At 37.9% G+C, this 144,179-nt stretch overlaps 1 protein-coding gene and 1 pseudogene across 2 annotated transcripts; one reads left to right on the top strand and one right to left on the bottom strand.

The window, feature by feature from the left end:
- Positions 1-68,621: 68,621 nt before the first annotated feature.
- LOC306652017 (FGFR1 oncogene partner 2 homolog) lies at positions 68,622-69,421 on the bottom strand (annotated as a pseudogene). The gene has a single exon. The product of its transcript is annotated as an FGFR1 oncogene partner 2 homolog (transcript).
- Positions 69,422-78,879: 9,458 nt separating this feature from the next.
- LOC306651552 (26S proteasome non-ATPase regulatory subunit 3-like) lies at positions 78,880-140,898 on the top strand (the record flags this gene model as incomplete). Its single annotated transcript, XM_079124228.1, has 3 exons — positions 78,880-78,976; positions 79,082-79,208; positions 138,771-140,898. 3 exons carry the CDS (start codon positions 78,880-78,882, stop codon positions 140,509-140,511), a joined length of 1,965 nt encoding a protein of 654 aa, XP_078980354.1. The 3' UTR covers positions 140,512-140,898.
- Positions 140,899-144,179: the final 3,281 nt, after the last annotated feature.

Here is a 144,179-nt window from a genome sequence, read left to right as displayed (position 1 = left end):
GTGGTCTAGGGGTGCTCCACTACAGGTCTCTGTTGGGTCAAGAAGGTAGTATCTGGAGATACGGTGGTGTAGAGCCTGGTGAGTGTCACTGGTCAGCTTACTGACTGGACTGGTTTGCTGTCTCAACTCTATTCAACCTAACACAAACTCTCAAGCGCCTGAATGTGTCTAACATCTGAAATTTGGTCTTAGATGGACATCATATCCCATCAGCACCTTGTCCAAAACCTTTGAACCATAGCTGCATTTACACAGTTTTTGTTTTAACAAAATCACTGGTCATGCCACATTGTTCTCATAAAATGAACAACAAAGAAGACCCCAGAGCAACTTTCTCTTGCACTTTCCCTTCTCTTGCACACATGCAGACATATATAGCTTTAAGTGTATATACCTTTTCCACCCCTCCTCCCTACCATTGGTGGGTCAACCAGAAACACAATGAGAAAGACTCCTGCTTTCTCTACAGGTGTCTCTCCTGGCTACATTTTGTGTCTTGCCCATCATCCTGCATTCCTGTTGTGCTTGCATCTTTTTCACCCTATTGATAAGGGAAGTATCCCTGCCTTAGGGTTATATACAAGACCAAACACCTGACATTCAACAAACACTGGACAAATGAAATTGAGAGTACCATAATAGTCACATATAGTTATAGCCCTGGGGAATATACTGCACATTACACAGGGCCACATGGGGCTGTACTTAGGAACGCAGTGAACAACCAGGGTCTGTAGGAGGTAGGCAAACTTTGTCACATCAAGAGGAGGATGTGACCCTAGTTCCTGGGGAAGGGTGTGATAGAATTTTTTGAATTCCACAGGCTGGCATGGAATTGAAACACTTTTCTAGAGATAAGCAATAACTATACCTGGTCTGTTCAATAAAGGGAACTGTTTGGCTTGGAAAGCTTACTTGCAGACATGGAGTGGGGCATGGAAATTGCAGTTAGATCATTTGAGGCCCTCCCAATTTTATCAAATGTCAGGCAACACATAATAATTTTAATTTGGGTCACACACCATAATCCTTGACTCCTTGATGACTTCACGACAATGTAAACTCTGATGATGGTTGAGAATTCTAGGGAGGTGACCACATATGGAATGGTCACCAAAATCAAAAATTTTTCCCCTTTCATGGCCAATAAGGTAATTGAGGGATGTGTGTGGCATTGGTGTAAGAAGTATGTGTCCTAGAAGTCATAAAATTAGACTAATTAATGAATATGGAATAGTGACACCTAGAGGGGTACTGATTTATAACTTAAAAGGAATTATTTGAGGAGCCCATTATACCTGTCAATTAGATCAGCTGCCTGAAGACAACTAGGAGCTGGGGTAAGGGAGTTCTAATGAACACCTTCTTCAAAAACCTAACATTGTGTAAGATGGAAATGAAAAGAAAGTCTTAGTAATAACAGTAATGTCTGAAACTTCATAGGAAATAAAGAGCATCTTTTCAATGATACAAGGATATTAAATGAATTTTGTGGTAAAACAAGTATTTTAATAAATTTTGGATTTCCAATTAGGTTAAATTATGAAGCTTTGTTTCCATTTTAATCTTTATATATCTCCCCTGTATTCAGGTTTGTTGCTTATGCTCACTTTCTCTCTCTCTCTTCATTCCTTTTTTTATTGTTACAGGATATACTTGTGTGGAGTTTACAGGTATCCTCTTTAAACTGCTCATGTTTACATATTCATCCACGGAACTTTAAATCAGTATCTTCAGGATTAGGTTTTCCCCCTTTGGTCATAGAATGATTTATAAGATTTAAAGGCTCTGGGATTATATTCATTTGAATTAACTTCATTGCAGTGCCACAAAGTCACCATGGGTGTTTTTTCCTATAGCTATGATAACCAGGATTGTTGTTCCAACAGTGGAGTGACACAGTGGAACTTTGCTGGATCCATAATCCAGAGGTTAATGTACATAAACCATCTTCTGCTATGGTCCTGCCATCTCTAACATAATGGAATTTTTGGTCTTTTTTTCTGTATATAAATTCCCTTAGGATATTTTAAATTTCTAGTGATCAAATTTGCAGCTTTCTGGATTTGTGCCCATCCAATCACATGTGTCCCAGACCTTATGGGAAAACATTTGAGTACCTAATAGCCCACTTCTTAGATATTTATCTCCTTCTCCAGAGAGTGCCAGCCTCCAGGGGATCAGAGTTCACATCCAGTGAGGTCATTTTGTCTATGGCCCATGTGGAGATAACCAAATCCTATACTCACAAAATTAGCCCTTTGGCTTGCTAGTAAGCAGCAACAATTAGAAAATCCGAAGTGCATTATACAGGAATTTTGCACTGGGAAAGAAGTTCACTACCAATATCTTCATCCTCTTTCCTTTTTGTATCAGTGTCTGGGTCATAGGTCACCATAGGTGGGCACTTCAATAAGAGTATGCACAACAGCAGCAAGGGAAGCAGCAGCACAGGAGATGGGCAAGGTCATTACCTTTCACTGAATAATAACAATTAGGCAACCAGGGTGTCATGCTTAATTTTCCCTAGGATAGTTATCCCCTTCCTTTCTAAATCCTCACAATTAATGTATGTATGTTTGCCCCAAGCTGTCAGTAATGGTCACCAGGCTAGATGCAGTAGTAGTCACTACCTGAGAGTCACTAGCCCAATGCTTAGTAAGACACAGTGTTGTTGTTTTAGGGAAAGTGTTGTTGTAGGAGACTCAGAGTCCACATACCAAATACAGGCCAAACTTGATAACACATTACACCATTGTATTGTTAATGGTTTTCAATCCAATACCCAACAAAGAAAACAGTGCCACATAGGCTAAAGCAAGTGCCCACTGACAATTGGTAGTCTCATTTGAGTCAGTCTTTACCATATCATGAAATCAGTTAGTTAACCAAGGATTAATTAGTTAAAACTGTATTCATGGTCACAATTGAACCATCCTGAGCAATATTTAATGTTTTCCTGTTCACCCCACTGGTGAGGGGGAGACTCTACCTTAATGCTACAGGGATAGCCAAACACACAATACCCAACACTGAACAGATGAGATCCATAACAATTTATCGGTCTCAAACACAGGGAAGACTGAACCCAGGGGTGATTTAACACTGAACTACATTCCCATTCCTTTTATTGTTATTATTATTATTTAAATTTTGAGACAGGGTCTCCCTAAGTTCCTGACCAAGGCTGGACTTGTACTTGTAATCCTCCTACTTCAGTCTCCCCAGGCATGTACTACTATGCCATCAGAAAAAGAGAATGTTTTATAAGATTTTTCAGTAGAAGGTATGTGAGTCCCAGACAGGTGGGCACTTCAGGTGCCTATTGTTTAAAAAGGTAGTCTTCTGCCAGGTGTGGTGGAACATGCCTGTAATCCCAGTGGCTCAGGAGGCTGAGGCAAGAGGATCACAAGTTCAAATTTAGGGTCAGCAATTTAGCAAGACCCTAAGCAACTCAGTAAGACCCTGTCTCTAATTAAAATAAGGCTGGGGTTGTTGCTCATTGGTTAAGCACACCTGAGTTCAATCCCCAGTACCAAAAAAGAAAAAAAGAAAAAAGTAGCCATTTCTGGAATGTGAGTTCTGTACATATTACCTCATTCACATGGGTTGGGGAGAGTTTCCCTCAAATGGATGTGAAGGAAACATAAATGATCAAAGTTTCTGTGTTGATTATAGAAGCCTGTGTCTGGTTTTTATTGTGGTTGGCATTTCTGACAAGCATTCTTCCAAGTGTCACTTTCTTCCATAACCTGGGACTAGGGAAGGTTGGCGAAGGGAGGGCTTTGTGCATTTCTAGCTAACTTTATTGTGCTGTTAATCTATAAAAGATAGGATATGCAGAAGAAAAGAGATTTCTGAGAATTAAGCCTCCATGTGTGGGGGAGCTTATCTATGCTTTCAAAAAGAGTGCAATGATTTTGTTACCATGGCCGAATTTGCATTCTGAAAGACGTGGACAACTTTGAGATACCTTTTAGGTACTTTACTACTAATCCGTGAGCATCCAATAAATCTGAGTGCCTTACTACTATGGTCAGTCAGGGCTAAGGTAGTTATTGGATTGGGATCACCAATGGGTTTTAGGGCAGGAATCTAGCCCAGAAGAAATATTCTTCTATCAGGACAGAAAGAGGGCTCCAGGAGCCCAATTGTTGCCTGAAATTTTAAGTTTTCTACAGTGCTCTTTGCCCTAACTTCAAGTCCTCTGTGACAAAGCTCAGAGAATTAGAATGGTAGCTTCATGAACTGGAATCACTCCCTAAGATTAACCCCTTTGCATAACTTGGAGATGCAAAATTGAAGTGAGGGTTTGGGGTTAACTCAAAGTGAAGAAAAAGGCAAAGGTCAATATATCTGATCTTCAAAGAAGTTAGACCCTGGAAAAAATAAGCTACTCCAATGCTGTGGTATTCTAGCCCCACCATGTGGAAAAACTTGGCATTTTAAGTGGAAAGCTCCTATTTTCTCTACAATCCTGAGCAACCCTGTCCTGTGGAACATAATATTCTCAGAAGATGAGGAATTATCTCCATTCAGTTCCCTCAACCCTTCCTGTCTTGGGACCATGACAAAGTGAATTCAGAAATAGTTCTCTCCAGACCCATAAGCCAAATAGGAAATCAACAAACATACCTCATTCATGTTCACCAGTGCTAGACCTCTTAAGGCAGGCCATTTAAAAGTTTAAGTTCATTCTTGGTTAACTGGAACATTCAAACAGAAACATGTTCTCCTTTGCTTTCTCCTCAGAATTTGATGAATTGATCTAGGACTGCTTGTGCCTAGCAATTATAAATCTTCAGTTACTGGAAACTATCAGGATTGGTTGAGTGTTTTGCAGGGATGAAGATTTTTAACTCTTTACTGACCTTTTAAAAAAATTAGAATCACATTTTTTTAAAGTGGCTCATAATGTCCTGCTTCATTTTAAGCAGTAGAACACCCTCACACCTTCTTCTTCCTTCTCATTTTCCCCACCTTTTCTCTTCCAGTGCCGCAAATATCGCACCCTATAGGTGCAAGAGAAAGAAGAAATGGTGGGGGAAACCATATATCACCAATCATCACATAAAGAAATGGATTATTTGAGTTCAGCCCTACTGCTATTAATCCTGTGACCCTGATCCCTGGTCACCATGACATCCTTATGGAGACAAACCTTGCTTGTCAAAAATGCAAGGGTCATTTTAGATCATTTTGTCCAAGCAACTTAAATATTCATGTGGGAGGAACTGAAGCCGAAAGAAGGAAGAGATTTATTGGTGAACGACAAAAACTAGAATGCTATTTCCAGGTTTGCCTACTTCTATAACATTGTACTTTTCAGTCAGTCATCTTTGGCTGGTATTTCAGGCAACTACCAGCAGATGGGAGTAGATTTGTTTGGAAATGGGTAGTTTCCAGCACCCTAGAATCAAATTCCTCCTTTGTTGAGCTCCTCGTTTGTTGAGGAAATCAAGTGTGAAGCTGGAAGTTTTGACCCTAGATGCCATTATAACTGCAGATTGCCAGAAACTTGATGACAACAATTAATTCATTTCCAAACTTTATATCCCAAACTCACATGGCAAATGGCCCAAAAGGCAACAAAAATATGAAAACGACTGTATAATGTATACTTTTTGGACTTTTGTCTAGTTAATTTATTTGAATTTCTGTCCATATCCAAATTGAATGGACTTAAATCTGAAAGGTCATGGTGGAGGGGAAAGAGAACCCATCTGGGAATTAACCCATATGTGTTCTGACTCAACTGCCAGGTGACAATGAGTATTATAGTTTGGTTAGAGTTTTGGATGAGCTGGGAGGTAAGACAAAAGAGGTTAAAAGTCAAGACAACAGGTAATAGCTGGTCTAGTAAAGGCTGTACATTTAGTGTACAATAAATGCTGGTCGAGTGAATTAATGAAGCAAGAAAGAGCTTGGAACTTGATTGTCCAAACTAAGAAATTTGATTTCTTAATTTTTAATTTTTTTATTTTTAGTTACACATGAACAGTAGAATGTATTTTGGCAGAATATACATACATAGAGTATAACTTATTCTATTTAGGATCCCACTCTTGTGGTCGTACATGATGTAGAGTTACCCTGGTTGTGTATACCAATCCAAGGCTAGGAAAGTTATGACTGATTAATTCTACTGTCTTTCCTATTCCCCTCCCCCTCCCTTCCCTTCCATTCCCTTTGTGTAATCCAATGGGTTTCTATTATTCCCCTCCCAAACCTCCCTTGTTTTGGTTTAGCATTCACAAATCAGAATATTTGGCCTTGGTTTTTTGGAATTGGCTTAAGGAAATCTGATTTCTATTTTAGATCTAACATGAAACTTTTCAAGGACATGTACATAGAAATGACACAATCAGACTGGTATCTTGGGAAGGAACTTTAGTTAATTCATGAAGAAGGAGCTGTAATGAGCAGATAAAGGAGAGCAGTTCAGGAAATATTGCACACCTCTGCTTCTGACAGTGGCAAACTAGGTAATTTGGACTAACTGTTCCAATGAGAACAACTAAAATAACTAGATGGAATATAAAAATAAACTATCTTTATTAAGAACTAGGAAGTGATGAAACTGGAAGCTAGATGAAAAAAACTGATGGGAAAGTACAACACTCAAAGCCACTTTTGCCTAAAGGCATCTAGCGAATCAGTAAGAAAGTGTTAAGAAATTGAGTTGTGGGCTTATGGGAAAAAGGGACACAAATTGAAGCCCGTGGACCAAATGAGTAGGGGATATAATAAGTTCCCCAGTCACATTCAGTGCAGACTCTTAGTGATTACCTCTTCAGGATAATGGTGAACCAGAAGTAGCCAGTCCTTGCATGAAATTGCAGCCTAGTTATCCGTCACCTGGGTGGTCCAAGTACCCTCAAGCCTTGAAATTGGATTAAAGTGGTCTTTAAAAGGTAGTGACAAAAAAAGTTTGTCATTTGTTAAAAGCAAATGAAACTATTCTAACTTCAGGAAGGTTCTGTTTTCCTCGGCCTGTAATTAGTCTTAAAAATAAAGTTTCAATAATATAATAGTACATAGTCAAAGATAACTAGGCACACAAGGAAAAATATATTGTAAGTGATAGCCAGGAGAAAAAAAAGAGATAATCAAAGAAATTCACAAAGACTTCAGATATCAAAATTATGAGACACAGATTTCGAATCACTATGGTTTCTTGTAGTTGAAAAACTAAAAGATAAGCTTTGAAATATCTTCAAGGAAATACAAATAACAAATGACATAGTAAAATAAAAAAAATCAAATAAGATTTCTAAAACTAAAAACAAGGGCAATTGAGAATTTAGTGGATGTGTTTAATGGAAAGCTAAACACAACTGTTAAATAATGTCAAATGTAATGGAAAAATTAACATGAGAGATAGTTATTGAATTGCAAGACAGATCAGGAAAACTCACTTAGAATTCTTCCAATTCTTCCAGGAGAAATAATTATATTGCATAAAGAAAAGTTAGAATAAGAGACACAATGATTAGAAGGAAAAAATATAACATACATTTAAAGCTCAGAAAGAGGAGAGAAATGGAGAAGTTGATGGTCAAAAATTTTCCAGAAGAGATGAAAGGCACTAACTGATTCACAGATTCTAAAAACCATTAAATCTCATGCAGGATAAATAGAAATCTACTCCTACACACATAGTGAAAGTGTAGAAATCCAGAGAGAAAGAAGATTATAACAATGATCCAAATTAGATGTAATGAGTCTTGACCTTGGGCTGGAGCAGAATCGATTGATACAGGAAATGGGCCTTTAAAGAGTGACCTTTAGAATGTCTTTTACTTAAAATTTCTGTGAAATACTTTTTAATAAAGATACTATCCATTTCTTTCCTAATTAGTAAAACACATTTTTAAGTCAATTTGTTGGAGCAACCTTATACCTAGAAGCCTTTCCCAATGGTCTTTGTCATACATGGAAAGCTATCATCCTACAAGTATGTGTCTATCAGTTCATGAACCATGAAAAAACTAATTTCTATAGGACTGAAAGGCTAGTTGCATCTGAGCTCTAAGGCTAAAGAATTGTGCTTTATTGTGACTTTCTAAAATAAAGCAGAATAAATATGAATCTTTGTAGAAATTCCTCTTTCTGCTTATTGTCCAACTTTCACTCACTTTTCCTAAGGAAAAGTGTATTAAAAGAACAATTTTGTGGTTCCCAGGGCATCGTATTACAATCTTCAGACTTGACCATGTGCACTCACTGACAGGGCCATCTATACTTGGCCAGCATACAGTTCCTGCAGGTGTAGAAACACTTATTTATTTAACTCTATTTGGAATAGAGCTAAAAATGCAATGTTCTGTCTTTTTTGGAAGTGAGCTCTTTACTTGTTACTACAACTATTCATATAAAGGCTGAATGGCCACTTGTCAGGAATATAATTGAAGAAAATCTGCTCCATATTGGATGTTACTTCAGGGATTCTGGGGTCCCCTGAATCTCTGAAATTTTCTGACAGCAATCTAAGACAAAAGCATCTATCTATAGTTTTTTAAGGAGTATTTCAAATGTGTTGTTGTTATTAACAATCTGTCAGGCATTGATCCTATTTGAGGGGGAAATAGCTCAGGTAGCTGCAAAGACCTCCCATCACCACTCAGAAAAAATGTTTCCCTTAGAAGAGATATTGGGAGGGCAGGTTTAACCCTACTGGCCTAACCCCAAACCAATCAGACAGCTGTCTGACAGTGAAGACATTAACCTGCTTTCATCTGTGGTATGCATTGTTACTAACAATTTCGACCAAGTGTAACAAAGAGAAGGATTGCTGGATTTTTCCTGTCTTTGTAAGTTTTCTCTTCACATTTGCCAGGCATTCACAATTTTTGTGGGTCACAGCTCTCTCCCCAAAGTCTGCAGAAAATCTGCCTTCTAACATTTATAGCATCTTCTACTAGTACCTTCGTCCCACCTCATGGAAGGGCAGGAGAATAGTAAATGCTCCCACAACTACAAGGTTTTTATCCCAGGAACTGATTGTAGCATTGTATAACAAAAAGGGCATTTGACTACAAATATCAAGATCTAGTAACACAGCCTCTGACTCTGTTTTATCATCTAAAATATGAGTATAATAATTCTTTTTTCAAATAAAAGCACCTCTGACAACAGGGAATCCCTGTCTGTTCCAATTTCTTGGCTCTGGGACTTCATCTCCCAGATTCCCTCCAACTGATTAGAAGTTTAATAATCTGTCAGGAAAAACTGCTGTCATTACTGGGTCTATCCACCAGGGGTCCTCAGTATTCCTGGTCTAATTGTGACCAGTAATTTTTTTTTTTTTTTTTCTTTCCTTAATCTACATTGTTTCCCCAAATGCGGGCAAGCTGGGTTGATATTTACAAAATAATTTTTTTTCAAGAGCCCAGTTAAACAGAAGAGGGTAAGGATAGAGAGAAGATACTCTTCTGAGGAAGAAGATTTTAGTTCATGAATGGATGACCCTCTGCTTATACTCTTGAATATTAGCTGCCACTATCCTGCCCCTCAGCAGGGCTGTTGATAGTGTCTGTTGGGGGCATCCTACCTCTGCTCCTGTTCCCAAGGACTGATAAACAGGGATCCTGTACCAATGATGAGTAGTGACTCCTGATGCTTTGCAGAGTACCACCTGTGTGGCCATATGTGATACCCTTGGTAAGAAGTGCTCCTTTTTCTTTTAATTTAAATTTAAATTATTTTTAACTGATATATAAAAATTATACATATTTTTGGGCATCGTGTGATATTATGATACATGTATCCAATGCATAATATTTAAATCAGGTTAAACTTCTATCTCCACAGATATCATTTTTAAGCATGCATTCCTCATTTGCATGTTGATATCTAATTTTCCCACTACCACTTATTCAAAGATGGTCATTCCTCCTCTTCTCCACGTGGTTATCTAGTTTTTCCAATATGATTTATTGCAGAGTCTGTTCTTTCTCTATTGTGTGTTCTCAGCACCTTTGTTAAAAACCAGTTGACTGCAAATGCATGGGTTTACTTATAGTTTCTCAAATTCTGTCCCAATGGCCTATGTGTCTGTTTTGATGTTTATACCATTCTTTGTAGTATATTTTGAAGTCAGGTAATGCATTGCCTCCTGCTTTGTCACTTTTTCTCAAGATTACTTCGGCTATGTAGGGTTTTTTGTTCTGTACAAATTTTAGTCTTGGTTTTTGTCATTCTGTGAAGATTATAATTAGTATTTTGATAGGGATTGCATAGAATCTGAAGATATCTTGGGTAGTATGAACATTTTAGCAATATTGAATTTTACACTCTGTAGACATGGTATGTCTTTCCATTTGTGTGTGTGTGTGTGTGTGTGTGTGTGCATGTGTGTGCATCCTCTTCAATTTCTTTCATCAGTGTTTTATAGTTTTCGTAATACACAATATTTCATCTCTTTGTTTAAATGTGTTCATAGGTATTTTTCAATTGAATTCATATATTGATTTTTATTTTAGATAATTTGTTATAATTTGCTATTGGCATTGTGTCAATCAACTTTACCTCAATGTGACAAAAAAAATACCTAAGAAAAACAACCTAAGAGAGGAAAGGTTTATGCCCATCTAACAGTGCAAAATGTGTTTAGTTCATCTCCAAGAGTTGCTAAAATCTGAAATGTTCCAGCACTGCTGAAGCATCCAAATTCAAAGACTCACTGACCCTCATTTTGGTGTATCTCATCGCTCTTCCCTCTTTGCAGGTAAGGGTTTTAGCTGTCCTTCTTACTCCCATTACAGAATATATAGTGCTGGACTAAATACACAGGAGAACCTTGAAAATTGTAGGCTTGGCCCCTCAAATGATCTGAACTCCAACACCCTGCTTTATTACTTCCTAGATGTCTGAACTGGATCAAGTACATGTTCCTGTAAAAGAAAAAATCACCAAATAGGCTACAGAGCAGCTCATGAATCAGTCAATTTGAAAATTGGATGCCAATGATTTGGTGACATCCATTGCATACACAGGTCTTGTCTGGTCGTTCCTCACATTGCTTGCATATATATTCTCAATCTTACAATTGCAAAAATATTCTTCAGAAATCCCACATTTTTCAGGCAAGTGTAAGTTTCAGTCTTTGGTGCTTTGCTTTTTTTTTTTTTGGTTATTGTTGTTGAATCAGGAAATGATGAACCCAGGGGCACTTAACCACTGAGTCACATCCCCAGCCCATTTATTTATTTATTTATTTATTTATTTATTTAGAGACAGGGTCTTGCTAAATTTCTTAGGATCTCACTAAGTTGCTGAGGCAGACTTTGAATTTGAAATCCTCCTTCCTCAGCCTCCCAAGTCGCTGAGATTACAGGTGTGTACCACCACACCTGGATTGGTGCTTTGCTTTCAAAAACACCCAAAACATCCCTGCAATGTTCAAAAATCCATCATGGCTTTTATTTCTCCTTCTTCCTTCTTAAGTTCTAAGTATTTCTGTCACTTAATATGGATCACTCATTTTCCTATGGATCCACTGAAAAATCAATACAGGGTACCTACCCTCATATAACTAATATACTGGGAAGAAGCAAGTGATGTACAAAAACATAAATAACGAGATTACCTTAGAAAATTATTTCTATGGAAAATAAACAGGGCACTGTCATAGAGGGCAAAATTTAGCTACTTTAGATTAGAATAAGATGACTGGAACTAAGTGAAAAATTGACTCACACACCTTATCTGAAGGAAGAATATTAGAGGAGATGATATAAATGCCAGAACCTGAAGCAGGAATATCCTAGGTATGTTTCAGAAATGAAAAGAAACTCTACTTACTTTCTACTTGGCTACTTTAGATTAGAAGAGATGTGAATGGAAGGAAATCATTGGCTTGGCTTTTATTATAAACAGCATAGGAAGCCATCGGAATGTTTTGGTCAAGAAGATTATAGGATCTAGTTTCCATTTTTTAAAGATTTTCATTAACTTCAGTATAGACAGTAGGATGTAGAGTGATCTTAAAGATCACAGAAAACACTTTAATGCATAAATATAAAGGAGGAATTGTGTGCTTACAAAGATATTGAAAGAGCTAGAAGAAAAGACTCTAGAGTGAACTTCCCAAAATTATTTCCCCAGACAACACCACAGAACTTGTACACTCAGGAGGAGGGACAGTAAGGAAAGCATTCACTCAAGAGCTGGCTCTACGATCACACTGCTTCTGCTGAGATAATTATAAATCTTAGCTTTAAGAAAATACTGCATCATTCTGTGTAAGCAAAATAAATATTTCATGCTCTGCCTTTTGATAAACAAAAAACTATGATCAATACCCTGGGACCTTTATTATCACTGCTGCTGAAGAAGCAAAAACTTCCCAAACCATGCTCATTTGCAAAAATTAAAGACCACGGAAGAATCATAGACTGTCCTTCATTAATCCCTCCAAATCTCATGCAGATTTGGCAGAACCTAAGCCATGCATGAAATCTAGTACATAAGGGTAGGAGTTTAGGAAATATAGTATTGCTTTCCAGTCTGTGTCATACAGTAAGGCATGTGATAATTGGGGTTAAAATGGAGTTAAGAGAATTAATCTATGATATTTGTCACAGGAGTAAAAACCAGAAGTGAGGAAACCAGTTAGGAGGCCATTGTAGTAGTTCACCTGAAAACTGATGGTGACCTAGGTCAGAGTGAAAAAGGAAAAGGTGTTGAAAAGTAGTTGGATTTATATTTTACTCTGAAAATAGGACTTGCTTATAGATTGGACAGAGTTGAGAAAAATATATAAAAGTGTGAAGATTAACACTTAACTTCCAACCCTAACCAACCACTGATTTTCTTTGCAAACCAGCAAGCTTGGTTTAGAAGCTCCTCTTGTGTATATCACAGCATCACACAATATTGGAATCACTTGTTTCACCATCTGTAGTTCTACTAAATTATCACATCCCCAGGGGCAGAACATGTGTCTGGCTGTGCATGGCAAAATGCCTGGCAAGTGGTGCTGTCTCAATAAATATTGTTTATAAGACTAGATAAAAGAATACTGAATCGCCTGAGTAACCTGCTCAGAGGCCTGGTGACCACTCTATGCTAGGGGGCACTTGTGATTCCTTGCTTATTGCTAGTATTGCTAGATGGGACTGCATATTTCCTCATGCATTGAGAAACCCTTTGAGTAGTCAGAGACTGAAATCCAATTCCAAGTGAGATGCATGGTATTGAGAATTAATCAAGCTGACAGATATTATGTTCTGCTAAATTTATCCTTTGTTTACCATGAGGGTGATTGTTCCAAGTGCACTTTTCCCTCATTTTAGCAAAATAATAACATGAAGAAATCCTGCATTTTGTCTTATGTTCCATCGTGAACCAGCCAGTATCCACATGGTTATCTGAAACAAAGCTGCTAATAGGAAAGTATAGATGCTGAGGCTGCTGCTATAGAAACTACCAGAGAATATGACTGAAAAGTAAAGGGGAAACATTAGTTAGTTCAATATGAACTGAGAGCTTTGAACAAATTTACATTTTAATATTTAAACTGAGATATGACAATAAAACACCAAGTCCAATCGGAAATTACAAGGTAAGATGGCAAAAAGTGGTCCCATGTGACTCACATATTTTACTCCACTGCTTAGATAACTAGCAACTGTTCTTCCAAGGTAAAACTATAATGTGCTAGTAGTTGATTTGTAAATTGCTACTTCTAAATTAAGAGTGTAGAATTATAGTTTGAAAATGAATTCATTGTGATTAATTGGGCTCTGTACTTTGTAGATTACTTGGGGTTCCAAATTCTTCTTGAAGCCTAGTCCATGTAGGAAAAGGCCTTTTAACATTTTCTGAACTCCAGGAGATCCTAGTTGGGGCAGACACATTTATGACACATCTCAGGCATTCACTGTCCCTGGATTGCATTCTCCTAACCTTCTATATACCTGCACTGTCTTGTTCCCAACCAGAGTCACACAGCTCATCCCAGGAGCTAAGGATAAAGCTGACTGCTCCGATGAGCCATATTTTCCTTTCCCACTGTCCTATTGAATGATCAGAATATGACCCCCTAACTTCAAAAGAAGAAAAAGATCTTCCATTTTTTTAGGATTGACTATGACTTGGTGAGAACTTTAGGTGTTTCCATATATTAACACATTTTACCATATAAGGAATTCTTATTATTATCTCACTCTAGAGATCAGAAAACTGAGGCACACTGAAGTTAGCTAAATTGCATAAGATCACACAATTAATGAGTGGCAGAGCTGAAATTTAAACCCAGGCAATATGGGTTCAGACCTTCAGGTCTAACCGTTACCTCAAATATAGCTTCTCCCCTTCTGACTAAAAATTGGGGATAATAATAGCACATACCCTATAGACCTGCTTTGAGGATTATTCTTTTTTTTTTTTTTTTTAGTCATCTGGAGTAAAGTGATGGTTTTCTGATCAATGAGATGGTATAGACAGCACATTTTGCAAATTAAGTTCCAGACATGATCCTCAAGCTGAAACAAGCATTTCCATTTATTTTAACAAATACAAAACTAAGTTCTGCATAGACAGAATTGCATAGTAATGCATTTTTGTAGAGAAAGCATTCTTTACAAGTTTGCATCTAGTGGAATACAAGAAGGGTTACTCTAACTTCATTTCCATAGCTGACTCCTAAATAGAAGCTATAAGTTCACAACAAAGATTTCCTGGATGTAATAGCTTTCTGAACTGATTGTGCATTTAACTGTATATATACCTGTTCCTAATATCCTTTTCTCTGCTTTAGCCATGTTAATATTAACAAACATAACCTTGGTGGCTATTTGTCCAATAAGGCATACTGCCTATTCATGTCCCACCTGAATTTTGAACCCAATAGGCTCCATGTGGGAGAAAAGAATTGTAGGGGAAACAATTCCCTATAATGAGCAATGTTCTCATAAACAACATCAGGATCATGGAAACTGTTAGAAGAGCTGTGGTGGATTCCTGTCATCTTGTTTTGTGAAAATGGATGATGTCCAAAAAATGCTATACTCATCTCTGAATCTAAACCATCCCACTCTGTAAATTCAAAGGATTAAATAGTTGCAATACGCCCACATTCTTAAGAGCAAACTAAAGAATTATTCATTGCTTCAAAACCCCATACAGCCCAAGAACAAGCAAAAGGCTAAAGTCAGCCAAACCACAAGCTAAGAAATAAATCAAATAAGTAGTTTAAGCAATCTTCCCACTTGGGTTTGACATTTAAGTAAAAGAGAAAGGGACACCAGGGAAGCAAATGTGGCTCCTTATTAATTAGTTAAGAACACCTGCTACTGCTACTGTCATTTATACCTAAAAAGAACAATTTTTTTAAAAAAAGAACACCTAGGCAACATTCAATGGAATTGATTAATTATAGCCTCATTTTTCACTGAGACTCCTACATGGGCAAATAGTACCTAAAATGACTTCTATATTTTGCGTTTTAGGATGCCATCTGTCAAGTTTTTCAGTAAAACCCACACAAAACCTGGTTAGGTTTATTTGTTTATTTATTATATAGGGTATGGATTCTTGGGATGAATTATGGTGGACAAAAAGTTTGTTTTAAAAATGAGGAAGAATATGAAGAGAATGGAGCTATGGATGAGTGAAATGAATCTTCCAGACTTTTAAGAGAAATGAGACATAGTCACACAGAAGGGATGCTGAGGCAGGAGAATCATAAATTCAAGGCTGGCCAAGGTAAATTAGTGAGACCCTGTATCCAAAAATAAATTAAAAATTAGCAGTGTAGCTTAGTGGTAAAGCACTTGCCTAGCATTTTCAAAGTCTTGGGTTCAATCCCCAGTACAGCAGAAAATATAAATAAACAGGACAGTGGGATCCAGGCCCAAGGAGAGCCATACATGGCACATGCAGTTAGAGCCCTCACAAGGGGCTTTGAGAGAAGGGTAAATAGTCTTGTCTTTAAAAGAAGATGGAGTTCTGATAGGAAAAGGATTACTTAAATCTGTAATAATGGATTACTCAGGGAAAGGCCAGTAACCTCATTAGGTTGGACCCAAGTGTGCATGACAGGAAGGGCAGAGAGAGATGGAAAGGCAAGTCAACCTGATATAGAAAGGACAAAAGAGGGGGAAAACACCAGAGGAGAAAATGAATTAGATATTTATTAGTAAAGTCTAGGTCAGGGATGAAATCTTTTTTTTTTTTAAATTTAATTGAAGCTGTATTTTAGGTTTTTGTTTTTGCTTTTTTTTAATTAATCTTTGGTACAAGCATTAGACTGTCAAGGGGGTGGCCCCTAATATCTCTTCCAGTCTCCAGTCAGTAGCTGCAAAACTCATCATGGCTTCCAAAGTGCATTCATCCTCCTCTTCTAAAAGATAGTGTTCCTCCACCAGGAGACAAGGGCAAGGAAGAGAAAAGAGGTTTATCTCCATGACACCTACTACAATTTCACCTTCCCTGCTATTCTTTGGAAGTGAGATTCAGTGCATATAAGTTTTTTTCAGGATCTGTACTGCTTTCTCCATTTGCAGTAGATACAGTTGCTCCAACACTAGGAATTTTGGATAGACCTCTTAACACTGTGACATTTGGAGAAATCTGGGGTCTTCTGAAGGTCTGACAATGTATGCATTAACTTTTGGCTTTTTGGTCTATATTTTCATGAATTTGGCAAATGGATTTCACAGTCAGGGGTGGATAGCTATGGTCATTTCTCGTTTCACTTAAGAAGGAAATTTCTCACTATTTTTTGACTTTTGTGGATTTCAAGGAATAGATGTAAGTAGGAATGTTTTTATTTCATAAAATTGGAAGGTCAAAGATGTGTTTGTGAATAACTCAGGAGAAGCACCTCTTTCAAGTCGGCATCTAATAGCCATGATTTACTTTCTCTGCTGTGCATAATTCTAGATTTTCTCTCTTTTTTAAATTAATTTTTATTGTAAACAAATGAGGTACATCTTGTTTCTCTGTTTGTGCATGAACTACAGGCATACCATTTGTGTAATCATACATTTACCTAGGGTAATAGTTTTTGATTCATTCTGCTATTTTATTCTCCCCCACCCCTCCCACACCTCTTATCCTCTATACAGTCCCTCATTCCTCCATTCTTGCCCCCCTCCCAACGCCATTATGTATCATCATCCGCTTATCAGTGACATCATTCAACCTTTGGATTTTTGAGATTGGTTTATCTCACTTAGCATGATATTCTCCAATTTCATCCATTTGCCTGCAAATGCCATAATTTTATTATTCTTTATGGCTGAGTAATATTCCATTGTATATATATACCACAGTTTCTTTATCCATTCATCAATTGAAGGACATCTAGGTTGGTTCCACAATCTGGCTATTGTGAATTGAGCAGCTATGAACATTGTTGTGGCCATATCTCTGTAGTATGCTGATTTTAAGTCCTAAAGGTATAGGCCAAGGAGTGGGATAGCCGGGTCAAATGATGGTTCCATTCCAAGCATTCTGAGGAATCTCCATACTGCTTTCCAGAGTGGCTGCACTAATTTGCAACCCCACCAACAAAGTATGAGTGTACCTTTTTCCCCACATCCTCGCCAACACCTGTTGTTGCTTGTGTTCTTGATAATCGCCATTCTAACAGGCGTGACATGGAATCTCAGGGTAGATTTGATTTGCATTACTCTTATTACTAGAGATGATGAACATTTTTTCATATGTTTGTTGATTGCTTGTAGATCTTCTGTGAAGTGCTGTTCATATCCTTAGCCCATTTGTTGATTGGGTTATCTGTATTCTTAGTGTAGAGTTTTTTGAGTTATTTATGTATTCTGGAAATTAGTGCTCTATCTGAATTATGGCTGGCAAAGATTTTCTCCCACTCTGTAGACACTCCCTTCACATTACTGATAGTTTCCTTTGCTGAGAGAAAGCTTTTTAGTTTGAATCTATCCCAGTTGTTGATTCTTGCTTTTATTTCTTGTGCTATGGAAGTCCTGTTAAGGAAGTCTGATCCTATGCTGACATGTTGAAGATTTGGACCTAATTTTTCTTCTATAAGATGAAGGATCTCTGGTCTGATTCCGAGGTCTTTGATCCATTTTGAGTTGATTTTTGTGCAGGTTGAGAGATAGGAATTTAATTTCATTCTGTTGCATATGGATTTCCAGTTTTCCCAGCACCATTTGTTGAAGAGGCTATCATTTCTCCATTGTATATTTTTGGCACCTTTGTCTAATGTGAGAAAATTGTATTTATTTGGGTTTGTGTCCATGTCCTCTATTCTGTACCATTGATCTACCTGTCTATTTTGTGGATAATACCATGCCATTTTTGTTACTATTTCTTTGTAGTAGAGTTGAAGATCTGGTATTGCAATACCCCCTGCTTCGCTCTTTCTGCTAAGGATTACTTTAGCTCTCCTGGGTTTCTTATTCTTCCACATGAATCTAATGATTGCTTGCTCTATTTCTGTAAGGTACATCATTGGGATTTTAATTGGAATTGCATTGAATCTGTATAGCACTTTTGGTAGCATGGCCATTTTGACAATATTAATTCTGCCTATCCAAGAACATGGGAGATCTTTCTATCTTCTGAGATTTTCTTTAATTTCTTTCTTTAGTGTTCTGTAGTTCTCATTGTAGAGGTCTTTCACCGCTTTTGTGAGATTGGTTCCCAAGTATTTTATTTTTTCGAGGTTATTGTGAATGGGGTAGTTTTCCTAACTTCTCTTTCTGAAGATTCATCACATGTATAAAAATGCATTGGATTTATGAGCATTGATCTTGTAGCCTGCTACTTTACTGAATTCACTTATGAGTTCTCAAAGTTTTCTGGTGGAATTTCCGGGTTCCTCTAAATATACAATCATGTCATCAGCAAACAGGGATAGTTTGAGTTCTTCTTTTCCTATTTGTATCCATTAATTTCTTTGTTTTGTCTAATTGCTCTGGCTAGAGTTTCAAGGACAATGTTGAATAGAAGTGGTGAAAGAGGGCACACCTGCTTTGTTCCAGTTTTTAGGGGGGATGCTTTCAGTTTTTCACCATTTAGAATTATATTAGCCATGGGCTTAGCATAGATGGCCTTTACAATGTTAAGGAACATTCCCACTATCCCTATTTTTTCTAGTGTTTTGAGCAAGAAGGGATGCTGTATTTTATTGAATGCTTTTTCTGCATCTATCGAAATAATCATGTGATTCTTGACTTTAAATCTGTTGATATGGTGAATTACATTTATTGATTTCTGAATGTTGAACCAACCTTGCATCCCTGGGATAAAACCCACTTCATTGTGGTGCACTATCATTTGAATATATTTTTGTATGCAAATTGCTAAAATTTTGTTGAGAATTTTTGCATCAATGTTCATTAAGGATATTGGCCTGAAAGTTTCTTTCCTCGATGTGTCTCTGTCTGGTTTAGGTATCAGGGTGATATTGGCTTCATAGAATGAGTTTGGGAGGGTTCCCTCCTCTTCTATTTTATGGAATACTTTGAGAAGTATTGGAATGAGCTCTTCTTTAAAGGTTTTGTAGAACTCGGCTGAGAACCCATCTGGTCACGGACTTTTCTTTGTTGGTAGGCTTTTGATGACCTCGTCTATTTCATTGCTTGAAATTGATTTATTTAAGTTGTGTATGTCCTCCTTGTTCAGTTTAGGTAATTCATGTGTCTCTAAAAACTTGTTGAGGTCTTCAAGTTTTTCTGTTTTGTTGGAGTATAGATTTTCAAAATAGCTTCTAATTACGTTTTGCATTTCAGTCATGTCTGTTGTGATATTTCCTTGTTCATTCCGAACTTTAGTGATTTGGGTTTTCTCTCTTCATCTCTTTGTTAGTGTGACTAAAGGTTTATCAATTTTGTTTATTTTTTCAAAGAACCAACTATTTAATTTGTCAATTTTTTCAATCGTTTCTTTTGTTTCAATTTCGTTGGGTTTCAGCTCTGATTTTAACTATTTCCTGTCTTCTACTACTTTTGGTGTTGGTCTGCTCTTCTTTTTGTAGGGCTTTGAGCTGTAGTGTTAAGTCGTTTATTTGTTGCTTTTTACTTCTTTTGTTGAATGCGCTCCATGAAATAAATCTTCCTCTTAGTACTGCTTTCACAGTGTCCCAGAGATTTTGATATGATGTGTCTTTGTTCTCGTTTACCTCTAAGAATTTTTTTATTTCCCTCCTGATGTCTTCTGTTATCCATTCATCATATAATAGCATATTATTTAATCTCCAGGTATTGGAGAAGTTTCTGTTTCTTATTCTGTCATTTATTTCTAATTTCAATCCATTATGATCTGATAGATTACAAGGTAGTATATCTTCTTGTATTTGCTAACGGTAGCTTTGTGGCATAAAATATGGTCTATTTTAGAGAAGTATCCATGTGCTACTGAGAAGAAAGTTTATTCGTTCTTTGTTGGATGGTATATTCTATATATGTCCGTTAAGTCTAAATTGTTGATTGTGTTATTGAGATCTATGGTTTCTTTTTTCAATTTTTGTTTGGAAGATCTATCCAGCTGTGAGAGAGGTGTGTTAAAATCACCTAGTATTATTGTGTTGTGCTCTATTTGATTTCTGGAATTGAGAAGGATTTGTTTGACATACATGGATGAGCCAGTGTTCGGAGCATAGATATTTATGATTGTTATGTCTTGCTGATTTATGCTACCCTTAAGCAGTATGTAATGTCCTTCTTTATCCCTTCTGACTAGTTTTGGCTTGAAGTCCACATTATCTGAAATGAGGTTGGATACTCCAGCTTTTTTGTTGTGTGTGCGTGGTATGATTTTTCCCATCCTTTCACCTTTAGTCTGTGGGTATCTCTTTCTATGAGATGAGTCTCTTGCAGGCAGAATATTGTTGGATTTTTCTTTTTAATCCAATCTGCCAGTCTATGTCTTTTGATTGATGAGTTCAGGCCATTAACATTCAGGGTTATTATTGTGATATGATTTGTATTCCCAGTCATTTGACTCATTTTTGTTTTTTGACATGATTTGGTTTCTCCTTTATTTGGCTATTCCTTTAAGCTAGTTCCTCCCATTGCTGATTTGCATCATTGTTTTTCATCACTTCCTAATGGAATTTTTTGCTGAGAATGTTCTTTAATGCCTGCTTTCTTTTTGTATGTTCTTTTAGCTTTTGTTTATCATGGAAGGATTTTATTTCGTCATCAAATCCGAAAGTAAGTTTTGCCGGGTATAAGATTCTTGGTTGGCATCCATTTTCTTTCAGAGCTTGAAGAATGTTGTTCCAGGCCCTTCTAGCTTTTAGGGTCTGGATTGAAAAATCTGCTGATATTCTTATTGGTTTCCCCTGAATGTAATTTGATTCTTTTCTCTCACGACCTTTAAAATTCTGTCTTTATTTTGTTTGTTAGGTATTTTCATAGTAATGTGCCTTGGTGTGGGTCTGTGGTAATTTTGTATATTTGGAGTCCCATAAGCCTCTCGTACTTGATTTTTCATTTCATTCTTTAGGCCTGGGAAATTTTCTGATATTATTTCATTTAATAGATTGTTCATTCATTTGGTTTGTTTCTCTAATCCCGATAATTCTTAAATTTGGCCTTTTCATGATATCCCATAATTCTATTGTAGATTCTGTTCATGATTTCTTACCATCTTCTCTGTTTGGTCAATTTTGTTTTCAGGATTAAATATTTTGTCTTCAACGTCTGAGGTTCTGTCTTCCAGGTGTTCTATGCTATTGGTTATGCTTTCTATGGAGTTTTTAACTTGGTTTATTGTTTCCTTCATTTCAAGGATTTCTGTTTGTTCATTTTTTTTTCAGTATCTCTAACTCTTTATTGAAATGATCTCTTGCTTCCCGTATTTGCTCTTTTTTTTTTTTATTGTAAACAAATGGGATACATGTTGCCTCTCTGTTTGTACATGGCGCAAAGGCATACCATTTGTGTAATCATAAATCCACATACAGTAATGTTGTTTGATTCATTCTGTTATTTTTCCCCTTCCCCCCACCCCTCCCACCCCTCTTTACCCTCTATACAGTACTTTCTTCCTCCATACTTGCCCCCCTCCCTAACCCTAACTCTAACCCTAACACTAACCCTTCCCTCCCCCCCATTATGTGTCATCCTCCACTTATTAGCGATATCATTCGTCCCTTGTCTTTTTGAGATTGGCTTATCTCACTTAGCATGATATTCTCCAATTTCATCCATTTGCCTGCAAATGCCATAATTTTGTCATTCTTTATGGCTGAGTAATATTCCATTGTGTATATATACCACAGTCTCTTTATCCACTCGTCAATTGAAGGGCATCTAGGTTGGTTCCATAGTCTGGCTATTGTGAATTGAGCAGCTATGAACATTGATGTGGCTGTATCTCTGTAGTATGCTGATTTTAGATCCTTTGGGTATAGGCCAAGGAGTGGGATAGCTGGGTCAAATGGAGGGTCCATTCCAAGTTTTCTAAGGAATCTCTACACTACTTTCCAGAGTGGCTGCACTAATTTGCAGCCCCACCAGCAATGTATGAGTGTACCTTTCTCCCCACATCCTCGCCAACACCTGTTGCTTGCATTTTTGATAATCGCCATTCTAATTGGGGTGAGATGGAATCTTAGGGTGGTTTTGATTTGCATTTCTCTTATTACTAGAGATGTTGAACATTTTTTCATATGTTTATTGATTGCTTGTACATCTTCTTCTGTGAAGTGTCTGTTCATTTCCTTAGCCCATTTGTCGATTGGATTATTTGTATTCTTGGTGTAGAGTTTTTTGAGTTCTTTATAGATTCTGGAGATTAGTGCTCTATCTGAAGTATGATTGGCAAAGATATTCTCCCACTCTGTAGGCTCTTTCTTCACATTACTGATAGTTTCCTTTGCTGAGAGAAAGCTTTTTAGTTTGAGTCTATCCCAGTTATTGATTCTTGCCTTTATTTCTTGTGCTATGGGAGTCCTGTTGAGGAAGTCTGGTCCTAGGCCGACATGTTGAAGATCGGGACCTACTTTTTCTTCTATAATCTGCAGAGTCTCTGGTCTGATTCCAAGGTCCTTAATCCATTTTGAGTTGAGTTTTGTGCAGGGTGAGAGATATGGGTTTAGTTTCATTCTGTTGCATGTGGATTTCCAATTCTCCCAGCACCATTTGTTGAAGAGGCTATCTTTTCTCCATTGCATATTTTTGGCGCCTTTGTCTAGTATTAGAAAGTTGTATTTATTTGGGTTTGTGTCCGTGTCCTCTATTCTGTACCATTGATCTACCTGTCTATTTTGGTACCAGTACCATGCCGTCTTTGTTACTATTGCTTTGTAATAAAGTTGAAGTTCAGGTATTGCGATACCCCCTGCTTCATTTTTCCTGCGAAGGATTGCTTTAACTATTCTGGGTTTCTTATTCTTCCAGATGAATTTCATGATTGCATGCTCTATTTCTGTAACGTACGTCATTGGGATTTTAATTGGGATTGCATTGAATCTGTATAGCACTTTTGGTAGTATGGCCATTTTGACAATATTAATTCGGCCTATCCAAAAACATGGGAGATCTTTCCATCTTCTAAGGTTTTCTTCGATTTCTTTCTTTAGTGTTCTGTAGTTCTCATTGTAGAGGTCTTTTACCTCTTTTGTGAGATTGATTCCCAAGTATTTTATTTTTTTCGATGCTATGGTGAATGGGGTAGTTTTCATAATTTCTCTTTCTGCGGATTCCTCACTTATGTATAAAAATGCATTGGATTTATGAGCATTAATCTTGTAACCTGCCACTTTACTGAATTCACTTATGAGTTCTAACAGTTTTCTGGTGGAATTTCCTGGTTCCTCTAAGTATATAATCATATCATCTGCAAATAGGGATAGTTTGAGTTCTTCTTTTCCTATTCGTATTCCTTTAATGTCCTTGGTCTGTCTAATTGCTCTGGCTAGAGTCTCAAGAACGATATTGAATAGGAGTGGTGAAAGAGGGCATCCCTGTCTTGTTCCAGTTTTTAGGGGGAATGCTTTCAGTTTTTCACTGTTTAGAATGATATTAGCCATGGGCTTAGCATAGATGGCCTTTACAATGTTAAGGAATGTTCCCACTATCCCTATTTTTTCTAGTGTTTTGAGCATGAAGGGGTGTTGTATTTTATCAAATGCTTTTTCTGCATCTATTGAAATAATCATGTGGTTCTTGACTTTAAGTCTATTTATATGGTGAATTACATTTATTGATTTCCGGATTGAACCAACCTTGCATCCCTGGGATAAAACCCACTTGATCGTGGTGCACTATCTTTTTAATATATTTTTGTATGCGATTTGCTAAAATTTTATTGAGAATTTTTGCGTCAATGTTCATTAATGATATCGGTCTGAAATTTTCTTTCCTCGATTTATCTCTGTCTGGCTTGGGTATCAGGGTAATATTGGTTTCATAGAATGAGTTTGGGAGGGTACCCTCCTCTTCTATTTCATGGAATACTGTGAGAAGTATTGGAATGAGCTCTTCTTTAAAGATTTTGTAGAACTCAGCTGAGAACCCATCTGGTCCTCGACTTTTCTTTGTTGGTAGGCTTTTGATGACCTCTTCTACTTCACTACTTGAAATTGTTCTATTTAAATTTTGTATGTCCTCCTCGTTCAATTTAGGCAATTCATATGTCTCTAGAAACCTGTTGATGTCTTCGAAATTTTCTATTTGGTTAGAATATAGATTTTCAAAATAGCTTCTAATTATGTTTTGTATTTCAATCCTGTCTGTTGTGATATTTCCTTGTTCATTCCGAATTTTGGTGATTTGGGTTTTCTCTCGTCTTCTCTTTGTTAGAGTGGCTAAGGGTTTATCAATTTTGTTTATTTTTTCAAAGAACCAACTATTTATTTTGTCAATTTTTTGTATTGTTTCTTTTGTTTCAATTTCGTTGATTTCAGCTCTGAGTTTAACTATTTCCTGTCTTCTACTACTTTTGGTGTTGGTCTGTTCTTCTTTTTCTTGGGCTTTGAGCTGAAGTGTTAGGTTGTTTATTTGTTGATTTTTACTTCTTTTATTGAATGCGCTCCATGAAATAAATTTTCCTCTAAGTACTGCTTTCATAGTGTCCCAAAGATTTTGATATGATGTTTCTTTGTTCTCATTTACCTCTAGGAATTTTTTAATTTCCTTCCTAATATCTTCTGTTATCCATTCATCATGTAATAGCATATTGTTTAATCTCCAGGTGTTGGAGTAGCTTCTGTTTTTTACTCTTTCATTTATTTCTAACTTCCAACCATTATGATCTGATAGAATACAAGGTAGTGTCTCTATCTTCTTGTATTTGCTTACATTAGCTTTGTGGCATAATATATGGTCTATTTTAGAGAAGGATCCATGTGCTGCTGAGAAGAAAGTGTATTCGCTCTTGGTTGGATGGTATATTCTATAAATGTCCGTTAAGTCTAAATTATTGATTGTGTTATTGAGATCTATGGTTTCTTTGTTCAATTTTTGTTTGGAAGATCTGTCCAGTGGTGAGAGAGGCGTGTTAAAATCACCTAGTATTATTGTGTTATGGTCTATTTGGTTTCTGAAATTGAGAAGGATTTGTTTGACATACATGGATGAGCCACTGTTTGGGGCATAGATGTTTATGATTGTTATGTCTTGCTGATTTATGGTTCCCTTAAGCAGTATGTAATGTCCTTCTTTATCCCTTTTGACTAGTTTTGATTTGAAGTCCACCTTATCTGAAATGAGGATGGATACCCCAGCTTTTTTGCTGAGTCCATGTGCATGATATGTTTTCCCCCATCCTTTCACCTTTAGTCTATGTGTATCTCTTTCTACGAGGTGAGTCTCTTGCAGGCAACATATTGTTGAATCTTTCTTTTTGATCCAATCTGCCAGTCTATGTCTTTTGATTGATGAGTTCAGGCCATTAATATTCAGGGTTATTATTGAGATATGATTAGTATTCCCGGTCATTTGGTTCATTTTATTTATTTATTTATTTATTTATTTATTTATTTTGAGACGACCTGGTTCTTCCTTTATTTGACAATTCCTTTAGGATGGTTCCTCCCATTGCTGATTTGCATCATTGTTCTTCATCACTTCCTCGTGGAATATTTTGCTGAGAATGTTCTGTAATGCTGGCTTTCTTTTTGTAAATTCTTTTAGCTTTTGTTTATCATGGAAAGATTTTATTTCATCATCAAATTTGAAGGTAAGTTTTGCTGGGTATAAGATTCTTGGTTGGCATCCATTTTCTTTCAGGGCTTGAAAAATGTTGTTCCAGGCCCTTCTAGCTTTTAGGGTCTGGATTGAAAAATCTGCTGATATCCGTATTGGTTTCCCCCTGAATGTAATTTGATTCCTCTCTCTTGCGGCCTTTAAAATTCTGTCTTGTTTATTTTGTATGTTGGGCATTTTCATTATAATGTGTCTTGGTGTGGGTCTGTTGTAATTTTGTATATTTGGAGTCCTATAAGCCTCTTTTACTTGATCTTCCATTTCATTCTTCAGATTTGGGAAATTTTCTGATAGTATTTCATTGAATAGATTGTTCATTCCTTTGGTCTGTTTCTCTAAGCCTTCCTCAATTCCAATAATTCTTAAATTTGGCCTCTTCATGATATCCCATAGTTCTTGGAGATTCTGTTCATGATTTCTTACCATCTTCTCTGTTTGTTCAACTTTGTTTTCAAGGCTAAATATTTTATCTTCAATGTCTGATGTTCTGTCTTCCAGGTGTTCTATTCTATTGGTTATGCTTTCTATGGAGTTCTTACTTTGGTTTATTGTTTCCTTCATTTCAAGGATTTCTGTTTGGTTTTTTTTCAATATCTCTAACTCTTTATTGAAGTGATCTTTTGCTTCCTGTATTTGCTCTTTTAACTGTCGATTGGTGCGATCATTCAGTGCCTGCATTTGCTCTTGCATCTCGTCATTTGCTTCCCTGAGCATTTTAATTATGTACATTCTGAACTCCCTTTCTGTCATTTCTTCTGCCATGTTGTCGTTGGGTTTCATTGATGTAACATCTAGATTTGTTTGCAGCATTTTCTTTCCTTGTTTTCTCATATTGTTCAGGTATCAGTTGACCGCTGTGATATTGCAGATTTCCTCTATTGTCTTATAATATCCCTGACGATTTCTACTATATCCCCTCTTAGTCTTCAGTAGCCTGAAATCTTGGAGGAAGTTGATAATGCAGTGCTCCACAAGGGAGGTGACTCCCTAGGGGTGGTGGCCTTCTGGTGGGGTATATTCCCTGCTAGTGGGCAGAGGTACCTTCACTTGCTGATGAATGGTCATCCAGAAGGGAAGTAGGTTGTGGGCTGATGCAAGACCAGTTTGGGCCTGTGTCTCTGATTTTACGGTCCTTTTGGGAGAACCTCACCCAACAGGGAGGAGTCACCCGGTGGGGAGGTCTCGCTGGTCGGTTTTCCTCCCAGAGGTTCTGTTCAATTCACAACTACCGCTTGGGCTGGGCAGCCTTCTTCTGCAATGTTCCCAGGGACCCGGACCTACCTCCTGGGCCTGGAAGCCTCACCCTTCGCAAACAAATCTCCTTAGGCTGCCTCTCCTCAGAGAAGCTGCCTGCAGTCCTGGAGCCTTCGCTCCGCCCCTCAGTTTGTCTGTGGGGCCCTTCCACCAAGAAGCCGTCTAGAACCCTGCTCTGCACTTTTCGCCTGGCTATGTGGCCCCTCCTCTGAGCAGCCACCTGGAGCCCCTTACAATCGCTACGAGTCCCAGTGACCCGCCACACGCCTTTTCCTCTGGCAGCCACCTGTTGTTCCGTGCGGTCGCTCTAAGACCAAGTGACCCACCACGCACCACTTTCTCCACCAGGCAGTCACCCAGAGATCTGGTGCATCACGAGACCCAAGAACTCACTGTGCACCTTCTTGTCCCGACTGCCTCCCGTAGCCCTGGTGCAGTCACTTCGAGCCCAAGCACCCCGCCGCGCTCCTCCTCCTTCTCCAGACAACCCCCCTATGTTCAGGAGCGGATGCTCTGGGACCAAACCACTCACCACGCTGTTCCACCGGCTAGCCGCCCAGAGCCCTGGCGCAGCTGCTCCAATTCCAAGCGACGTGCCGAGCCCATATTTCTCCTTCTCCTCTGGGCAGCCCCCTGTGTTCAGGGGTGGTCACTTTCATTCCAAACAGCTCACCAAGCACCTTCTCCTTTGGGTAGCCTCCCAGAGCGCGGGTGGGTTGTGCCGAGTCCAAGCGCTGTGGTGAACAGCCACCTCTTCAATGCTCCCAGCTGTCTGCGATCACTGCTCCGGCGGGGGGAGGGGCGCCTCGCCGGCAGTTCTACTTTGCAGAGATCCCTGCTTTCGGGGCTACCGCCCCGTCCAGGACTCCTGCCCCGTCCGGGACGCCTGCCCAGTGGGAGACTCTCGCCCGGCTGCTTTGAGTTGGTCCCAAGGCTCTCTATATCTCCTCTTCTTGAGTCCTGAGTCCTGGAGCAACACGAAACGCAGCCACCCTCTAGTCCGCCATCTTGAATCCCGTATTTGCTCTTTTATCTGTTGATTGGTGTCATCATTTAATGCCTGCATTTGCTCTTTCATCTCCTTGTTTGCTTCCCTGATTGTTTTAATTATGTACATTCTGAACTCCCTTTCTGACATTTCTTTTGCTGTGCTGTCATTGGGTTTTATTGATATAGTATCTAGGTTTGTTTGGGATATTTTCTTCCCTTGTTTTCTCATATTGGTCAGATATCAGTGGGACTCTGAGATATTGCAGATTTCCTCTATTGGCTTATAGTGTCCCTGTAGATTTCCAGTGTATCACCTCCCAGCCTTCAGTAGCCTGATGTCTTGGAGGAACTTGATAATGGAGTGCTTCCGAAGAACGCTGCCCCTAGCCTGCTACTGGGTCCAGGGCTGGGGGCTGGTTCTGTGTGGAAATCCTCTCACTGGGCGATCCGGCTCCTAGAAGCTGGCTATAGACAGGGCCTGCCCCCGCCTGAGTGAGCCAGGCTGCTCGGGGAAAGCCTTTCCCTGTCCTGCCTTGGTCCCAGAAGCTGTCTGCAGGCTGGGCCCACCTCTGGGTTCAGGGCTTTGGGTTGGCTCTGTGTGGAAAAGCTCTCACTGGGCAGACCTGCTCCAACGACCTGGCTGGGGTCCCCGCCTGCTGCTGGAGATAGCAGGGCTGCTTGGGGAAGTCTCTTGCTGCCCTGCCTTGGTCCCAGAAGCCACTTGTGGGCTGGGGCCCACCGCTGGGTCCGTGGCGTGGGTTTGGCTCTGTGCGGAAAAGCTCCCACTGGGCGGGCCTGCTCCTAGAAGCTGGCTGTGGATCGAGCCTGCCACCGGAGAGAGCAGGGCTGTTTGGGGAAGACTCTCACTGCCCTGCCCTGCTCCAAGAAGCTGCCCCAGTCCGGGCCTGCCACCCGGGCCGAGCTTCACCCAATGGGAGAGACTCGCCCCGCAGCTCTATGTTGTTCCAATTCTCTCAATACTTCCCCTTCTTGAATCCTGAGTTCTGGAGTGACGGAAGATGCAGTCACCCTCTAGTCTGCCATCTTGTATCTCTCTGTATTTGCTCTTTTAACTGTCGATTGGTGCGATCATTCAGTGCCTGCATTTGCCCTTTCATCTCATCCTTGAATGCCTGCATTTGCTCTTTCATCTCCTCGTTTGCTTCTCTGATCATTTTGATTATGTACATTGTGAACTCCCTCTCGGATATTTCTTCTGCCATGCTGTCATTGGATTTCATTGCTGTACCATCTAGGTTTGTTTGGGACATTTTCTTCCCTTGTTTTCTCATATTTTTCAGGTATCTACCCCCTCTAGTAGTGAAACTCTGGAATATTGCAGATTTCCTCTATTGACTAATATTGTCTCTGTAGATTTCCAATAACTCACCTCTTAGACTTCAGTAGCCTGAAGTCTTGGAGGAACTTGATAATGCAGTGCTCCACTAGGAAGCTGGCCTTCTAGGGGTGGTGGCCTTCAGGTGGGGTATATTCCCTGGTGGCTCTGAGTTGGTCCCAAGTCTCTCAGTACCTCCTCTTCTTGGCTCCTGGGTCTTGTCAAAGGTCCTCTAGCCTCCTGTAGGTGTCTCAGGAAGGGAGTTGTCCTTCCAATGATGATGGCCACGTCCTCAGGAGTAATTCAAAATGCGTGCATCAGCCTATAAAGAAGTCTCTGGCTAACTCCGTGATGGCGACAAACCTCGGTGTGGTGGTCGGGTGGGGTCGTTCAGTGATGGCATCTCTCTTTGGCCTGGTGGCAGGGGTTGGCTACCCGCCGCCCAGCTCTGCAAGGCAGGCGGTTTGGGTGCCTGCCTCCTGTTTGGGTGCCCACCTGCTACCTCCATGATGCAAACGGCCTGACTCGCCCACCAGCTTGCTCCACAACTGTGACCAACCAGTGATGGCACCAACTGAGGTGCAGGGACCAGGCGGGGTCACTCAGTTACGATGTCTGTCCTTGGCCTGCTGTCTGGGCGGGTTAGCTGCCTGTTGCCTGCCTCCGAGATGTAGGCAGCCTGGCTCACCCGCCAGGTCCCTCTGTGACTGCGACCAACCAGTGATGGCACCAAGCTAGGTGTAGGGGTCAGGTGGGGTCCCTCAGTTATGATGTCTGTCATTGGCCTGCTGGTTGGGCGGGATAACTACCCCCCACACCTCTGAGATGTAGGCGGACTAGCTCACCTACCAGCTTGCTCCGCTACTGCCACCAACCCAGGGATGAAATCTTGAACTGAGGTCAGCCGTAGTGGTGAGAAGAGGTACAGTGAAGAGAAGTATGGAGATAAGCTTAAAGGAGAAACTGTGCACTATTTTGTAAACTATACATAAAAGCCTAGCTAGCCAAGAAACACTGTTTCTCATTGTACTGACTTCTGATGTCTTCTCCCAAAATGGGAGTCAAATATTTTAAAAAAACAGGAAGTAGTAAATGAAAAGATTAGTTTCAGAAGCACCTCTTGAGTCAAGGAGTAAAATAAACATGCAGACGATTCATGACCTCTTTGATTACTGGAAGATCATGTATTGATAAGAATGGATGTTAAGCACAGCAAGAGCAGACAGTGCTGTGGGCTGTATACTCTCAAATCTGAGATAGCTGCCCCCATTGTTTTTCAGATGGCATGCACTCTCACCTCTAGGCCAGATGCTCCAAAAGGTTTGCATTTGGGCCTAAGGACTCCGTAATGTTCAATGTGATCTCAATCACAACTTTTATGTCTACATTTCTATTGCTTGAAATTCTTAAAATTATTTTTAAATGATTGGAAATGACTTCAATGCTCAAATTTCACAAATGAGGAAATTGAAAATATTAAAACATGACTCTTCCAAAGTTATATACCCAGTCAGTGGTGGAGTTGGAATTTGATCTGAGTCTACCCAATTCTGATGCTGCCTTCATTAGACTCTAGTCTAAGTCAAAATTGATCAGTCTGTAAATTCTATCCACTGCTTGAGCTATAACAGTGCTTCAGGGAAAAGGGGGACCTCTTTGAGGTACAGTTGGAGAAACAAATCTTCTAGTTCCTTTTCATCATCAAAACACTTGAGAAGTACTTGAGAATTTGATAGACAAGACTACCTAAATAAATGACAAATGAGGTCTCATAGCACAGCCTTCAGAAAGAGTGCCTGTCCTTATCCTTTATAGATTCTTCAACATGGCACTGTTTTCTGTTCTCCCTGTGCTCATCAATGAACCCTCTAACCCAAGAAATCTGATGACCACTTCCAAGTTCTTGTTTTTATGAGCTCCAAATTCTGAAAATTTTCTCGACTCTTACTTTCTGGGATGATTCACAACAGCTGGGTTGGGTATTAAAGAATTTCTAGGAATGTTCTCAACAGGGAAGGGAAAGGAAAGATCACATATTTAAAATTCCTATTCAACATTATAATTTACTTCAAATTATTGGTCAAAGCAAAAGTAAAATGTTCAAAATTAAATTATTCTTATATTACACCATATACAAAAATTAATTCAAAATGGATTGAAGAACAAGAAATAAAACTATAAGGTTCTTAGAAGAAAATATGGAAAAATATTTGTGAATTTTGACAACTATTTCATGGATATGGTATCAGTGACCCTGGCAACAACAAAAAATAGATAAATTGTAATTCCATTTCAGATTACTCTTGGTTGCGCTCTGACCATCATATACTCTCCTGCTTACTCATTCTGTTCTACATTTAAGACTTCTTTTATTTTAAGTAAACCAAGCAAGATTCCACCTTCAAGGCTTTCCACTTATTGTCCCCTTTCTTAGAATCCTTGTGTCACATCACTTTCACCCTTATATCTTTCAGGTCTCTGCTCAAATGCCACCTTCAGAATAAGACAAAAGATTTTTTTTTTCTCATACGTGGAAGCTAGAGTGAAAAAGGAAAGAAAGATTAGGGAATATCTCGTGAAAATAAAAGGGAGAACAAGTAGCAAAAGGGCCTCATGGGGAAGAAGGAGGGGAGGAAAAAAGGGAAGTACCGAAATTGACCAAATTATGTTATGAGTATGTGTGAATATGTCTCAATGAATCCCATTTTCAGTTATAATTATAATGCATCAATAAAATTTTAAAAGGGGTCTGTAGAATATGGTGACCATCTGAAATACTTAATAAGCACTACTGATAATGTCTCAGAGACCACAAAGTAAATGAATATTTTAGAGTGTTTTTGAATAGTTCAAGGACTTGAGTTCTGACAGAATTAAATGCCACATTAGGAAATATTACCGTTGCCACAATACAGAGTGTATTGATTAGTCCATCTGAAAGAAAATCTCCTGGTCAGGTAAAATCTAACCTGAGGAAAAACAAAGCACATTGCTAAGGATACAAAGGTACAATAATTTGGAGCAAAAGGAGTTGGTGTGAAATCTAAAATAATTGAGGACCAGTGCAAGATTAATGCAGGCCCTCTGATACCCAAAAGAGAGTCACATTGGAAAGGAGCCATTCTCACAAGCAAACTACATATCTGGCAAGGAGTTAATATCCATAGTATATAAGGAACTCCAACATTCAACAGAAAAACAAATCCAATTTGAAGCAGAGGAATAGATCTAAATAGATATTTCTTAAAGAAGACATACAAGTGGACAATAAGTATAAGAAAAAAATTTCAATATAACCAGTCATCATCAGAGAACTGTAAATCAACACCATACTGAGATATCACCTCACCCCTGTAAGAATAGGTATTGTCAAAAAAGATGAAAGATAAAAGTTCTAGAGAGGAGGTAGGAAAAAGGGGACCCCTCACATATTGTTGATGGAAATGTAATTAGTATAATCATTATAAAAAAATAGTATGGTGGTTCCTCAAAGAGTTAAAAATAGAACTATTTATCCAGCATGGTGGCAGCTGCCTATAATCCAAGCAGCTAGGGAGGCTGAGGCAGGAGGATTGAGATTTCAAAGCCAGTCTCAGCAAAATCGAGGTGTTAAGCAACACACTGAGACCCTGTCTCTAAATAAAATACAATAGGGCTGGGGATGTGGCTCAGTGCCCTGAGTTCAATCCCTGGAATTACCCCCCCAAAAATAGATCTGATTTATTATCCCGTTATATCCCTCCTGGATGTACATCCAAGAAAATGAAATCAATATGTAGAAAAGTCATCTACACTCCCATGTTCACTGTAGCATTATTCACAATAGCCAAGAAATGGAAACAATGTTGGCATTCATCGACTGATGAGTGAATGAAGAAAATGTGGTATATATACACAATGGAATATAATTCATACTTCAAAATGATGAAATATTGTCATTTGGAACATTGCAGATGAACTGAAGATCATTATGTTAAGTGAAATAACCCAGGCACAAAAAGACAAATACCACATGATCTCATTCATAGATAGAATCTAAAAATATTAATCTCATAGAAATTGAGATTGGAATGCTAATTACCAGAGGCTTAGGACAGTAGAGCAGAAAGAGGAATGAGGAAAAGTTGGCCAATGAGTACTGAGATAAGAAAAATGTCTTCTGGTGTTCTATTGCACAGTAGAGTGACTTATACTAGCAAGAATGCTGCATATTTCAAAAAAAGCTGTAAGGATTTTGAAAGTTTTCACCGCAAAGAATGATAAATTTTTGAGCAGATAGAGATGCTTACCCTAATTCAAACAATACATAAGGTATACATTTTAAAACGTCACAAGGTACCCCAAAATATGTACAATTTTTGCATGACCATTTAAATTTTTTAAAAAAGGGACATAAGAGGCTGGCTGTGCTGGCTCATGCTTGTAATCCGGGTGACGTGGGAGGCTAAGGCAGGAGGATCACAAGTTTGAGGATAGTAATGTGCTATTTTCTTTCCAAATATTTGGGTTTTCAAAGTTATCTTTTTTTTAATTTTTGGAAACCAGGGATTGAACTCAGGGCCACTCAACCACTGAGTCACATCCCCAGCCCTATTTTGCATTTAATTAGAGACAGGGTCTCTCTGAGTTGCTTATTGCCTCGCTGTTGCTGAGGCTGGCTTTGAACTCTCAATCCTCCTATCTCAGCTTCCCAAACCACTGGGATTATAGGCAAAGTTATTTTTTGTTAACTTCTGCATAAGCATTATGATGAGAGAGCCTAGTTTTTACAATATTGATCCTTTGGAATTTATTAAAGTCTCCTTTTTTCCTATTTCATGGTCTATTTCTATAAATGATAGATGTGCTTAAAAGAACACATAGTCTATGTTTGTTGAGTATAGAATTTTATATTTATCAAATACCTCAAACTTATTATTGTGTTCAGACCTTTTAAAACATCTTGATTTTTGTTTGCTTGAACTTTCACATTCTGAGAGTGATGAATTAATATATCCATGTATAATTGTTAATGTACTCTATACAGTCTTAGTATTTTTGTTATGTAATTATATAATTTAACATTACAAGACCAAAAGCTGATATAACTATGAAGAGAAATAAACAATCACATGTGGATAACATACTTCTCTCAGTGATTAAGAAATAAGCAGAAAAAAATCAATAAGCATATAGATTTGAATGAAATTATGACCACACTTGATCTAACTACATCTATATTAACCAAGCAAATGAAAAGCACAATTTTTCAAGCACATATGTAATATTTATAAAAATTAACTCTATCCATGTCCATTTAACAAGTTGCAAAATACTGAAACCACATAGATCATATTTATGACCACAGTGGTTTAAAGCTAGAAATCAACAAAATCCTAACTAGAAAAATTCTAATGTTTGAAAATACTCCATTTAAAAGAATTCATGGACAAAGGAAGCAATTATAATGGGGATTCAAAACCAATTTTAATTGAAAAAACAATAAAAATACCAAAGAGCAAAATTTTGTGACATGCAGTCAAAGTAGAAATCAGAAAGAAAAAAGTCTTTTAATTAACAATTTTCCCAAGAAGTTAAAATAATAACATTGACTCAAGAAATTATAAAAATTAAATTAAAACTATGTTTTACAGTGGTATTTAAAATATGAAATGCCTAGAAATAAATTCATATAAATCTAATATAAAATGTGTAAGACCTCTTCAAAAAATTATAAAAATGTATTGTATGTCACAAAATATAGCTGGAATAAATCAGAATATGCCGAGTTCATGGATTGAAAAACTCAATATGATAAATATGTTAATATTCTTCTACTGTACTGATAATTCAATGCAATTATAATCAAATTCTAACAGGTCTTATTATGTAGAAGTTATCAATCTAATGCAAAAATTTATATGTTAAGTCAAGGACTCAATGGTCACAATACTCCTAAAGAAGAAGGTGGTGGGAAGATTCACTCTATGAAATATTAAATATCATTATAAGGCTGTAGTAATTAAGATAGTGAAGTTCTTGTGCAAGGCTAAATAAATACATCAATGGAACAGAATAAGAAACCCAGAAACATCTCCAGTCAAACATCGCCTCTGATTGTTCCCTTCAACTTCAGGTCTTAACTTGAAACTGGCTTTTCACTAAGGTCATAACTTGCCTTGAAGTCCTCTTCTGTGAACACTCTTCTCGCCTGCAACATTGTTTTAGTCAGTTTTTTCATTGCTGTGACTAAATGATCGGACCATCACACTTATAGAAGTGGAAAGGTTTATTTGAGGGCTCATGGTTTCAGAGGTCTTAGTCCATAGAAGGCCAGCTTCATTCCTCGGGGCTTGAGGTAAGGCAGAAGATCATGGTGGGAGAGCTTGGCAGAGGGAAGCACCTGGCATCATCAGGAAGCAGAGGGAGAGAGACTCCACCCTCCAGATACAAAATATATGCCCCATAGCCATGCCCCAATTCCCACCTCCTCCAGTCACACCCTACCACTTTAATTAATCCCATCAGGGATTAATTCACTGATTGGGTTAAGATTCTTACAACCCAATCATTTCTCTTCTGAACGCTTCTGCATTGTCTCACCTATAAGTTTTTGGGGAACACGTCACATCCAAACCATAACAAACATGGACCTTAGGACCAGAAAAAATATGGATTTTCTTCACTCTCATGTTGCTTCTAGACCACTTCTAATCCTTATTGTAAATAGCCCCTGCACTTTTGAGGTTTGTGCCACCCTACTCTACAATGTCATGTTCTATGACTTCATCATGCTATCATCCATGGATCAAAGTAATCCCCTGGTCTTCCTCTCAGCTCCATCCTACCACCTCTAGATGATCCCAATATCCCCATCAACCACTCAAAAACTTGATTTCCTCATTTCCCACTGAACTTTTTAATACCATACTAGCCACACTTGCACAAAGACACACTCTTAACTTGTTCTTCACCTTAAATTACTCTACTCTTAACATTTGTAATTAAAATATTCCAGTCTTGGGCCATAATCTGCTGCTCTCATTCTTCCCTTCCTTCTCTGCACTTTTATCTCATTGAAACCTCCCATTACTTAACCTATTTTCTACCCATCTGTCCTTTCTCTTTTATACACCTCACTCTTAAAACCATTCATTTGGTTTGGAGGCGTTCTCCTCTTTGCCTTCTTTTCCTATTCACAATCAGGCATACTAAGTTGTCAGTACATCCACTACCATTTATACCCCTAAATTTTCAACACCTGCTGCATCCCCACATCCAAATACAGAACATATCCAATCAATTGTTGATTCTCAATTCAATGCACTTCTCAACATGACTTCTACCTCTACTTCAGCATCTCTCACATAAATACTGCTATGATCTGCACAAAAAGGGGTCCATTCTCCACAAATTTTCCAGAATACCATTTCTAAAACACAAATCACTTCCTGTATTAGAGCACTTCAGTGGACTCTTACAGATTTAAGAATGAAGTCTGAGGGCTGGGGATATAGCTCAGTCGGTAAAGTGCTTGCCTAGCAAGCACAAGGCCGTGGGTCCAATTCCCAGCACCCCCCCCCAAAAAAAAGAATGAAGTCTGAACTACTCAATTGATAATTGGTCTCTCACAACTGAGCCCCTTGCCTGATTCTTAACCTTCAACTCCCACTACTATACCTCACACTGAAATTCTGACAGTACCCCCAAAATATTCTTTTATGCCTCTATGACTGTCTTTGAACTTAACATTCTTTCTGCCTGGAGATTTCAATTCTATGCAATTATTCCTCCAAGAACTCCTCATCTTTCAAATTTCAATTTATCTTTTACTTGTGTGTGCTTACTTTGCACTATGAAGACACTCATCCAACTTCACCATAGTTATTGCTTTGCTAACCATGAGATTTGTGTTAGTTACTATACTTTTTGTTGACATTTTGCCTCGAAAAAATTTGAGGTCAGAACCATGTCTTTTTCTTTCCATTGCTAGTTACAAGATCAAGGCTACCAGGTACACAATAGGTACACTTTTAGTAAATTTTTATCAATATAGTGAAGAAATAAACAAATTTCTCACCTGTCTTGGACTTCATCCTAGTCTTAATGATACCTTAGGGAAAATAATAAAGTTGTTTTCCAAAATTTAGATAATTTGTTTAGAATAAGACAAACCAAAATGCAGTTTAAAAGCCTCTTATTTTGTTTTGCAAATTAACTGTGAGTTAACTAGATTGCTGCAAATGCTGCCCAAAGAACTATCATATGGAGATAGCTTGGCAAGAGACTGCCTCAAAATGAATTCTCGAATTCATCAGTGTGTTTTCAGACAGCAAGAAATAAATTTGAATTTAACACAAAAACAACTCTTGGAAATATGTCAAGTTGGGACACAAAACTACCAATTTTAAGGAGAGCTGTTCAGTTTTGGCCTTAAGCAAGTAAACTCCCCTGAGATTTAGAATATAACACTGAATAATAACTGAACATAATAGCATCAGTGTCATTGACTTTCCATGACCATATAGTGAAGTGTCCTGAAGCCCATCTTCACTGAAAGACATATTTGTGAGCCCTGACACACCTGCAAAAAGATTTAAAAAGTACTCTCTAAAACTAGTGTCAGGATAATAGTGTTTTAAAGAAGTGCAATCACTCCAGTCATTCCTTTTTGTACATGGTCTCAGAACACTGTGTAGAAAAAGAATAGGACAGAAGCTGGTGACCTTTGCATGAGGTCTACTTTCTAATTTTTTCACTCTTTATCCCAAGTCACTGAGTTAGAGGAAGCAGTCCCTTTCCTGTCGGGTTGCACAAGACATGTGGAAAAAGAAACAGCTCTAATAAGACATTTTTTCTTCTTTTTCTCTCCCTTCAGACCCTGCTCAGATTGGAGGCTCCTTAGTTAAATCCCCTTGATCTCCTGGTCAGCTTCACTGGGTCCAAGACCAAGACCATCACATGTGGAACATAAGGTTCCTGGCATGCTTCCTCATCATAGCCTCCTCCAGATCTGTTTGACAGCCATCAAGGACAGGCAGGACAGAACACCAACAGGAAGATGGCGGAGCACCAGGGAAGACCCAAAGGGAGAAACTGCCTGGACACTAGCCAACCAAGAACAACCCGATCAGGATAGGCAAGAATAAGCCAATCTTCCAAATTCCCTGAGACCGCTCTCAGTTCCATCCCCATTGGATACCCACATCACAAACATGGATGGAAGGACCAGATATGATGGGTGGGGTCCAGAATTGCAAACTGGAAAACAATAGGTTCCAAGAGGTAAGGATTCCTGAAAACAATTATGTGCTGGGGCAGAGTGGGGTGGTCAGTGCTCAGAGATTTGGGTGGAGGGGAAATCAAAAAGAGGCACAATTAGAGAGCTGTCTTGGATGTTCTGTTTAACGCTACACCTCCAGTATGTACAGAAGTGCCAGGCACCATAAGAGATTCTCAGTGAAATAGAATAATTATTGACTAGAAGAATGCAAGTGCCTGTAAATTAATGAGCAAACTACCATAAGAAAGAGTAAGTATTCAACAATAAATAAAGGTAGAATAGACAGCAGAGAAAAAGCAGAGCTTATTTAAGCACTTCATGATAGGCCATAATAGGTTGGTATTAGTAAGTATACAGAGATAGCAGAAACTTCCATGTGGATTTTGATTGCCAGGCTTCTTTTGTATGCAATTACATACAGCTAGAAAATTCCCCACAGGAATTAGGCTTGATCAGAATTGAGTTTTAGGATTAATACTTTGGTAATAATAAGAATACTGAATCTGTGGGGAAAGAAAAGAAAGTAGGACAAAATTGGGACAGTATAGCAAAAGTTCAGGCAAGTAGTAATAAAGATAATGATACTAAGAATTGGTGAGAATGTGGAGCAAGTAGAATTCTCATGTACTGTTGGTGGAACTATAAACTGATACAACCACTTTAAAATAAAATTGGTATTATCTAGAGAAGTTGAACTTGTACAGATCCAAAAATTTCACATCTAGATATATAGTGATTCTGTTTTCTCAAATTCAGCACTATTGACATTTTGGGTCAGGTTATTCTTAGTTGTGGAGGGTTGTCATCTACGGCATCCCTAGTGTTAGATTTTTTTTCCTTCTTTTTTTTTTCTGTGACCAAAAGACCTGACAAGAAAAAGTTATAGGAGGAAAAGTTCATTTTGGCTCATGGTTTCAGAAGTTGAGCCCATGGTTGGCTGACTCCATAGTTCTGGGCTCAGAGTGAGGCAAAACATTATAGAGGAAGAGCAGAGGAAAGCATCTTGGGACACAGCAGCAAGGAAGCAGAAAGAGCTCCACTCACCAGGGACAAAATATAAACACAAGGATGCCATCATTGAGCACGTCCCACCCCCACCGAGGTCGGTCACCATACCTGAGCCTGCCCCCAACATACAGAAGTCGGAGACGGGTAGCTGAGCCTGCCCGCCTGCCCCCCTACTGCTGAGGGACACTGTGCTTGCCACCATGCTGACTCATTGCACCCTGGCTGGTGCTCCCCACCTACTTTGGAGGCTGGTGTAGGCATTTTGAATTATTCCTGAGGGCGTGGCCATCATCATTGGAAGGGCAGCTTCCTTCCTGAGACACCTACAGGAGACTGGAGGCCCTTTGACAGGTACCTCTATTTACTCACAGGTACATCCTACACCCTTCACCATCCTCTTGTTCACAACAAGAAATACTGTAAATAGTAATCAAACTCATCCTGTTCATTACAAAAATGTTAAAGTCCTTACAGGGGCTATCTGGTTCAGGGCTGCATTTTCTCTGTATTGGGTGCTACTGGTATTGATCTCCCCTTCAAAGGAGAGGTAGTGGAAACTGCAGGGTCATAATAAGCCTGCAAGGGGGAACTTCAGTATCTCTGATCTTCACTGCTAGAGGGGAATATGTAGAAACAATATGAAAAAATAGGTAAAGAAAGTGTTCCTAACAAACCAAGATGCTATTGTGATAGAATCCAATGACAGGATGGCAGTAGAAATGACAGAAAAAGAGTTTAGAATCTGCATACATAAAAAGATCCGTGAAGCAAAAGACGAGATAAGAGAGCAAAGGCAGGCAATACATGACCATTCTAGTAAACAGTTAAAAGAGCAAATGCAGGAAGCAAAACTTCAATAAAGAGATAGAGATCCAGAAAAAAAAAAAAAAAAACAAAGAGAAATACTTGAAATGAAAGAAACAATAAACCAAATTAAAAACTGAATAGAAAACATCTCCAACAGAATAGATCTCATGGAAGACAGAATCTCAGACAATGAAGACAAAATATTTAATCCTGGAAATAAAGTTGAACAAACAGAGAAGATGTTAAGAAGTCATGAACGGAACCTCCAAGAATTATGGGATATCATAAAAAGACCAAATTTAAGAATTATTGGGATTGAGGAAGGCACAGAGATACACACCAAAGGAATGAACAACTTGTTCAATGAAATAATATCAGAAAATTTCCCAAACCTGAAAAATGAAATGGAAAATCAAATACAAGAGGCTTACAGAATGCCAGTTGCACAAAACTACAACAGATCCACACAAAGGCACATTATAATGAAAATTCCTCACATACAAAAAGATAGGATTTTAAAGGCTGCGAGAGAACAGCGTCAGATTACATATAAGGGAAAACCAATACATATATCAGCAAATTTCTCAGCCCAGACTCTAAAAGCAAGAAGAGCCTGGAACAATATAATTCAAGCTCTGAAAGAACATGGATGCCAAACAAGAATCCTATACCCAGCAAAACTAACCTCCAGATTTGACAATGAAATAAAATCTTTCCACAATAAACAAAAGTTAAAAGAATTTACAAATAGAAATCCTGCCCTACAGAACATTCTCAGCAAAATATTTCATGAGGAGGAAGTGAAAAGCAAGAATACATGTCAGCAAAGGGAGGAATGACCCTAAAGGAAAAAAGGAATCAAAGGACAAGTAAAAAAACAAAAATAAGCCAAAATGAACAGGAGTACAAATCCTATCTCAATAATAGCCCTGAATGTCAATAACTTAATTCAATAATCAAAAAACATAGACTGGCAGATTGGATTAAAAGAAAAGACCCAACAATATGCTGCCTTCAAGAGATTCATCCCTAGAAAAAGACATCCACAGACTAAAGGTGAAAGGGTGGGGAAAAACATACCATGCACATGGACCCAGTAAAAAAGCAGAAATCTCCATCCTCATATCAGATAAAGTGGACTTCAACCCTAAGTTAGTCAGAAGGGATAAAGAAGGACTTTTCATACTGCTTAAAATAAGCATAAAACATCAAGATATAACAGTTTTAAATATTTTGCACCGAACAATGGAAAAGCATCTATGTATATCAAACAAACCCTTCTCAATTTTAAGAATCAAATAGACCAAAACACATTAATAGTGGGGGACTGTAACACACCACTCTAACCACTGGATAGATTCTCCAAATAAAAACTGAACAAAGAAACTGTAGAACTAAATAATACAATCAATGATATACACTTAATGGATATTTACAGAGGATTTCATCCATCATTGAGTGAATATCCTTTCCTCTCAGCAGCTCATGGATCCTTCTCCAAAACAGACCATATGATATGCCACAAAGAAGTCATTAGTAAATACAAAAAAGTAGAGATCCTACCCTGTATCCTACCCTGTATTACAAGACCATAATGGAATCCAATAAGAAATGAATGATAAAATAACAAACAAAAACTACTCATACACCTGGAGACTAAATAATATGCAAGTGGATGATGCAATGATAACAGAAAACATCAGGGAAGAAATTTAAAAATTCTTAGAGTTAAATGAGAACAATGACACAACATATCAAAATCTCTGGGACACTCTGAAAGCAGTACTAAGAGGAAAGTTCATTGCATTGAGTTCATACATTACAAAAATAAAAAGGCCAACTAAATGACCTAACATTACATCTCAAAGGCCTAGAAAAAGAACAGATCAACACCAAAAACCGTAGAAGACAGGAAATAATTAAAATCAGAGCTGAAATCAATGAAATTGAAACAAGAGAAACAATTCAAAAAATTGACAAAACAAAAAGTTGGTTCTTTGAAAAAGTAAAAAAAAAAAAATTGATAAACCCCTAGCCACACTCATGAAGAGAAGGAGAGAGGAAAACTCAACTTACTAGAATTTGTGATGAAAAAGGAAAGATCGCGACAGACACCATTGAAATACATAACATAATTAGAAGCTACTCTGAAAATCTATACTCCAACAAAATAGAAAATATCGAAGACATTGACAAATTTTTAGAGACATATGAGCCTCCTAAACTGAACCAGGAAGACGTACACAATCTAAAAGGATCAATTTCAAGCACCAAAATAGAAGAAGCCATCAAAAGCCTACCAACCAAGAAAAGCCCAAGACCACATGGATTCTCAGATGAATTCTACAAGACCTTTAAAGCACTGTTACTATACTCCTCAAAGTATTCCAGGAAATAGAAAAGGAGGGAACCCTTCCAAATTCATTCTATGAGGCTAGTATCACTCTGATACCAACACCAGACAAAGACTCATCAAGGAAAGAAAACTTTAGACCAATATCCCTGATGATCATAGATGCAAAAATCCTTTACAAAATACTGGCAAATCACATACAAAAATATATTAAAAAGATACTGCACCATAAACAAGTGGGGTTTATTCCAGGGATGCAAGGTTGGTTGAACACCTGGAAATCAATAAATGTAATTCATCACATCAATAGACTTAAAGTTAAGAGTCACATGATTATTTCAATAGATGCTGAGAAAGCATTTGATAAAATACAGCATCCATTCATGCTTAAAACACTAGAAAAAATAGAAATAGTAGGAACATACTTCATCATTGTAAAGGCTATCTATGCTAACCTCATGGCCAACATCATTCTAAATGGAGAAAAACTGAAAGCATTCCCTCTAAAAACTGGAACAAGACAGGGATGCCCTCTTTCACCACTTCTATTCAACATCGTCCTTGAAACATTTGCCAGAGCAATTAGACAGACCAAAGAAATTAAAGGGATACAAATAGGAAAAGAAGAACTAAAGCTGTCACTATTTGCTGATGACATGATCCTATATTTAGAAGATCCAAAAAACTCCACTAGAAAACTTCTAGAACTAATGAATGAATTCAGCAAAGTAGCAGGATATAAAATCAATATGCATAAATCTAATGCATTTCTATTCATAAGGGATGAATCCTCTGAAAGACAAATTAGGGAAACCACTCCATTCAAAGTAGCCTCAAAAACAAATAAAATACTTGGGAATTAATCTAACAAAAGAATTGAAAGACCTCTACAATGAAAACTACAGAACATTAAAGAAAGAAATTGAAGAAAAACTTCGAAGATGGAAAGATCTCCTATGTACTTGGATAGGCAGAATTAACATTGTCAAAATGGCTATTCTACCAAAGGCGCTATACAGATTCAATGCAATTCCTATTAAAATCCCAATGACATTCCTCATAGAAATAGAGAAAGCAATCATGAACTTCATCTGTAAGAATAAGAGACCTCGAGTAGCCAAATCAATCCTGAATAGAAAAAGTAAAACAGGAGGTATCACAATTCCAGACATTAAACTATACTATAGAGCAATAGTAACAAAAACAGCATGGTATTGGCACCAAAATAGACAGGGAGACTGATAGTACAGAATAGAAGACACAGAGACAAAACCACATAAATACAGTCACCTCATACTAGACAAAGTAGCCAAAAACATACAATGGAGAAATGATAGCCTATTCAACAAATGGTGCTGGGAAAACTGGAAATCCACATGCAGTAAGAAATTAAACCTCTATCTCTCACCCTGCACAAAACTCAACTCAAAATGGATCAAAGACAAAGGAATTAGACCAGAGACCCTGCACCTAACAGAAGACAAATTAGGCCCGAATCTTAATCATGTTGGCTTAGGATCAGACTTCCTCAACAGGACTCCCAAAGCACAAGAAATCAAAGCAAGAATCAATAAATGGGATGGACTCAAACTAAAAAATATTTTACTCAGCAAAGGATACAATCAAGAATGTGAAGAGAGAGCCTACACAGTGGGAGAAAATCTTTTCCACATGCACTTCAGATAGAGCACTTATCTCCAAAATTTGTAAAGAACTTATAAAACTTTACACCGAAAATACAAAGAACCCAATCAACGAATGGGCCAAGGAACTGGACAGACACTTTACAGAAGAAGACACACAGGCAATTAATAAATATACGAAAAAGACGTCAACACCTCTAGTATTTAGAGAAATGCAAATTAAAACAACTCTAACATTTCATCTTACTGCAATTAGAATGGCTATTATCAAGAGCACAAACAATAATGGATGTTGGTGTGGATGTGGGGAAAAAGGTACACTTTTACATTGCTGGTGGAGTTGCAAATTGGTGCAGCCACTCTGGAAAGCAGTGTGGAGTATCCTCAGAAAACTCGAAGTGAACCCACCTTTTGACCCATTTATCCCACTCATTGGTTTATACCCAAAGGACTTCAAATCAGCAAACTACAGTAACACAGGCACATCAATGTTTATAGCAGCTTAGTTCACAATAGCTAGATTTTGGAACCAACCTAGATGCCCTTCAACAGAAGAATGGATAAAGAAACTGTGGTATATATACACAATGGAATACTATTCAGCCATAAAGAAGAATAATATTATGGCATTTGCAAATAAATGGATGGAATTGGAGAATATCATGATAAGTGAAATAATCCAGCCCCAAAAAACCAAAGGCCAAATGTTTTCCCTGATAAGTGGAGAATGATATATAATGGGGGTGGGGGGGGAGTGAGAGAAGAATGGGGGAACTTTAGATCATGTAGAAGGAAATGAGAGGGAGGGGGGTATAAAAATGGTGGAATGAGACAGACATCATTGTCCTATGTACATGTATGATTACATGAATGATATGAATGTACATTGTGTACAACCATAGAAATGAAATGATGTACCCCATTTGTGTACAATGAATCAAATTGCAGTTTGTAAAAAATTAAAAGCTAAATAAAAAATAATAATTAAAAAATGGTTGAAAAATAACTAGTTAATGTCAGAGACATAGCTTGAAATGAAGACATCAATTGTTACTTTCTTATGCCATCATAACAGGCTTTCATGAAAATTTATAAATGTAAGTCTATTGGTGGAAAATATCATGCTAAGTGAAATAGGCCAAGCCCAAAAAACCAAAGGCCAAATGTTTTCTCTGATAAGTGCATGACAATATATAACAAGGGAGGGTGGTGGGGGAAAAAGAAGAATGAAGCAACTTTGGATGGAGTAGAGGAAAAAGGGGTGCGAAGGGTGGGAATGGAAAAACAGTAGAATGAAACAGACAGTATTACCCTATGTACATGTATGATTACAGGAATGGTGTGAATCTACATTGTGTACAATCATAGAAATGAAAAGTTGTACCCCATTTGTGGACAATGAATCAAAATGTGTCTGTAAAAATGAAAAGACTTTAATTTAAAAAAAATAACTTCTTTGTCTCCCAAGGGAGCATATAAGAAATCTGAAAAAAAATATATATATATAAACCCAAAACCTTGCCCCCAGTGGTCCATATCCTCCAGTTACTTGCCACTTGCTTATAGTTACCACCCAGTTAATTCGTATCAGTGGATCCATTCACCATTTAGGCCACAACTCTCAATCCAATCATTTCACCTCTGAACATCGTCTCACACATGGACTTTCGGGACTCACTTCATATCCAAACCATAACACCAAGCCTTTACCCACCCTACATATTAGTAACACATCCCCAGCTTTTACAATGAAAAATGTGTCCTGGCATTATTCTGTTTCCTGAGAGAGCAAAAATACTCTAGTTGAGAACCATTCTTTCTGAAAAATTCTTGTAAATGAGCATCAGTAAATAGATGAAACACAATTCAGAGCACCAAAATATGTAAAGCCATAAAACTAGAAACAAGAAACAATGCACAGGTCCATCAACAGGAAAATAGATCATTCATGCAATTCTCATGTTATAGATAACAATATAGCAGTGAAAACTGATTACTATAATAACTTCACACAGCAACATGAATAGATTGCACAAACACAAAGTTGGAGGATGAAAGGAAAACTTTTAAAAATATGTGTAGTATATATATATATATGTATATATATAATCCAATAATGGACAAAAATAACATTGTTTAAATAAACATAGTTGTGCAGTGAACATATAAAGAAAATAAGTAAACTGTTAACAAACTTCAGGATAATGGTTACTGCCAGGAAACAATAAATCCAGGTGCAGCGGTGCATGCCAATCCCAGCAGCTGGGGAGGCTGAGGCAAGAGGATGGCAAGTTCAGAGCCAGTCTCAGCAACTTAGCAACTCAGTGAGACCCTGTCTCTGAATATAAAATATAAAAAATAAAAATGGCTGGGGATGTGACTCAGTGACTAGGTTCAATCCCCAGTACAAAAAAAAAAAAAAAAAATAATGAGGGGACAAAACGGGTCAAGAAATGTACAAGTGGACCCCAAAGACTAACAGGGGCTGGGGATATAGCTCAGTTGGTAGAGTGTTTGCCTCACAAGTACAAGGCCCTGGGTTCAATCCCCAGCAGCCCCCCCCCCCCAAAAAAAAAGACTAACAGCATTCTAGTTCTTAAACTTGGTGACGGGTCTATAGGATTTTACTTTATTTCATCACATACCTTACATACAGGTCATCTTCTCTTCTGTGTACATGAATAAATAACTGGTAAGGAACTGATGGGATTTAAAACCCCACAAGTCAGGAAGAATGAAGAGCAGGGCACAGGACAAATAATTGGATGAAGGAGCCAAGGCACCAAATTTCAGGTACTTCTTAAGTGAAAGCAAGAGTCTTATATTAATTTTCTTCCTAGATTTTATGATAAAATCAGTGATTCCCCATACTTTAAGTAACCATTCATGATCCAGTGCTCAGACTTTTGAGAAATATAAATACATGCCTAAAAGTTTATCTCACTATATGGTATGATTCACGAGACTTGATAATGGCATATTTGCCAAAATTTCATTGTCTCAGAATTCTTCTCTATTCAACTTCTAAAATATGTATTCATCTTTTACCTTTAAGTCATAAGCATCTTAAAATAGGAGGCTTAAAATTAAAGTGATATTTCTTTTTAACTTTGATATTAGAATACATTACAGCATCTCTAACTGGTACAGAAAAAATTTTCCAATTCTGATACCTCTTCTCATTTCTCCTTTTTCCCCTACTGGTCACTCTCCAGGTAGTGGACTAAAAGTGAAAATTTTTAGTCAAATCCTTTCAAAAGATATAGCCATAACCAAGGAAACTAGAAAACTGTCTTAAAATTTTCTGGGTGTTGCAAAGGGGAACAAGACAGGCCTTTCCATGGATAAAGGAAAAGATTATCAAGATTGGAGAACTCACTGAAACATTCAGCAGGTATAAAAGAGAAAAACCCACAAACATCCAGATAAATGCAAATATAGGAAATGTCTTGACCTAGTTAAGCTTTGAGAGGCTCAAAGAAGCCTGATACATTGGAGTTATAGGGAACCCCTGAAAGCATCAGATATAACTTTACATAAGAAAGTATGAGAGAGAAGTGAAACCCAGAGGGGAACTTTTTTTTTTCCAGTAGCAGGGATTGAACCCAGAGGCATTTAACCACTGAGCAACATCCCCAGATCCTTTTTATATTTTATTTAGAGACAGGATCTTGATGAGTTACTTAGGGCCTCACTAAGTTGCTGAGGCTGGCTTTGAACTTGCAATCTTCCTCCCTCAGCCTCCCAAGCCACTGGGATTACAGGGATGTCCTACCACACCCGGCAAGGGGAACTTTCTTGACTAAGGAGGTCCTCTAGCTAACTAGAGACAGAGTCAATGGTATAATCCTTATCTCCTCCCAGTTCTTTGTTGTTCCAGAGATTAAGAATTCTGGAAAGACTCATGAGTATTGTTAGAGCTGGAAGTAATCTTAGAGATCATTTGGTAAAATTGTCTTTTTATTCTGGTGTAAAACTTAGACCCAGAGAAGAGAAGTGACTTACAAAACTCACAGAGTTGGAGTGAGAAATTGTTATGCAGAATTTAAACATGGCATTTCACAGGATTTTTATTTTTTAACCCGAAATTCAGTTTTTGTTATCAATGTATTGAATGGTCAGAGGTTATTAGCTACAAGTGAGAGAAATACCTTTTAAAATGTCTTAAGTAAAAAAAAAATATTGGCTTACATGACAGAACTTTTTTGGGGGTGGGTACCAGGGATTGAACTCAGGAGCACTAGACCACTGAGACACATCCCCAGCCTTATTTTGTATTTTATTTACAGACAGGTCTCACTGAGTTGTTTAGTGCCTCACTTTTTCTGAGGCTGACTTTGAACTCAATCCTCCTACCTCAGCCTCCTGAGCTGCTGGGTTTACAGGCCTGTGCCACGGCACCCAGCCATAACAGGGAATTTTAAGGCTATATCTATCTAGTGGTTCAGATGATATTCACACACTTTTCATTTTTCCATTCATTTTATAATTCTTCTTTATTCTGATGACTTATTCTTTCTTATTTTGAATGGGATTCCTCTATATATGCAGGACTTATATGGAACCATTTTAACAACTCCAGTTGAAAAGTAACTCTCTCTCAAGGGCTTTATATTTCTTTCAGTAAAAGCTTAGATAAATTCAATAATGTTTCCTAAATTAGGGTGGCTTTTAACATTTTGTTCCTAGCATGCTGTTGCCATGGAAAAGACAAATGCCAATTTATCGTATAATGAAGGTTTAATTTGGTAAGGCACTCCATATTGTCAACCCGCTTAAAACTAACTTTGAAGGAAAAGGAAATGATAGATGAGAAAGGTAGGATAACAATGTTTTATCTTAAAAGACAAAAAATAAAGGCCTGGATCCTATCTTAGTTCATTTTCAGTTGCTACAACATAATACCTGACGTTGACTGATTTATAAAGAAAATAGACTTATTTGACTCATAGTTCTAGAGGTTTGTGTCTGTGTCCTCTATTTTGTACCATTGATCTACCTGTCTATTTTGGTACCAATACCATGCCATTTTTGTTACTATTGCATTGTAGTATAGTTGAAGTTGAAGTTCTGGTATTGCGATACCCCCCAGATTCACTTTTCCTGCGAAGGATTGCTTTAGCTATTCTGGGTTTCTTATTCTACCAGATGAATTTCATAATTGCTTGCTCTATTTCTGTAAGGTACATCATTGAGATTTTAATTGGAAATGCACTGACTCTGTATAGCACTTTAGGTAGTATGGCCATTGTGACAATATTAATTCTTCCTATCCAGGAACATGGGAGATCTTTCGATCTTCTAAGGTTTTCTTTAATTTCTTTCTTTAATGTTGTGTAGTTCTCATTGTAGAGGTCTTTCACCTCTTTTGTGAGATTGATTCCCAAGAATTTTATTTTTTTCGAAGCTCTTGTGAATGGGGTAGTTTTCCTAACTTCTGTTTCTGAAGATTCATCACTTATGTATATAAAAATGCATTGGATTTATGAGCATTAATCTTATATTCTGCTACTTTACTGAATTCACTTATGAGTTCTAAAAGTTTTCTGGTGGAATATTTGTTTCCTCTAAATATATAATCATATCATCAGCAAACAGGGATAGTTTGAGTTCTTCTTTTCCTATTTGTATCCCTTTAATTTCTTTAGTCTGTCTAATTGCTCTGGCTAGAGTTTCAAGGACGATGTTGAATAGAAGTGGTGAAAGAGGGCATCCCTGTCTTGTTCCAGTTTTTAGGGGGATACTTTCAGTTTTTCACCATTTAGAATGATATTGGCCATGGGCTTAGCATAGATGGTCTTTAAAATATTAAGGAATGTTCCCACTATCCCTATTTTTTCTAGTGTTTTGAGCATGAAGGGGTGCTGTATTTTATTAAATGCTATTTCTGAATCTATCAAAATAATTATGTGATTCTTGACTTTAAGTCTGTTGATATGGTGAATGACATTTATTGATTTCCTGATGTTGAACCAACCTTGCGTCCCTGGAATAAAACCCACTTGATCGTGGTGCACTACCTTTTTAATATATTTTTGTATGTGATTTGCTAAGATTTTGTTGAGAATTTTTGCATCAATGTTCATTAAGAATATTGGTCTGAAATTTTCTTTCCTGTCTGGTTTAGGTATCACAGTGATATTGGCTTCATAGAATGAGATTGGGAGGGTTCCCTTCTCTTCTATTTCATGGAATACTTTGAGGAGTATTGGAATGAGCTCTTCTTTAAAGGTTTTGTAGAACTCGGCTGAGAACCCATCTGGTCCTGGACTTTTTTTTGTTGGTAGGCTTTTGATGACTTCCTCTATTTCATTACTTGAAATTGAACTATTTAAATTGTGTATGTCCTCCTGGTTCAGCTTAGGTAATTCACATGTTTCTAGAAACCTGTTGATGTGTTCGAGATTTTCTATTTTGTTGGAGTATAGATTTTCAAAATAGCTTCTAATTACGTTTTGCATTTCAGTCATGTCTGTTGTGATATTTCCTTGTTCATTCCGAATTTTAGTAAATTGGGTTTTCTCTCTTCGTCTCTTTGTTAGTGTGGCTAAGGGTTTATCAATTTTGTTTATTTTTTCAAAGAACCAACTATTTAATTTGTCAATTTTTTTGATTGTTTCTATTGTTTCAATTTCATTGATTTCAGCTCTGATTTTAACTATTTCCTTTCTTCTACTATTTTTGGTGTTGCTCTATTCTTCTTTTTCTAGGGCTTTGAGCCATAGTGCTAGGTTGTTTATTTGTTGATTTTTCTTCTTTTATTGAATGCTCTCCATGAAATAAATTTTCATCTAAGAAATGCTCTCATAGGGTCCCAGAGATTTTGATATGATGTTTCTTTGTTCTCATGTACCTCTAAGAATTTTTAAATTTCCTCTCCTGTTATCCATTCATCCTACAATAGTGTGTTATTTAATCTCCAGGTGTTGGAGTAGATTCTGTTTTTTACTCTTTCATTTATTTCTAATTTCAATCCATTATGATCTCATAGAATACAAAGTATTATCTGTATCTTCTTGTATTTGCTAACAGTAGCTTTTTGGCATAATATATGGTCTATTTTATAGAAATATCCATGTGCTGCTGAGAAGAAAGTGTATTCGCTCTTCGTTGGGTGGTATATTCTATAAATGTCCATTAAGTCTAAATTATTGATTGTGTTATTGAGATCTATGGTTTCTTTGTTCAGTTTTTGTTTGGAGGATCTGTCCAGTGGTAAGAGAGGTGTGTTAAAATCACCTAGTATTATTGTGTTATGGTCTATTTGGTTTCTGAAATTGAGAAGGATTTGTTTGACATACATGGATGGGCCACTGTTTGGGGCATAGATGTTTATGATTGTTATATCTTGCTGATTTATGCTTCCCTTAAGCAGTATGAAATGTCCTTCTTCATCCCTTCTGACTAACTTTGGCTTGAAGTCCACATTATCTGAAATGAGGATGGATACTCCAGCTTTTTTGCTGAGTCCATGTGCATGGTATGTTTTTCCCCATCCTTTCGTCTTTAGTCTATGGGTATCTCTTCCTATGAGGTGAGTCTCTTGCAGGCAGCAAATTGTTAGATGTTTCTTTTTAATCCAATCTGCCAGTCTATGTCTTTTGATTGATGAGTTCAAGCCATTAACATTCAGGGTTATTATTGAGATATGATTTGTATTCCCGGTCATTTGGCTCATTTTTTTATATGACTTGGATTCTCCTTTATTTGGCTATTTCTTTAGGCTAGTTCCTCATTTTGCTGATTTACATCATTGTTTTTCATCTCTTCCTCAAGGAATATTTTGCTGAGAATGTTCTGTAATGCCAGTTTTCTTTTTGTAAAGTCTTTTCACTTTTGTTTATCATGGAAGGATTTTATTTCATCGTCAAATCCGAAGGTAAGTTTTGCTGGGTATAAGATTCTTGGTTGACATCCGTTTTCTTTCAGGGCTTGAAAAATGTTGTTCCAGGCCCTTCTAGCTTTTAGGGTCTGGATTGAAAAATCTGCTGATATTCGTATTGGTTTCCCCCTGAATGTAATTGATTCTTTTCTCTCACAGCCTTTAAAATTCTGTCGTTATTTTGTATGTTCGGTATTTTCATAATAATGTGCCTTGGTGTGTGTCTGTTGTAATTTTGTGTATTTGGAGTCCTATAAGCCTCTTGTATTTGATTTTCCATTTCATTCTTCAGATTTGGGAAATTTTCTGATATTATTTCATTGAATAGATTGTTCATTCCTTTGGTCTGTTTCTCTAAGCCTTCCTCAATCCCGATAATTCTTAAATTTGGCCTTTTCATGATATCCCATAGTTCTTGCAGATTTTGTTCATGATTTTTTACCATCTTCTCTGTTTGGTCAATTTTGTTTTCAAGATTAAATATTTTTTCTTCAATATCTGAGGTTCTGTCTTCCAGGTGTTCTATCCTATTGGTTATGCTTTCTATGGAGTTTTTAATTGGGTTTATTGTTTCCTTCATTTCAACGATTTCTGGTTTTTTTTTTAATATCCCTAACTCCTTATTGAAATGATCTTTTGCTTCCTGTAGTTGCTCTTTTAACTGTCAATTGGTGTGTTCATTCAATGCCTACATTTGCCCTTTCATCTCATCATTCAATGCCTGCATTTGCTCTTTCATCTCCTTGTTTGCTTCTCTGATCATTTTGATTATGTACATTGTGAACTCCCTCTCTGATATTTCTTCTGCCATGCTGTCATTGGATTTCATTGCTGTACCATCTAGGTTTGTTTGGGACATTTTCTTCCCTTGTTTTCTCATATTGTTCAGGTATCTACCCCTCTAATAGTGAAACTCTGGGATATTGCAGATTTCCTCTATTGACTAATATTGTCTCTGTAGATTTCCAATAACTCCCCTCTTAGTCTTCAGTAGCCGGAAGTCTTGGAGGAACTTGATAATGCGGTGCTCCACAAGGAAGCTGGCCTTCTAGGGGTGGTGGCCTTCAGATGGGGTATATTCCCTGGTGGCTCTGAGTTGGTCCCAAGTCTCTCAGTACCTCCTCTTCTTGGCTCCTGGGTCTTGTCAAACGTCCTCTAGCCTCCTGTAGGTGTCTCAGGAAGGGAGGTGCCCTTCTAATGATGATGGCCACGTCCTCAGGAGTAATTGAAAATGCCTGCACCAGTCTATAAAGAAGCCTCTGGCTAACCTTGTGATGGCAACAAACCTTGGCGTGGTGGTCGGGAGGGATCATTCAGTGATGGTGTCTGTCTTTGGCCTGGTGGTTGGGCAAGTTGGCTACCCGCCACCTAGCTCCGCAAGGCAGGCGGGTTGGGTGCCCACCTGCTACCTCCTCAATGCAAGCGGCCTGACTATCCCACCAGCTCACTCCGCGAATGTGACCACCAGTGATGGCACCAACCTAGTTGCAGGGGTCAGGCAGGGTCACTCAGTTATGACGTCTGTCCTTGGCCTGCTGTGTGGGCAGGTTATCTGCCTGCCATTTACCTCCACGATCAGGCGGTCTGGCTCACCCACCAGGTCACTCCATGACTGCCACCAACCAGTGATTGCACCTACCTAGGTGCAGGGGTAAGGCGGGGTCACTCAGTTACGATGTCTGTCCTTGGCTGCTGGCTGGGCAGGAGAGCTGCCTGCTGCCTACCTGAAAAGGATGATTTTATTCACATTAAACAACATGGAAAAATGTTAGAGCAAATAAACTTTGTACTTCTTACATGTGTAGGAGGGCACTATTTGTAATTGAGGACATTATTTGGGAATTCATCTTCAGGCCTTTAGAAGAGATGAAATGACAGTTTCCACTTTTCTGAGTCAATTTCATGTTTTCACATTTTAATTTTTCTACCATCACATCTAATTGGCCATTCTAGAAGTATTGCAGCTATTAGTTTCGCTCATTTAATGTAGTGAAAGAGAGCAAGTTATTGCCCTGACAGATTATGAAATACTGGGATTCTTGTTACAAAAGTCCAGGGACTTAAACAGTTTACACAGCATGACACTGTATACAAAGAATCTATGTCTCAGGAAAAATACTACCTTCCACATATTGTCAGTGTTCACCCAAACTTGAATATAAGCACCCTAGATCTTTTCACTTCATGAATCATGTGACCTATCAAAAATATTTGAATAATTCTTGAATGAATAGAAGCACTTACCTATGTGTAACAACAAATTGAGCATAGTGCTCAATATGTAAGAACACATAATTTCATTATTTTTCTTTACACAAACACCTGGTGATATATTTATGTGTTGGTGGATGGGGTAGAGATAAAGGGAACAAATACATCCACTCCTGCTGAAATGTATTTACATCACAAATAGGTGATTATATAACATGAGTCCTCCAGGAAGCAGACACTGAGTTAGAAATGCAGGAGTATAAGAGGTTTATTAGGGTGCATTTTTGAGAAATGAAACATGACAGGGTAGAGAGAGTCTCAGCCCTCAGTGCAGATACAACGAAGTCTTGACCCAGCCAATGGGGAAGTTCTGGGGCAATCATTTCCCATCAGATCAGTTCTGTGTTGGGAAGAAATGGTAAGGCGTTTCTAGTCACTGTATGGGGTCTAGCTGGGAAAGAGCCTGCCCAGGAAGTAGGAAAAGAAGTTTTTGCTAAAAAGCTGAGATAGATCCTGAAAGCACTAACTGGAGGCTCTCACCAAACATCACTGGTTGTTGCCAAATGGCAACTTTCTTGTTTGAAGGGAAATCCCAAATACACCTGTGCATTTGCCATAATGATCTATTGAGTTTGGTTGCAGAAATGATTTTGTTTATTTGTTTTCCTAAAAGTATTCCTATCATTCCCTATGTTTCACAAACACTTGACCTGAGGTCACTGAGTGACCTAAATTACATACATAGGACTCCAAATTTTTATATAGCACTCTTTATGTAGTCTTAGGAATGAAGACATGCATGAGGACATGAAGGGATAAAACATATGCCATATAGAGTCCAAGATTCTTAAGAACCAGGAAGAATGCCAAGTTTAGAATATTTCTGGACGAAACACTCAAATTCTGTGAGTTAGTGGCCTGAGCTACATAGTGAGACCCTGTATCAAAAAGAAAGAAAAGGAAATGAAAAAGAAGAATGAAAGTATGGAAGAGCAAGTGGACTATATAGTTCAAAGCTTGTCAGCTGGCAGGATCCAGAATTCAGAAAATCAATGAGGCCACAAGAGCAACACCAGCAAATAGCTTATTGTTCTAAGACAGAACGTATTTTGACTCTTCTCAAATGCAGCCTACCTTTAGAATCAGGACTTCTGAAGCCAGTATGTATGAATTCTATAAAAAGGCAGTAAGACTGCTCCTGAGTATGGAAAGATATACCAAGATTCTCCCATGAACAGGTATGATGGGATTCTCAGTACTATTTGAAGTTTATTCATGTTTTCCACATATATACTATGATTTTAATCACATTTAAGTAGAAAAAAAATAAATATAGTTCTTTTAAAATTTACATTAGACAGGAGCTCAGCCATCAATCACATCAATGTCAACATCAGGCTTGGTTTTTATTAGGAGAATAAAATTGCAATTATAGGGACTAGGGTTGTGGCTCAGTGGTAGAGTGCTTGTCTAGCATGTGTGAGGCATTGGGTTCGAGTCTCAGCACCACATATAAATAAATGAATAAAATAAAGTTTCATAAACATCTAAAAAGATATTTTTTAAAAAGCACAATTTTAAATTTGTAAATTTTAAATTTGTAAATTCTGTAAATTTGTAAATTTTAAAATTGAGAGAAAATGCTTAAGCAGTTAAGAATAGATCGAAGAATGAAAATAAAATTTCCTCCCAAATGTAATTTCAAGATGAAAAAGACTTTAATGTAGAAATACAAGGCAGGACCATGAGAAATAAAATCTCTTGGTAAAACATAATTTGAATATAAATATAACCAGTTTGAGATTCAGAGTTGGGAGCCTTGAAAGAGCTTTAGAAAAGTACAGCATCTACACTATTTAACTCAGAATAAGCATTTAGAAGCAAGTGATGAAACACCCATCCTCAAATAATGCTTTTCCCAGAAAGCACTAGTTGGTCTCTAACTTGGACCTGATGACAACCACAATCATCAGAAAATCATGAGAATTAAACCAAGGACCCAAAATTTAATTTTGGAATGGAATGAGGACAAATAACACACTCTACTGATTTTTTTTTATACTGAGGAGTGAACCCAGGGATGCTTAACCACTGAACCACATCCCCAGCCCTTCTTTATATTTTATTTAGAGACAGGGTTTTGCTAAGTTGTTCAGGTCCCTACTATGTTGCTGAGGCTCTCTGAACTCATACTCCTCCTGCTTCAGCCTCTTGAGTCACTGGGATTGCAGGTCTGTGCCACCACGCCCAGTACATCCTATTGATTTAACTTGGTACTTCTTTCACCCTCTCATTTTTGACCTTTTCTTTATTTCCACCATCTTCAGCCTCTTCTACTTTAACCCTTGACTTTTTAGTAATGAATCTTAGAGTAGTTAGTACATGATATTGCAAATTGCTTTTGGCTTCCTGGTAATGACTGCTTTTAGGAGACATTTTCTTTCCAAATATGTTTAACCAGAATTTTTTTAAGAAAAAGAGTGATTAAAGCTTCATAACACAAGTCCAACAGATTATTCCCTTCTTTGTTCCATTTAAGAACCATTAGTATTTTTTAAGTGATTTGTGCTTCTCTTACTGAATCTGGACTTGTCTCTGCTCTGCTAAAACCACCTTCATTTCATTTCCTACTGGATTTTGTACTCCTTGAGAACAAAGCATGTATTTTAATCATTTCTACTTTGTCATCCCTGAAGATGGCAATAAATGCTCAGCAAAGTTTTTTGTTTGTTTGTTTGTTTGTTTTTTGTGTTGGTGCTGGAGATTGAATCCAAGACCTTGTGCAGCTAAATATTTTCCAGTGATGTTTTAGTCGGCTATTTCACTGCTGTGACTAAAGGGACCCAACAAGAAAAAATGTAGAGGAGGAAAAGTTTATTTGAGGGCTGATGGTTTCAGAGGTCTCAATCCATAGACAGCAGGCTCCGTTCCTCGGGGCTCAAGGCAAGGAAGGACATCATGGCAGGAGAGTGTGGCAGAGGGAAGCAGCTCACACCAAAGTGATCAGGAAGCAGAGAGAGAATTCACTTGCCAGATACAACTATATACTCAAAGCCATGCCCCAATTCCCACCTCCTCCAACCACACCCTACCACTTCAGTTACCACTCAGTTAATCCCAATCAGGGGATTAAATCACTGATTGGGTTAAGACTTCTACAACCCAATCATTTCTCCTCTGAACCTTCTTGCACTGTCTCACAGGTGAGCTTTTGTCAGATACTTCACATCCAAACCATAACAAGTAAATTTTGTCTTATTCCTACCCCACCACAATATTTCAATATTTGAAATAATCAACTTTCATTAATTAATTAATTGAAACATATTAATTAAAAATACCACTATGTGAAGGACTCTGCCTTCATGAAACCTATAGGAATAAGGAAATTCCAATGGACAATTTATTGCTTATTATAAGATAACTGCTGTAGTGATATGGGAATATCTAGGAACAACATCTCACTAAAATAATGACAGAAAATGTTGATGATACTTGATTTGAGTCCTGAAGTATCAACAGAATTTGTTGAATCAAGTGAAATGAAAGAGAGGTGAACAGAGGGAGCAGTATAGGTAAATGCACAAAAGCAAGAAAGAACATAGAAGCTCCTAGAAATGTCACGTTGTTCAAGATGACTGAGTGATAGAATACATAATGAAGAGATGAGGCTGAAAAGGTAGTTAGGGCTCAGATCATGCTGCATGTTATATGACAGCCTGAGGGCATTAAATTTTGTTATGTTCAATGGGAAATGAAAATGACTCTAGTGGTATCATGGAGGTTAGGCTGGAGGCAGCTGGACTGGTTGCAGAGAATTGGGCAGGAAGCTATTGCAGTAATTCAGGTGAAAAATTATGTGAACATAGTGTAGTTGCAAAACTGGGTTTGTGAGAAACTTAGAAATGTTGAATGACTACCAAATAATAATATCAATAACTAAGCTAGTTAATTCAGAAGGAGAAACACATGCAGGCTGAGAAAAGATAAATATAGTCGGGACATGAATTTGAAGAAATTTTACTGTTCCAAAGACAAGATGATATCCATTAGGTAGTTGTACAGGAGAAATGAGAGCTCAGTAAAGAAAGCTGGGACATGGATTCAAATACAGGTGATGCTTTGAAATAGTAATAGATTAGATCAACCAGATATTTAGGAAAAAGAAAAAATAGGAGAGTCCTGAAACAGATCAATATTAAAGGATCAGAAATAAGAGAACTTTTGAAGGAGATTGAGGTGATACAGCCAGAGAAGATGTCAAGTGTTGAAACCTGAGACTACAGGTTCTAGAATTGATGATCTCAAATCTTTTTATACATTTCGTATTACCCTGCCACTTTGGTTTTAGTCTCTGGAGATACCCTTTATTTTCTTGCAATTTCAGGTATGCTGTTTTGTTGAATTTTTAGATGCCAACTTGATTGGTTTAAGGAATATCTAGAGAACTGGTAACCATTACTTCTGGTTGTATCTGTGAGAGTGTTTCCAAAGGAGACTGGTACTTGAGTCAGTGGGCTGAGTAGGGAAGATTTACCTTCAATGTGAGAAGTACCATCCAATGGTCTGAAGGTCAAGATAGAACAATAAAAAGTAGAGAAAAGGATTTTCATTATCTTTCCTGGAAGTTGGAAACTCTTCTTCTCTTGCCCTTGGACATCTGGTCTTTGAACTTCACCCACCACAATTGAGAGTTACACCATTGCTTTCCTCATTCGGAGGCTTTCAGATTTTGAACTGAGCCATGCTATCAGCATCCCAGTGTCTCCAGCTTGCATATAGCCTGTCATATAGCAAATTCTCAGCCTGCATAAACATATAAGCCAATTATTGTAATAATTCCCCTCTCATCTATTTATCTATCCATATGTATATCTAATTATTTATCCATCCATCTATGTCTCTATCTCTTATTGGTTGTCTTGAGAACCCTGACTATTACATATGTATTTATAAGGATATTTACTGTTAACTTATTCATCAGCTTGTGTTGTGGCACAAGAAAGTATTTCAGGATACATAATTTACCATGCTGCTGAAAGTATTATACAGTATTACTTTTTAAATTAAAAGGTTGATTTCAAACTGACAAAGTGAATTTATAATAAGCTAACATCATACTTAATGGTGAAAGACTGAATATTTTCCAAGATAAATAGGAAAACAAGAATGTCCATGTTTGCCATTTATATCCAATGTAGAATCCATGATTTCAGATGGGAAAATCAGTCAAAAGAAGAAGGAGGAGGAGGGAAAGGAGGAGAAAGGGAGAGAAACAGAGGACATAAAAGTCATCCATATTGAAAGGCAGAATCAAAGTTACCTTTTTTCTTTGGTAGACTGCATGCTAATCTATGTAGAAAATCCTATTCCATATACAAAAATGTATTAGAAATAAACAGTTTGGTAAGTGTCTAGGATACAAAATCAATATACCAAAATCCCCCTAACTTTCTGTATTCTAGCAATGAACAGTTGGAAAATGAAATTGTGGAAAAATGCATGCTCAATTATAATGGCACAAAATATGAAATATTTAAGGGTAAATATGATGAATGATATGAATGACCTATGCAACACAAACTACAAAACCCTACTGAGAGAAATTAAGTTCAAAATAAATAGAGAGATATATCACATTCTTGGTCCAAAAAAACTAAATATTATTCAAATGCCATTTCTCCCTAAGTTGATCTATATACTCAATACAATTCCAATCAAAATCTCAGCAAATGCCTTTGTAGACATTGACAAGCTGATTCTAAAATTCCCATAGAAATAAAAATAATCTGGAATACCCAAATGAACTTTGGGAAAAAAACAAAGTTGGAGGATTCAATTTAACTCATTTCAAGATGTAATATGAAGCTATTGTAATCAAGAAAGTGTGTCACTAGAATAAAGATAAATGGTGTTATAACAAATAAACAGCCATATACCAAAAAAACAAAACCAAAAACAAACAAACAAACAAAAACCTCAAATAGGAGAACAGCTTTGGTGAATAGAATGTCCCATATAAAAATTAAATCAAGTCAAGCAAGGTAGCACATGGCTGTAATCCCCAGAGACTCAGGAGACTGAGGCAAGAGGATCATAAATTTAAAGCCAGCATCAGCAATTTAGCGAGGCCCTAAACAATTTACCAAGATCCTTTCTCAAAATAAAAACCAAAAAGGGCAGGGAATGTGTAGGGGTGCCAGGCTAGCTCAGGCTCAGGTAAGGGCCATGGAGTCAAGACCCCCAGACTCTGGGAGTTGGGTAAAAGCAGGCTTGTGGTGAGCAGCCTGCAAACTTGTTTATTGCAAGAACTGGTATACATTTTATAAGTTTCTTGCCCAATCACAATGTGCTATGGGGGATCAGACCACCAGGCTCCTATACACTTGGTACACTTGGTAACACTAGGTAAACTTGCGGCAGTTGTTTACTTTCCTAGGTAGGAGAAGTGGAATGCTCCTTTCCGCAAGTTTACACACTTGCGACATTAACTGCTGCGAGCCAAGAACTAGGATTACTCCCAACATGGATGTGGTTCAGTGGGTAAGCACCCTGAGCTCAATCCCTGTTACCAAAACAAAGAGAAAAATTAAATCAAGGTGGGTCACATACATAAAAGTAAAACCTAAAGTCATAAAATTTCAAGAGAAGGTATATAAGAAAATTTTTGAGACTTTGGTTTAAGAAAATATTGCTTTGATACAGCACAAAAATTCCAGAATACATAAAATAAAATTTTGCCATTTTATTTGTTTAATTTGGCTATTCCACACCACTTCCATTTCTGTAGGAATTTTATATCAGCTTGTCAAATTTTACAAAGGTATCTGTTGATATTTTGATTGGAATTACATCGAAAATTACTGTTAATGGAATGAAAAACCAAGCCACAGACTTGGAAAAATATTGACAAATCGTATCTGATAATCGGTAGTATTCAGAATACATAAAGAACTCTTATATTTCAAAAATAAAACAAACATCCCAGTAAATAAAGTTGTCAAAAGGCATTCATCAAAGATTTGTCAATGGAAAATAAGCTTGGGTAAAAATTTTCAACATTATTACTTATTATTAAAATGCAAATTAGAGCCACAATGAGATGCCACTACCAACTCGTTGGACCAATTATAGCAAGTATTGACATGAATGAGAAACAAGTAGAATAATCATAAACTGCTGTTGGGAACATAAAAATGTATAACCACTTTTTAAAATACTTAGGCAATTTCTTTAAAAAAATGTTAAACATTCATCTACCATATAACCCAGTCAGAGCTAGACTACTATATATTTATATATAGTAATAATAAAATCATATGCTCATTCAAAGTCTTGTAATAAATGTTCATAGTAATTTTATTTGTGTTGGCAAACAACTGGAAAAAAACAAAATATCCATCAAAATGTGAATAAATAAATAAATTAGGGCACATCCCTAAAACATATTATTATTCAGTAATAAAATAAATTATTGATATGTGCTGCATCATGGATGAATCTCAAAATAATTTACTGAGTGAAAGAAATTAGACCAAAATGGGTACATACTCTGTAATTACATTTATCTAAAATTCTATAAGTTAGTCTACAGTGACAGAAATCAAATCAAAAGTAGTCTGAGGATTGAGGTGGAAGGTGGGAGAAGGGAAAGAGAAACTTTGGGGAATGATAGGTATGTTCTCTATCTTGATTATGGTGATCATTTTATAGATGTATTGATATGTCAAAACTTTTTGAAATATTTTATTATTAATTTTTAATTGTACATGTTTATGAAGTATAGTATGGTGATGTGATACCTATATGCAATGTATAATGATCAAATTGGGATAGTTAACATTTCCTTCTCAACATTAAAAAAGGTTTTTAAATAATATAATGATCATACATATTGATGGGGTACAATATGATATTTCAATACGTGTATATAATGTGTACTGATCAAATTAGGGTAATTAATATTTCCTTCTCATTACCATTACTTTGTATTTGGAAACTTTGAACTCTTTCTAGTTACTCATAAGACATATTATAGGTTCTTTTTTCATTATTATTTGGATACTGGGGTTTGAACTCAGTGGCACTCGACCACTGAGTCACATCCCCAGTTTATTTTGCATTTTATTTTGAGACAGGGTCTCACTGAGTTGCTTAGTGCCTCACTTTTGCTGAGGCTGGCTTTGAACTTTGCAATCCTCCTGCCACAGCCTCCTGAGCTGTTGGGATTACAGGCATGCACCACTGATGTAATAGATTCTTGTGAACTGTAATTATCCCACTGTGCTGTGAAACACTGGAACTTACTTCCATCTGTGTTTGGATACCCCATATGTCATTTTTTTTTTATACCAGGGATTGAACCCAGGGGCACTTAATCACTGAGCTATATCCTGAGCCCTTTTTACTTTTTATTTTGAGATAATATCTCACCAAGTTGCTTAGGGCATCACTAAATTGCTGATGCTGGCTTTAAGCCTGACAATCTTCCTGCCTTAGCCTCCTCAGTTGCTGAGATTACAGGTGTGCACCACAATTTAGGCTACATGTTAAATTTTATATCAAATTTTACAGTTAATGCAGTCACATCAATGTTTATAGCAGCTCAATTCACAATAGCTAGATTGTGGAACCAACCTAGATGCCCTTCAAAAGATGAATGGATAAAGGAACTGAGGTATATATATACAATGGAATACTATTCAGCCATAAAGAAGAATAATATTATGGCATTTGCAGAAAAAATGGATGGAATTAGAGAATACATGCAAAGTGAAATAAGCCAATCCCCAAAAACCAAAGGTTGAATGTTTTCCCCAATAACTGGATGATGCTATATAATGAGGATGGGAGCTGAGGGGTGAGAAAAGAATGGAGGAACTTTAGATTATGTAGAGGGAAGTGAGAAGGAGGAGGGGGCAGGGGTATGAAAGATGGTGGACTGAGACAGACATCATTACCCTAGGTACATGTATGATTATATGAATGGTATGAATCTACATTGTGCGCAACCATAGAAACAAAAAGATGTACCCCATTTGTGTACAGTGAGTCAAAATTCAGTCTGTAAAAATAAAAAAATTAGTTCCTGTAATTAAATGTAAATATATACAATTAATTGTACATCAAGTATTCCCCAGAGAAGCTATTAAAAATGGGTGATTTTTAAATGTTACCTGTATTTAAGAAATAGAGTGTCTCAGAATAGCTACATGGAACATAAATTTGTGTTAATTTTCACTTTATCTTTTATTTACAAATTCAGATGAACTTCTGTGTGTCCATTGCAGGTTTTACAGATGGATGTTTCCACACCTGTGCCTCTGTGGGAACTCCTTCAACATTTTCAGTTTTTTTTTTTCCTTTTCTGTCCCTGTGAATCTAGATTTATTGTTGAAGTCTGTGGGAGTAGAAGACAAAAAATCAACTACATTACTACACAGAATGGATGCAGTCATAACCTGTGGAATTTTATATTTTGTACTGATAACATTAAAAATGATGACATCAATTGCTGCACATAACATGACCTGAGATTCATGAATTACATGACACCTTTTAAGAACATGATCTTAAAATATAAGGCATTCTTAGTCTTAGTAATGAACTTTTATTTGGTTTATTTTAATCCTACTAATTTATTTTAAAGCTGATATCACATCTGCTATGCTCTAAATATTAAAATGGCTTTTGGACAAAAGCAACACAATCCTGATATGACCAGTATATCAGAAAAAAATCTTCTAATAAAGAATATAGTCACATATCAGAGATGTCAGTAATACTCATAAAAGTGAACTGAATGACAGAATCCTTCCCTGATCTGAGTTTTGATTCTATGACATATTATACCCCATGGGATCTTAAGTTAGCATTGGATCAGCCCTTCAAAGTGTAGGTAAAATTATGTGCTCCCTTCCTTTGTAAATTCTGCTCAGTTCAGATCCTTTCTTCTGATTCTAAATCATTCAAGGGTTTATCCTCTTATAAGCTACAAGGAAAGTAGGAGGATGGAGAGAGAGAGAGAGAGAGAGAGAGAGAGAGAGAGAGAGAGGAATCTGATTTGGGTTTTTGTTTGTTTGGTTTGGTTATGGCTTTTTGTTTGGTGCTAGGGATTGAACCCAGGGGCGCTTAACCACTGAGCCACATCTCTTGCCCTTTTTTATATTTTATTTAGAGACAGGGTCTTACTGAGTTGCTTAGGGCCTCACTAAGTTGCTGAGGCTGGTTTTGAACTCATGATCCTTCTGCCTCAGCCTCCCCAGCCACTGAAATTGCAGGTGTGCTCCACCACAGCCAGGTGAGAGACCTGATTTGAAGACAGGAAGACAGTCTTGTCCCTAAGCTTTTTGTTTGTTTGTTTGTTTGTTTGTTTGTTTTGCAGTTCCGGGGATCGAACTCAGGGCCTTGTGCTTGCGAGGCAAGCACCTACCAGCTGAGCTATCTCCCCAGACCAAGTTTTTGGTTTTTTTTTGTTGTTGTTTGTTTGTTTTTTTTGGTGCTGGGGATCGAACCCAGGGCCTTATGCTTACAAGGCAAGCTTGTCCCTAAGCTTTAAGTTAGCAGCCCTTGATCTGGTTCTGATACTTTCATGTACTATGTATGTGCCTTCTTAATCCAGTTTCCTTCCCGTGTTGGAGCATGATTCACTACTCTTTAAGAGAATGAGTTAGATGGATTTCCACAGTCTTTCTAGTTTCAACTTCCAAGGATTTCTATGAACTAAGGAAGCTCTTGGCTTATCCTTGTTTTACCTGCATTTCCTCCAGTTTTTGGCCTTTTCCTTTTATTGTCCCTTCTATTTGTATATTTAAAATCAAATTCGGAAAGTTTTTCATCATTATATTTTCAAATGTTCTCTTGACCTTTTCCCTTCACTTCTTCTGGTACTACCAAGATATATATTTTGATATGTTGGATGGTGTTCCCTATTTCTATAAGATTCTGTTCATGTTTCTTAATTCTTTTTCTTTCTCCTTCTTAGCCTATATAATTTTAATTGATCTACCTTCCATTTCATTGACATATTCTTTCATCTACCCATTCAAATCTGTTGTTGAAATGTTCCAGTGAATTTGGGATTTCGGTTATTGTACTTTCAACCTCCAGACGTTCTATTTGGTCCCTCCTCTTAAATTCTTTTTAGTTACGTCCCATATTTATTGAAATGTTGTTCTGGTTTTCCTTAGATATTTGGGAATACTTAAGATAGTTGGTTTAAAGTCTTTGTTCACAACAAATGCAAAAAGAGACAAAAAGGATTAAATCGAGCTAAAAGATTTTTGCACAGCAAAGGAAACAAGTAAGGACACAGCCTATATAATTGGAGAACATATATATTTACAGACTCTACACCTAACAAAAGGTTAACATCTAAAATATATAAGGAACCAAATCCTCCATGGCAAAATAATCTTGATTTTAAAATGTGAAAAAAAAAACCTGAATAGAAATACAAATGGCCAACAAGTATATGAAAAAAATGCATACCATCACTAGTCATCAGCAAAACGCAAAACAAAACCACAAGATATCAACCCACTGTAATTATAACAGCAATTATCAAAGAGTCAAAAGATAGGGGCTGGAGTTGTAGCTCAGTGGTAGAGCTCTTGCCTAGCATGTGTGAGGCACTGGGATCAGTTCTCAGCACTGCATATAAATAAATACAATAAAGGTCCACTGACAACTAAAACAATATTTTTTAAAAAGTCAAAAGACAAGTGTCAGCAAGGATCTGGAGAAAAATGAACTCTTGCACATTGTTGGTACAAATGTAAATTATTATAGTAGAATCAATGGAGTTGTCAGTGACTTTGGAAAGCTACATAATGTATGGAATACTGCCTATACCAAAAAATCTCCCCTATGTTTCCTTCTAGTAATTTAAGGTCTTGCATTGAACTCTAATACAATGTTGGCAGGAATGTAAATTAGTATAGCTAATTAGTATGGAGAGCAGTATGGGTGTTCCTCAACAAACTAAAAAAAAAGTTCTGGTTCTTTTTTGTTTTTGTTTTTTAGACTAAGGAAAGGAATCAAGTCTCAATCTTCTGCATATGAATATTCAGTTTCCCCATTACCATTTGTTGAAGAGGCTATTCTTTCTCCAATATATGTTTTTGGCACCTATTGAAAAGGGAGCTAAACTGCGGCCATGACAGGCTGCATTTAGGGCATGAAAGATTTCAGGCCTAGGTAGCCGATTCCAGGAAGGCTACTAGATTAGGACTGGCCTTTGGCAAACAACCAATCGGGAGCTAACAAGCCAATGCCTAACATTCCAAACCATATATGTCAATATGTTAAGACCTGGGTACCCTAAGACAATGGAAACATGCCAAACCTCACATGTTGGGCCATTAGCCCTTTACTAATCAGTAAGCTCCATCAACCCTCTCTTGCCAAACTTAATATAGAAATTTCTAAAGTGAAAACTCGTTTTGAATTTTAAAGTATATGAAATTATACATAAAATCATCACATGACATGATATTTCTTTAACAAATTATATACTCAAAAGTAGAATTTTCTATTTGTGGTAATTTCAGCATGTAATACAAATGAGTATATTATAAGTAATCATATTTGATACTCATTTATTCTATGATCACTATAAAATAAAGGAAAATTTAGGTTTTAACTAGAGTTAAAGAAAATTTCTATATCTGGTGGCTTTAAAACAATATCTACATACTGTTTGATATTTTTTAATAAAACCAATACTTGTGAATCCATATATTTCCAACCCTCTTCAGAAACGAAAAGTTATTTTTAAAAAAAAATCTTAAGGGAATGAGGACCAGATGTAGTTTTAAAATATTTTTTTTAAATTTGAGTCTATTTTTCTGTATCTTAAGTAAAGACTTAAAAAAAGGATTTGATAAACCAGCAGAATTTTGAATTTACTTTGAAATTACCATACCTATTTTACTATATCAAACATTTTAACTGTTAAGTAAATGAAATATATAATATCCTTAAATACCAACCAGAAAATAGAAAAATCTTATTTTCATTATTGACTAAAAAACAAAACTTACTCTTTCAGAGGAGTAGTTTAACCTACTAAATATGTCCAAGATCTTCTTTTTTAGAAAGTAATACTCCTTCTCTTTCATTCCTGAAATGATATTTCATATTCTTCAGCAAGTTATGAACAACTGTTAGCTAAGTATCATTTATGTGGTAAATTAGTTATAATTAAATTTTCTCTTTTTTGTGGTACATGTAAAACATTACTATAGCCTTTAAACCTGAATTTTCTTTGACAAAAAAAAAATTAAATTAATGGGAAAGGAGACAGGCAATCACTAATGTAAAAGTCTTATTGTACATAAGCTGTTTGTTAATTCTGACACCAAACAGGAAGGACTAAATTGAGTATGAGGATCTTCCATTCACAAAACCATTGCAAAATATTATAAATTGGAATAATTCTATGAATTCCCATACATTTACGGGAAATGGTCAAGTTTATTCATCATCCAGAAAGCCAACACCACTGCTGAAAGCTCTTGGCATGTTTAGCAGTCACTGTGAAAACCCTTCATTTTTTCACCAATTTAACAATGGCTCAGTTTCTATTTTCAATTATGTTTTGGAATAAAGTTTAAAACCAATAACTATGCATTTTTGTTGCTATCACTTAGCCAGTGCACTGTAAAAACTATAGAGGGAAAAAAAGGATTGATTGAAATTGAATTTTCTCTTCATTCATTCATTTATAGGCCAGTTTTACTGACAGTTTGGAGCCATGTATGAAGTTCCCAGACTTGGAAGCCCTTCAGCTCCTCCTCAGACTCAGGTCATTGTTGGTTACTAATGCTGACAAAGATGTGCTTTCTGATGCATCTTCAAAAATCATTCTCCAGTTATTTGAAGGATCTCTCCCAAGCCTTTGTTTTGTTGTTCAAGTTGAAATATTAGTTCCTGCTCCTTGCAACCCTGTTGCTTGTCAATTTTAATGGCTTTCCTCATCACTGCTGCTATTTCAGTTATCTGGTCAACCTGTGCTTGTAACTCCTTGGAATGCTGCTCCTTTAACTTCATTATTATACCTGGATCATCTTTTTACTAGCCACGAGCAATCTAAACATTTGTTCTCAATACTTGCTCATTATAAGTTCCAGGGTAGACTGATGTTCTTCCAGGGATGTATGCAATTCTTTGTTCTCTTGTTGCAATTCTCTGATTTGTATGTTTTCTTGCTGGATTCCCATACTTAATGTGGACCATGGCCAATGTCTTGTGACTTCATTAAGTTCTTGAATTTCTTTCTGATACTGCTTCATTGCTTCTACCCGCTTTTTGAGAGCTGTGGTTTGCTCAATCAGAGATTCTCCTGCATGGTTATGATCTCTCAATCTTTCAACAGGGCTTTAGCATCGGCAAGTGCCTCCTCAAATTGTGCAACTCATTTCTAAAAGAATACTCTGCTCTCAATTCCTCACAGCTGTCAGCTGTGGAGACTAGGACCTCTGTCAACTGGGACTTACACACCCAAGGGAAAAGACTCCACACCCTTGCTCTGCCTCTTCAGTGAGCAGATGCAGAACAGCAGAGACCGCAGGGACAACTGGCAAGTCAGCAGGGTTCAGCCCCATTACTGACCCGGGATAAACCTCCACTGACTGTCTCCGACTAGCACTCCCCAACTACCCCCAAAATCAAACTTTTATAAAAGAATGTTTAAGGAGCCGGATGTGTGGTGGTGCCCACCTGTAATCCCCTTAGCTCTGGAGGCTGAGGCAAGAGGATCACAAGTTCAAAGCCAGTCTCAGCAACTTAGGGAGGCCCTGTCTTAAAATAAAAAACAATAAAAAGGGCTGGGGTTGTGACTTGGTTGTTAAGTGCCCCTGGTTTCAGTTCCTGGTACCCCCCCCCAAAAAAAGAATATTTAATGAAAGAGAAATAAGGCAGAAAAACTCTAGGCAGCAACTCTCAACTCCTTCAGAGCCCAGAAATGAAGTAGTGAAAGAACAGCTGACCAGAGTGGTGGGCGACAGAGTAAACACTCTCAAACTCAATACTGGACGGCTTGAGACTTGAAGGGACTTAGAATGTAGTTACTGGAGCAAAAAATAAGGCATAATTCCTTGAGATTAAGCATGGGAAGAGGGGCAAGATAATTGGTGATTATATTTCAGCTTTGCCCAGAAATTAGGTCTATAGATCCAAGTCCTCTAGAAAGAAGGGCTATGAAATCAAGATGAAGAGACCCTTTCCAAAAGAAGAGACCTCACTGTTTCTGTGCTTAGGTAACAAAATATGACAAATACATAAGCCCACACTGCCAGTAACTTTTGTAACATTTGCAGGATTTGGGCAAGAGTTCATTTGTAAGCCTACATGCCACGTTATACAAATATTTCAAAAGTTTAAACCAACTAATAGACTATTAAGTAAAATGTGTTTTCTACTGTGACATATATGCCTTCCTATCAATCTAAAACACAAGTTTCACATTTAGAATACTGTGGTATATTTTAATAATATTTTTCCTTGTTTACTGAGAAATCTAGAAACATAAACCTGTCAGTAACAAATATAAATCAGGAATGGTTGGATGATATTCAAGACTACATATTTGGACACTTGGAGTCTCCAGGGCTACCCTCTCCTGGGTCCAGTATATTTGTTTCCATTACTACATAACAAATTACCACACAAATTAGATGTGTGTATGTATACATCTTATAATAATGAGAGCAATATCCTACCACCTTTGCAGTGTTTTTTCTGTTGATCAGAATGAAGTCAAAGACCCTGCCCAGTTCAAAAGAGTGCAAATACCAAAAAGTTGGGATTATTCAGGGTCAATTCTCTTCACAATACTTGGACTCTTTAATGTTCTCTTCAAATAATGCAAGGAACGGGGCTCCAAATCTAAGGAAACTGGTCCACAACTGAGCCCCTTAGATTCACTCTGCCCCACTTCTCTATACACCCTAAACTTTGCCCTCACAATAATAGATTTTGTGTGAATATGTGAATAATGCAGCCCACTTTTCCCATGTTCATTGCATATAATCACCTAAATTTGGTCTGAGTCCTGGGGTTATATATATTAGCAGTACACTCAACCTTGAAAACAAAAACCCAGTGAAGAGATGCCAACAGGTCTCTTGCAGCCTGGGAACTGAGGTCACTTGGGCAGCAAATACAGGACTCCAAATAACTGGAGCATGTTTTAGATTGGAGAACATGAAATGTGAATGCATATCCCTTTTACCCACATGCACAAGACTCTAAGCCATTTGCAGAGAGGTGAGGCTGTAAGAGGACAGGCATGGAGCCCCTGAAATAAAGTATGGGGTCCATGATAAGCACCCTCAAGCCTAGGGCTCAGACCAGTACCATATTTAACAACTGGTTCAGCACAGGCACTGAGATAGTGATCCTACCATCTTGGTGTTTATATGTTATTATATTACCTTCCCTCATTTAAAAGAGCTGACTTCCATGATCAATAAGGTATAATGGAAATGAAGGGGTGTGACTTTAAGGCTAAGCCTTATAATACTTGGATTATGGCTTTGTCTTTTTCTTTCTAGAAAAAAACATTCTTTGCTCATTCTTTGAGGAAGCAAGCTATCATGTTGATATGATTTGAAAGTGTCCCATCAAAAATTCTTATTGCAACTTAAAAACTTTTGTGGTAGTATTAAGGAGTAAGGTGTTTTGTAAAGTGATTAAATAGTAAAGGCTCCATATTTATGAATGGATTAATTCTCTCTGACATGGCTAGAGATAACTGGGTTAGACCCCTTTTGCTTTCCCACTTTTCTGGCCTTTGAATAAGCATAGATGGCACTATGTATAAGGAACAGAACCTCATTACATACCCAACGATCCAGCACCCTGATTGTGACCTTACTGGCCTACAGAAAAATGAGAAATAAATGTGCTACTCAGTCTCAGGTATTTTTAATAGCAATGAAAATGAACTATCACCCAGAGCATGAGACTACATTAACATCTTGACTACAATATCATGAGATATCTGAAGACGGTACCGCCTAGATAAGGCACCATGAATTCCTGACCAATCAAAAGCATGAGACATTAATTGTACTTTTAAGCCACTCCATTGGGGGGCTTGTTACGCAAGTAAACAATTAAAATTAAAATAGACATTTGGCACCAAGAGTAGAGTGCTCCACTAACAAAAAAATATAAAATGTGTAATAACTTTGAAACTGGGCAGAGGGCTGAAATTGAAAGAAGTATGAGGAGAGCACTAGTGAAAGTCAAAGATGCTTGGAGCAGAATATTAGCAGAAACCTGATGATTAATGTGGAAGTGACCTATGAGAGTTTAAGGAGAATTGAGGAAAATGTCATTGGAAACAGAAGGATAGGGAAGCCTTTCTATTTAGTACAGTGATATGTGGAGTAGAAAATGTACTTATGACATAGGTGATATAATAAAGGGCATTTCCAAACAGGATGTTGATGATGCTTCAATTTTTTTCTCTTTATAGAAAAACACTAAAAAATAAAGTTAAATTAATGGGCATACTTTAGCTTATACAAAAAGGAGGTAGAACTTGCTACTTTGAAAATCCCTAGTGTCTTCAGATGGCAAGTGATACTAGAGTTATGAAAGGGCATCTATGAAAAAATCAAATTCAGAACCCTTATAAGAAAACATGGTGTAAAGATGAGGCTAATGACATGATTATAAAATCCTTTGTTAAGGTCTCAAAAGGCCTAGTATAGTACCTCAGATAACTTTAGATGAATTGGCACACATGCACTAACAAGTTTAATACTATTGTTCCTAAGAAGTCTCAGCAGAAGCCCATGAACTTATCTCAGAAAAAATTACATATGTCTTTTTTGTGTCTAATAGAGTGCAACTCAATGTCATAATCCATTTTGTGCTGCTATAACAGAATAACCAAGAATGGGTAATTTGTACAGAACACAAACTTATTTCCTCATAGTTCTAGGTGTTGGGAAGTCTAAGATCAAAGAAAGGCATCTGATGGGATTTTTCCTCCTTAATCTTCACATGATAGAAGACAGAGGGGAAGAGAGAACTGACTCCTTCCATCAAACTCTCATTCACGAGGGAAGAATCTTCTTAGTGTAATCATCTCTTAAATGGCTCACCTCTTAATGCCATCACACTGGCAACGCCTATCTGAATTTTGCAAGAGTCATATTGAAACCTTACTACCCAGAAAGATTCTTGGACCCACATAGGGCCTTTAATAGAGGAAAGGGGGGAAGGCAGAGAGAATGCAAGGGAGCACACCAGCACGGCTTATTCAATCAGAACCAATTCAGGTCCCCTCAGATAACACTGCATATATAAATTCTGACTTGGATTGTGCTTTCATTTTAAACAATGGCGATGAAAGGTCTTTTTTTCATTTTAAACGAGGCGATGGTGACTTTTGTTGTTCTCTGAGCACTTCCATGTTGCTACCTGATTGATAACATTTTATTAAATACCAACAGTAGTTACAAAAGTGGAATTACATTAACTTTGCTTCAACAGACCTTTTTCAAGCACCCACTACATAGAAAATACAGTGTAGCTGTTTTAGGTCAGATGTATGAAATAATTCATTCACCCTATACATTGCTAGTGTAAGGCCCCCAAAAAGGAAACCCCAACTCTGTCCCATGGATGGACGGCAACCCCAATCAACCGCAGGAGGCGTCACTTGATGCAAACCGCAAGAGGTGTTTATTCCAGCGCGCTGGGACCCAACTCGAGGAGTCGAGTCCCTAGCAGAAAATCTTGTAGGTTTATAAAGGCAGAAACCACACATCGGGAGGGGTCACACATGAAAGGGAAAAGGGGGACAAAGCTGCCAGGAAGTTTCAAAGGGGGTCTGGGTTTGCTGACAACATGTTTCACAATGTTTTACAACAGGCTGTAGATTCTGGTCAATAGTTTCTGGTAATCCTACTGTTTGAGCACTATCTGGCTATCAGGCTCAATTTACTCTTTTACTCTCTGTTTGGGAACAGAGAACAGCTTTAAGGGCTTTGTTCCCATTACTGGGAGGGAAACCTTAGGGAGTTGAGATAAAACAGACAGCTTAAAAAAATGTCCATTCTTTCATTAGAAGATTGACAAACATAAATAAATAATTTTAATATACACTAGGATATGAGATGCACTACCGAGAACATAGAAAATTATATTGATGCTAATTATCAGTCATCCAGGCAGCCTTAACTAAATGTAGAAACCAGGTCTTCTACGTTTAACACCTGGCATGCCCCTTCTCTGATCCTCCACTCTGGTAAACTACATCACTTTATTTTCCTTAAACAGTTTCCAAATATTAGGCCCATTTCCTACTTTAATTTTAATTTATCTTAGGAAATATTCAGACCTACACAAGGGCATAGGGTATACTACATTCATACAACCACCACCCAACTTAAGAACATAAGATTACAAAGAGAGTTGAAGCCTTGTATCCCAGTTGAATTCTCCATTTCTTTCCACAATACTATCCTAAATAAGATATTTATCTTCCTCATACATATCTTTCTGCATAATATATATGTATTCATCAACTATACAAATGCCTTTCACTATAGATTCATAATCAAGTAATTGTTTAATTCAGCTACATAGTCTCAAAAATATTGTTACATTTTTCCTTCCTATACATATTTAACTGCCACCACCCCATCTTTGCCCCTTATTATGAGTTGAATTGTCTCCCACAGAAATGTTACAGTTCCCTAACCCCCAGAACCTACAATTGTGACCTTATTTGGAAATGAGTGTTTGCACATGTGATCAAGTTACAGTGGGGACATATTATGGATTACAGTGTGCTTTTAATCCACTATGGTGGCCTAATAAACAAGAGAAAAAAGGATAACTATGCAAAGATGGAAAAAGAGATTGTAGTCATGCACTTGGAATCCAAGGGATGCTGAAAATTGATGACAGCTTCCAGAATCTAGGAAAAAGGCATGGGACAGACTCTCTGAGCTGCCAGAAGAAACCAACTCTTGTCAACACATTGATTTCAGACTTACAGCCTCCAGAACTGTGAGAATGAAATTGTTTTGTCATTTAGTTTGTGATAATTTGTTATGACTGCCCAGGAAATGAACACATTCCTCCAGGGGACTTTGTGTTTGTGTATCAGGACCCTAAATTTCAATTCTCTTCCACATTCCAGACTTTTCTAGCGTGTTCAGTTTACTTGCAACCAGACTATTAATGAGTTTTCCATTACTGTGACAAAACACCTGAGACAAATCCTCTTATAAAGAGGAAAAGGTTTATTTGGTCCCCATTTCAGGGGTTTATAGTACATGGTTGCTAGGCCCATTGCTTTTGTCTCTGATGAGGCAGTAAATCATGGCAGGAACACATGGTAGTTAGCTGCTCACCTGATGACATCTAGGAGGCAGAGAAACAGGAAGAAGATAGGGTGTCAATATCCCCTTCAAGGGCATGACATCAAGTCCGTGACCAGACCCCACCTCCTAAAGGTTCCATCACATCCCAAGAGTGCCATGGGCTAGGGAACTAACCTTTAATACATGGGCCTTAGGGAATATTCAAGATACAAACTATAGCATATACCATGTCGGTTAGTTAAGGCTGATGCTACTGTGGGTGAATTTTAGTTTTCTGTGTCACTGCACTATCACTGGTTCTCAAAGTTTCATATGATCAGGAATACCTCAAGGACTTGAAAATGCTGATTGCTAGTCTGCTTTACAAACCTAATTCAGTAGGTCTGCAGTGGGGCCCAAGAATTAGCATTTCTAATTTTCCAGCTGCTATTGATGCTGCTGGTAAACAATAGCTCATTAGCACCATTTGTTCTCCTGGCAAGTTAGGACATAAATTTTTCCCCCAACAAAATGAAGGGACTAGCTCTTCATTTCTTTCATTACACAAATTGTTTATAACTTTAAATATTAGACTCTTTTGGATTACAATAAAATAATTTAAAACAGGTTGGCTGCAGAGTGGAAACAAATTCATTTTAGTGAGAGCAAGGTGGGCCAAAAGAGAAAAAAGGTATAAAGTTAGATTTGAGTCAGTTATTCACAAAAATAATGTGCAGCTTATGCATTTCAAACAAGCTTTTATTTTTAACAGAACAAATGCAGTCAAATATATCAGCAAAATGTTAACATAAAGACAAATGTCAATTGATGTCTTTTTTGGTGCGATGAACTTTGGAACAATTCAGTGTTCTGGGCAAATGAAAAGTAGAAAACTAATGAAGAACAAATTCACTGTTTCTTCTCCATCCATTTCTTTCTATGCTTTCCAACTGTAGAACGAAGCAAAGGACAATTAACATTTGTATGCCATTAACACATACTTTCTAAATCTGAATCAATGTTATGTATATCTGTGGTCTCAGTGAGTAGAAACCAAAACACTTTCCTCTTGTAAAAAGAACTTTAGGTGTGGATGTGCTCAGGCCTTTGATGGCTTTAATCACCTGATCACATCAACCACCTTGCCCTCTTACATACCAAAATAAATGCTTTATTCTTAAGAGGACACTCAATGATTAAATTGAATCTTCCTACCAGTACGTTTTTACACAAACTAGATATATATATTCCATTAAATTCCCAGGCCATAAGTTTTTATACATGCAAAATTAGAAGGAAGATGTTTTCTGAGGTCCAGATGTAAAAATTTAGGAGAAAAAATACACAGAAAATATAAGATTTAATTGATTCATAATAAAAAAGTCTTTCTTTTTGTTTGAATATTTTATGAAAACTAAATCTAAATTGTATTTACGTAGTAGTTATGAAATGTGACCTTACTTAACATCCTTAACTTCCAGTCAACCTTGTCAAACATGCTGTTGGTGTAAGCAACTACCTTTCTGTGGCCAAGTGATTAAAAGCCTGGCCTCAGCATTTCAGTTGCTTCTTCTGGTGACCTTTCTCCACTACTCTCCATTACCATGTCTGATAAATTTCATATATGTATTTAAAGCTATAGGATAAAGTGCATGTAACTGGCGTGAAATACATGTCAGAATATATTGCCTTTGTTTATCACATTATTAACAGTAAAATTTTAAAAATGGTAGCAATGTTTGATTTTGCGAAGACTGAAAATTATAAAACATAAAACCAGAACTAACAGATGGGTATCAGGAATGGTCAGTTAATACTAAAGTCTCTAAACCAATACCTGAATGCCTAAAAGAAGCGGCCCTCTGCTGAGTCCAGATCCTTTTTGGGTCCTTCTTCTAGATCTTCATTTTCATCCACTTCCTCTTCATCCTCCTCAACTCCAGATTCTTCAGACTCTTCATCAGAAATTTCATAGTTATATGCAGTTGCTTCTTTAGCCAGAAATGACAGAGGCTCAGGGACCAGAAAGTCACGGAAATAAAATCCCAGCTTATACTTGGTTTCAGCACCCAGTAATCTACTCTCAGGAAAATCTGAATGAAAGAAATATACAAAAGAAAGAAATATCCAGGTTAGTTCCTACTGGCTAATACAACATTTTCCATGGCCCTCACATTTCTTCTGCTTAGTAGTTTTCAAGGTGATATCCCTCCTTTCCTTTCCTATTCCACACCCAGTGCTGCTGATTATTTCAGACACTTGGGAGAAAAAGGGAAAAGAATCATCTGCACCTGATCACATTATGCTTTTTATCAGAACTTTCTTGAAAAGCATTAATTTGACTTAAGAAAAATTCTATGGTGAACCTCACTGGTTCCTCGATTCCTGAAAAGAGAATGTTTACACCTGTGATGTGCTCTAGTATTGGTTCACTTTTCTTTTTTTTTTTTTTTTTTGGATCATACTACCAAGAAACCTCACATTTTTAAAAAGTTGTCAACCACTAGTGAGGAATGCCACTTGTCTGTCCTTTGCCTTCAGGCTCTCTCCATTTCTTTCAGAGGTCCTTCCTGAACATCTAACCACTGACATTCAAGTTTGTGCACTCATATATTGCATTGTCTCAGATCTTTTACCAACTGAGGTTGGTAGAAGGCAGCATAGTTATTCTCAAGACTGCAAAGTCTTTCGAGAATTGGGCTTCTAGTTGGACACAGTGGGACATAATTTTTTGGGGAATTTTGACCCATTGCTTACTCAGGCAGGCGAGATCTGTGCATGGCCTGCAAGCAAGCCAGGCATGCTAACAGAGGCTGCAAGGCCAGGAGGACTTGGCTGCTACTTGGCAACCTGGGCCCTCTCAAGTGCACAGGTCCCAGCCTCGCTAGTCTTGAATCCTAGGCGAGGTCCCACCCTCCTAGGCCTTGTCCTCTGCTGCCACTTCCTCAGCCTTCTGGGATGCTGCTTGTTTACAGGGTCCTCGGCCACCCAGGACGGGGATCCCTCTGCCAGGTATTCCTCCTCCCAGACCTCGGCTCCGACGCCCAGGTCCTCCCCACTCCCAACGCTGGTGCTCCTCTACCAGCTCCCCGGGTGTCTATGGGGTGGCTCCTGCCCACCACGAGGCCCGTGCGGAGCGCAACCAGGGTGAGGCCATTATAGTAGACACCCTGGAGAAGGGAAGGGACCAGATCCCGAACACGGACTGAAATGCCACCAGAAACTCACAGGCACCTGCAGCTGCCGCACATTCCTCCTCCTCCTCTTCCTCTTCCTCGCTGTAGTCCTCATGCTCGCCACTTTCTTCCTCGTTATCTTCTTCATCTTCCTCACCACAGTCGCCCTCCACTTCCTTGTAGTGGTCTGCCTTCAGCTCTTCCTCTTCCTCCTCCTCTGCCGCCTCCTCCTCCTCCTTTTCTACAGGCTCTATATTCTTGTTCTCCATGGTGGCGGGCCAGGCCACTTCCTCCTCATGCCCCTTCTCCTCAAAGGCTTTTACAATCATCTGGAACGCCAGGAAAGCCGCAACTTCTGCCACTGCAGCCAACCACTCCACAGGCACCACGGCACCTCCGAGGGACCTGGGGTCCAGGCCTCCCTCTTCATCAGCTTCGCTCTGGCCACCTGGGACCAGGTCTTGCTCGTTGTCAGACATGGCCCAAGAGACAAGTCGGCAAAGAAGCGGACGCGAGCAACAATCCGGCTACGACGACACCGGCAGCAAAGATGGCGGCCACGCAGAGGCGTGCTGTGAGGGGAGGGGAAGACTTCTGCCACAGGGCATGCTGGGAGATGGGGGCGGAGCCAGAGGGGGCACAGCCCACAAACTAGTACACTGAGACTGCGCCTGTGCAGGCTCGTGCCAGGAAGTACGTGAAGGAGGCGGGAAGAGCGACCTGCTGCAGCTGTGCTGCTGTGAGACAGGAGGGAAAGTTTCTGATATGCTGGCCATGGGGGCGGAGCCCGGAAGTGTCAACAAAGGGTGAGTCCCTCCTGGAGCGCCCGCCCAAAGCTCATTAGCTGAGAAGTGAGGATTGACATGCCCTGCATGCAGTGGATGGTTAAGGTCCTCAGGTTCCTTTAAACAAGCCCTGGAAGTTCAGGTGAGCCCTGTTCTCTTAATTCTACCTTTGTCAGCAAAACTGCTGTATAGTGTTCAAAATGCAAGAGCCCTGGAAGACTCAAAATTTCATTGTTTCCATTGGCCTCTTAGGCTTATCTGCTACCAATAGAGACACAGTTTTTTATTTATTTGTACTAATTAGTTGTGTATGATAGTAGAATGTATTTTAACACATTATACATAAATGGAGTATAACTTCTTACTCTTCTGATTATACATGATGTAGAGTTATACAGGTCATGTAATCATACATGTATATAGGGTAATAATGTCCAATTCATTCTACTGTCATTCCTACACCCATGCCCCCTTCCTTCCATTCACTCCCTCTGCCTGATCCAAAGTACCTCTATTCTTCCCCCCTCATTGTGAATTAGCATCAGCATATCAGAGAAAATATTACACCTTTGGGTCTTTGGGATTGGTTTATTTCGCTTAGCATAATATTCTGCGCTTCCATTCATTTACCAGTAAATGCCATAATTCCACTCTTTAAGGGTGAGTAATATTTCATTGTGTATGTGTGTGTGTGTGTGTGTACTATACTATACTATCCATACTTTAGCTATTGTGAATTGAGCTGTTATAAATATTTGGTGTGGATGCATCACTGTATTATGCTGATATTAAGTCCTTTGTGTATAAACCTAGGATTGGGATGACTGGGTCAAATGATGGTTCCCTTTCAAGCTTTCTTTGGAATCTCTATTCTCCTTTCCATAGGACTTTTGTTGTTTTTTGTTTGATTTAGTACTGGGAATTGAACCCAGGGGCGCTTAATATTTAAGCCACTTCCCCAGCCCTTTTTCAGATATTTTATTTAGAGACAGGAACTCACTGAGTTTCTTAGGGCCTCACTAAATTTCAGAGCCTGACCTTGAACTCACCATCCTCCTGCCAAAGCCTCTTGAGCTGCTGGATTTACTGGAGTATGACATTGCACCTTGCTATTTTTCTTTTTAAGTGTTGAACTATTAGCTGTTATGGTGGGGGGAGATAGAGAAAGAGTGAAAGGGAAATTTTGCACATTTTAACAATATTAAAGCTATTTAGAATATAACATGCAATGTTGAAATGGATGCAGTCAGAATGAGGAGTTAAAGTATTAAAAACAGTATCTGGAAGTTCTTTAAGGAATGCTCCATAATTCACCTCACCCTCCAAAGAAGTAAAGAAACAAAGATACTATTTTCAAAGGTCCAGGCTTCAGTATAACACAGAGTAAAAAGACATGCTTCATAGAATGATTTCTGAGTCAGTGGTCTAGGACATTTTGTTTTATTCATTCCCACTTAGCAAATACATCAAGTGTAAATAATTTAAAGCTGTGAAGAAATGAACATCTATTTTATACTAACTCTAATTACCATTGTTACTGAACACAGAAAAACCAAAGGAATTCATGATGAATCAATCCTCTGTGTTTCAGAAATTGTTTTAATCTGCTTTTTGCTGCTCTAAAAGAATTAAGAACAAATTCAGAGGAGAAAAAGTTTATTTGGGGGGACTCACAGTTTCAGAGGTCTCAGTCCAAAAACAGCCAGCTCTATTTCTCTGGGCTTGATGGGAGACAGAACAACATGGGACAGGAGCATGGCAGAGGGAAGTGGCTTATGTGAATGGAAAGCCAAGACAGACTTCACTTGCCAGATACATAATATATACCCCCAAAAGCACACCCCCAGTGCCCACTCCCTCCAGTCATACCCTACATACCTTCAGTTACCACTCAGTTAATGCCCATCAGATTATTAATTCACTGATTTGGTTAAGGCTCTCATAACCCAATCATTTCTCCTCTAAACCTTCTTGCATTACCTCACACGAGATTTGAGGGGACACATCACATTCACACCATAACAGATATATTCCTCCCTATCCCCATTATTTAGCAACAACCCTTAGCTTTGCATGGTAATAAGGGTTAGGTTGCCACATTGATATGTAAATTCCTTTCTTTGCCTGATGCTCCATTGCTGTGGGGATACTGGAATGTTCAGGTGGTAGCTGTTGCTTCATGTTTAGTAGAACCAAATCTGTGTGACTTACTGGAAGTCCACCCTCTTGGGACCCAAGATATCTAATATGGTAGAACCTGACGTTTCAGGGATGCTAAGTACATATTCTGAAAATGTGCTACAGAAATTATGGTGTAAGGAGCTATTGTTGCTACTCTTCAAAGAAAGAAGATGGGCTCCATCCCATCTAAAATTTGTTTCAGATATCAGAATTAATGACATCAGCTGGGCATGGTGTCTCTCCTCTGTAATCCCAGTAGCTCGAGAAGCTGAGTCAGGATGATCGTGAGTTCAAAGCCAGCCTCAGCAAAAACAAGGTGCTAAGCAACTCAATTAGACCCTGTCTCTAAATAAAATACAAAATAGGGCTGGGGATGTGGCTTAGTGGTTGAGTGCCTCTGAGTTCAATTCCCCATACCAAAAAAACCTCTCGGCAACCAAATATCAAAAAATTGAACCAGAATCCTTTTTACAGGCACCAATCTGATTTTTACATTTTTTCTCAATTCCTGTAATCTAGATTTGCATGGTACCACATAAATACCAGTGTTTAGCTCAGTGCATATACCTGATCCTGGAGGAAAGTGCCCTACTATAGACAGCATTGCATCTGAACTGATGCATTAGCTGACCTGTTCCACTTGGCTAAACCAAACCTTCAGTACATGTTGGTGAATGCTACAATTTGTATTTTAAATGTCCCCCAATGTAGTCTCCAGCTTGGCACAGAGATCATCAGGTTTTGGGGGGCGTGTTCTTAAAAAGCATTTTGGAACTCGTCTCTTTTTCTTTTACTTCCTCACCATGACATGTGCAATTTTGCCCAACTAAACATTCCCACCATGATGTGCAGCCACAGGCCCAAAGCAACATGTCCAATTAATTATGAACTGAAACCTCTAAAACTGTCAGCTAAAATAAATCTTGTCCCTTTGTAATTTGATCATCTCAGATATTTTTATAGTAATGGAAAGCCAACATAGAGAATTGGTCCAAGGTGTGGGTTCTTTGCCATTACTATATACCTGACAATGTGGAATATCATTTGGAATTGGTTTATGGAAAGAATTTAGAAATGTTTGGAGAATTAATCTATAATAAGCCTAGAATGTTGTAAGCAGAGATTAACAAGAGATACTGGTAGAGGCTTAGAAGACTATAATGCTGATAGGAAATGTGAATTATAAAGGCAATAATGATGAGGTTTCAAATGGAAATAAGGATTCTATTGGAAATTCGTTTGGAAGCCAATCTCATTACACCATGGTAAAGAATTTTTCAACATTTGTCCATGCCCTGAGATTTTGTGGGAGGAGGAGCTTAAAGGTAATGGACTAGTTTACTTGGTAGAAGTGATTTTAAGACAGCAAAGCGTTTGGGCAGTGGCATGAGTATTACTGGCTGCTTTTAATAAAATTTACAGTGAGAATTGGGAACAAAAAGAAGCAAAGTAGAAATATTTGAAAAATTTGAAGCTTGACTACAAAAGGAACACTTGTAAATGTGTGGTCAGAGAAGGTGTTTTGCTCCAGGACAATGGGAAAGATACTTCAAGAGCATCTCAGGAGATGTAGAAATAAAAATTTGTTTCAAAGACTTTTGAAATAGAGCTCTAGGCTTCCCTATGTGCCCCAAAGTGCCTAGGGATTCGTTTTCCCATGGTCAGCCAATAAGGTACTAAGAGACCATTGAAAGTTTGTGGTTCAGGCAGGCCCAAATAGAGCTTACTCTGCTGGCAGACATTGGCATTATTCATGTGTTGCTGGTTTTTCAGACATGCATAATGCAAGAGTTATAGGGTCATGGGGATGACTTCTGAGATTTCAAAGGAAACTCTAGGAGGCCAGTTGGTGTATTACAGGTTTGGTGCCACTGCAAATAGTTCCTGTCAAGCGAATGAGTGGGTTGTTAAGAGTGAAACCAAAATTACAGTGGAGACCCCAATAGGATAGAGATGCCAATGGTATGGAATGCTTCACAAGGGAAGCTGTAGGCAGCATGCAAAATAAGCCCAATAGAGAAGCCATGCAGGCTGCAGCCAGCAAAGCCATAGAGGCAGGGATGCTCAAGACCATACAAGCCTACTTTTTATCATAATGTGCTCTGGATGCTGGACATGGAGATTTATGATTTAACATTTACCCTACAGAATTTTAGTCTTGTTTTGGTTTGATTCCTACTTGCTATTTTCCTGTTCCTCCCTTTTGGAATAAAAATGTATCCCTGTACCTGTTCCATCACTCATCTTCAAGGTATGTAACTTGATTTTTATTTTTAAGGGGCTCACAGTTGAGTTAATATTGAGTCTTAGAGGGTACTGTAGACTTGGACTTTTAAGCAATGCTGAAACAGTTAAGACTTTGTGACTGTGGGTATGGACTTAATGTATTTTGCATTGTGAGATGGATGTGAATCTTTGGGAGCAAGAAACTGAATGCTTTATTTTGGATCTTAAAGGTCTCAAAGGCTTATGTTTCAACTTGGCCCTATTGGGAGGTGGTAGAAACTTTAATAGGTAGTCCTATTGGGGTGGTGTTTAGGTCCTGCCACACTCTTTTTTTATGACATGCTGCTGCAGGTTCAAAGCAACAGGGCATTTTTTTATGTCCTTAAACTTTAGAACTGTTAAGCAAAAGAAAACTTTTATAAGTTGATTATCTCAGGTATTTTTATAATAAGAGAAAGCTATTTCACAGTGAACATATATATTATTCCCTACTAAGCCAGAATGTAGTTTAAGGCCACAAGGAAATTTAGACTAATTTGCTGATCTTCTATAGCTCATGCCATCTCATTAACTTTGGTAGCTAAAGTTAATGGGATGTCCCTGACCTCTTGGCCACTGTATCTAGAGTGTGGACACTGATGCCAGAGACATGGAACTGGGAGTCAGTGTATTCCCATACAGGACAACCATCTTTATCTGATACCCAACAAGGGCCTGAAGGGAGAGCATCACATTAAATAATTTCTAGGAGCAAGGCATGAGTTAAAAAGTCACCCCGTCCTCAATTGAAAGATATTCTGTAGTACACTCTCCAACACACACAAGTATATAATCCAAAATAACTTCTTACACTCAATTTGAATCACCTTACTGTTTTAACAAAATCACATCAGCAGTGTCATTGAGTAGATGTAACTTCAAAAGCATAGGCCATTGGTACATCAGTAAAATCACATAGATTTGTATCAGTCATATACAAATAAGGTTACACTGGTCAGAGTGTACATGTATGAAAGGGTCTAAGTTTATTATCCATGGTCCTAGGAATTTTCTGTTTCTGTAGCATTTGTATAGGGGTGACAGACCTCATATGCACTAGTCATCTTCTGCTGCCACTTGACACAAAGCTGTGAAGCTGAAGCTGGAGGTATGTATAGCATTGACTGCTTTCCCCATTCCTGTGCCTTCCAAGGTCTCAGGAGCTCCACCGCTGTTACTAATGTTGTTGCTCTCCCTCCATGGCCATACCGTCTGTTTATCCTAATCTAGTACATTATAAATTCATGCATCCATTTCGGCACTCAGCCATTTTCACATGTTTCAAAGGTTACATGGACTGTGGCATGATGGTAAGACTTTCAGTTATGCATGATATCTTCTATTTTTGTCTGAGTGGGATACCACAGGGGTAATATAGGCTTAACAAATGCCACCAACAGATCATTTTCTTTGTGACCCATGATGCACCATGCCTAATAATTGAAGCCAGGTAATATTAGAAGAAATAGGTTGGAGTCACCCTCACTTTGTTGTAGAACTAAGATTAATAGGAAAAAAAGAGGACTGGTTGGAAATTTTTGATTTGGAATCACTAGCACAGAAGGCTGATCTCCTTCTTCTGTTCTCTCTTTCTGCTATGGTTCGGATAGGAAGTGCCCCACAAAGATTCACATGTTGAAGGTTTGGTTACCAATGTAGAAATGTTCAGAGGTGGGGCTTTTGTGAAGTGGATCACATGGTCTTTAACCTTATCAGTGGATTTATCCCTTGATGAATTAATAATTCAGTGGCATTATTGGGAGATAGAGGAAACTGTAGTTGATGGGACCTGATTAGAAGAAGTAAGTCTCCTAGGTGCCTTGGGATGGTATTTCTTGTCCCCAGCCTCCTCCTTTTTTCTCCTCCTCCTCCTCCTTCTCCTTCTTCTTCTGTCTCTTTCTTTCATTCACACACACTTTCTCTCTCCTTCTCTGCTACCATGAGGTACACAGCTATGTTCTTCCATACCCATTTACCATGATGTATGTTCTGGAAACAATGAAGCCAGCTATTATGGACTGAAACCTTTAAAATCATGAGCCAAAATAAATCTTTCCTCCTCTAAGTTGCTTTTATCAGGTATTTGTCTTAGTGATGAAAAGCTAACTAGTACACCTTCTATTCTGATATTCCCCAAGCAACCATTCAAAAGGAGATATTCCTTTGCAGAGACCCGATTCACATATTAACCCTAAAGTCTGACTATGATGTCTAGTCCACAATTCTGGCAACAAGGCTGAAAATCCATTCTACCTCTTGATAATGCCAACAGCTTGAGCATGAAAAGGAACATAAAATGCACATTGAATGACATTCCCATTGCTGTACTGTTAGATATCCTTCGCCATGAGCAGCATGCATTGGAAGATTGTCAGTGGCACAAACATAGCAAAACGCAGATCCAAGTGTTTGCATGGTGTGACCAGAATCTGCCACATGGAAATGCAACTTCATGGCTGGAATAGGTTAATTCCTGTTAGACACCAGAAGAAACCACAAGATGGCAGCAGAGAACATAAGTAAGTCTTCATCAGATGTGGTTAGGGCTCAAAGTTGTATCACCTATTAATAGGAAACCTAAATGGAGTACTTTTGAGTCCATTGGCCTATGGTGGCAAGTTCACTTGCCTAGTCCAATAATAAATGCAGGTAACACTTCTAGAAAAGAGATACATGCAAGCCCAGTTGACCACATTGTTTGATTTAGACTTTTCTGGGAATAGACTCTTTCCATGGTCATTCACATGGATTACACAAATGTCCCATCTGGTTGCAACAATGGCTTTCCAGAGTTCATGGCCTCACATAGGAGCATTTATATATGTTAGCCATTAACCCAAGAATCAGTGAAAATACACCATGCCATTTCCTTGGGAGTGTTGTCTTAGGCAAGAATGGCAGCATTCAAATCATCCCATTTTGTTTATTGGCCATCACTGTGGTGAAGTCTACCAGGATTGTTATTAGGCTTGACTGACTGCTTATGCCCAGTGACATCATTAGCTTATTTTGGCTGAGCCTTCAGTAACCCAAAGCCAACCATCCTTGGGGTCTTTTTGGAATGTGGTCACCAGGTACCTAAAGGCTTCTCTCTGAGTGAGCAAGGGGAAATACAACACCTTCTAAAGCTATGCAATATTTTTGTATAAGAAGTACATAGTTGTGGAGCCAGATTTACCTCTTTCTTAATTCCATGTTTCCATTTACTTAAAAAAAAAACAGTGGGACTCTTCCAATTTTGTTGTTAATAAGTGAGTAGAACAAACCTAAGGTGGAATGTTACCTGGCAGTCCTAAGTAAGACTCTCATTCTCCTCAGCTGCCCAATAGTATGCTGGTAGCTGTTTCCCAAATAGAGTATTGTGGGTGACCCAGTTGGGGAGGTAATGAATTTAGAACACCTAAGAAGCACTTCTGGATGAAGTTGATCAGTCTGGTAAAGTCTCAAATCAGCCCAGTCATCAGAAGAAGCTATCTATAGTTCCAGGGAACTCCTGGAGTTTTTACAAACCCTTTGCCTTCCCCAGCTTGTCTTCTATAACTGTACCCTAAGTGGCACAAACAACTGATTATACACTGTTAATTTTTCTAGATTTTCTGCTCAACACATAAATAACATGCAATGAACTATCTGGATGGACTACATGTTGTCTAATATCCAAATAGTTAAATGAAGTGTTGGGCTTCTCTTTAGATAGTAGTGAGCCATAAAGTGAGTAACTTTCTCTTTACTATCTTCAAAATTGATCTTTGAGTCTCAAACAACATAGCTCTCAAGAATTTCACTTGGGTGGCTTGTCTCTATATCTTATCAGGATTAATAAGCCACCTCTTGGTTTTCATGTAGTCAAACAGCCACTGCAACCTTTTCTTTTTTTTAATGTTTTTGTGTATATTTTTTAGTTGTAGGTGGACATAATAACTTTATTTTTTATTTTTACATAGTGCTGAGGATTGAACCCAGGGCCTCACACATGCTAGGCAAGCACTCTACCACTGAGCCACAACCCCAGCCCTACCTATTATTTATTAGGACCTACCAGCATGATATCATCAAAGTGTTGGAAGCAAGTCATCCAAGAAGAGGGAAAGACTTATTCCATATATCTGCATACCCACTGGTAGCAAACAATAGTAAAGTCAAAGTTTCCCAGATGGAGCATATTAATCATGCTTGTAAGTCTGGGACTGCAGGAGCTATAGGGACAATAGCTGAATTCACCTGGCAGTAATTCACCATAAGCATCCACCTCCCATTATTCTTTTTCACTTCACACTTAGGGGTCTTTTATTAAGAAATAGAAGCTTTCAATACTTCTGTTGCCTTCAAGGTCCTTATCAAGGCCTTGACTTCTTTTATCCTACTGAAATTGTTTTTTCTATAGTATATTATGGGAGAAAACTGGAAGTCTAGCTATTGGTTTTGGTGTAATCTTCCCACTATCACTACCCTACACAATGGTTTTCACAATTGGGAGAATCATGCCTTGATTTTTTTAATACTCACAGTACATTTATATAAAACAGCAATAGAAATTATGCTAACACATTAAGTGTTATAGCAGCGGAGCATAACAGGAGGACAAATGGCTGCACCCCAAAGGTTACATTTAATTCCTTTCACTATTTTACTACATTTTCAAATCCATCCAAATCAACAGTGGCCCTTGCCCCTCAAGAGAACCTGATATGACACTATTTTTAGCACTGGCATACAAATGAACCACAATAGATTTCATCACTTTACCCTCTGCCTCATTGTACCCTTACAGAGGCATGGCCTCTGGTCACCACTGGGTACAAAGAGACCTTGATATCACTTCCAAGTCTCCTTTCTTCAGATGAGGATACAAGGGCTTAATATCAGGCTGTGGAAGTGCTGAAGGAATAACCTGTCCTATGATAAATGATTGGTTTTTTACTTCCTCTTACAAAGAGTCACTGATCTCTATGGATGAATTTGTCTATACAAAGACACATTCTGTTTCCAATTGGATAGACAACTGCCTGTGACCCTTCTCTCTATCTGCATAACTTCTATCTGGACCAAGTTTTTCAGTGCTTAACACATTAATCTCTTTTTTGAGAAACCCTTATTTTAGAGCCAAATGCACATTGACTAGTGATTAGGTCCCTTAATTAGGAATTTATTCTTATCCCCAACCTTTGTCTATCAGAAACCTTGCTTGGTTGAGGGTAGATCTACCTTTGCCTTATGCATTTTTGAACCCAAAATGATTATCATTATTTTCATAGGTCCTTGGTACTAACAACAAAGTCATTCACTTTCATGTTAGGGAGGCAGAGCTTAAACATTTATCACTCATTCTCTGGATAAGAAGGTTGTTATGGTTTGGATTTGAAATGTTACCCCAAAAGTTCATGTGTTGAAAACATGTACCCAATGTGGCAAGGTACAGAGATGGGGCTTTTAAGCAATGATGAGGGCTGTAACCTCATTACTGGATTAATCTATTTGATGGATTAATAATTTAATTCATTTAATTTATTATTGGTATTACTATAGACAGGTGGAGTATGGTTGGATGATGTAGGTGACTGGGGAAATACCCTTAGGGACTGTATTTTGTCCCTGGCTCCTTTATCTCTTTTTCTCTGCTCCCAGGCTGTCTTGTGCTGAGATCTTTCCTCTATCATGTCCTTGGAACTAGCTGACCATGGACTGAATCTTCTGAAACCATGAACCAAAATAAAACTTCCCCTTATAAGTTGTTCTTGTCAGGTATTTTGGTCACAGCAATGCAAAGCTGACGAATACAAGACTCATTATCAGGGTTGTCATTCTGTCCACAATACAGTTAGTCTGGAACAACTACAACTACTGTGTTTCAAACAACTTCCTCCTTCGTGTTCACTCCAAGTTGGTCATAATGCCATCACTGAAATAAAAAGTCAAAGTTGCAGGCCATGCTTAGGACTTAATTCTGTCCTGACTGAATAGTTTGCATGAATGATGTGTCATGTGTGAGAAGGCCTACTTGCTACCATTCACCCTCTAAAAGTAAAACACTTCTTGTTCCCAACACTTGCACCAACTGAATTCTCACAGCTTCTCATTCTTTTGACAGTAGTGGTATCAAATTGAACCTCTTTGTCTCTTGGGTTCATCCTACTGTTCTGTTTGGGGTCATGTTTCAGTTCTAGGCGATGGTTGTAGTTGTGGTTTTCAAAAGATGTTCCTTTCTTCCAGAAATGAGCAGTGCTCCCTTGTCCCCTACTCTAGTAGAAGGCACTGATTGGGCAATATTTGCAATCTGACCTCTCACGACTCTTTATTAACTCAACTCATGTTCAAAAAGCAAACCATTTGCCTCCCTCTTATTCTACTATTTGGGCAAACACATTTCCTCCTAGCTAGATAGTTTCCTCATATTCATGAATTAACTCATGTGTCTCTTACCTGCTGTTCTTCACTAAGTCATTATCTATATTAGCACCTTTCTGTGTCATTCCTTGCAGAAACCTGTCTACATACAGGAGAGCATGAAGTAACTATACTGTAAATGAAATGACTAAGTAAGCAAGCATTTAAGTTTGCCACACTCCACAGGTGCTGAATGAATACAAGAAGATTCAGTGGATCAGAATAAAAACAGTTTATTACTTACAGCACAGCAAACAGCAGGAGTATCAGCTTTGTAGCAACAGATCACCTGGTCCCAAGTTCCACTGTGTTTCACTGCAGGAGCAGATGATGGCTGCAAACACTGAATTTCACCACAACTCAGCAACCTGAGCTACACATTTCATGCTTTTATATAGCAAGCAGTTAACCATCCAGTCATACTCCCCAAGGAATGAGTGTTCTTACAGCAGTCCTGCTGTGGTATCATGTCAATAATGTTCCTCTGTTCTCTCTAATTCCCATTCAGATATTTAAGATTCACTCTCACATATGTTCCCAGAATTCTTGCCAGTATATTTATTTATTTATTTATTTATTTATTTATTTATTTATTTTTGTGGTGTTGGGGATTGAACCCAGGGCCTTGTGCATGCGAGGCAGGCACTGAGCTATATCCCCAGCCCTTGCCAGTATATTTAAACCAGGTTTTCTACTGCCTTTGATAATAAGCTCTTTCATCCCAAATTAGGGACTTCTCTTCCCTAGTCTGCCTATAGTGAAAACTGGCCTCGCCAGTCGACATAGTGGCAATGAGAGCATGAGTATTGAATATGTCGTCATGTAAGTCTCCTGTGTTGGAATTTATCTCCCGAGTCTCGCAACATGGGGAAGTTGCTTCCTCCAGCAAGTTGGAAGGGGGGGTATAAGAGGACTGCTTCTGCTGATAGGTAAGGTTAAGGGGAATCTGATACCTCAAGATTCTCAAGTCTTCATGCAAATTACCATCCATGGCCCCATGAGTCTGATTTTCATGAGGTCCCTGACTTTTCCATAGGAAACCTCTTCAAGTCATGCATCTAGCACTATTTTGGAGCTCTACATCCTTTGCAATTAGCTCCTGGCCTTGTACACATATCCATTTTATACTGTGTAAGTATACAATTTCATTGTGTGTGTAAGTATACAGTTTTAATATTCTCTGTAATGTTCCACTGTTTATTTTGAACTCTACTTGATAAATACCCCATGCCTTAATTCTTACAGTTATATAATAAATTTGAAGGATAGTAATCTATGTTCTGTTTTTCATGATTATTTTTGTATTCATATTTCTGTGGTTTGAAAGTTCCCTCCAAAACTCATATCGAAATTGCCAATGTGAAAGTATTAACAGGTAGGACCTTTAGAAGGTGATTAAATCATGAAGGCTCTGCTCTCATAAATGGATTATTGTCATTATCATGGAATGATTTAGTTATCTCAGGTATGGATTCCTGATAAAATGGATGAGTTTGACCCAATTTTTCTTTGTTTCATGTATGCTCACTTGTCCTTCCATCATGTTGTAATGCAGCAAGAAAGCCCTCATCAGTTATAGCTCCTAAATCTTGAACTTCCTAGCCTTCAGAACCATGAGCCAAATAAACTTATATTAATTATAAATGATGTCACCTGTAGTGTTCTGTTATAGAAGCAGAAAACAGACTAAGACATATATCCTTCTGTATTTCCACATGGCTGCACTGTCCAATTCAGTGGTAACAAGACACAAATAAGTATTTAAATTAAAAATAATTTAAAAATAGGTCATATTAAATATTCAGTTTCTCAATTTAGCTATATTTCAAGTGCTCAATACCCAGACAGTGAATATTATAACAAGCAGCACAGGTATAGAACATGTTATCACAGAAAGTTGTATTACACAATACTACAAAACATTTTTTGATTCAGTTCGTCAAGTTTCACACACATACGCACTCATACACAAAACCTACTGGAATAGGGATTTGGTTTGAGTTTAATTTTTAGATCAGTTTGGGGACCCCCAGAAGCCTTTGTAATAGGGGATCTTCCAATTCTTATGAACTTTTCTGGGCCCAGTTCTTAGTAGTTTGGATATATATAATTGATGTAAAAGAAGGCAAAACCATAGAGAAAAAGGAACATAAAAGATGATCCTTGATGTCTTCCACAGTGTATTATCCAGAATATGCAGGATACAATAAAAATTACCAGGAGTTCAAAGCAGAAAAATGTGACCCATAATTAAGAAAATTTAAAAACAACAATTAAAAAAAAAGCCCTAATCAATACGTGACACTCATGTTGGAATCAGCAGTAATAATACAAAAAAATGGACCCTTATAAACCTCGTTATATACGCTATATAGTGGACCATAAAACAATGCTCATTGAGTTTCAAGGTTCACAAACACAAAGTATGTTTTCCTGCCACAATGTAACTGAATTAGAACTCAAGAATAATATAATACCTAAAAAACCACCAAATATTTGGAAGTGACATGAGCAATACCATTCAAAATATTCCACAAGTGAAAGCAGATACCACAAAGGAAGTTGGAAAATAACTATGTTTGACAGAAGTAACTAAGTGGTGGCCTGGAGACAGCTAATACCAGCTCTTACAAGATATTGTTAAAATATCTTCGACTCTGTGTTCAGTGGCTTTACATTGCTATATTAAAAATCAGTTATAGTGGGTTATTTTTACACCACAGAAAATGACAAATGCTTTTAAAAATGCTACAAATCAAGCATCTTCTCAACATTCCTCCCCCTCCCTCGCCGTTTAGGAAAGGTTGTTAAACACATTCCAGAGATCCACAGAATTCACTAACGCAGTCATTCAGATTGAGGTTTTCTGTGTAGAGATTTTGTTTTTGTTTTTCGTTTTTTTGGTATCAGGGTGCTTAACCACTGAGTCACATCCCCAACCCTGTTAATGTTTTTTTTTAGTTTATTTTTATTGTAAACAAATGGGATACATCATGTTTCTGTTTGTACATGAAGTAGAGGCATACCATTTGTGTAAACATACATTTACATTGGTAATGCTGTTTGATTCATTGTTATTTTTTCCATTCCCCCCACCCCTCCCACCCCTCTTTTCACTCTATACAGTCCTTCCTTCCTCCATTCTTGCCCCCTCCCTAACCCTATCTCTAACCCTGACACAAACCCCTCCCAAACCCATTATGTGTCATCATCCATTTATCAGCGAGATCATTCGTCCTTTGGTTTTTTGAGATTGGCTTATCTCACTTAGCATGATATTCTCCAATTTCATCCATTTGCCTGCAAATGCCATGATTTTATTCTTCTTTATGGCTGAATAATATTCCATGGTATATATATACCACTGTTTCTTTATCCATGCATCAATAGAAGGGCATCTAGGATGGCTCCACAATCTGGCTATTGTGAATGGAGCAGCTATGAACGTTGTTGTGGCCGTATCTCTGTAGTATGCTGATTTTAAGTCCTTTGGGTATAGGCCAAGGAGTGGGAAAGGTGGGTCAAATGGTGATTCCATTCCAAGATTTCTAAGGAATATCCACACAGCTTTCCAGAGTGTCTGCACTAATTTGCAGCCCCACCAGCAATGTATGAGTGTACCTATTTCCCCACATCCTTGCCAACACCTGTTGTTGCTAGTATTCTTGAAAATTGACATTCTAATTGGGGTGAGATGGAATCTTAGGGTAGTTTTCATTTGCATTTCTCTTATTACTAAAGATGTTGAACATTTTTACATATATCTGTTGATTGCTTGTACATCTTCTGTGAAGTGTCTATTCATTTCCTTAGCCCATTTGTTGATTAGGTTATTTGTATTCTTGGTGTACAGTTTTTTTGAGTTCTTTATATATTCTGGATATTAGCGCTCTATCTGAAGTATGAGTGGCAAAGATATTCTCCCACTCTGTAGGCTCTCTCTTCACATTACTGATAGTTTCCTTTGCTGAGAGAAAGTTTTTTAGTTTGAATATATGCCAGTTATTGATTCTTGCTTTTATTTCTTGTGCTATGGGAGTCCTGTTAAGGAAGTCTGATCCTAAGCCAACATGTTGAAGATTTGGACCTACTTTTTCTTCTATAAGATGCAGGGTCTCTGGTATGAATCCAAGGTCCTTAATCCATTTTGAGTTGAGTTTTGTGCAGGGTGAATGATAGGGATTAGTTTCATTCTGTTTCAAATGGATTTCCAGTTTCCCCAGCACCATTTGTTGAAGAGGCTATCTTTTCTCCATTGCATATTTTTGGCACCTTTGTCTAATATGAGAACATTCTATTTATTTGGGTTTCGGTCCATGTCCTCTATTCTGTACCATTGATCTACCTGTCTATTTTGGTGCCAATACTATGCTGTTTTTGTTACTATTGCTTTGTAGTAGAGTTGAAGTTCTGATATTACGATACCCCCTGCATTACTCTTCCTGCTAAGGAATGCTTTAGCTATTTTGGGTTTATTATTCTTCCACATGAATTTCATGATTGCTTGCTCTATTTCTGTAAAGTACATCATTGGCATTTTAATTGGAATTGCATTGAATTTGTATAGCACTTTTGGTAGTATGGCCATTTTGACAATATTAATTCTTCCTATCCACGAACATGGGAGATCTTTCCATCTTCTAAGGTTTTCTTTAATTTCTTTCTTTAGTGTTCTGTAGTTCTCATTGCAGATGTCTTTCACCTCTTTTGTGAGATTGATTCCCAAGTATTTTTTTTTTGAAGCTATTGTGAATGGGGTAGTTTTCCTAACTTCTCTTTCTGAAGTTCATTCTTATGTATAGAAATGCATTAGATTTTTTTTTCAAGATGGCAGACTAGAGGGTGGCTCCATTTCATGTTGCTCTAGGACTCAGGATTCAAGAGGAGGAGATAATGAGAGAATTGGGACCAACTCAAAGCCATCGGGTGAGTCTCTCCTGTTGGGGAGGCGTCCCGGACGGGGCGGTAGTCCCGGAATGCAGGGAACTTTGTGAAGTAGAGTTGCCCAAGACACCCCTCCCCCTGCTGGAGCAGTGAAATTGGACAACTGGGAGCATCGTAGAGGAGGCCGCTCAGCACAGCGCTTGGACTCAGAGCAACCCACCGGGGCTCCAGGCAGCTGCCCAGAGGAGGAGCTGCAAGGAGAGCTGTTTGGACTCAGAGCGACCACTCCTGAACACCGGGGAGCTGCCCAGAGGAGGAGGAGGAGTGCGGTGGGTCGCTTGGACTCGGAGTGACTGCACCAGGGCTACGGGCAGTTGTTGGGAGGAAGAGGTGCTCAGTGAGTAGCTTGGACTCTTAGTGACCGCACCGGAACACCAGGCGGCTGCCCAGAGGAAGAGGCATGCAGCAGGTTGCTGGGACTCGGAGCGACTGTACAGGGCTCCAGGTGGCGGCTCAGAGTAGGGGCCGCATAGCCAGGCGATTAGGTGCAGAGCAGGGTCCCAGAACCTAGGAGGCTTCTTGGTGGAAGAGCTGCACAGAGAAAAGCTGAGGGGTGGAGCGAAGGTTCCAGGACTGCGGGCAGCTTCTCTGAAGAGAGGCAACCTAAGGAGATTCGTCTGCGAAGGGTGAGGCTCCCAGGCCCAGGAGGTAGGTCCAGGCCCCTGGGAAAATTGCAGAGGAAGGCAGCCAAGCCCAGGCAGTAGTTGTGGATTGAGGGGAACCTCTAGTAAGGGAACTGACCAGCAAGACCTCCCCACCGGGTGAGTCTTCCCAGCCGGGTGAGGTTTTACCACATGGGCAGTAAAACCAGAGACACAGGTCCAAACAGGCCTTGCCTAGTTCCCCTTTGGATGACCATTGGTAAACAAGTGGAGGCACCTCTGCCCACTAGCAGGGAATATACCCCACCTGAAGGCCACCACCCCTAGAGAGGCAGCTTCTTTGTGAAGCACCGCACTATCAACTTCCTCCAAGCCTTCAGCCTACTGAAGGCTAAGAGGGGACATACTAGAAATCTTCAGGGACATTATAAGTCAATAGAGGAAATCTGCAATATCTCAGCGGTCCAAACCTGAACAATATGAGAAAAGAAGGGAAGAAAATGCCCCAAACAAATCTAGATGTTACATCAATAAAATACAATGACAGCATGGCAGAAGAAATGATAGAAAGGGAGTTCAGAATATACATAATTAAAATGATCAGGGAAGCAAATGATGAGATGAAAGAGCAACTGCTGGCATTGAATGATGAGATGAAAGAGCACATGCAGGCATTGAATGATCACACCAATCGACAGTTAAAAGAGCAAATTCAGGAAGCAAAAGATCATTTCAATGAAGAGTTATAGATATTGAAAAAAAAACAAACAGAAATCCTTGAAATGAAGGAAACAATAAACCAAATTAAGAATTCCATAGAAAGCATAACCAATAGGATAGAACACCTGGAAGACAGAAACTCAGATATTGAAGAAAAAATATTTAACCTTGAAAACAAAGTTGACCAAACAGAGAAGATGGTAAGAAATCATGAACAGAATCTACAAGAACTATGGAATATCATGAAAAGGCCAAATTTAAGAATTATTGGGATTGAAGAAGGCTTAGAGAAACAGACCAAAGGAATGAACAATCTATTCAATGAAATAATATCAGAAAATTTCCCAAACCTGAAGAATGAAATGGAAAATCAAGTAAAAGAGGCTTATAGGACTCCAAATACACAAAATTACAACAGACCCACACCAAGGCACATTATAATGAAAATACCTAACATACAAAATAAAGACAGAATTTTAAAGGCCGCAAGAGAAAAGAATCAGATTACATTCAGGGGGAAACCAATACGGATATCAGCAGATTTTTCAATCCAGACCCTAAAAGCTACAAGGGCCTGGAACAACATTTTTCAAGCCCTGAAAGAAAACGGATGCCAACTAAGAATCTTATACCCAGGAAAACTTACCTTCAAATTTGATGATGAAATAAAATCATTCCATGATAATCAAGTGAAAAGAATTTACAAAAAGAAAGCCAGCATTACAGAACATTCTCAGCAAATATTCCTTGAGGAAGAGATGAAAAACAAAGAAGCAAATCAGCAAAGGGAGGAATTATCCTAAAGGAATTGTCAAATAAAGGAAGAACCAAGTCGTGACAAAAAAATAATAAATAAGATTTTTTTAAAAATGAGACAAATGACTGAGAATACAAATCATATCTCAATAATAATCCTGAATGTTAATGGCCTGAACTCATCAATCAAAAGACATAGACTGGCAGATTGGATCAAAAGGAAAGATCCAACAATATGTTGCCTGCAAGAGACTCACCTCATAGAAAGAGATACACATAGACTAAATGGGAAAGGATGGGGAAAAACATACCATGCACATGGACTCAGCAAAAAAGCTGGGGTATCCATCCTCATTTCAAATAATGTGGACATCAAGCCAAAGTTAGTCAGAAGGGATAAAGAAGGACATTTCATACTGTTTAAGGGAAGCATAAATCAGCAAGACATAACAATCATAAACATCTATGCCCCAAACAGTGGCTCATCCATGTATGTCAAACAAATCCTTCTCAATTCCAGAAATCAAACAGACCACTGCACAATAATACCACGGGATTTTAACATAGCTCTCTCACCAATGGACAGACCTTCCAAACGAAAATTGAACAAAGAAACCATAGATCTCAATAACACAATCAATAATTTAGACTTAACAAACACCTATAAAATATACCATCCAACCAAGAGAGAATACACTTTCTTCTCAGCAGCACATAGATCCTTCTCTAAAATAGACCATATATTATGACTCAAAGCTAATGTTAGCAAATACAAGAAGATAGAGACACCACGTTGTACTCTATCAGATCATAATGGATTGAAATTGGAAATAAATGAAAGAGTAAAAAAGAGAAACTACTCCAACACCTGGAGATTAAACAATATACTCTTATATGATGAATGGATAACAGAAGATATTAGGAGGGAAAATTAAATATTCTTAGAGTTAATGAGAACAAAGAAACATCATATCAAAATCTCTGGGACACTGTGAAAGCAGTACTAAGAGGAAGATTTATTTCATGGAGCACATTCAATAAAAGAAGTAAAACTCAACAAATAAACAACACTACAGCTAAAAGGCCTAGAAAAAGATGAACAGACCAACACCAAAAGTAGTAGAAGACAGGAAATAGTTAAACTCAGAGCTGAAATCAATGAAATTGAAACAAAAGAAACAATACAAAAAATTGACAAAATAAATAGTTGGTTCTTCCAAAAAATAAACAAAATCGATAAACCTTTAGCCACACTAACAAAGAGAAGACGAGAGAAAACCCAAATCACTAAAATTTCGGAATGAACAAGGAAATATCACAACACACATGACTGAAATGCAAAACGTAATTAGAAGCTATTTTGAAAATCTTTACTCCAACAAAATAGAAAATTTTGAAGACATCAACAGGTTTCTAGAGACATATGAATTGCCTAAACTGAACGAGGAGGACATACACAATTTAAATACTTCAATTTCAAGTAATGAAATAGAGGAAGTCATCAAAAGCCTACCAACAAAGAAAAGTCCAGGACCAGATGGGTTCTCAGCCGAGTTCTACAAAACCTTTAAAGAAGAGCTCATTCCAATACTCCTCAAAGTATTCCATGAAATACAAGAGGAGGGAACCCTCCCAAACTCATTCTATGAAGCCAATATCCCCTTGATACCTAAACCAGACAGAGACACATCTAGGAAAGAAAATTTCAGACCAATATCCTTAATGAACATCGATGCAAAAATTCTCAACAAAATTTTAGCTAATTGCATACAAAAACATATTAAAAAGATAGTGCACCATGATCAAGTGGGTTTCATCTCAGGGATGCAAGGTTGGTTAAACATCAGGAAATCAATAAATGTAATTCACCATATCAATAGACTTAAAGTAAAGCATCACATGATTATTTCAATAGATGCAGAAAAAGCATTTGATAAAATACAGCACCCCTTAATGCTCAAAACACTAGAAAAAATAGGGATAGTGGGAACATTCCTTAACATTGTAAAGGCCATCTATGCTAAGCCCATGGCTAATATCATTCTAAATGGTGAAAAACTGAAAGCATCCCCCTAAAAACTGGAACAAGGCAGGGATTCCCTCTTTCACAAATTCTTTTCAATATCGTCCTTGAAACTCTAGCCAGAGCAGGTAGACAGACCAAAGAAATTAAAGGGATTCGAATTGGAAAAGAAGAACTCAAACTATCCTTATTTGCTCATGATATGATTCTATAAATAGAGGAACCCGGAAATTCCACCACAAAACTTTTAGAACTCATAAGTTAATTCAGTACAGTAGTGGGATATAAGATCAATGCTCATAAATCTAATGCATTTTTATACATAAGTGATGAATCTTTGGAAAGAATAATTAGAAAAACTACCACATTCACAATAGCCTCGAAAAAAATAAAATACTTGTGAATCAATCTCACAAAAGAGGTGAAAGATATCTACAATGAGAACTACAGAACAATAAAGAAAGAAATTAAAGAAAACTTTAGAAGATGGAAAGATCTGCCATGTTTGTGGATAGGAAGAATTAATATTGTTAAAACGACCATACTACCAAAAGTGCTATACAGATTCAATGCAATTCCAATTAAAATCCCAATGACGTACCTTACAGAAATAGAGCAAGCAATCATGAAATTCATCTGGAAGAATAAGAAATCCAGAATAGCTAAAGCAATCCTTAGCAGAAAGAGCAAAGCAGGGGGTATCGCAATACCAGATCTTCAACTCTACTACAAAACAATAGTAACAAAAACGGCATGGTATTGGTACCAAAATAGAAAGGTAGATCAATGGTACAGAATAGAGGACATGGACAGAAACCAAACTAAATGCAATTTTTCATACTAGACAAAGGTGCCAAAAATATGCAATGGAGAAAAGATAGCCTCTTCAACAAATGGTGCTGGGAGAATTGGAAATCCACATGCAACAGAATGAAACTAAACCCATATCTCTCACCGTGCATGAAACTAAACTCAAAATGGATTAAGGACCTCGGAATCAGACCAGAGACCCTGCAAATTATAGAAGAAAAAGTAGGTCCATATCTTCAACATGTCGGCTTAGGACCAGACATCCTCAACAGGACTCCCATAGCACAAGAAATAAAAGCAAGAATCAATAACTGGGATATATTCAAACTAAAAAGCTTTCTCTCAGCAAAGGAAACTATCAGCAATGTGAAGAAAGAGCCTACAGAGTGCGAGAAAATCTTTGCCAATCATAGTTCAGATAGAGCACTAAACTCCAGGATCTACAAAGAACTCAAAAAACTCTACACCAAGAATGCAAATAACCCAATGGACAAATGGGCTATGGAAATGAACAGACACTTCACAGAAGAAGATCTACAAGCAATCAGCAAACATATGAAAAAGTGTTCAACATCTCTAGTAATAAGAGAAATGCAAATCAAAACCACCCTAAGATTCCATCTCACCCCGATCAGAATGGCGATTATCAAGAATACAAGCAACAACAGGTGTTGGCGAGGATGTGGGGAAATAGGTACACTCATACGTTGCTAGTGGGGCTGCAAATTAGTGCAGCCATTCTGGAAAGCAGTGTGGAGATTCCTTAGAAATCTTGGAATGGAACCACCATTTGACCTAGCTATCCCACTCCTTGGCCTATACCCAAAGGAATTAAAATCAGCATACTACAGAGATACAACCACATCAATGTTCATAGCTGCTCCATTCACAATAGCCAGATTGTGGAACCAACCTAGATGCCCTTCAATTGATGAATGGATAAAGAAACTGTGGTATATATATACAATGGAATATTATTCAGCCATAAAGAATGATAAAATTATGGCATTTGCAGGCAAATGGATGAAATTGGAGAATATCATGCTAAGTGAGATAAGCCAATCTCAAAAAACCAAAGGACGAATGATCTCACTGATAAGTGGATGATGACACATAATGGGATTGGGAGAGGTTAGTGTTAGGGTTAGAGTTTGGGTTAGGGAGGGGGGCAAGAATGGAGGAAGGAAGGACTGTATAGAGTGAAAAGAGGGGTGGGAGGGGTGGGAGGAAGGGAAAAAATAACAGAATGAATCAAACAAAATTACCCTGTGTAAATTTATGATTACACAAATGGTACACCTTTACTCCATGTACAAACAGAGAAACAACATGTATCCCATTTGTTTACAGTAAAAAAATTAATGCTTTAGATTTATGAGTATTAATCTTATATCCTGTTACTTTACTGAATTCACTTATGAGTTCTAAAAATTTTCTGGTGGAATATCCTGACTCCTCTAAATATAGAATCATGTCACTGGCAAATAGAGATAGTTTGAGTTCTTCTTTTCCAATTCATATCCCTTTAATTTCCTTGGTCTGTCTAATTGCTCTGGCTAGAGTTTCAAGGACAATGTTGGATAGAAGTGGTGAAAGAGGGCATCCCTGCCTTGTTCCAGGTTTTAGGAGGAATACTTTCAGTTTTTCACCATTTAGAATGATATTGGCCATGGGCTTAACATAGATGGCCTTTAAAATATTAAGGAATATTCCCACTATCCCTATTTTTTCTAGTGTTTTGAGCATGTTTTTCTGCACCTATTGAAATAATCATGTGATTCTTGACTTTAAGTCTATTGATATGGTGAATTACATTTATTGATTTCTGAATGTTGAACCAACCTTGCATCCCTGGGATAAAACCCACTTGATCGTGGTGCACTATCTTTTTAATATGTTTTTATATGCAATTAGCTAAAATTTTGTTGAGAATTTTTGCATCAATGTTCATTAAGGATATTGGTCTGAAATTTTCTTTCCTCGATGTGTCTCTTGTCTGGTTTAAGGTATCAGGGTGATATTGGCTTCATAGAATGAAATTGGGAGGGTTCCCTCCTCTTGTATTTTATGGAATACTTTGAGAAGTATTGGAATGAGTTCTTCTTTAAAGGTTTTGTAGAACTTGGCTGAAAACCCATCTGGTCCCAGACTTTTCTTTGTTGGTAGGCTTTTGATGACTTCTTCTATTTCATTACTTGAAACCGAACTATTTAAATTGTGTATGTCCTCCTGGTTCAGTTTAGGTAATTCATGTCTCTAGAAATCTGTTGATGTCTTCCAGGTTTTCTATTTTGCTGGAGTATAGATTTTCAAAATAGCTTCTAATTATGTTTTGTATTTCAATCATGTCTGTTATGATATTTCCTTGTTCATTCCGAATTTTAGCAATTTGAGTTTTTTCTCTCCTTTTTTAGTGTGGCTATGGGTTTATCAATTCTGTTTATTTTTTCAAAGAACCAACTATTTATTTTGTCAATTTTTTTCATTGTTTCTATTGTTTCAATTTCGTTGATTTCAGCTCTGAGTTTAACTATTTCCTGTCTTCTACTACTTTTGGTGTCGGTCTGTTCATCTTTATCTAGGGCTTTGAGCTGTAGTTTTAGGTCGTTCATTTGTTGATTTTTTCTTCTTTTATTGAATGCGATCCATGAAATAAATTTTGCTCTAAGTACTCCTTTCAGAGTGTCCCAGAGATTTTGATACAATGTTTTTCTTTGTTCTCATTTACCTCTAAGAATTTTTTAATTTCCTTCCTGATTCCTTATGTTATCCATTCATCATATAATAACATATTATTTAATCTCCAGGTATTGGAGTAGTTTCTGTTTTTTACTGTCATTTATTTCTAATATCAATGCATTATGATCTGATAGAATATAAGTTACTATCAATCTTCTTGTACTTGCTAACATTAGCTTTGTAGCATAAAATATGGTCTATTTTAGAGAAGGATCCATATACTGCTGAGAAGAAAGTGTATTCATTCTTTGTTGGATGGCATATTCTATAAATGTCCATTAAGTCTAAATTATTGATTGTGTTATCGAGATCTGTGGTTTCTTTGTTCAGTTTTTGTTTGGAGGATCTTTCCAGTGGTGAGAGAGGTATGTTAAAATCACCTAGTATTATTGTGTAGTGGTCTGTTTGATTTCTGAAATTGAGAAGGATTTGTTTGACATACATGGATGAGCACTCTTTGAGGCATATATATTATTTACATAATTGTTATGTCTTGCTGATTTATGCTTCCCTTAAGCAGTATGAAATGTCCTTCTTCATCCCTTCTGACTAACTTTGGCTTGAAATCCACATTATCTCATATGAGGATGGATACTCTGGCATTTTTGCTGTATCCGTGTGCATGGTATATTTTTCCCCATCCTTTCACTTTTAGTCTGTTGGTATCTCTTTCTATGAGGTGAGTCTCTTGCAGGCAGCAAATTGTTTGATGTTTCTTTTTAATCCAATCTGCCAGTCTATGTCTTTTGATTGATGAGTTCAAGCCATTAATATTCAGGGTTATTATTGAAATATGATTTGTATTCCCAGTCATTTGGCTTATTTTTTTTATATGACTTGGTTTCTCCTTTATTTGGCTGTTCCTTTAGGGTAGTTCCTCCCTTTGCTGATTTACATCATTGTTTTTCATCTCTTCCTCATGGAATATTTTGCTGAGAATATTCTGTAATGCCAGCTTTTCTTTTTGTAAATTCTTTTCGCTTTTGTTTATCATGAAGGATTTTATTTCATCGTCAGTTCTGAAGGTAAGTTTTGCTGGGTATAAGATTCTTGGTTGGCATCCGTTTTCTTTCAGGTCTTGAAAAATGTTGTTCCAGGCCCTTGTAGCTTTTAGGGTCTGGTTTGAAAAATCTGCTGATATCCACATTGGTTTCCCCCTGAATGTAATTTGATTCTTTTCTCTCACAGTTTTATAATTCTGTCTTTATTTTGTATGTTAGTTATTTTCATAATAATATGCCTTGGTGTGGGTCTGTTGTAATTTTGTGTATTTGGAGTCCTATAAGCCTCTTTTACTTGATTTTCCATTTCATTCTTCAGATTTGGGAAATTTTCTGATATTATTTCATTGAATAGATTGTTCATTCCTTTGGTCTGTTTCTCTAGGCCTTCCTCAATCCCAATAATTCTTAAATTTGGCCTTTTCATGATATTCCATAGTTCTTGTAGATTCTGTTCATGATTTCTTACTATCTTCTCTGTTTGGTCAACTTTGTTTTCAAGGTTAAATATTTTTTCTTCAATATCTGAGGTTCTGTCTTCCAGGTGTTCTATCCTATTGGTTATGCCTTCTATGGAGTTTTTAATTGGGTTTATTGTTTCCTTCATTTCAAGGATTTTTGTTTTTTTTCAACATCTCTAACTCTTTATTGAAATGATGTTTTCCTTCCTGTATTTGCTCTTTTAACTGTTGATTGGTGCAATCATTCAATGCCTGCATTTGCTCTTTCATCTCCTCATTTGCTTCCCTGATCATTTTAATTTTGTACATTCTGAATTCCCTTTCTGACATTTCTTGTGCCATGCTGTCATTGGATTTTATTAATGTATCATCTAGGTTTGTTTGGGACATTTTCTTCCCTTGTTTTCTTATATTGCTCAGGTATCTTCCCCTCTAGTAGTGAAACTCTGGGATATTGCAGATTTCCTCTCTTGACTAAAATTTTCCCTGTAGATTTCCAATAACTCACCTCCTATCCTTCAGTAGCCTGAAGTCTTGGAGGAACTTGATAATGCGGTGCTCCACAAGGAAGCTGCCCCTCTAGTGGTGATGGCCTTCAGGTGAGGTATATCCCTGCTAGTGGGTAGAGGCGCCTCCACTTGTTGACTGATGGTCAGTCAAAGGGAGATTAGACTGCAGACTGGGGCACGTCTGATCTGGACCTGTTTCTCTGGTTCTACTGCCCTGGTGGGAAAGCCTTGTCCAGCGGGGAACACTCACCTGGTGTGGAAGTTTCACTGGTCAGCTCTCCTCCGAGAAGTTCCCTTTGTTCCAGAACTACCTCCTGGCCCGGGAAGCCCTCCTCTGTGATGTTCCCGGGGTCCTGACCTACCACCTGGGCTGGGGAGCCTGGCCCTGTGAGGGACTCCCTCGCTGAGCGGCCCTCCTCTGCTGCGTTCCCTGAGGACCAGAGCTACTGCCTGGGCCTCAGACCCTCACTCTGTGTGGAAGCCTCTCGCTGTGCGGCCCTCCTCTGCAATGCTCCCAGTTGACTGGGTTCTTGGCTCCAGCTGGGGAGTCTCACTGGGCCACTCTACTCCATGAAGTTCCATGCGTTTTGGGACTACCGCCCCATCGAGGCAGTCCAACCAGTGGGAAAGACTCACCTGGTGGCTTTGAGTTGGTCCAGAGTCTCTCAATACCTCCTCTTCTTGACTCCTGGGTCTTGTCAACAGTCCTCTAGCCTCCTGTAGGTGTCTCAGGAAGGGAGTTGCCCTTCTAATGATGATGGCCACGTCCTCAGAAATAATTAAAAATGCCTGCACCAGCCTATAAAGAAGCCTCTGGCTAACCTTGTGATGGCGACAAACCTCGGCATGGTGGTCGGGTGGGGTGTTCAGTGATGGCATCTGTCTTTGGCCTGGTGGTTGGGCAGGTTGGCTACTCGCCCCCCAGCTCCACAAGGCAAGTTGGTTGGGTGCCCGCCTGCTATCTCCCCGATGCAGACGGCCTGACTCACCCACAGTTTGCTGGGGATTGTGGCCAACCAGTGATGGGGCTCATTCTTCGTGCAGGGGTCAGGCAGGCTATGTTTTATTTTGAGTTATGGTCTCACTAAGTTTCTGAGTCTGGCTTTGAATTTGTAATCGAGAGTCATTGGGATTTCAGGCTTGCACTACCAAGCCTGGCTTTGTGTGGAAATCTTTCTGTTGTCTTTTTTGAGGTATAATTTGTCTATCGTATAATTCATTGTTTTAAAGCTACAGTTCAATAATTTGTATTAAATGTACCAAGTATTGAAATTATCACCATAAATTAGTTTTAAAATATTTTCATCAGTTCATTATGTGCTTTTGTGCATAATTATTCTTCATCCCCATTCTTCTTCTCACCTGCCAAGAAATCACCAGTCTAACTTCTGTCTTTATAAATTTGCCTTTTATGGATTGTATATGTGTAATTATACACTATAGACAACATAGGATCTCTTGTGTCTGGCATCTCTCATTAAGCATAGTATTTTTGAAGTTCATCCATGTTGAAGCTTTCATTTTCAGCACATTCTCAACAACATTTCTTCTTTAAAGAACAGCACCAAGAAGAAGAAAAGACAACACAGAAAGATTAATTAACCCACAAAGTATTTGTTAATCTTGTATCTGAAAAATTAACCATTCTTTTCCCCATTGAATTATTTGGGCAACTTTATCAAAAATTCAGTGATCATAATGTAAAGACAGAGAAAGTTTCCTTTTATTCTTAGTTTGCTAAGAGTTTTTATCATGAAAGTTTGTCGTATTTTTCAAATGCTTTTCCTTGGTCTATTGGGATGATGTGTTTTGTTTTTGTTTTGTTTGCTACTTTATTCTATGAACATGGTGTATTACATTAATTGATACTCAGAAGTTAAACAAACCTTGCATCCCTGGTGTAAATCCCACTTGGTTATGGTGTGTAATCCATTTTATATGTTGCTGGGTTTGGTTTCCTAGTATTTTTAAAAATATTGTTAGATGTTGATATACCTTTATTTTACTAATTTATTTATATATGTTGCTGAGAATCAAAGCCAGTGCTTTACACATGCTAGGCAAGCACTCTACAACTGAACCAAAACCCCAGGCCTGGTTTCCTAGTATTTCGTTGAGGAGTTTTTCCATGTGTGTTCAATAAGTGCCATTGGTCCATAGTTTTCTTTATTTGTGATATATTTTTCTGGTATTGGTTTCAGGATAATCTTAGCCTCATGGAATGAGTTGAAAAGTATTCCCTACTTTTTTATTTTTTGAGATATTATGTGAAGAAATTTTATTATTTGCTTTCTAAAATTTGATTAGAGTTCACCAGTGACACCACATAGAGTTGGGCAATGTTTGCAAGAATTTTAAAATTAGTAATTCTATGTCTTTCCTTTTATAAATATTTACAAATTTTCTACTTCTTACAGAGTCATTTTTAGTAGTTTGTATCTTTCTAGGAAATTTCCCATTTCCTGTAGGGTAAATAATTTGTTGACACAAAATTGTTTCCTTTTTATTTCTACAAGGCTTGTAGAAATGTCCCATTACTTATTCATGATTTTATTGATTTGGACTGATTTATTATCTCTATTGTTCTTCTATTCTTCTTCTCTACTTTGTTTATGCCCACTTTAATCTTTATTTCCTTTCTTTTGCTTGCTTTAAATTTAGCTGGCTCTTTTTTCCCACTGAATCTGGCAAATTGGTTATAAGTGTTATAACAAATGAAAAAAGAAAAAACTAAAACTATTAAAGAGACAATATTTATTGTTAAATTGGCAAAAAAATTGAAGTGTGATTTATATCAAAATTTTATATGAATGACTTATAAGTACAGTTTGTGATCCTCAATATGACAACTCCTCAATATATGCAAATTGAAACCACAATGATGTGCTAATTAACAACCACTAGATTATCTAGGGTATAATTTTAAAAGTAGTCAATGACAAGTATGTGTAAAGATGTGAAGAAAATGTTTACATCATATACTACAGTTGGGATTAAAAAATTTTGCAAACACATTGGAACCTCTTTGGCAGTACCCAAAAATGAAACATTCAATTACTCTATGACTCAGAAATTCAACCCCTAGTTATGTACCCCAGAAAGATAAAGATATATCCCCATGAATTCTTGGGCAAAAATGAAAATAGCATAATTTTTGTAATAGTCTAAAATCAGAAAGTTCCTAATGGTCCACCAACTGATGAGTGAATATATGAAATGTGCTTAATGCATATTATAGAATATCACTCAGCAATAAAAAGGAACAAAATACTGATGCCTACTCCAACATAGATAAACCTTGAAAATACATGCTACATGAAACAAATCAGTAACAAAAATATTTCATAATGAAACTTTTATGAAGTATCCAGATTAGGCAGATTCATAGAGCTAGAAAGTAGTGATTACCAGAAGGCTAGGAATGGGGTTTGGAAGGAACTTCCAAAGGTTATGGGAATTTGCTTTAGAGTGATTTTTTTAAAAGCTCTAAAATTAGATAGTGTTCATATTCACACAACTTTTTGCATATACTGAAAGCAACAGTATGCTGGATGCTGTGATGCATGCCTTTAATTCCAGTGACTCAGGAAGCTGAGGCAGGAGAATCACAAGTTAGAGACCAGCCAGCAATTTAGCAAGACCCTGTCTCAAAAAATAAAAAGGACTTAGAATGTAGCTCAGTGGTACATCACCCCTAGGTTCAATCCCAAATACCCCCAAAACAACAACAACAATAATAAAATATGTTTTTAAAAAATACTGTGTGCTTTAAAATGTTTGGTTTTAGGATATGTAAACTAAGAAAAAGAGAGATGATACATGGTGAAAAGGTCTAAGAGACATGTAATTACAGTCTCAGAAGGACAGAAATCAAAGAATGGGTATGGAGAATATTGAAATGAAAGAGAAAGAAATATTTTAAAATAATGAAAGATATCAAGCTATAGATTAAGAAAAGCTATGAACCCCAAGCAAAATGCATGCAAAGAAAATTACACATAGGCACATTACAGTAAAATTACTGACTGTAAAGGGAATAATAAGATGGAAAAAAGTCCATAACATCCACAGAAGATAGAGTTTACAATAAGAAATTAGTCAAAATAAGTGCTCAAAGTTAAAAAAAAAAAACACCTTTCCACTCCAAGACCTGGGAAAGAATCATTGATATTTTCAAAAGAGTATACTCATATCTGATAAAAAGAGGTTATCTGAGTAGGCATGGTACTTAAAAATATCTCAGAGAACAGAACACCTGCAGAATCAGGACTTATACATTTGAAGCAGGGGAATTGCTCAAATGGTAACTGGAATCTCAGGTTCTCAGAGGATGATTCCCTAAGAACTGTGATTCAGAATAATAATAATAGTAATAATGATAATAGCCCTTCACATTTGAAGAGAAACTATAAAAATAGACCCTCCTGTCTCTATTGAATCCACATATCCCTGCCCATTTGGAGGTCTTTTATTTGGGTGACAGAAACACCAAGGAGAGTGAAAGATGCAGTATACTTCTCCCTCCTTAGAACATCCTGTCTCCCTCTATGGCCTTTATGCATTCAGCCTGGTAGAAAGTCAGTGGTAAAGGAGAAATGGAGTTGGCAGAACCCCTGCTTCAGTGTATCAAAACAGAATATGGAGTATGGGTGTGTTTCACCTATCCCTTACTTACCACCTGATCCTTCCTAAAACACATATCATTTCAAATAAAACCCCCGTAAGTGTTTCATATATTGTCATTCTTTCATTCTCTACCAGTTTCATCCACAGAAGCAGAACAAGTAGAATGGGAGACAAACAGATACAAAGAGTATCTATTACGAGGAAATGGAATATGTGATTATGAGGGGTATGGAAATTCAGAATCCATAGGACAGTGTTTTAATGAGCTTTTTTTGTCACTGTGACAAAAGACTTGATAGGAGCAACACATAGATGGGAAAGTTTATTTTGGCTCACATTTTCAGAGGTTCAGTCCATGATTGGCTGATTCCGTAGCTCTTGCCCTGAGGTGAGGTAGAATATCATGGCAGAAGGGCATGGCAAAGAAAAGCAGCTCAAGACATGGCAACCAAGGAGCAAAGAGAGTTCTGTTCACCAGGAACAAAATATAAACCCCAAAGTCCTACCCGCAGTGACCTACTTCCTCCAGCCACATCTTACCACTGCCCAGTTAGTCCATCAGTGGATTAATCCACTGATTAGGTTATGCCTCTCATAAGCTAATTATTTTACCTCTAAAAATTCTTGTATTGTCTCACACAAGCCAGTCTCACATGCAGAAAGGAACTCAGTAGATATTGGCTGATGTAGTTATCAATGAACTATCAGGAAAGGACTATGCAGTGAAGGAAGAATCGTTGTAGATGAAAATGCTCTTTTGAGTCTGACTCAGATAATGCCTAAATATTCTTTTAAACGCTTCCACAGATTAAGTCAGACCTATCAAGATAATCTACTTGAAGTAAACTGATTAGAAACTTTGTATTTGTGAAATCTGTTCACAGAAACAAGCACAGTAGTGCTTAATTGAATAACTGAGAAAGGTGTGTATGTGCTGCAAGATGGTCACTGCCTTCTCTTTTATCATAGTTTCACCTAGCCAACTTGAAACATTAGAAAACTATCACATTTTAAAGGTAATTAATACAACAATAAATGTGACATAAACAATCTCCACTACCAGAAATAGAACCACAGAGATCATATATATGATTAAGAACTTATTTCATGCTAAGGGAACCATTTACAGACTTAGATAGTTTTATGACTAAACCAAAATATATTCCTTACAGCAGTGGTTTCTGAAACACAGTGTGGGTTAGCCACAGAAATCCATAATGTGTTCATTGACGTTCCAAAAAGCAAATATTACAATTTTTATTGATATATGTATGTGCTGCTTAAGTTAAAAGTTTGTTTCATAACATACAATATTATTTCCTTAGAATGTATATATACAAACATATATACTCACACAAAAAACATTTGTTACAGTGAATTTGAACTTATAATTGATGATTATGGGGCTATTTGTTTGTTATAAATATAGATACATCTTTTGAAGTCATCTTCAAATACATTTTCTTGCAGTGTTGGATGATTAAGAATGTTTGCAAACCTCTTTTTAAAAGAACTCATTCACCATATGGCCCTCCCACTATAGTTGTTATTTTAAGACATGGAAACTAGGAAACAGAAGTAGAGGCTAGTGACTCAGTCACTAGTCTTCCCTCAGCATGGATTTCCATCATTTTCACACAACAAGTGAAATTAAGCCCACTTATGCCTAAACAAACTCCCCCTTCCTTCAACACAAGGTCAGTAATGATAGCAATTGAATAAGCTTGATGTTCATGTTAGTATCCCACACATATTGCCTGTAAATATCCCTGATAACTGTTTTTGCTTCCTAAAAAAGATGAAGGAGTCCTTCTGGAACAAATGGTCTTAGTTGTCATAGAAACAAGATCATCTGGCTGATATCAGTCTACTATAGCAACCAGGAAGTGAAAAATTCATTCACAGAAGCAGAACCATAACTACTAACTCAGCTACTTAAACCCATGTCCAATTCAATACATAGATAGATGATAGATGATAGATGATAAATAGATATAGATGGATGATAGATTGATTAGAAGGCAACCAAAGAATAGCATTAGAGGAAAAAGCTTCTAAAATGGTGAATTAGGGATACAGTATATGGTAGTTAAAATACTATTAACCATACAATATGAGTATTATTTAGTGTCCCTTCCCATGGAAACCTTAGAACTGGACATGAGACTAGGTAACTCTAGAAGAGATCTCATAGGCCACACAACTCCAAATCCACATCCACTCCTCAGGAACCATTTTATGAACCCAATAGTCAAGTAACCTGAGAATAAATGCATATGTTACATACTTGTCTTTCCATTCTGCAAATGTCTCAGGTCTGAATCATCAGGAGACCATATACATAAACTCAAAAAATGGGATAACTTATAACCCCTGATTTCTGATGCTGGCATTCAGTGATTCCCATTAGTTCTCACCTCAGCTAAAAATCTCTACTTCTAAAATAAAAAAGTGAATAGTCATCAGAGAAAGATTTTCATCTGGCTAACAACATTAATATCTCCTTTCTGTGGTACTTCTCCCTTCTATCCTGCTTTAGAGTAGAACCTTAAGCCATATCCCAAGTACTTATATATCTCACAATGTAATGTATCAATGCTTGAGTGAATAATTGCAATTACAAAGTATCCCTGGAAATGTTAAAAGCTGAAATTAAAGAAAAATCATAAGCTGAGAAACATATCTGTCTTCCTCTTATGTAGAGTTCTGTAGAGATGATGTGGTCAGCATAGTCTTAAAGTCTTTGATGAGGCCAAGAAAATCTGTGCGGATGGTTAACTCCAAAACTCATGGTCAAACTGGAATAACATCAGGAGAAAAATTAGTGATGATTCCTCATAGCTTAAAGGCAAACGAGGCACTGAGAGACACTATCAGAGCAAAAGAAAGCAGGTCAATATTTGAAGAAATTTATGCAACAATGGCAGGAAGGAAAAATGCTTCCTCACAATAGAAATGAACTGAACAATGTGCTCTTTATTCTATTCTCCATGAGGAGACAAACTTGAGCCTGTCTCCTTTGAGGATTCGTGCCCCTCCGGCAACACCAAAATAAGCACACTGTTAACTGATGATGAAGCTATGACTTAAGTGACTTGGAGATATATCATGGTAAGATTAAAAATAAATAAATAAAAGCTGAGGACAATGAAAATCTGACAAATTCCTTGGCATATTACAGCAGACACACCTCTAGTGTGACATTAAGTAATCTTCTGAGAGTCTCAGAATGATAGTTTTCATATCTGCAATGTGTTTTGTACAGCATTATTGAGATATAATAATTCACATAACATACAATTTATGCATTTAAAGCATAAAATTCACTGATTTTAGTATATTCACAGTTAATGTGCAACCATCATGAAAGTTAATTTTAGAACATTTCACCATCTCAGAAAGAAACCCTATATACTTTAGTTATCACCTCCATAGGTTGTTTACCCAGCCCTAAAAAACATTTGGATTATTTGATCTATTCTCATTTAATGTTATTGTTGATATATTGGATTTTCCTCTGCTATCTTTTTTGTTTTTTATATGTCTTACATATTTTGTTCCTCTATTCATTCTTTAGCGCTTATTTATTGAGTATTTTCTAGTGTTACACTTAATTTCATTAATGATTTTTTTCACGTATTTTTGTGGGATTTTTATGTGATTGTTCTAGAGATTATCATATCTATCTGAATCAGCTTCTGACATACTAACTCAAATTCAGTAATATACATAATGTTGTTTCTAGATAGTTCTATTCTTTTGCCACCTGTTTTATAGTATTGTTGTTTAACCTATTACCCCTATTAATGTTACTAACCTGTTATAGTTTGGAGGTGAAGTGTCCCCCAAAAGCTCACATGTGAGACAGTGCAAGAAGGTTCAGAGTAAAAATGATAGAGTTGTAAGAGTCTTAACCCAATCAGTTATTTAATTCCCTGATTGGGATTAACTGAGTGGTAACTGAAGTGGTAGGGTGTGGCTGGAGGAGATTGGGGCATGGCTTTGGGGTATATATTTTGTATCTGGAAAGTGGAGACTCTCTGCCTCCTGATCATCGTGATGTAAGCTGCTTTCTCCCATAACCCTCTTCCGCCTCTTCAGCCCATCTTGAGCCCTGAGGATTGGAGCCAGCCTTCCATGGACTAAGACCTCTGAAACCGTGAGCCCTCAAATAAACCTTTCCTCCTCTATAATTGTGCTGATCAGATCATTTAGTCACAGCAGCTAAAAAGCTGACTAAAACACAACCTAACAATGCATTGTTATAATTATGGCTTTAATTTTTTTTCATTATTCACACTTCTACTTTGCTACCACCTGCGTACCTTGTGCTGTTGCCAAATACATTTTACATATTTTACATTTCTGTATGTTGTAGGTTTAACAATACTTTTCATACAATTGTTTTACATAATTGTTTTTTAAATCAGAGAAGAGGGAAGAAAATATGCATTAATGGTGTCTATTATAATTACATAAACACTATTACGTTTGTATTCATGTAGATTTGAATTACCATCTTGTTTCAAACTGAAGAATTTCCTTTACTATTTCTTGTAAGGGAGGTATACTAAGAACAAATCCAGTGGATTTTTTAAAACTGGAACAGTCTTTATTGAATCTTCATTTTAAATAATAGTTTTGCTGGATATAGTAGTATAATTTGAGAGGTTTTAACTTTGTTTTGTTTTTTAATATATTTCAGAAGTTTTCAGCCTTTATTTCACAGAACATTTTCTTTCCCTTCACCTCTTCTTTTTTTGTAGTTTATTGTTATAGCCATTTCCTAAGATTTTAATTGTTTTTTTTTTTTTCTCATAATTTTCACCAGTTTTACCAAGGAGTTGGTCAATGGGGCTCTTCATGATATGATGCTTAAAGTAAATCTCCTCAATGCTAAAAATATTAATTCCTACTTCAAGAGATTGATGAAATAATACAAATCAGCACTGTTCATTTTGAAAAGCAGAGGCCAAACTACACATGTTCTGCAATAAAAATATGAGGGCAAATCAAATCTATCATATATTAAAATATTCTATAGCGCTACAACCACTTCAAAATATTGATACAAATGTGGGTTTTTAACAAATGGTATCATGAAGAAACAGGTACTTTGGAAGGTAGGGCCAAAGACACACAAGTTATCCCAGGGGAAATGCACATAGGGTCCCCCTCAAATTGCAATAAAAAGCAAAAAATACTTAAAATATAAAAAGTAGTATGTAAAAAGATAATCTCACTATTGAATGATCAATTAAATGCAAAGATGATCAGCATTTAGAGTCTTATTCCAAAGGCCCAACCAACTCACCATTTAACCCAACATGCCAAAAGGCAAAAAATTACAAAACATGCTGTTGGCCATGGTTTGAGGAACCATGCACTGTTGGCATGTGCTCAAGATCACACAACTGGGAATTGGAGAGCCAAAATAGGATTCCAAGTCTGTCTGCCTCCAAGGCAGGCAGATGTGCTGTCTCCACCACTCATCACCTTCTCCTGGACTTGAAATTTGGGCTTTGTGTTACAATGTAATTTTAGTTTGTTCTAGCTGTCTCTTGCTATTTCTCTACAAAAAGTAGAAAATACAGATAAATGTCAAAGTCAGAGGATAAATGGGGGCAAGAAAATAAACCCAGAGCAGTGAGTCACACTGCCAACATGTACCTATTTAGGTTTCATGGGCATAGAGAACTTTCTATCAGATTTAGCTCAAGACCAGGGAGTTTGTATGTTAATAAAAGGATACTAAATTTCACTATATGTTTTTCTCCACAAATGGGATCATTAATATATGCCATTCCATGATTTTATTTTTTATCATTGTGTGACATCTTTCCATGTCAGTAAATATAATTCAGTCTCCTTTTTAAAGCTTAATTAGTATTCCATTGAATGTGTATATGATCATGAAAGTGATTCCATGCTGTACTTCACATCCTATTAAAATAAATTTCATGTATTTTTCCTCTTTCTTCTGAAACTTGGAAAATTCATATTTGTGACATGTTCTAAAGAAACCTAGTCTAAAAGTCAAATGGCAAAAGAAAAGCACTTTGGGCACTAGGTACATAATCAGCGCTTGCCATGCTATGGAAATTCCACCTTCATCTACAGATCTCTGTGGTGTGTGTGTATGTGTACTCTGTGGAATGTAAGGGAAAGGGGTCACAAAATGAGATATGCTCTTCTCAGTTCAATTTATTTGATAGTATAAGAAAGTTCATGAAAATGATCCAGAATAATGTTGAAAATGATCAAGAAGTAGCTATCAGTCATCTTCAATGTCATCAGTACAAGAGGTTTTAGATCAACCTTTAGATATATGTATATACTTACAAACATTTATTGTATTAATGCATACAAACTCTTGAAAATGTGGTATACATACATGGTGGAATATTTTTCTTTTGAACTCAAGAGCAGATTTGAATATTCTTCCATATTCCTATATGTTTATATCTTTTGCATGTGAAAATCACTTTCAAGAAATGTCTGTATATTTTTAAATATTAAACTTTAGTTGCATTCTGATTACAAAACAATATGGAATTAAATAAATGCATGGAAGGGAAATCATTAAAATGAGAAGGTCAGCAATCTGGTCATCCTATTCTTGCATCCCTTTGTAAGATAACTACTATTAAAAATTTGTTTGTCTACCTCCCATCCCTTCCAATTATTTTTCATTTTATTTTCTGTCTCTACAAGAATACACCACTTGCTCACTCACACTCTCTCCCACCCCACCCACTGTGAATTGAGAAATAATTAGAAATAGATACACATATATCAATATAAAACCATACTGAATTGATCTTTACCTTACTAATAATAATATATGCTAAATATCACCTAAACAATTTTTAAACTATAGTCTTCATGGACTCTTGATATAAATGAGTATCAAATATCAAAGTTGACTACTAACTTTAATATCTCAAGGACTGCAATAAAATTATCATTAAAAGCAGAGAATCTTCAAGAAATAAAATACAAAATGAGAAATTAACAATACTTAGAGACAATATCCCAATTCAGAATTTCTTTTATTGTTCCCAAAATACTTTGTAACAATACCTCTCCCTGTCCATTTCCTCAGCAAAACTTAACTCTATCTCAGGTAAACTTTTTATCACAGGAATAAATCCAATTTGGTCATGATGTATCTTTTTGGTGTGCCACTGAATTTTGTTTGCTAGAATTTTACTGAGGATTTTTGCATCTATGTTCACCAGTAATATTGGCTTGCATTTTTCTTTTTGTTTGGTATCTTTTTTTCTAGTTTTGATATCAGAGGGATTCTGGCCTCAAAAAATGAGCTTAGAAGACATCTTCCATTTATTGAAAATATATAAGAAAGATCAGTATTAATTCTTCTTTAAATGTTTGGTAGAATTTAACCATGATGTCATCTGGTCATAAATTTTTCTTTGTTGGGAGATTTTTTATTGTTTGTTCTATTTAGTTATACATGACAGCAGAATGCATTTTGATTCATTGTACACAAATGGAGTACAACTTTTAATTTCTCTGGTTTATATAATGTATAGTCAGATTTTTAATTGCTATTTCAATCTTCCTATTTATAATATTAATAAATGAAGATAATAAATAAAACAAAATGAAAATGCTGTTTTCCTTTGGGTATATACCCAAATGAAGTCAACATTCTGTTAATATTTCTTTTTTTTTTTCAGTACCTTCACATATGTAATGTGTTAGAATAGACTGAATTATGCTGCAATAACAATCCCAATAGACAAAGGTTTCCTATCTTGTCTATCTTGTTTGTTCAGGGTGTTCTATTTCTTCTTGATCCAGTCTTGTTAGGTTGTATGTTTCTAGGAATTCACCCAATTTGTTGGCATATAATTGATCATAATTGTCCCTTATAATTCATTTTTGTATTACTGAGACATCCATTGTAATGTCTCCTCTTTTATTTATAACTTTGAGTCTTCATTTTTCCTTAATCAATTTAAGGGTTCATTGGTTTTATTTTTTCAAAAGCACTTTGTTTTGTCAATTTTTTCTATATGCCAAATTTTTCTATTTGATTAATATCTGCCTTTTTATTTTTATAGTATTATAATCAGACACTTTAGAGTATTATAATTATACATTATTTTGACAAAATAATACATGTAGAGATTTGATTTCAATCCCTATCTCTACCCTTTCCCTTCCCTCCTCCTAACCCCTGTTTTCTGTCCTCTCTTCTATTGATCTCCTTTTCATTTATTCATCTATTTATTTTTATTGATATTTTCTACATATATATGCAGGTGAAATTTCTTTTGGTACATTTATATGTGTATGGAATGACATTTTCTAGTAAATTTTTGAATATGGAGAAAATCATGCTAAGTAAAATAAGCCAGACTCAGAAAGTCAAGAGCCAAATGTTTTCTCTCATATGTGGAAGCTAGAGCAAAATAAGGGGAATAAGGTAACAGGAAAGGAGAATGGATACCATAGATAGAAGATAGATAAGTAGAGTAGAAGAAGAACAAGAAGGGAGGAGGACAGAAGGGAAATGGGTAGAAATCTGGAATGAAATAAACAATAGCTTGTTTCATATCTGTTTTGATTTTTATTATTTCCTTCCTTCTGACCGCTTACAGCTTAGTTTATTCTTCATCTTGGTTTGACAGGCAAAGTTTGGTTGTTTATTTGAGAACATTTTTCTTTTTTGTTTACTTTTTTAATGTAGGCATTTATCACTATGAAGTTCCTTCTTAGTACTGCTTTTGCTGCATCCTATAAGTTTTGATAAGTTGTGGTTTTCTCTTTGAACTGGCAATTTGTTCAAGAGTGTGTTATTTAGTTTCCATTTGTTTGCAAAAATTCCCCCTTTTTGCTGCTATTGATTTCTAAGTGTCATACCATGATGGTTGGAAAATATACTTTGTATGATTTCAATTCTTCTTAAATTTGTTAAGACTTGTTTTTAGAACAAGCATGTGATCTATCCTGAAGAATCTTTAGCACGTGCTTGTGAAAATTTTGGTAGCCTTCAGAAATTGGGCAGAAAGTTCTTTTTTTTATTAAAATCTTTTTTGTTTTTACAGACACATTTTGATTCATTGTATACATATGCGGTACAACTTTTCATTTCTATAGTTGTACACAATGTAGATTCACACCATTCACGTAATCATACATATACATAGAATAATACTGTCTGTTTCATTCTACTATCTTTCTGTCCTCCACCTCCATACACCCCATTTTCCTCTACACCTTCCAAAGTTCCTTCATTCTTCTCTTCCCCCATCACCCCCCCCATTATATATTGTCATGCACTTATCAGAGAAAACATTTGACCTTTGGTTTTTTGGGCTTGGCCTATTTCACTTAACATGATATTTTCCAACTTCATCCATTTACCTGCAAATGCCATAATTTTATTCTTCTTTATGGCTGAGTAATATTCCATTGTGTATATATATCACAGTTTCTTTATCCATTCGTCAATTAAAGGGCATCTAGGTTGGTTCCACAATCTAGCTATTGTGAACTGAGCTGCTATAAACATTGATGTGGCTGCATCAGTTCTTTATATATGTGCTGCATCCATTTGGTCTGTACTGATATTCAATTCTACTGCATCTTTATTGATTTTCTGTCTAGAGTTCTATCCATTATTGAAAGTGGAATATTGAAGCCTCCTGCAATAATTATATTGATGTCAATTTCTCCTTCCAGATCTGTCAGTTTTCTCTTTAAATGTTTAGGTGCCCTAATATCAACATGCATATATATTTATTAATTAATATTTAATTGTACATTTCCATGTGTTATAGTGTAATAATTTGTTATATGTTTACAATATGTAAATTCATATAAGGGAAATTATAATTTCCATCTCCTTAAACATTTAAAACGTTTTTTGACTAACATGCAATAACCATGCATATTTACAAAGTACACTGTGTAATACTTGAGTACATGTTAAAGTATGTACTGATTGATCAAGACAATTTGTGGTACCATCTCCTTATCATTATGTTGTGTTTGAGCCTTCAATCTCCTCTTATCTAGTTGTTAATAAACTATTTAATGGGCTGCTGCAAACTATAGTCACTCCACTCTCATATAGAACACTAGAACTTATTCTTTCTAACCCTGCCAAATGTCTCTCTGTGCCCATTCATAGTAATCATTATTGTACATTAAGATCAACTTTTTTTTAGCATCCACATATGAGAAGAAATATGTTGTATTTGTCTGTGTCTGGCTTGTTCCATATAACATGAGGTCCTCCACTTATATTCATTTTGCTGCAAATGATATTCTTTTTATGGCTTAACAATACTCCATTATGTATGTACATATGTATATATACACATATATATCATATTTTCTTTATCCATTCACTTATTGATGGCCATTTAGATTGATTCCACATCTTAGCTATTTTGAATAGTGCAGCAGCAAACATGGGATATGGAGACCTCTTTGATATGATTATATCATTTCCTTTGGATGTATTTACCCAGAAGTGGGATAGGAAAATCATATGGTAGATCTATTTTAAGTTTTCTTGAAGAAACTCCTTAGTGGCTTTACTATATGAGTATAGTAAATGAATAGTATATGAGTTCCCTTTTCTTCTTTTACTACTTCCTTTCCAGCATTTCTGTTTGCCTATTTGAATGTAGACATAGTAATAGGTGAGATGATATCTAATTGTCATTTTGATTTGCATTTCCCTGGTGACTAATGATGTTAAGCATTTTTCATAAATATGTTTAGCCATTTGAATTTCATCTTTTGAGAAGTGTTACATTATCTTGGTGAGCTTACCCTTTTTCATAATGTAATGGCTTTCATTGACTCTAGAGACTATTTTTTTACTTTATAATATACATATAGCCACTCCTACTTTCTTTTGGTAATCAGGTGTGTGATATATTCACTTTCAGCCTTTCCTTAAATAAAAATTGAGTTTATTATAAACAGCATACATTTGAATTTTTTTAACTCCATTTTATCTTCTTTCTAGGGAGCTTATCCATTTACATTTAAAGTAATTTTTTTGAAGGAGGAATTTTTCTGGCCATTTTGTTAACTCTCTTCGGTTTGTCTTTTAGTTGCTTCTTGTTCTATCCTGCTGTCTTCTTTTATATTTCATTTATTTTGTTTTCTTTTCCTTGTTTGGATGCATATGGTTTGATTTATTTCTCTTGTGGAACTTCTTTACTTCTTCTTTTTACTTTTTGGTATTGTATTGAACCCACGGGCACTTTAACACTGAGCTACATCCGTAGATCTTTAGACCTTTTTAATTTTTGTTCTGAGACAGGATGTCACTAAGTTGCTTAGGGTCTTAGTAAATTGCTGACACTGCCATCAAATATATGCTCCTCTTGCTTCAGCCTCCCAAGTGGCTGGGATTATAGACATGTGCCACTACACCCAGCTTTTCTGTAACATTTAAACAGGGTTTTTGAATTGCTACAATTTGGATCTGGAATGTCCTCCAAAGTCCCATTTTTTCAAAACTTGGTCCCCAGCTTGATACTCTTGGGAGGTAGTGGAAACTTGAAGAGATAGGACCTATTGGGAGGATATTAGGTCACTGGTGATGTACCTTTGAAGGGAATAGTGGGACCCCAGTCTATTCCTCTTTCTTTTTTGTTTCTTGACCATAGGTGAGTGTCTTTGCTCCACCATGTGATCCTGCCATGATGTGCTACTACAGATCCAAAGCAATGGAGTCAACTGATCATGGACTGAAACCTCCTCAACTATTAGCCAAAATGAATACTCTCCCTTATTAAATTGATTATCTCAGGCATTTTGTTATAGTAACAGAAAGCTAACAAAGGCATGCATAAAATATAACAGGCTACTTTAAGCTGATCACTTCCTTAAATGCAAGAATACTCCTTTTACCTCTCCTCCCCTCACCTATATACTACTGACGTTCCAGTTTACATCTATTTATATTATATGTTCATATGTAATTTACTTATAGTTATTCTTAATACTTCTGTTTTTTAACTTTGTAGTAGAAATAGAATTGTTTACCTACTGTGGTTATACTTACACTGGTTTTGTCTATCTCTTCACTTTTGCCAACAAGTTTCATATTTCTTATGCTCTCCTGTTGCTGTCTAGTGTCTTTTTGTTCTCTGGGTTTTTGTTATGTTCTTGGCTGGTTATTGAACATACAGCCCTGCACTTGCTAGGGAAGCATTCTACCACTGAGCTATATATCCCCAGCCCTGTTCTTTTGGTTTGACTTGAAAAACTCCCTTTATTATTTATTATAAGATAGATCTAGAGGTGATAAAAATCCTTCATCTTTTGTCTGAGAAAGTCTTTATTTCCCCTTCATTTATAAGGAGAGTCTTGCTGAGTATAGTATTCTTGGATGGTAGTTTTTTATTTTTTAGAATTTCAACCCTTTGGCTCTATCAAGACTCTTGTGCCCTGCAAAGTTTCTACTGAAAATCTGCTAATACCCTTATGGAGGTTTTCTTGCATGTAAGAGCTGGCTTTGCTCTTGCTGCTTCCAAAATCATATTTTGTCTTTAACTTTCAACAATTTGATTATAATATGTCCTGACATGTTCAGTTCAGATTCATCTTATTTGATATCCTTTTCATTTCCTTATGCATATTTCTATTACCTTTCATGAGTTTGAGACATTTCCACCCACAATTTATTTGAATAACTTTTCTCTTTCCCCTAGACTCTAATAAGGAATATATTTGGTCCACTTGAGATTTCCAATAAGTTTAAGCTATCTTTACTCTTTCAGTGTGTTTTTTTTCCCCTCTAATTTCATGAATTCTGGTGACCCCTTAAAATTGGCTGATACTTCATTCCACTTGATCTAGTCTGTCCTCTCTATTGGATTTTTTTTCAGATCACTTATTTTATTCTTCATTTCTGTGATACTTTAAAATATTTGCTAATCTGCCTGGCCAGAGATTCTAGATGCCTCTAAAATCTTTGTGCTTTTTGAGTTGTTATCTTTGTTCTTATTGGCTTCCGTTGCTACGTCCTGTTAGTGCCCTAAAATAGCCACCCCTGGAGAGCAGCTGGAAAAGGCAGAGTGTAGATTTGTGTTCCAGTTTCTCCTATTTTCAGGAAGAAGCTGGAATCTGGAGTTTTTCTCTCATTTGCTCCTCATTGAGCCAGGCAAAGCATCTATGGCAAACCTCTGAACTCACATTCAGCACATGCACTCTTCCAAATCTTTGTTTGGCCCTATCATCCCTAGGAATCTAGCAAATGCTGTTCCACATCTGCCCTGAGAAGTTAACTGGGGCAAGTTAGATAAAAGCTTGCGGGAAATACCACACTCTCATTCAGTCTTTCAGAGGACGAAATTGCCCTAGCCTGTCAACAGCCATATACAGGTAAATTAAAGACCTGACCTATAGGCAGCAACTAAGAAAGTCAGGATGTTAGGTTTGCTGTCAAATCCTCTCCATGAAAAACCTCCAACTGTGTGGTTTTGCCTGTTTTTTTCTGTGCTGAGCCATAGAAGTCTCATAGGCCTATTTAAATCCACCTGTCTCTTCTTTGTGGTGCAGGGAAACTCACTAATACAGAGCCCCATCAACTCCCAGAACTAGGTGATTTAGGTGATAGTCCTTCAAGTGGGAGCTATAAAGTTGAAGCACTCAACTGGACAAACTCCTTCTAGGAAGAAAGTTTCCAAGTAAACTGGGATGGGGAGAAGGTGTGGGAAAATGCCCATGGTGCCCATTCAAGCTCCTGAAAGTCTATTGTTTTTCCTACCCCATTGACTTGCAGAGGCGGACTAATTAGAAACTCAATCCTCAGGCACCACCTGGGAAAATGTTTAACCAGACCCTTGCTAGAGAGTAACTTGGAGCTGGATATGTTTGCCTGCTTGCTCGGAACTGAAATTGGGAACTTTTATTCATTTCCTATTTGCTTCCTTTATCATTTATTTTCCATTTGTCCCTGCTACAGTGCTAAAAAGTGGCATTAAACTATTTTGTGTCATCTTAGAAGAAAGAGAAGATATTGAATGCATTTTTATATAACAGATGACTGAACATTATCATGGTATGGTATAAATAAAACTCATTAAGTGAAGTTTTGATGCAACTGTTTAAAATAATTAAGTTGAATTCCACATATGAATACACACATAAAATAACATCTGGAAGGGTAAACACTATGGAATTTGTAATGAATGTGTCAGTGACTGGAGTTGTGGACATTTTCACTATTAATTTGTTATTTTATGATTTATCTGTAATGAATATGCACTGTTTTGATGTTATAAAATAATTTAATACTAAAGTAATAATTTTAAAACCAATTAGGTTAAACTTTATTACATGACATGACTTAACATCTTTTGTAATTTTTAAATTGCAAAAATGCATATATGTAATGAATCTTTTGAACAATAGTCACTACTTTAAACTAGCATCATCCCCTAATAAAAGTACATACCCCTCCTTCTCTTGACCTAAAAATAATGAAACTTAATATATTCTCAAGAAGTTTTGCATATAGGCATGTTAGCTACAGATGAGTAATGATACAGAATTTAAATTCTTACAAAATAAGAAAGTAGCCTAAAGTTATTTATTTCCCTACATGGTTGTATGTTATATGATTTTTGGAGAGAAACAGAGAGAGAGAGAGAGAGAGAAACAGAGAGAGAAAGAAAGGTTACTTATTAGACACTATGGAGCATGATTATGACTTCCCACCTCTTTTTAAAGAAAGATAAGATTCCAAGTTCATGAGGCAGTGATGACTGGTAGAGAAAATATAGTCACCTTCTGTGGATGCAGGCAAACCTGGGTTCATATTTTGGCTTCACAGCTCCCCAGTCATGTATCTCATTTCCTCATACTCCTGTCAACATTGTGTTGTTTTATTTCTTTAACTCTGCAACTTTGAGCTGGTGAAAAAGATAGAATTTCATCGTTTATACTTATCCTTTAAAAAAATATTTTAGCTATTGATGGACCTTTATTATATGTTTATATGTGGTGCAGAGAATCAAACCCAGTGCCTCACACATGCTAGGTAAAGGCTGTATCACTGAGCTGCAGCACCAGCCCTATATTTGTCCTTTTATTATTTGTATTGTTATACATTTTAAAAGCCACTTATTACTCTGTGTATGTTGGAGATATGAGTAGGCCCAATAAACAACATCTCACCTCCACTATAGTCATGAACAAATTTAAATATACCATAATTTGTAGCCATTAGCTGCCATACTATTTAATCTGGATAATAATGTACCAATTGGCCGTGTAATGTTGGTGTTAGGAAGGAATTTGAGCGACTGTGAGAGGGAGAGCAGAGTAACTGAGGCAAAGGGCAGCGCACCACACAGCAACCAATCAAACGGACAGGAAAACTCCACTGACTCTTACCTCCACCTGTCACTCAGCAGCAACCCCCACCCCATTCCCGCCTATAAAGACCCTGGGCAGCTGGAGTCATGTGTGATTTTCCCCTGCTCCCTACCCTGACCTGTACCCCAGGGGGCTAGGAATTTTGCCCCAGAGCTAAATTCCAATAAAGCTTGCTTCGCTGCCTTCTGTCTGATTTTATTTGGCCACTAACAGTGCCCCCAAACTTATATTTGGTGCTGAAAACTGGGAGGGTTTTCAGGCTTTCCCCCATTGGGGTTGAGGTCCACACCCTCCCTCAGATGAACCAGGAGATTCCATTCCATTCTGTTCAGCTCTGCTCCAGACTTCTCCATCCCGTTTCCCTTTATCCAGCAACAGACGGGGTAAGTTCCCTGGGGTTTTTCCCATTTGCCTTTCCAATCTTTACCATCCAATCTGTGCAAGTTCTGTTGCACACACCACAGACCTCCCAACTGTTCTTTATGGGCTCTGGTAGCTGTGGAGACTTCCTAGCTTCCAGTTAGCCGCCCCACCGCCATTTATTCTGTTCTGGAACCCCAAAAGTTGAAAGACGGGCTTTTGGCCTGTCCGCCGTTTTTCCAGTGTACACAAGCTAAAACGGGGATGCCTTTTTCTGCTTCTGTACATCCATCTAGGTAAAGTTGAACAGCTAATGGGAAATACCAGTAGCTCATTTGACCCCAAAACTCCTTTGGGCTGTCTCTACCATAATTTAACTAAACTGGGACTCCCCCAAGACTTAAGCCGTAAACAGCTAGTTTTTTATTCGACCATGGCCTGACCTCAGTATGTTTTAGATAATGGCCCAAGATGGCCACTCACAACCATTTGAAAGCTTTTCTTTTTGGAATTTGGTGCTCGCCCCGCCCTTTCTTCTACCTGTTCCACCACTCAAGTTCTCCTCTCCAGGGCTAGTCCCAAACCCCACTCCCTCCAAGCTCTAGTCAGAATTCCCCTCCTCTTCCTGTCCTCCTCCTACAAACAAACACCCTCCTCCTGCAAATGCAGCTCCTCCTCTGCTTCCTCATCAGAGCCCTCCCACCTCCCCTCCTCCTTCTCCTCCAGAACATCCCTCCACCCACTCTGTTCCCTCCTCCCCTGTTAGTGCTCACACAGCATTTCATCAGACCTCCCATCACCTAACCCAGAGCTTCTTTCTCCTCTGGAGGTGACTGGTGCAGAGGGCATTGTGCGAATCCAGGTTCCATTCTCACTCCAGGATCTTTCCCACATTGAGAAACGTTTAGGGTCTTTCTCTGCTGACTCCTCTACTTGTATTAAGGAATTTAGATATCTTTCCCAGACTTATGATCTCACTTAGCATGTCTGTCTTCCACCCTTACCCCAGACTAATGACCCTGCATCCAACAGGCACCACAAGATCTTGCCAACCAAGTCCACCTAACAGACATGACTCTCCCCACAGGTGCCAAAAAACGCCTTTTACCAGAACTTCAACAAAGTAATAATTAACAGCCATATCATTTTTCCAGGACTCTTGTTTTTTTTTCTTAAATTCTGTATTTTTTGAGCTCATAACATTGATGTTTTGATCAGTCCTATTTTTGTTGAACTCAAGTTTTTGAGTATCTGTTACATTGCAATGGAAATCTCACCTATAAAAACTACAAGGCCTTTGTTTTTGTGTTCTGTGTATATCATGTTGTCTATTTTGTGTCCAAAAATCATGTACATATCATGACTTACCTCACAAGTCTCTAGGTGGTCAAGTTTAAAAGTGTTAATTGATATTAATCATTTGTTTCTAGAACTTGTCTCCAACAGAATAGAGACCACAAATGCTGTTCAATATACCTATCTGATATCTGGGTTTTTACAGTAAAATAAGGATTTGACATGTGTGAGATTACTCAAATGTGTTTCTTAGAATCATCTAATTAATTTATAGGGTATTGCCACTGGCCTCTTGTAAAACGAACTGGACCTTCCTACAGACTGGTAGCATATCTCTCCAAGCAGCTTGATTCTACTATTCTTGGGTGGCTACCATGTCTCTAAGCACTGATTGTAGCAACTGAATTAACTAAGGAAGCTCTAAAACTCACCCTACTCCAACCAATAACTGTTTTCCACCCAACTACAGGACCTCTTAAGCTATAAATCCATTCCACTCTCACAGGTGCTGGAGGCCCTATGTTCATCTCATGAAGACCTCTTCAATTTACTCCCCTCACCAGACCTAACCATTTTTGTAGATGGCAGTTCTGTGCTGGGTACAGATGGATGCTTTAGAGCCACTTACACAGTAGTCACCACTGCTTCAGTTCTGGAAGCCAATTGCCTTCCAGGAGGGACCACTTCCCAAAAGGCCAAACTCTTTGCTCTGATTAGGGCTCTAATTCTATCCAAAGGTAAACAGGATAATATCTACACAGATTCCAAATATGCCTTCTTCATTGCACACTCACATTCAGCTATTTGGAAGGAGCATGGATTTTTCACCTCAAAGAGGTTACCAGATAAGAAAGAAAAACAGGGTTCTAGTATGGAAATATATTCAGTAGAAGGGAAAAGAAAATGTTTCTAGGTAAGAAAGTCTTTGTGTGATAAAATACATGAGGGTTTAAGTAAGTGCTAAGAATGTCTGTGTGTAAGTAAAGGGCAAATTTCAACAAGTTTTCATGTAACTAAGTTGGTTTTATGTATGTGAGACAATCAGTTAAAGCTATTTAAGGTTTTCCTTAAGGTCAAATACTAATGTACTGATATAAACCAAAGTTTAATCTATATGGTAAAATGACAAGGATTCCTTTAAAAACACTAATTTACCCTTGACATTGTGTCTGTTAAGTTTTATTCTTTATAAACTTCTTAAAAAGACATTTAAGAAAGAGTGTGATGTGCAATAGCAAAAAAGGGACAATAGTGACTGAGATTGAGGTCCCTGATGACCTCATGGCTGTGGCATACCTGGTGCCTGGGAATGTTCCTGGGAATGTTGCAGGAGCACAAGATGCGTAACTGCTGTGGCAGAACCCTCCCTGGGGAGGCTGTGTGCAGGAATATTATCAGCTCTGACATTGATCTCAGGCACACAGCTCTTGGGCAGGAAGGAATTCTTTTGCTATATAACCAATGTTTCCTCAGCTCCCTTCTTTGGTTCCTGCCCACCTTACAGTAACTTTGGACAGTGGACTTTCTTGAGAGTTACACAGAGCTCCTGACATTGCACTTTGAAGCTATGAAAAAATTACATAGATGTCCTAATCTCTGTAACTTTCCTGAAACAAAGGATAATGCTTACATAGTCTTTAACCTGATAATAAGACATATATAAATAAATATTGCTGATGTAACTCTTTATATCTGCATTTCCATCAGACAAAAAATCTCCATCTGATCTCAGGTTAATCTTCAAAATCTGTTTTTATAAAACTTTATTTTCTAATCCTCCTTTGCCTCTCACTGAACTTGAGAATTTGGTCATGCTGGCCATGGCAAAAGAGACACAAATCAGCTTCAGACTTAGAACATTTTACCAAAGATTTGTTAAGACCCCCACCTTACATGAGATAAGGCTCTGCCTCCCACCCTGCTGCATGGTCAAATGGCTACAAAGTAAGTCAGACTTTAACTCATTTAAAGTTGTGTTCAAAAGTTTGATGTTTGTTGTAAAGATTACTATGATCTCAAACAGGGGATATAATGAATAACTCAGCCAAAATTCAAGATAGCTATTGCACATACTGAATGTTTTACTGTTGGTGATTCCATTTTGTATTTTCCTTGTAAACTCTATAACTGTTGCCTGATTAATTTTGTGCAGAAATACTGCTTCAAGAGCAAACACCATAAATTAACTTGAAATAGTAAGGCTTCACTTATAAGACAGATACTGTAGACCACAATTAGATAAAAGGGGGTAAATAACTGTAAAATTATAGATAGTAAAGTTAAAGCCCAGTACTCTTACTTTATGACCGGTAGGCTAACTTGCTGGATATTTAAGATAAAACTTAGAGATTGAGATTAAATACAGAGGCCAAGAAAGTAAAGTATTTGGCTCTTGCCCTGAGAGTCAGCCTGAATCCAGGGAACAAGAGAACTTCTCTAAGGAGCTTTGCAACTCTGGTCCACATAACTTCCTGATCAGGGAGATTAATGAGACCACTTGAGGATGAAAAGCCAATCAATGCACCTGCTGCAGAGGAGGGTCATTGGAAGAGGGAGACATCCCTGATGCTTCCAAGGGAAGCCACCTCATCAAGGAGACCCTGCCTAACAGATGGCACTAACAGAGCTAAGAAGCTGTTCTTAAGTTCCCTCCAAGTGTCCCCTGTGAGAACTCAGCTGATTCTTAACAGAGAGGAACAAGTCAATTTGACCAGCTTGGTCTTAAACACCTAGCAAAGCAGTTAAAAGCAAAATATAGCCATTCTTGGGCATTTAAAAGAAACAGTTATTAAATGCAACCTAAGATGTACACTTGTGTTAATGCCCCTAGAATAAATAAAGACTGGAAGCTACAAGAGAGAGATTCTTAGGCAGATGTACCTGCTATCAAAAGAAACTGCCAGAATCAGGAGTTTTTAGTCAGTTTAAGGCCTACAGATCCTCCTAAGCTACATAGATAGGCTTAATGTATGCTTGCTAGTATGATTATCTAGCCCTAAGTCACAGTAGGCTTAATCTATGCTTGCTAGTATGATTATCTAGCCCTAAGTCACAGAAATATAGGGATCTCTACTAAACACAGGTTATACCAACAGGAGGACTTGCTTATGCAGTCACTGCCACCCAAAAGCTAGAACAGCAGCTCCAGAAGTCAGTAGAGGCATCTGCTGCCCCCTGACATCCCTGCCAAGAAGAATAACATTTATTGCTCAGGTTTCCTTGCAGAACAGTCGAGCACTAAATCTGACAAAGGGGGAACATGCCTCTTCCTAAGAGAAGAATGTTGTTGATGCATCAATGAACCCAGTCTAATGGAAAAACAACATTGAAACTCTCACATGTCTAAATGAAAGGCTGAAGCAACAAGAATCAAATGACCCCTGGCCAGGGTGGCTGAACTACACTCTTGTCACTGGCTGACCCCTACACTTACTCCCCTATTTGGGATAGGATTTCTGCTAATGATTTCTCCCTGTCTTCTCAGGTTTGACCAGAACCATATGAATGAGGTTGCCAGGGTGACCTACAACAAGATGCTCCTGTACTTTTTTTTTTCTTTTAATGTATTTTTATTGTAAGCAAATGGGATACATGTTGTTTCTGTTTGTACATGGAGTAACAGCATACCATTTGTGTAATCATACATTTACATAGAGTAATGATGTTTCATTCATTCTATTATTTTTTGCTTCCCCCCCACCCCTCCCACCCCTCTTTTCCCTGTATACAGTTCCTCCTTACTCCATTCTTGCCCCCCTCCCACCCATCATTATGTGTCATCATCTGCTTATCAGTGAGATCATTTGCCTTTTGGATTTTTGAGATTGGCTTATCTCACTTAGCATGATATTCTCCAATTTCATCCATTTGTCTGCAAATGCCATAATTTTATTATTCTTTATAGCTGAGTAACATTCCATTCCACACACACATAATATATGTCACAGTTTCTTTATCCATTCATCAGTTGAAGGACATCTACGTTGGTTCCACAGTCTGGCTATTGTGAATTGAGCAGCTATGAACATTGATGTTACTGTATCTCTGTAGTATGCTGATTTTAAGTCCTTTGGGTATAGGCCGAGGAGTGGGATAGCTGGGTCAAATGGTGATTCCATTCCAAATTTTCTAAGGAATCCACACTGCTTTCCAGAATGGCTGCACTAATTTGCACCCCACCAGCAATGTGTGAGTGTACCTTTTTCCCCACATCCTCACAAACACCTGTTGTTGCTTGTATTCTTGATAATCGCCATTCTAATTGGGGTGAGATGGAATTTTAGTGTAGTTTTGATTTGCATTTCTCTTATTACTAAAGATGCTGAACATTTTTTCATGTCTGTTGATTGCTTGTACATCTTCTTCTGTGAAGTGTCTGTTCACATCCTTAGCCCATTGGTTGATTGGATTATTTATGTTCTTTGTGTAGAGATTCTTGAGTTCTTTATATATTCTGGAAATTAGTGCTCTATCTGATGTATAAGTGGCAAAGATATTCTCCCACTCTGTAGGCTCTCTCTTCACATTGCTGATAGTTTCCTTTGCTGAGAGAAAGCTATTTAGTTTGAATCTCTCCCAGTTGTTGATTCTTGCTTTTATTTCTTGTGCTATGGGAGAACTGTTAAGGTAGTCTGATCCTAAGCCAACAAGGTGAAGAATTGGTCCTACCTTTTCTTCTATAAGATGCAAGGTCTCTGGTCTGATTCCAAGGTCCTTGATCCATTGTGAGTTGATTTTTGTGCAGGGTGAGAGATAGGGTTTTATTTTCATTCTGTTCCATATGGATTTCCAGTTTTCCCAGCACCATTTCTTGAAGAGGCTATCCTTTCTCCATTGCATATTTTTGGCACCTTTGTGTAGTATGAGAAAATTGTATTTATTTGGTTTTGTGTCCATGTCCTCTATTCTGTACCATTGATCTACCTGTCTATTTTGGTGCCAATACCATGCTGTTTTTGTTACTATTGCTTTGTAGTATAGTTGAAGTTCTGGTACTGCAATGCCCCCTGCTTCATTCTTCCTGCTAAGGATTGCTTTAGCTATTCTGGGTTTCTTATTCTTCCAGATGAATTTCATGATTGCTTGCTCTGTTTCTGTAAGGTACATCATTGGGATTTTCATTGGAATTGCATTGAACCTGTATAGCACTTTTGGTAGTATGGCCATTTTGACAGTATTCATTCTGCCTATCCAAGAACATGGGAGATCTTTCCATCTTCTAAGGTCTTCCTCAATTTCTTTCTTCAATGTTTTGTAGTTTTCATTGTAGAGATCTTTTACCTCTTTGGTTAGATTGATGCCCAAATATGTTTTTTTTTTTTTTTTTTTTTTTTTTTTTGAGTCTATTGCAAATGGAGTTGTTTTCCTCATTTCCCTTTCAGATGTTTTGTCGCTTGTGTATAAACATGCTTTAGATTTATGCGTGTTGGTTTTATAGCCTGGTATTTTGCTGAATTCATTGATGAGGTCTAGAAGTTTTCTGGAGGAGTTTTTTGGATCCTCTCAATACAGAATCATGTCATCAGCAAACAGTGACAGCTTAAGATCCTCTTTTCATATTCATATCCCTTTAATTTGTTTAGTCTGCCTAATTGCTCTTGCTAGAGTTTTGAGGACAATGTTGAATAGAAGTGGTGAAAGAGGACATCCCTGTCTTGTTCCCGTTTTTAAAGGGAATGGTTTCAGTTTTTCTCCATTAAGAATGATGTTGACCTTGGGCTTAGCATAAATAGTCTTTACAATGCTCAGGTATGTTACTACTATCCCTATATTTTCTAGTGTTTTGAGCATGAAGGGGTGTTGTATTTTGTTGAACACTTTTTCTGCATCAATTGAAATAACCATATGATTCTCATCCTTAAGTCTATTGACATGAAGGATTATGTTTATTGATTTATCGATGTTAAACCATCCTTGCATCCAGGGATGAACCCCACTTGATCGTGGTGCACGATTTTCTTAATTATCTTTTGGATATGGTTTGCCAATATTTTGTTAAGGATCTTTGCATCTATATTCATCAAGGAAATTGGTCTGAAATTTTCTTTTCTTGATGTGTCTTTGCCTGGTTTGGGTATGAGGTGATATTAGCTTCATAGAATGAGTTCAGTAGGGTACCCTCCTTTTCTATTTCCTGGAATACTTTGAGAAGTATTGGAATGAATTCTTCTTTGATGGTCTTGTAGAACTTGGCTGAGAATCCATCTGGTCCTGGGCTTTTCTTGGATGGTAGGTTTTTAATGGCTTCTTCTATTGCATTGCTTGACATTGATCTGTTTAAATTGTGTATGTCCTCCTGGTTCAGTTTGGGAGGAGCATATGTCTCTAGAAATTTATCAATGTCTTCGGTAGATTCTATTTTGTTGGAATCCAGATTTTCAAAGTAGGTTCTCATTACATTCTGTACCTCAGTGGTGTCTGTCGTAATATTTCCTTTTTCATCATGAATTTTAATAATTTGAGTTTTCTCTCTCCTTCTCTTTGTTAGTGTGGCTAAGGGTTTGTCTGTTTTGTTTACTTTCTCAAAGGACCAACTTTTTGTTTTGTCAATTTTTTGAATTGTTTCTTTTGTTTCAATTTCATTGATTTCAGCTCTGATTTTAATTATTTCCTGTCTTCTACTACTTTTGCTGTTATTCTGTTCTTCTTTTTCTAGGGCTTTGAGCTGTAATGTTAGGTCATTTATTTGTTGACTTTTCATTCTTTTCTGGAATGCGCTCCATTCAATGAATTTTCCTCTTAGTACCGCTTTCATAGTGTCCCAGAGATTTTGATATGTTGTATCATCATTCTCATTGACCTCTAAGAAATTTTTTATCTCCTCCGTGATGTTTTCTGTTATCCATGTTTCATTCAATATCATATTATTTAATCTCAGGTGTTGGAGTAATTTCTGTTTTTTATTTTGTCATTAATTTCTACTCTCAGTCCATTATGATCTGAGAGAACACAAGGCAGTATCTCTATTTTTTTTTTGCATTTCCTAAGGGCTGCTTTGTGGCATAACATACGGTCTATTTTCAAGAAGGTTTCATGTGCTGCTGAGAAGAAAGTGAATCTGTTCGTTGATGAATGGAATATTCTATATATGTCTGTTAAGTCTAGTTTATTGATTGTGTTCTTGAGTTCTATGGTTTCTTTGTTCAGTTTTAGTTTGGAAGATCTATCTAGTGGTGATAGCGGTGTGTTAAAGTCACCCAGAATTATTGTGTTGTGGTCTATGTTGATTCCTAAAATTGAGGAGGATTTGTTTGATGTACAGGGATGCACCATTGTTTGGGGGCATAAATATTTACTATCGTTATGTCTTCCTGATTTATGGTTCCCTTAAGCAGTATGAAATGTCCTTCTTTATCCCTTCTGACTAACTTTGGCTTGAAGTCCACTTTATCTGATATAAGGATGGAAACCCCGCTTTTTTACTGAGTCCATGTGCGTGGTAGGTTTTTTCCCATCCTTTCCCCCTTAGACTGTGGATGTCCTTATCTATGAGATGAGTCTCTTGCAGGCAACATATTGTTGGATCTTTCTTTTTAATCCATTCTGCCAGTCTATGTCTTTTGATTGATGAGTTTAAGCCATTAATGTTCAGGGTTATTATTGAGATATGATTTGTATTCCCGGTCATTTGACTTATTTTTGGTTTTTAAGTTGGCTTGGTTTGTCCCTTGAGTGGTTTTTCTCTAAGGTAGTTCCTCCCTTTGCTGACCTACATTGTTGTTTTTCATTTCCTCCTCATGGAATATTTTGTTGAGAACATTCTGTAGCTCAGGCTTTCTATTTGTAAATTCTTTTAACTTTTGTCTATCATGGAAGGATTTTATTTCGTCTTCAAATCTGAAGGTTAGTTTTGCTGGGTATAGAATTCTTCATTGGCAACCATGTTCTTTCAGAGATTGAAATACGTTGTTCCAGGCCCTTCTAGCTTTTAGAGTCTGGGTTGAACAATCTGTTGATATCCGTATTGGTTTCCGCCTATATGTAATCTGATGATGTTCTCTTGTGGCCTTCAAAATCCTATCTTTATTTTGAATGTTAGGCATTTTCATTATAATGTGCCTTGGTGTCACTCTGTTGTGATTTTGTGCATTTGGTGTTCTGTAAGCCCTTGTATTTGATTTTCCATTTCATTCTTCAGGTGTGGGAAATTTTCTGATATTATTTCATTGAATAGGTTGTTCATGCCTTTGGTTTGTATCTCTGTGCCTTCCTCAATCCCAATAATTCTTAAAATTGGTCTTTTCATGATGTCCCATAGTTCTTGGAGATTCTGTTCATGATTTCTTACCATGTTCTATGTTTGGGCAACTTTATTTTCAAGATTCAATATTTTGTCTTCATTGTCTGAGGTTCTGTCTTCCAAGTGGTCTATTCTTTTGGTGATGCTTTCCATTGAGCTTTTATTTGGTTTATTGTTTCCTTCATTTCAAGGATTTCCATTTGTTTTTTTTTTGAGAATCTCTATCTCTTTGTTGAAATGATCTTTTGCTTCCTGCAGGTGCTCTTTCAGCTTATTGGTATTATCATTCATTGCCTGCATTTGCTCTCTTATCTCATCCTTTGCTTCACAAATCATCTTAATCATGTATAATCTAAAGTCCTTTTCTGACATTTCTCCTACCATACTGTCATTGGATTCTATTAATATAGAATCTAGATTTGTTTGGATCATTTTCTTCCCTTGTTTTTTCATGTTGTTCATGTATCTTCCCCTCTAACAGTGCAGATCTGGGGTATTGCAGATTTCCCCCTATAAGCTTATAGTGGCCCTATAGTTTTCCAAAACCCTTTCTTTAAGGGGAGATCAATATTAACAGTGCCCATTTCAGACACTACGCAATCCTAGACCAAATAACCCCTATGAGGACAATTAAAAAATTGTCATAATAAACAGAATGCATTAAAATATTATCTTCAATAAAACAAACAGATTTGCAATAAGGTCTGCAGTTTCTAATGGAGGACAAAGAGGATGCAGAGGGATGTACAATGTGGCTGTTAATGGGATAAGAAAAGAATATACAGAAGTTCTAGATAATAGAAAGGGTAAGAGTGTAATCAAAAGAAATTGAATGTTAGCATGCAAAAAAGAGAGAAAGAGACTCTGAGGGAACAGGTAAACAACAGGAAAAGAGAGCAAGAAAAGTAAAGAAATAAAATCTTAAATTTTTTCTATAAGGAGAAAAAAGAAAATCTACAGTATAACAGTCATATAGTAATGAAACCTCCCAGTGTTCAGTAGCCTGATGCATGAGAGGTACCCGACAATGAGTTTCAAGCCTCCAGCAGGCGTCTCAGAATGGGATTTGCCCCACCTAAAAAGATTGGAGCTACGGCTTCCAGGATTATCCAAGATGGCTGCTCTGGCTTCCAAATGTGTTGACAAATGGGGAGCTGCAGCTCAGGGGTGGACATGGTCCGCTGGAGGTCCTGGAGTCAGGATGTGTTTGGTCAGGCAGGGGTCCTGGAGGTCCAGTGTGTTTGGTTTGTTTGTGTGATCCTGGAGGCTGGGTGCAATCATTTGGTCTGGGTTCCCGGTGATAGGGCACAGTCAGTTGGTCTGGGTGTCCTGGTGGCAGGGAGCAGTCAGTCGATGTGAGGTCCCCAGAGGCAGGGACTGATCAGTCGGGCCGAGGGATCCTGGACACGGGGCTTAGTCATTCCAGCCAGGGGTCCTACAGGGCCTGGCTGTTGTCTCAACATGGCGGCAGCCACATGTATTCAAACCTGCAGGCACTGTGACAGAGAAATTCCAGGCAACAGTAGGCAGCTGGTGCTCCACTGGCAGTCAGCGATCAGTTTGCTGACTGTTGTCGGACGATCGGGAGGTGAACCTCATACATTGGGTGATGGATAGGTGTAAGGTAGGTGATGGACCAGCCAGAGGCAGGCAAATGGCGGATGATAGGCGCCTGACAGTGAGCAATCTGCACTCAAAAAAGTCATCGATATGCTGGCAGACTGCAGGTCATTACAGCAGACAAATGGGGTAAACGCCAGCGAATCTATAAGCAGCAAAAACTGACTCACCAAGAAACAGATATCTTCTGCTTGAAACTGGAGTTACGGAGCGACAAGGAAAGCAGCCTCCCTCTAGTCCACCATCTTGGATCCCTGCTCCTATACTCTTATAGCTGCCTAACTACCGACCTAGAACCCGAACCTTTCTTTCCCCACAACCACCCCTAACATGCAGGAAGTAGCCAGGTGGACTCCGGCGCCCTATTCACCAAAAAGGTCGGGTTGTTAGGTCGGAAATTGGGTGACTATATTAGGGAGATCAGAGCAACTGAGGCAAAAGGCAGCACACCACACGGTGACTAATCAAACGGGCAGGAAAACTCCACTGACCCTTACCTCCACCTGTCACTCAGCAGGATCCCCACCCATTCTACCCTATAAAGACCCTGGGCAGCCGGAGCCATGTGTGATGTTCCCTGGCTCCCTACCCTGAACTGTACCCCAGCAGGCTGGGAATTTTGCCCGAGAGCCAAATTCCAATAAAGCTTGCTTCGGCCACTTTCTGTCCGATTTTATTTGGCCACTAGCCATGCCCCTGAGCTTACAGTTGGATCCACTGAGATAAACTTTCATTTCTTTGATCCATCTCCCATCCTTCCAATGTTTCCATGTTTTCTCTTGCTATAAACTTAAGATGGCTCCAAACTATTATGAATAACATACCTATATTTTTTGTTCTAGTTATTTATATATGACAATAGATTGCACTTTGACACATTGTACATAAATGGAGTATAACTTCTCATTCTTCTGGTTGTATATGATATAGAATCACACTGGTCATGTACTCATATATGCACATAGGGTAATAATATCCAATTCATTCCTCTATCCTTCCTAACCCCATAGCCCCCCGCCTTCATTCTCCTCTGTCCACTCAAAGTACCTCTGCTCTTCCCTAGTGTCCCCCTTATTGTGTATTAGCATCCACATATCAGAGAAAACATTCACCCTTTGGTTTTGGGGGATTGGCTTATTACTTAGCATGATATTCTCCAACTCCATCCATTTACCTGCAAATGCCATAATTTTATTCTTCTTTTTGGCTGAGTAATACTCCATTGTATTTATATACCACAGTTTCTTTATTCATTAATCTGTTGAAGGGCACCTATATACCTATAATATTTTGATGTATTCTAGTGCTTGTCTTCTCATTTTAATGAGTGTTGTTTTGTCTATTTTCATGTGTTTATTTTTCCACATGAACTACTGTTATGTGGGCTTGTTCCTTTTATAACCTATGTGGAAGGCTTTTCTATAGTCCCTATTTGCCACATGGAATTATGACACAGACTATTTAGAAATGTTTTTAGATTTGTACAGTAAGTAAGTGGCAGAACTTGGACTCAAAACCAGACATGTCTTTCTAAATGTGTATCTGACAGAGAGCACAAATAGGAAGACATTTCATTTTATTTTCTCCATGACATACAAATGCTAGAAACTTAGGTCTGGAGATATGACTGTCATTACTCCCTAGTAGGAAAAGGGTGGAAGTCTTTATTCAGAGTGTTGACAAGAATTGTTTATAACCCTTATTCTTTGGATCCTATGATTATTTGGGTGACCTTATCTTCCTTTAGAGTCACCCAATCAGACCACAGAGTGACTTACACTACTTCTTAATCCCTGGATAAACTGTATCATATTGCATCTCTGTTCTCAGATGAATGTTACTGTGCAATGTGGTAATGCACTTGGGAAGTTCTCTTCACCCTTATTTAAAAATCACTTTATTAATTGTAGTTTTACATTTCCCTAAAAGAGATAATTTCTACCATCCTTTTTGAAGATGTTATCAATTTGGCATTGTATTTCATATCAATTATATATTCGCCATAAAAGTGATGCACAAAAATATCAACAGATCTCAATGACATCCATCAAAAACATTTAGAACATGAATTTGTAGGTCATTGTTTTAGTCCAGTTTAATTGGGCAGATTTCCTGATTGAGGCTAGGTTTACTTGGGTGTATGTATGCTGTTTGGTTGTTGGCTGATCTGTATATGCCTCCTCCCAGATGCCTGGGGTGACTTCACTATGAACCATTTGTCTTTAGTTCTCTATTTCATTAGTCATGGAATATTATAATGGTTATATAGTGTGGATATTGAAGCTGAAATGCCAAAAGTGCTTCTTCATGCCTCTGATTATACCACTACCATTAATATTCCATCAGCCAATGCAGTTAGGTAGACAGACTCAAAATCAGTGGGTGAGAAAAATACAGTCCATCTTCTGATAAGAACTTTTGCTAAGTCATGAGGCAAAGGGTATATATAAAATATCTATAATTAGGGAAATTACAGGAAGAAGAAACTATCTCAAAAACCATGAAAGATCCAGGCTAGACTAAAATTAAACCTATAGTGAAACTGAATTCAGTGAAGAAGCATCAAAAATCAGATGTCCAAGCTTATTCTGTACTTGCTACTATTTTCCAGGTTGCAATCTGGTGGGATGGTTCCATGCTTGAGTTTTATATTAGAAAATGTAAAGATTAGAAGACCTAGCGCCGGAAAGGGGTTTGCAGCTGCTCCGTCATCGTGCGGCCCAACGCGAGCCTGCGCTTGTGTGCAGGCCCGGCTGGGTTCCTGGTTCCTGGTACCAGGATTCACGAGAGGCCCCGGCCTCGGTCCCCGGACTAGGCCGCGACCCCGGGCGCCATGAGGACAAGGCGAAGCCGCCGCCGGGCGGAGGGGAACAAGAACCACCACCGCCCCCGGCCCCCCAGGATGTGGAGATGAAAGAGGAGGCGGCGGCTGGTAGCGGGTCAGCAGCGGAGGCCGATGGCAAGACCGCGGCGGCAGCGGCTGAACACTCCCAGCGAGAGCTGGACACCGTCACCTTGGAGGACATCAAAGAGCACGTGAAACAGCTGGAGAAGGCTGTTTCAGGCAAGGAGCCAAGATTTGTGCTGAGGGCCCTGAGGATGCTGCCTTCCACGTCACGCCGCCTCAACCACTATGTTCTGTATAAGGCTGTACATGGCTCCTTCACCTCTAATAATGCCACTCGAGACTTCTTACTATCCTTCCTAGAAGAGCCCATGGACACAGAAGCTGATTTACAGTTCCGTCCCCGCACAGGGAAAGCTGCATCAGCCCCTCTCCTGCCTGAAGTAGAAGCCTATCTCCAGCTCCTCATGGTCATCTTCCTGATGAACAGCAAGCGCTACAAAGAGGCACAGAAAATCTCTGATGACCTCATGCAGAAGATCAGTACTCAGAACCGCCGGGCCCTGGACCTTGTGGCTGCAAAGTGTTACTATTATCACGCCCGGGTCTATGAGTTCCTGGACAAGCTGGACGTGGTGCGCAGCTTCTTGCATGCCCGACTCCGGACAGCCACCCTCCGGCACGATGCAGATGGGCAGGCCACCCTGCTGAACCTCCTGCTACGGAATTACCTACACTACAGCTTGTACGACCAGGCTGAAAAGCTGGTGTCCAAGTCCGTATTCCCTGAGCAGGCCAACAACAATGAGTGGGCCAGGTACCTCTACTACACAGGGCGAATCAAAGCCATTCAGCTGGAGTACTCAGAGGCCCGGAGAACAATGACCAACGCCCTTCGCAAGGCCCCTCAGCACACAGCTGTCGGCTTCAAACAGACGGTGCACAAGCTTCTGATTGTGGTGGAACTGTTGCTAGGGGAGATCCCGGACCGGCTGCAGTTCCGTCAGCCCTCCCTCAAGCGCTCACTCATGCCCTACTTCCTTCTCACCCAAGCTGTCAGGACAGGGAATCTAGCCAAGTTCAACCAGGTCCTGGATCAGTTTGGGGAGAAGTTCCAAGCAGATGGGACCTACACCCTAATCATCCGACTGCGACACAATGTGATTAAGACAGGTGTGCGCATGATCAGCCTCTCCTACTCCCGCATCTCCCTGGCCGACATCGCCCAGAAGCTGCAGCTGGATAGCCCAGAAGACGCAGAGTTTATTGTTGCCAAGGCCATCCGGGATGGTGTCATTGAGGCCAGCATCAACCATGAGAAGGGCTACGTCCAGTCAAAGGAGATGACTGATATCTACTCCACCCGGGAACCCCAACTGGCCTTCCACCAGCGCATCTCCTTCTGCCTGGACATCCACAACATGTCTGTCAAGGCCATGCGGTTTCCTCCCAAATCATACAACAAGGATTTGGAGTCTGCAGAGGAGCGGCGTGAGCGAGAGCAGCAGGACTTGGAGTTTGCCAAAGAGATGGCAGAAGATGATGACGACAGTTTCCCTTGAGTGGGGGACAGGGTGGGGGGGCAAGTGGGGACTGGCTCTTTATCTTTCCCCCTAGGGGGTCCCCTGCCCAGGGAACTGGCCCTCTTTTCCCATACACAGCTCACAGGCTGCATATGTGCAGGGGGTGAGGGGTGCTGGGAGCCAGCCACCCCTGCCTCACCCCAGGCCCCTCTCCAGTGGTGACTTAGCACACAGTGGGGAGGAGGGCAGGCAAGCAGTCTCCCCAGGGCAGGGTCCTGGCTAGTGGTGTGGGCAATAGGAGGGGAGGGACAGCCCCATGCTCTTTTCTAGGCAGTTAGGCCTGGAGTTGGAACATGTGTTGGGTTGTATGTTTTTTGAAACTTCAATTATGATTTTTAAAACAATAAAAAGTTCTCCAAAAAAAAAAAAAAAAAGAAAGAAAATGTAAAGATTAATTTGACCTATGTCTCTTCAGTTTCACTCCTTGGTATATATCCAAAAAAAAAAAAAAAGAAATTCATACAAAGACTTTTACATGAACATACACAACAACTTTGATTATAATAAACAAAAATAGAAATGACCAAAATTCTCATAAGTTGGTAAGGAAATAAATACATTGTTTAATATCCATACTATATATCTAGCAATAAATCCAGCAATAAAATAATAAAATATAAATCTATGCAACAATATGGATTAATTTCAAAACATTATGCTGAGCAAAAGAAAGCAAACAAAAAAGGATACATAATATATTCAATTGATTTTTATGAAATTTTAGAAAACAAACTAATATGTAGTAACAGAATGCATATCACTGGTTGCCTGGGATGAGTGGAGAGGGTAGTGACTGAATAGGGGCAAAAGGGAACTTTTAAGATTGATGAAAATGTTCTCTATTTTTAATTGTGTGGTGGGATTTGGTGGTAGTTACATGAGAATATATGTTTTCCAGAACTCAAAAGAACTACATTTTAAATTATATGTTTATTACATTTAAATTATACCTGAAAAATTGTAAAAGATCTATCTCTCCTCTCCTTTCTATATTTTCTTTATATCACCTGAGAAAACTGATATACTGATGAGTGTTACCTGATTACTGAAGGCAGTTTTATGACATGAACCACCAGGTGTCAAGGGAAACAAAACCCACTCAGTAAGGAAATAAGTCACAACAGGTACATAGGCATCACTCTCCAGCCCTTGGAAAGTTTCAACCTCATTTAAATACCTGACTATGATATCATCAAGATGGAGACTAGTAGGTACCTGTTTTGGTCCCTGTCACAATGACCAAGCACAAACTCACCTCAAACAAGAACATATTTATGAAAATCCCAGAACCAAAGAGTAAGTTTAAGTATTCCCTTTGACCACAAAATACAGTAGAAGGATAGAGAAACAATTTCACATTGAACATGTTAATCCTCTCACAAGCCAACACAGCACCACATATCCTGGTAATGGCAGCACTTTCCAACTTGCAAAGAGCCCACTCAGAAGTTCTGCCTATCTATAGAGCTGAGCAACTGGCTTCATCACTCCAGGAAATATAGTCAGCAGTAATGACTACCTTCAGTCTCTAACCAGTCACCTGGCCTGGTTGCAAAACCCATCATATGGCCTTGATTGGGAAGGGAGACAAGGTAGGGAAACTGCCTAGCTAGGAAGCATAGTCTCTATCCTACTCAACCAAAGATCATGAACAGCGACTCTGTACAGCCTCAAAGCCTAGTGTACAGCCCTGCCTTAGCAGAGATCCAAGCTATAGATACAACCTAATTAGGGTGCACAGTCTGGAACCTCTCCTGATCAGAGAACATGAACATTGACTCTACTTAACTTGGATCCCAGCCTACAGCCCCACAATGTCAGGGAGTTAAGCCAGCAGTCCCAACTAACTGAGGCATAGCCTCTGGCCCCATACAACCAGGAAGCCTGGCCAGTAACACCATCCAGCTGCAGAGCCAAGCATATATCACTGCCTGGTCACAGAACTACAGGCTTGTGTCACTATATTGTCCAGCCTAAAGCCTCCTCTAATTACTGGATACAGTCTGCAGCCATGTTCAAGCAAGAAGTCCAGCCAGTGACCCCACATAATTGCAGAGCAAAATTTTTAGCCCTTCATAATAAGAGAGCCCAGCCAGCAACCCTGACTGACTGTAGAACCCAGCCTGTAGCCTGGTCTGATTAAAGAACTCAGTCTTCAGTCCCACCCAACAGCAGGGTACATCTGATTGACTTGAATGACCATGGAACCTGGCCAGCACCCCTACCCAATTGAGTAGCCCAACCACACACCCCATCTAATCACAGAGCCCAGTTTGCAGCCCTTCCCAGCTATGAAGCATAGCCTATCTCCCTGCCCATCCTGAATACTTGGTAGTAAACAAAAACAACCGTCAAGCATAGTCAAAAGCCCTACCCAGGTGGGAAACCCAGGAACAGAATTCGCCTAACTGTGAAGAATAGCCTGTAGACCCACCCAATTACAGAGTCAAACCTGTGGCTCTGCCCAACAGCCAAGCACAGCTTGAGGTCCCAACTTATTGATGAGTCTAGCCAGTGGCACCATCTGTCCATGGAGCACAAGCTGGAGCCCCTCCCAAACACCAAAGATTGTGGATTCCAGTCTGCAGTCCTACCTAGTCATGGAGTTCAACTAGCAGTATTACATAGCTAGCCTATGGCCCTGCCATAACAGAAAATATTGCAGAGAACAACCAATGGTCCTGCCTGACTACAGAGCCCAGCCAGAAGCCCCACCTGGCCTCATAGATTAGGCAGAAGCACCACCAAACTAAGGACCTCCACAGTGAGACCTGTCTACCCACCAACTCTACCAGCTAGTCTGTCCAGAACCCCAGACTGGACTGATCGGTTGATGTCTTTTCCTGCCAATGAAAACCATGAAAGACTGGAAGAGGTGACAGAGTCTAAGAATGCACAGACACCGACACAAGTATACAAAGATCAGGAAGAAGAAGGGAATCATAACCCTCAAGTGAAACAAATAAAGCTCCCATAACTACCCTTAAAATAGAGATCCATGACCTTACTGACAAATAATTTTGGATAATCATCTTAAGGAAATTCAGTAAACTGCAAGAAAATCCAAGTGGACAACAAAACAAAAGGGTAAAAAAGTACATTTTTAAAAGTTCAAACAAGAAACATAAAACATTAAAAAAGATATCCTAGAGACAAAGAATACAAAGACTGAACTGAAATTTTCTATTCAGGGTTCCAGTGGCAGATTAGATCAAGCAAAAGAACCAGTAAACTCTAAGACAGGTCATTTGAATTATACAGTCACAAGAGCAAAGTAAAAAAACTTAGCCTACAGGACTTTGGGGACATCATCAAGTAAGAAAATATACATATTATTATAACAAAATGAGAAGAGGGACACAAAGGAACAGAAAGCCTAATGAAATAATTGAAAACTTTCCAAAATGGGGAGATAAATGGACATCGAGACACACAAGATATAAATTTTCCACAATAGGTTGAACCTAGAAATTTCTGTACTAAGACACATTCTAGTAAAAGGTCAAAGATAGAATTTTCAAGATGGCAAAACAAAAGCAGTGTATCATATATATTAGTGTTCCATAAAACAAAAACATTTCTCTGCAGAAAACTTGCAGGCCAAAAGAGAGTGGGATAATATATTCAAAATGTTGAAAAATAGAGAA

This window comes from Sciurus vulgaris, assembly GCF_902686455.1.
Source record: "Sciurus vulgaris genome assembly, chromosome: X".
Taxonomy (NCBI): Eukaryota; Metazoa; Chordata; class Mammalia; order Rodentia; family Sciuridae; genus Sciurus; species Sciurus vulgaris.
The sequence above is the reverse complement of the archived record's forward strand: the minus strand, read 5'-3'. Positions and strand labels throughout refer to the sequence as shown.